Source organism: Ptychodera flava, chromosome 17, assembly GCF_041260155.1.
Source record: "Ptychodera flava strain L36383 chromosome 17, AS_Pfla_20210202, whole genome shotgun sequence".
Classification (NCBI taxonomy): Eukaryota; Metazoa; Hemichordata; class Enteropneusta; family Ptychoderidae; genus Ptychodera; species Ptychodera flava.
In genome coordinates, this window is record NC_091944.1 from 30,355,209 (window position 1) to 30,499,387 (window position 144,179).

The 144,179-nt window shown below is 38.2% G+C and overlaps 6 protein-coding genes across 7 annotated transcripts in view; 2 read left to right on the top strand and 4 right to left on the bottom strand.

Annotated features, from left to right (window-relative positions):
- Positions 1-5,310, top strand: part of LOC139116027 (zinc finger protein 678-like) — an 8,529-nt gene extending 3,219 nt beyond the window's left edge. The window contains exon 2 of the mRNA XM_070678522.1: positions 1,926-5,310. Within this exon, the coding sequence (XP_070534623.1) occupies positions 2,128-4,674 (2,547 nt within the window). The 5' untranslated portion in view covers positions 1,926-2,127 and the 3' untranslated portion in view covers positions 4,675-5,310. The remainder of the gene's footprint in view (positions 1-1,925) is intronic.
- Positions 5,311-9,195: 3,885 nt separating this feature from the next.
- On the top strand, positions 9,196-14,686 carry LOC139116028 (zinc finger and BTB domain-containing protein 41-like). Its single transcript, XM_070678524.1, has 2 exons — positions 9,196-9,302; positions 10,817-14,686. The coding sequence occupies exon 2, from the start codon at positions 10,864-10,866 to the stop codon at positions 12,700-12,702; it is 1,839 nt and encodes a 612-aa protein (XP_070534625.1). The 5' UTR covers positions 9,196-9,302; positions 10,817-10,863; the 3' UTR covers positions 12,703-14,686.
- Positions 14,687-20,696: 6,010 nt separating this feature from the next.
- LOC139116031 (zinc finger protein 888-like) lies at positions 20,697-41,618 on the bottom strand. Of its 2 annotated transcripts, XM_070678528.1 has the most exons (3): positions 41,504-41,618; positions 22,702-26,949; positions 20,697-21,854 (listed from the first exon to the last, which is right to left on the bottom strand). In XM_070678528.1, the coding sequence occupies exon 2, from the start codon at positions 26,921-26,923 to the stop codon at positions 25,451-25,453; it is 1,473 nt and encodes a 490-aa protein (XP_070534629.1). In that variant the 5' UTR covers positions 26,924-26,949; positions 41,504-41,618; the 3' UTR covers positions 20,697-21,854; positions 22,702-25,450. The 2 variants fall into 2 exon arrangements, with proteins under 2 accessions (XP_070534629.1, XP_070534628.1); XM_070678527.1 differs by lacking the exon at positions 41,504-41,618 and having other exon boundaries at positions 21,729-21,854; positions 22,702-25,723.
- A 9,696-nt stretch (positions 41,619-51,314) lies between these two features.
- LOC139116029 (zinc finger and BTB domain-containing protein 24-like) lies at positions 51,315-58,038 on the bottom strand. Its single transcript, XM_070678525.1, has 2 exons — positions 57,920-58,038; positions 51,315-55,116 (listed from the first exon to the last, which is right to left on the bottom strand). Exon 2 carries the CDS (start codon positions 55,088-55,090, stop codon positions 53,633-53,635), a length of 1,458 nt encoding a protein of 485 aa, XP_070534626.1. The 5' UTR covers positions 55,091-55,116; positions 57,920-58,038; the 3' UTR covers positions 51,315-53,632.
- Positions 58,039-73,619: 15,581 nt separating this feature from the next.
- Positions 73,620-84,060, bottom strand: LOC139116030 (zinc finger protein 112-like). The gene is made up of 2 exons (XM_070678526.1): positions 83,936-84,060; positions 73,620-79,681 (listed from the first exon to the last, which is right to left on the bottom strand). The coding sequence occupies exon 2, from the start codon at positions 79,176-79,178 to the stop codon at positions 77,829-77,831; it is 1,350 nt and encodes a 449-aa protein (XP_070534627.1). The 5' UTR covers positions 79,179-79,681; positions 83,936-84,060; the 3' UTR covers positions 73,620-77,828.
- A 13,277-nt stretch (positions 84,061-97,337) lies between these two features.
- LOC139116370 (zinc finger protein 91-like) lies at positions 97,338-120,936 on the bottom strand. The gene is made up of 4 exons (XM_070679008.1): positions 120,860-120,936; positions 112,783-115,618; positions 112,433-112,443; positions 97,338-101,792 (listed from the first exon to the last, which is right to left on the bottom strand). Exons 2-4 carry the CDS (start codon positions 115,569-115,571, stop codon positions 98,773-98,775), a joined length of 5,820 nt encoding a protein of 1,939 aa, XP_070535109.1. The 5' UTR covers positions 115,572-115,618; positions 120,860-120,936; the 3' UTR covers positions 97,338-98,772.
- Between the last annotated feature and the right edge of the window lie 23,243 nt (positions 120,937-144,179).

Genomic DNA, 144,179 nt, shown 5'->3' on the forward strand with positions numbered 1-144,179 from the left:
ACGTGGGCGCACAATAGGGGGATTACTGATGACACAACCATTTGCATAGACTGGGCGGGAGTTTTGAATTCTCAAAGCATCGCCAGGGAGCATCGCTTTGACCGTATGATAAATTTGAATAATCGTGATCGGCACTTTCATGACATATGCAAAGAGGGTGTCAAATGGTCGTACGGGAACACATATTGAAACATAGCGTTCTTCGACAAAGACGGAATATTTTTTCAGTTTATTTTCGACTCAATTTTAGTGGCTATATAAACACAGACATCATATGCAAGATTCAATGACAATGAACGCATGAAACATGGCAAAATCATGGGATTCTGGGACCAAACACGGCACGTCTGATCAGTAGCGTGGCTTTTTTACATTTGCATAGATTTACGATAAGCCGGCTTTTATAGGGGAAGTTCCTGTTTAAAAGCCTTACTTTTTGTACTTCTAATAAACCGTTAATTCAAGACTGAAAGTGCACACTGTAATTTAAACGCTCATTAAAAACTACAATTAATTTTGCAAAAAAGATCAATTTGTTTGTAATAGCTTGTCTTGTTCTTCATTGGCATCGATTTAAAACATGTTCAAAAAGTGATTAATATAATGATAAGAGAGATTGAAATGAAACTTATTTTAAATATTAGAATTTTATATCCAAACAAAAGTGCTGATTTGGTTTGCATTGTATTTAAGGATGAAATTTGAAATAATGAATTGCACAAAACTTGACCTCACCAGAGTGGACATATATTCTTTTTAAATTTTCAAAACAAGAGAAAAGCCAGGAAATTGAGTGATCTGTATATATTTGCATAAATTTGCACTTCTTTCTCACATAACTAGTGACTGCTTATCATTCTAAAACGTGAACCTTACCAATATTTCAGTGTTGGGTTATAAATTACTGAAAAATTGCAATAATTTTTGCTTGTGATATTAAGCAAATAATGCAGTGTAACACACAACAATGATTGTTTGGATTTTTGTTGATCATACAAGATGATACCAATAGGTAAATAATTTGGATATAACCCTATTTCAGATAATCAGGCAGCCAAAAGTGAAATGATGATTGCACTCTTACATTCTGAATTTTGAGAATGCTTGTAGTGCTGCGACATATTATGACAGAAACTGAGAACCCCATGGCCACAGAGGGCACTCTGTGGCATTCCAAAGGTATTTAACTTGCTGGCTACACCATTGCTAGGATTGTGAGGTCCTGATCACCACGTTGTTTTCAGGAGCCGATCTATCGCTCGCGTTGCTGGAAATGGCCACAGACATTTCTCTGTGCCATGACTGACATGGGTATACTATCGCTTGTCTATGTGCTGAGTCGTGGGTTGCATTTGTTTTCGACCCCACTCAATATGTGATTCCATCACAGTCACAATTTTGTTTTTCCGTCCATGCCAGATATTAGTTTCGCTTGGATAATATAAATCCTGATTCCAAGTTCAAAGTAAATACAGTTCTGCCAATTCTAATAATTATTTTCCTCCACAGGTATACAATCCGCTTCAATATTTATTGTTGATCAGGAGCAGATGACAATATTTACCAATTGATACAAACTAGTACCAGATAATAACTAATTTGCATAATTTAGCATGAAATAATTTCTTAAACATGGTTTTCCATGTGACCTATTTTCAAAATGCTTTGCAGTTGGCAAAAACAGGTGAAATATTTTGCTGAAAGTAAGCAATGAGTAAAATATCAATCAGGTCAATCAAAAGGTAAAATACTCAGAAAAGTTTCAAAAAAAGTTATTTAGAAAATGCAAAAGATATAGAGGAACAATATTAAGTCTGTCTGTGAAAATACCAACTTTATTTCGCTGCCAGCAGATTGGTAATCTGTGGTACGTATGTAACAATAAACATCATGTTAACTCCTGAACATTCTTTGATATTTTCTAGGTCAGAACCAGAACATCCAAGTTGACGTACCAGTAATCTCTGTAACCATGACAACAAGACAGATGAAAATGATTTACAATGTAGAGAACCAATCTTCATCAATTCTGAAAAGACTGAATGAATTCAGAAAACGGTCTCTGTTCACAGACATTGAGTTTTTTGTCCAGGGGCAGCGCTTTGCTTGTCACCAGGCAGTCTTGGCATGTTGCAGTCCAATGTTCAACTCAGTTCTTACTTCAGATGCACACAAGACAAAATCAAGGAATGCTTTGCTGTTTTGAGTGCCAATACTATGAAAGATGTTCTAGACTTTATGTACACTGGTAAAGTAACCATTTCCATGCATAATATTGAGCAATTGCTGAAAGTATCAAGTGAACTGAAAGTTGAGCAGCTTGCTACCGGCTGTGCACATTTCCAAAAGTTTTACAATGCATTTGATTGTCCTAACAAGGCTGTATACACATTACCTACCTGTGGGAAGAATGATTTGGCAGATGAATCCATACAACACTATACAAGTGAAGCTTACCAGGTACTGGCAGACACTAAACGAGAGCTGAAATGTGAAAGCAATATTGATGCCAGAAAGTTGTTGAAAAATACACATGATGACGACAGAAATATCACTGTAGGCAGTGATGACGCTGATGTACCGGTATTTGATAGTGGTAGTGATAGGAATGATGATGATGATGACCCCTATGAGGACGACACAGTCAATGAAGAAAATGCAATGAGCAATGAAAATACAGAGACTGATATCAGAGAATTTGAATGTAAGATAGAAAATGAAGACCAGAATGGAGCAGGTGTTCAAGAACTTTTTGCAGTGAGTAAGCATGTGGATGTTTGTGAAAACAAAGATAGTAGCAACATGGCTGACATAGAAAAACCAGTGAAGTCTGCAACTGTAAACCAGCCTCACCTTTTTGAAACAGTTAGCTCTGTTGCAGATATGAATGTATCAGGAAGTCACATTAAGGACAATTCTAGTTTATCAGGGGAGACACACACTGACATTGGTAACAATATTAATCATGCTGATGCTATGGCCAACAAAACCACATTTCAAACAGATGAGAATGAACATGTTGATGAGGAAAAGGCAAAGGTCATCAAAGTGAGAGAGGTGCCATTCAAATGTGAATTTTGTGGAGAAAGTTTTCCAAGAAATCATCTGCTTCAGATACACAGAAATCGAGAGCATTGTGATAAAATTCAAGGTCATAGTAGCAGTAACTGTGATGAGAAACAAAAATATTTGTGTACTGAATGCAACTCTGAGTTTGGAAGCAAAATTCTTCTACGGGACCATCTTTTAGTAAATTGTAAAGGTCTCCATCAAACAAAAGACCATGGTACAACATCTAGCATTGGTTCACAAGAAATTTCCTCTGAACAATCATCCAATACACAGAGCGAAAAGATTCTGCATGGGGGCACTGTCTACAAGAAAGATTTCAAGCCGCAAACACGGCAGTGTCCAGTTTGCAAAAAGTCATTTGCTACAAATTGGTTACTTGCACAGCACAGATTTGAGAGACATATGGAAGGAGTATGGTGTTGTGAAGAATGTGATGTGACATTTTACCATTACAAATCATTTAAAGAGCATGGACAGACCCATGATCGAGATTCAAAGTATCACTGTGAGAAATTTAAGAAATGGTTTGGCCGGAAGGATAGCCATGAGAGCCATATTAGTAGGCGCAGGGCTTTGAAATCCTTTGAGTGTAAAATGTGCAGCAAAGTTTTCAGAGTGAAATGTAACTATGTCCAGCACATGAGCATTCATGAAAGGAAGACACCATTCAAATGCCATGTGTGTAATGTGAATTTTACTTACTATGATGACTTGTTGAAACATGAAGAAACATCCCACAGCACTGAGAAAATCTACAAATGCCAAGAATGTGATGAGAGTTTCAATGGAACTTTGAGTTTAAGACAACACAGATCAAAGATGCATGGAGCCGTGGAGCAGTGTAAATTGTGTAAAGAAGTATTTCCCACCAAAGATGAACTGTATCAGCACAGACGGAAAGTGCATAAGTTGAGGAATTACCTCTGTACGGATTGCAAAGAAACTTTTGACAACAATCATCAGCTGAAGAAACACAAAAATGAAATCCATTTGCAGCTGCCATTGAATTGTAAAGAAAGTGGGAGTGTGTTTGAAAACACAGAACTCTTAAAACAGCACCACAAAATTCATGACAAGAAAGCCCTGTATTCCTGTGATGTGTGTAGCAAAACATTTGGAAGGAAAGAAAACTTTGATATGCATGTGAGAAGCCACAAGTATGAGAGGCCCTATCTTTGTGAAGAGTGCGGGAAAGTTTTCAATAAAAAAGATAGTTTTGCGAAGCATATTAGTATGCATTCAGGTATCAAACCGTACAGATGTCCAGTCTGTAACAAGTGTTTTGTGAGTAAAACATATGCAAAAACCCACCAGAAAGTACAGCACAGTGATCAAACTACTTTGAAACCATGGTCTTGCCCTGAATGCAAGAAGACATTTAAACAGAAATCTTACCTTACGAAACACCAAAGAAATGTGCATGCTAAGAAGAGAGCACATTTGTGTGACATTTGCGGAAAATGTTTTGGATATCGGCAAAAGTTGACGGAACACAAACGTGTTCATACAGGTGAATTGCCTTTTCAATGTGAAATCTGTGAAAAATCATACAAAACTAAAACAGGTTTGAACAGTCATCAGTTGTACGTCCATTCATCATAAAAACCTCATCTTTGCCATGTGTGTGGTGAAGGATTTAAATCTCCTGCAAAAATGAAAAGACATTTACTGGTTCATGATGAATAGTGTGTGTGGACATTTGTCTTTGATATGATTGACTTCCTTTGTTGACTACTCTTGCATGAGCAAAAATTTTTCAATGCAGAAATGGTTTGCTATTCAGCATAAATATCTTTTCATTTTACACTGTCACTTATTGTTGTCCCAAGTTGTCAGCACTATTGCTTATAGACACAACAGTATGGGCCATGAAGGTGCAAAGGGCTGTAAAGTTTATGCAATATTTTCATAATTTATTTTCACACCAATGTTGGTTCATGTACCGGTAAATGTGCTAACTGAAGGACGTGTATAGAAGTATCACTGCGCACTAATTTTTCTCCATCAAGTTAACACAGGGATTTGGGCATTTTGAATTTCAAGTAGCAGCAAATTTCAGGTAATTTGTCCATCTAGACTCTAGTATCAAAATTTGCTCAGTGACCCCAAATTTTTATTGGTGATTTTTGAAGAGAGTGGTCAAAATGTACTGTAGGGAAAGTTTGAGCAAAAGTTCAAGTCTTTCGCTTTTGAGGTGTACTATACTGCCTAGAGAGTAATAAATGTATTTTACAGTTATTTGGATTGGCTTCAGTCAAATTTTATTTACAAGTATGTATTGTATCCACATAGAAATTTGCACAAGTGCATTTATTGTGCTAATGGCTTTGTCAGCATTGCTACTGGGGTAATTGTGAATTAGCATGCTGTACCATTGTCCTTTTGAGAGACAACTCACTATCCTAGGGATTGACCCCTACCAGATATATCACTGACAAAGAAAGGTACAAATCAAATCGTTTATAGCAGGGTCTTTGAACACCTTGATATTGTAAGCACTCTAAACTCTTTGAAAATCATCTCCAGTACAACTTGATATTGACAGCACTTGACCTCTCTGAAGGTCACACCTCAAGCCAGACATCAATGGATACATGTACTTGTACCGTAACCTCATCTGACCTTTACACAAAAGATGTATAGTTTTCAAACTTTGGGAAAAATAAAAATGCTGCGCACTCACAAGATACTGCACAAGAAAAATAGTTTCACTTCCATGGTAACCATGGTTGTGTTCATGGTTGTGCTCTAAACCTAAATTTGAGTTTCTCATTTCAGAGATTTATCTGTTCCATTGCATGGATTTCTTTGCCTACCTCAAAAAAGCTTTTAATAGGCATTACTGATGGAAATAAATCCACTATTTACCACAGAATCATCTGTAGAGCACCAGTGATTGATGGTTGCCACATTGAAAAATGGCTGCCACACCAGAACGATCAGGCTCAACCTGTGTTGGCTCGCGATCCAAATTGATTTATGCTATGATACTCTACATTCATACTGAATTTCATGCTTTTATAACTAAATGCACGATTGCTATGGAAAGTTTGGTAATGCCGCACCATTATGTTGTAGCTATTGTTATACTCTTGCATCATGGATTTTTGAATTATGTTGGAATAATCAAATATTAAAGAAAAAAAGATTAGGTCACCATGCTTGATTTTCCTCAAATGTATGATGAAAAGTCACAGTTTTTCATGAAAATTGCATAAAATCAGTACATTAACCCATTTATTTCAAGTTCATGCAGTGAATGCAATGTTTACTGTAAGTATGAGCCGTACTGAAACAATTCTTCTACCATTTGAATACACTATTACCAAAGCACCTCTGCATGCACTGCATCTTTCATTATGCTGTGTGTATCCTCTATTCCATCGACGTCTGTAGTAGCTTCATGGACATTGGCCCTATGTTTCAATATTTTTATGCATCAAACAGTTTCTTGATGTCTCTCCACAGCATACTGAAAATTGCAATATTCAGTTTACCAACAAAGCCCATTTGTCTAAATATTGGTGAAAATTGAATTAGAGTTCAGACTGAAAGTCGCATGTATTTGTCAATGATACAAATACATGGTCCACGTAAGCTGTGTTGGCAAGCTGAACATGGACAGTTCAACATGCTATAGAACAAGAAAGCAGCTATATAAACTGAACAAAAATACAGTCAAAATACAAAGTTAATACAGCTACTGCCTATGGGCAGTGTCAGTGATAGCTCTGATGTCTGATGTACTTTAAGAGGAGTTTGGGTCATAGGACACTCGATTGACAGTGAAACATACATGTACTTGTAAACAAGATCAGGCCAGAGAGTTACACATAGGAGACTAGGAGACTTAACAATTACCATGGATTTTTGAATTCTGGCATATGAGAATAATCAAATATTAGAGAAAAAAGATAGGGTCACCATGCATGCTTGATCTGAATGAAAGGTCACAGTTTTTCTCAAACTTAAAATCAATACATAAACTCATTCATTTCAAGTTCATGCAGTCTCGCTCCAGGGTCTATGATGCAGTGAATGAAGTTTTCAAACTTCATTGCACAATAACACAAAAGTAAACCTTTGAAAAGTAAAGACTCTAATTTAAATGAAAAAATGTGTGACTAACTGGAATCATTTATTTTTTACCAAATTTGCCATTATTACACCAAAATTTCTGAGATTAAAACATTTATTTGATGGAATATTTTAACCTTCCAGTATTGTCAATTTTGTAAAACATTTATGACTACCATCTACCCGGTAAGTTGTATATGTTTTGTACTTATGAAAAAAAATATTTTTTTGGTTGGTCACTATGCTGAGTTTTTCACAATTTTGCAAAATGTAGCCAGGAATTCACAATTTGTATACTCTCTCATGTTTGTCATTTTGAGTGCTTTTAAGCTGGTGCCATTCATTGACCTGGCCAGAGTTGGATAAACACAAGTCAGCTTTAAGACTGGTTAATCCAAAAAGTCCACTGATACATTTAAAAATGAATCAATTTAAGAACTTGCCCTATAGGTGTATGGCTCTACAACCTGCTGATAAGGCATGGCCCATTTGATTTCAGGGATGGGTGGTGGAGGATTTTCGAAAAAAAAATTGTTGCAAGCCAAATGCTAGGGAAAAATTGTCTCTGCAGAAGGGAAGGAAAACAAAAATTTGCTTCCTGGAAGGCTGCAAAAAAAGTTTGCTATGATGGGCCCTTGGGTTGGTAGACCAGCATTCAGCGGTGTCTGGAGCTGCCGCCTGCGGCGTTTTTGAACAAGAATCTTTGAAAACAAAATTATATTGTCTTTGGAGCTGCCGTCTATGGCGGCATTTTTGAATGGGTAGCTATAGAAGCAGAAACCTCTTCTCAGTAGCATGAATCACAGTCACTCTGTGTGGTGTGACCGTACATGAATGTGTACTTGTATTCTGCTGCTGCACTTCTGGACTGCACCATATTATAACTGCATATTGCCGCCATTGTTAGAATAAACATGAGAATGTTTATTAAGTCTGCAATGGAAGTTGAAATCTATAAACCAACAAACCTCGTTATAAAGCGGTACCTCTTTATCGATAGATATTCTATTAAAGTTTAACAAAACAACTGGTGAATGTCAATGTCATGTTGTACACCATCTGACCCAATATTTCATTATGAATAAAAGTAAATATGTATGATTTGTGATATTCATTTGGTGTGTATAAGTGCTTTAAGTCAAGTCTTCAGCCGCATTTGTTGACGTTTCCTTGATGGTGTTCTTTAAACAAGGACTGGAAATGTAAAGGATAATTAAGATTTCTAAACTTCTTGATAGGATCAAAATAAACAATATATATTACTTTATTTAAATAATTCCTTTGTAAAAAAGTATCAAACAATAAATGAACAATTGTGTTGTACTCAAACAAATTTACAAACTGTAAGGTAAACTGAAAATGTTTAACTACTTTTAAATATGGAAAAAATTAACAAAGTGCGTAAATCTCTGAAACACTTTACTAACAGTCCACTGATGTCTAGCTGTTAGATATTAACTTTAAACTTGTTTTCAAATTAAAACAATACTATCTAAGAATAAAATCTTGACTAAAATAATAAAAAATTGCCAAAAATGCATGATATCGATAATTTTACTATAATTTTTTAACTTTAGAATAAGAATACCCCAATAAAACCAGATTTCAAAGAAAGAGCATGAGCAGATTCTGAGAATCTTTGTATTTTGACCAAAATGACTAATTTTGCCATGATTTAAACAAAATCCCTGTCCCGTTGAAGGTATTGAGAGGGAATCTGCAAAAAAAAGAAGATATCAATCGCGATTGTCCTCCAGCACCTCCCCCGCCCCTTTCATCATTTTTTTTTTCAAAGGGTTACTTTTTGATTTGCATTGATCGCGCCCATGTCACTGCAATTCATCATATAAACCTCCAAAATAAACCTTTCAAATGAAATTGATTAGGGGGAGGGTACTTTGGCAAAAATATTTCAGGGTCCAGTTGACTTGGGTATTGGGTCCAGGTGACCAGAGTCCAGTTGACTATGGACCTAAAAAAGGTCCTTTTTTTATAGCAATGAGTTGACACAGGGTCCTGGAGTTGACCAGTTACCAGATTCCTCGACGCTGGTGGCGTTGTCTCGTGTCATAGGTCAGCGTCGACTTACGGAGAAACCGGAGCGTCACCCAACGAGCTGAATACGGGGCTGAATACCGTGGAGACTATCTCGAGTAAGTCCCTTTAGTTTTCTTAAATACGAGCATTTTAAAGGACACATTATCTGAAATCTATATGTAACCGTTGCGGTAACGGGTTCCGCATACAAAAGTCGCTCGCCAATGCAGCTGCAATTTGACGTGGACCGTATTGTACCGCAGCCGCCCGCTAAGCCAGCCTTTTTTATATAGCACGGTCACTCCACAAAAGAGAGACCGTGTTTCTCGCTTTGGGGCGGACACACGTGGACAGTCCCTGTTACCTCGCAAGGCCTTTTCGCCACGCCTAGTAATTTATACTAGCCACAATGGCACAAGTAACTGTCGTTGCAGTATTAATTTTACTCCCTTTGCCATAGAGTGTTGTTGAGGAGTACTCGAGTCCCGAACTCGAGTACGTCTCAACTGAGACCAGCATGGCAAGTATTGATCGCAGCCCTCACAGACACTGGACCTAGCTGTGATATCGCAGCGGTACTTGTGGCGTGTATCGAACGCGATCGGGTCATTGAGGTCATCGCCACAGTCCCTGTGGCGATGACCTCAATGACCCGATCGCGTTCGATACACGCCACAAGTACCGCTGCGATATCACAGCAGACACTGGACCCAGATAGCTGTAGTGTTGTAGCTCTAGGTTTTGCCTGGCTATCGGGGTTTGGACGGCAAAACCAGATTTTGCAGTCCGACTCAAACACCCAAACAAAACATCGAGCTACAGCACTGCAGCTAGGCCTCATGTGCATGTGCAACAAGATATTTCAGTAACAATAGTATGTTGTGCAGCAAATATGCCATATCTCATTTCAATGTGACCTGGTGTACAGTGGGTTTCAATCCGGTGACACAACTCGGTGTGTGAGACAGACTGATATTGTATGTATGATATAAACGATTTGCTTTGGTATCACTTAATATTGATTAATTACAGTAAAAACCAGCATGGGGCAGCTCTGGCTATTATAGCTGATCAGTTTATTGCATTTTATCTACATGTACAACATAGAGCTCTGTTTTAACAATTTCAGCTGAAAGTTAAAACAATTTGAAATATCGCACATTTACTGCACAGCACTTCATATTACAGAATGAGTACACAAAATACACACACCTGAACTTCTGAATATTTATTTTATGAACGCGAATAAAGTGACTGTCAGTAATGGTGACTATGAGTAGATTGAGTAAATGAACTTAATTCCTCTTCAACTTTGGGCTCAGTGAAGACGAAAACCAACACCACTTGTGACTGACAGGCGAAACCTTGTAGTTCGCACAAGAAAATCTACTAAACGGTCAAAGTTCAGGGCACTTAATCATAACTTCTGAAGATTGATTGTTCAGATTTTTGTTGATCATAAAGTGTACCAAACGGTAATAATTTGGAGGTGCTAACCTTGACTATTTGAGATAATCAGACAGCCATAAGTGAAATGTTGTTAAATCCTACGTATTGTGAACACTTCCTTGCAGCACTTTTAAGTAATAAACAGTATGGTAACTCCTTAATATTTTTTGATATATTCTAGGTTGGAATCACAACATCGAAGTTGATGTACCCGTATTCTCTGTAACCATGACAACAGTACTGGTGAAAATGGATTACGAAGTAGAGAACCTAGCTTCATCAATTCTGATTAGACTGAATGAATTCAGAAAACAGTCTCTGTTCACGGACGTTCAGTTTTGTGTGCAGGGGCAGCGCTTTGCATGTCACGAGGCAGTCTTAGCTTGTTGCAGTCCAATCTTCAACTCGGCTCCAGCTTCTGAAACACGTTGGGACAAAATCAGGGAGTGCTTTGCTGGTATGGATGCCAACGCTGTGAAAGATCTGCTAGACTTCATATACACTGGTAAAGTAACCATTGCCGTGCATAATATTGAACAATTGCTGAAAGTCTCCACTGTACTGAAATTTAAGGAGCTTGCAACAGGCTGTGTAAAGTTCAAGGAGAAGTACCATTGTGCAAATGAATTTTCTGACAAGACTATTGGTGGAGTACCTACTACTGGTAGTTGTACCGGTATAAGGAATGAATTGGAAGATAAAGAGACAATGCAACATGATGCAAGCAAGGCTGTAACCTTACCTGTTGACACTGGACATGTGCTGAAATGTGGAAGCAATATTGATGCCAGAAAGTTGTTGAAATATGCACATGATGAAGACAGAAATATCACTCTAGGCAGTGATGATGCTGATGTATTTGATGGTGATAGTGATGGGAATGATGGCGATGATGACCCCTATGAGGACAACACAGTCAATGAAGAAAATGCAATGAGCAATGAAAATACAGAGACTGATATCAGAGAAAATGAATGTAAGATAGTAAACAAAGACCAAAATGTAGCGGGTGTTCCAGAACTTTTTGCAGGGAGTAGTCATGTGATTCTTTCTGGGAACAAAGATAGAAGCAACATGGTTGATGTAGAAAAACCAGTGAACTCTGCAAGTGTAAACCAGCCTCACCTTTTTGAAACAGGTAACTCTGTTGCAGATATGAATGTATCAGGAAGTCACATTAAGGATTATCCAAGTTTATCAGGACAGACACAAACTGACATAAGTGGCAATGTCAATCGTGCTGATGCTATGGTCAACAAAACCAAATTTGAAACAGATGAGAATGAATATCTTGAAGAAGAAAAGTCAAAGGTCATCAAAGGGAGAGAGGTGTCATTCAGATTTGAATTTTGTGGAGAAAGTTTTCCAAGGAATCACCTACTGCAGAAACACAAAAATCAAGAGCATGGTGATAAAATTCAGGGTCATAGTAGCAGTAAATTCACTAAGAAACACAAATATTTGTGTAGCATATGCAGCTCTGAGTTCAGAAGCAAAGGACTTCTGCGGGACCATCTTTCAGTACATTTTCAAGGTCTTCAAACAAAAGAACATGGTACGACATCTGCCATTGGATCACGAGAAATATCCACTGAACAATCAGCCAATACACAGAGAGAAAAAGTTCTGCATGAGGGTGCTGTCAACAAGAAAGATATCAACGTGCAAACACGCCAGTGTCAGACTTGCAGAAAGTCATTTACGACAAATTGGCTACTTACACAGCACAGATATAAGATCCACGGGGAAAATGTATGGAGCTGTAAAGAATGTGATATGACATTTTATCAGTACAAATCATTGAAAGAACATAGAAAGACCCATGACCAAGATTTAAAGTATCAATGTGACAAGTGTAAGAAATGGTTTGGCCGGAAAGAAACCTATGATGGCCATATGCAGAATCACAAAAATGAAAAATTCCTTGAATGCAAAATCTGCAACAAAGTTTTCAAAGTGAAAAATAACTATATCGAGCATATGAACATGCATGAAAGGGAGACACCATTCAAATGCCATTTGTGTAATGTGAATTTTGCCCACTATATTGACTTTGTTGAAACATGAAGAAACCTCCCACAGCGCTGACAAAATCTACAAATGTCCAGAGTGTGGTGAGAGTTTTGATGGTACTTTGAGTTTAAGACTTCACAGATCAAAGATGCATGCAGTCCTGGAGCAGTGTAAATTGTGCAATGAAGTATTCCCCACAAAAGATGAACTGTATCAGCACAGACGGAAAGTGCATAATTTGAGAAATTTTCCCTGTGTTGATTGCAAAGTAACTTTTGAAACTAAGTATCAGCTATTGAGGCACAAAAACGAAAACCATTTTCAGCGGCCATTGAGTTGTGAAGAATGTGGGAGCGTGTTTGAAAACGAAGAACTCTTAAAGCAACATTACAACATTCATGACAAGGAAGCGTCATATTCATGTGATGTGTGTGGCAAAACTTTTGGAAGGAAAGAGATTTTTGATAGGCATGTGAGACGCCACAAGTATGAGAAGCCCTTTCCTTGTGAAGAGTGCGGGAAAGTTTTCTATAGAAAAGACGTTCTTGCGAGGCATATCCGTACGCATTCAGGTATCAAACCGTACAGCTGTCCAGTCTGTAACAAGTGTTTTGTGAATAAAACCAATGCAGAAAAGCACCGGAAAATACAGCACAGCAGTGACACTAACTTGAAACCATGGTCTTGCCCTGAATGCAAGAAGACATTTAAACAGAAACTTAACCTTGTGATACACCAAAAAAACGTGCATGATAACAAGAAAGCACATTTGTGTGACATTTGCGGAAAATGTTTTGGATATCCGCAATTGTTGACCAATCACAAACGTGTTCACACAGGTGAACGTCCTTATCAATGTGAACTCTGTGGAAAATCATTCAAATGTACACCAAGTTTGAACAGTCATCGGCGGTACGTCCATTCATCAGAAAAACCTCATCTTTGCCATGTTTGTGGTAAAGGATTTAAAACAACTGCAAAAGTCAAGAGACATTTACTGGTTCACAGTAAATAGTGTATGTGGGCATTTGTAGTTTCAGTGATTCAATCATTGAATGATATGATATGATGGACTTTCAGAATATGGGCAATTTTTAGAAGTACGTCATTCTCATCAATTAATCTGTATTAAAATATTTTCAATTTTATAATTTGGAAGATTTCGCATCAGTTTTCAAAATGGTACGTAGGCATACTATAAAAGTCACAATGAGGTATGTCAGTTCCATTCATGACCCAGTCACTGACAGCTTTACAAAATACACCACGGGGACACATATTCTGACTCTCAAATTTCTACATTTCTTTTCTGATCAACCACTTGTTGGGCCTCATTTTGAAACTCTCTCTGTAAGAAAACTTTTCACCATCATAGTTTTTGAAAACCCATAGAGTTAACACAGGGTTTGCGGCCATTTTGAATTTCAAATATTGCAAAATGTTTGGTAATTTGTTTCGCTAGTTCCAAACTTTGCACCCTGACCCCCGATTTTTATTGTACATTTGGTAAGAGAATGGTTTTAAGCGTCATTTAGGAAAGTTTGAGCAAAAGTCTTTCACTTGCAAGACACATACAACCTTAATGACTGATTGTGGTAGGTACAGCAATATAACAGTGATTGCCCCTGACCTGTCACCATCAGTCTTATAAAAATTTATCTATTTCTTGGTAGCTTTATCATGGATTTGGTTTTGTTGACTCTGGCCCAAGAGGAAGTACATCTTCAGTTAATACCAAATAGCCAGTTAATATGTGCATACTGTTCCACGTGAAGTTACATTGTTGTTTGGTGTTGATTTTTACGACAGAAGCCCCTCATGATCTGTCAGAACTATCAGTACTGCTCAGCATTAGATGTTTGTGAAATCTAGATGACCATGTACTGCTCTTAAGCATACAATGTTTCATTGGACACCACCATGTAAGGGGAGCAGTTTTGTGTGATTTGTCCTAGTTTTTATCGGTATGAGAATGTACCTGTTCTTTAATGTGTGCATAAAAATAAATTCACAACTGTGAGCATTGTTTGGCAAACTTAATTTTTGTGTTTTGTTTAGTTTGGTCCTTTTATAACAATTACAAACAATGAATAACATTTAAAACATTTCTTTTAAAGCATCTTCTCAAGCCTTCCCCAAACTACCTCAATTTTTTCAAGTGACAATTACACACTCTGAATTTTGTAAACTCTGATAAATTGTAAAATGAATGCTTGAGATTTAAATCAACCTAAAACTTTTGATCTCTCTGAGCAAACATATTGAAATTCAGTGGAGCATACAAGTTTGGATTTTTTCAAAAAATTTTTGGAAAGAGCCACAAACAGTGAGGGCTTGCCAATAGCATTGGCATAGCTCTGCCTCTAAATTTTGAATTACATACTGGTTAGTTGCACATTAGTCAGCCATTCATGCCCATCAACCTCAGAATTCCCACAGCTCTGAAAAACAGGGAGGGTCTTGATTTTCACATCAATGGCGAATTTGCATATTCTTTGTTGTGAAAATGTATTCTTTCATATAGTAATTGTATATCGAAAACAGCAGTGGCCAACCCCTCAAAATCCCCCGGTAGAGAACCCATAGAACCATGGATGTACAAAAATAGATTTTGTACATCCATGACAGAACCTACCAGATTGCAACCAACCAGTGTATCTCACTTCAAAAGCTGCTGGTTACAGATTGTGCTGCAATTAGGGAATCTAGAGTACGAGAAGCATAAGATTTATTGAATATTTTTTACTAATAAAGCTGTTCAACTTGGGTGGTTTTCCCAAATTGGTCAACGAATATATCTTTGTGGTTAACAAATACCTCAATTTCTCCGTAGAATACCAGAGATCACCAGAAGTTACTTGTTTGAAATTTGTAGTTCAGTCAAAAATGATAAATTTTATTGCTTGTATGTCAGTTTCAAGTTTAAGCACAGGGCCTGGCAAGAATTATTAATGTAGAAGTTATGAATATGATCAATAGAGGTCTTGTATTAAACTATTTTTCATTATACAAGCCTTACCTGTGTCTAGTGTGTGCCTATTATTACTTTACGCTAGCTATCCCTGTATAGTATTTCAAAGAAAACAGTCTATATCTGTTAATTGCCCTCCCTAATCCCCTTCATTAATTTGTTCTGCCGATCACTGACGCGGCGGCTTATCGCCCTGACCAAATAACTCGTTAGCAGCTCATAGGTAGTAGACTACTACCTCATGCTGCTAACGAGTTATTTGGTCAGGGCCATAAGCCGCCGCGTCAGTGATCGGCAGAACAAATTAATGAAGGGGATTAGGGAGGGCAATTAACAGATATAGACTGTTTTCTTTGAAATACTATACAGGGATAGCTAGCGTAAAGTAATAATAGGCACACACTAGACACAGGTAAGGCTTGTATAATGAAAAATAGTTTAATACAAGACCTCTATTGATCATATTCATAACTTCTACATTAATAATTCTTGCCAGGCCCTGTGGTTTAAGGGACACTTTTGTATTGTTCATGGTGGTGATAATTTTATTCTTCCTTGCCTACATTGACATTTGGATAGTTGGATTTCTCTGACAAAAAATACAAAATTCCGATTCATAAATATAAAGAATCCAAATTTTTGGGCAGATTTTTTCGTTAGTTTTGGAATCATGGCCCTTTTTGTACCTGTATGCTGTTACATTTGATGCTGATAGAAGACAACACAGCAGGAGGCAGTGGGCATTCATATTTAAAGCAAGGGTAACAGACCATAAAGAAACCTGAAATGGTTATCCTTAAAGAATGCTCTTGATGTCATGCAGACGAAAGTCCAGTCTCAGCATCATATCAGGTGGAAAAGTCATGAGAGTTAAATTTCTTGGAAGAGCCATTTTACATATTTATTCAACTTAAATCAAGTGAATGTGCCTTATGAATGACCCCAGAAATGAATACTGGTAGATGAAACACCAGGTCCAAGGGAAATGTACAAACGGTGGCCTGAAGACTTTGTCAGGCCTCCTGATTTTCATGCTATGAAAGGGCCAGTAATGCAAACTTTTGATAATTTTTTCATCATTATAAATCTACTCCCAAAAGAATGTTGAAACATCCACTGTAATGGCTTGTCAATGTAGCATCGATATGTGTTGAAAGCACTGTTACTGTTTACATTTGAATTCTAGTTGGGACCAGAATTCACTTGTCAACAATAACAATGCAGTTTACACACGTACAGGCTGAGTTGAAAAGCTAAATACGGTATATATCAATATTTTCGGAAGTAGAGCAAGAAATTATGGTCAAAATTGAAAACAAAAATAGTGAAGAAAATCATCAAAAGTTAGCATTAAAGAGACAAAGTAGGTCATTTTTCATGAAGTTTGTTTGATGCAAGATACTACTTATATTGTTTGACAGGTCGAAAGTTACTGAATGAATGGGTGACCATGCATATATTAGACCCCGGTTTTACACAAATTAAATGAAACCATCACTTGAATGAATTAATGGTCATGACCATTAATTCATTTTTGCGCGATGGTTTCATGTATCGTGTCTAAAACATGGGCCGAATACACACATGGTCACCAATTGATTCAGTATCTTTCGACATGTCAGACAATATAAGTAGTATCTTGCATCAAACAAAATTCATGAAAAATGGCCGACTTTGTCCCTTTAAAGCACTTTAACGCTCCTTAAGCTGTATCTTTTGGCTATTATTCAGAACTTTTGTTTTATGCTTTCCCTACACTTTCTGCATCAAATCCCCAAACTTTAATTTAATGCCAAGTGTTTAGCATATCAACACAACCTATATGAGTAAAATCTACATTGTTCTTGATGAAAATTGTATTCAAGTCCAGACTAGAATTCATTTGTAAGCCACAAACAATGATCACTACACACATACAAGCTGTGTTGACAAAAAGAATACTTGAAAATTCAACATGACAAACGGATTAGGGTCAGACACAGTAGTTGATATACCGGTACAGAAGCAGGATACTGAAAAACTTGCCTCAAGTTACAGCACAGGGAACAGATGAAAGGACCCTGGGGTGGGGAGGAGGGTTTTTGTGTGCAACGGTTTACCTTATTTGATTTTATTAATTTTGACTGTGATATTTCAAATAAAGAGTTCAACTCCACACCGTCTGACTGCTTTATATATTACCGACAATTCCTTATCTCCTCTCCAACTTGTGTATACACCACTGTAATTGCTCCGAAAACATTGCCAACTTGCTAATCCGCTGTCCGTATCAGCGGATTAAGTGATTGAGTCAACACCACAGCCGTCACACACTAGTAAAATGCGTGTGGGATGGCTGTGGTGTTGACTCAATCACTTAATCCGCTGATACGGACAGCGGATTAGCAAGTTGCATGTTTTCGGAGCAATTACAGTGGTGTATACACAAGTTGGAGAGGAGATAAGGAATTGTCGGTAATATATAAAGCAGTCAGACGGTGTGGAGTTGAATCTTTATTTGAAATATCACAGTCAAAATTAATAAAATTAGGCTACTTGTAGCAATAAAGAAAACAGTCAGACGGTGCAGAGTTGAACTCTTTATTTGAAATATCACAGTCAAAAATAATAAAATTAAATAAGGTAAACCGTTGCACAAAAAACCCCTCCCTCCCACCCCAGGGGACTGATTTCTTTCCCCTATGGTTACAGCTTATGTCCCTTTAACAGCAAATTCTTCCTGCTGATTAACAATTGGTCTTACCATCTGTCCCGCTGAGACAATTTCGTTGCAACATACAGTGTATTTCTCGGTGATGTATTTTTATCTCAAGCATACCAGTAGACTTAGTATAGCGGCAATCCTACCTAAAACTTTCTCATTCAACATGAATTTGACATTAAAATTATATGAACATCAAGCAAAACCTGGAAAACACTATTGTAGAGTCAGTGATAAAGAAGTTAACCATCAGATGGTCTAAGATGATGTTTGGTTCTAAAGATAGAACGCTTATCTGTAGCACTCTTTTCAAATTCAGAAACCAGTGAGCTCTTGTGGACTTACTGAATAGCATTACAATCTGTTTATACCCACATGTTCTGGTGGTAGCAATAGAGATTCAAATAGCAGTGTTGTCCTTATATGTAAAAGTAGCCGGGTAATTGAAGAAAGTAGACGGTGGACTGCGAGGAAGCGAAGCGACCGAGCGGCGAGTGAGCGGAGCGAACGAGGGGGGAGAGCGCGAGAGGGGGTGTCCCCCTCTCGCAAGGCGAAAAATGAAATTTTGGAGTGGAAATGGTGTTCTCTGGTGACATCTGAGGTGACATTTAGCTGAGACTGAAACAGTACTTTTGTTGTGTGTCTTAGACGTGCTCACATACAACAAAAACAAACATGATTTTGTTTTGTTGTATTATTTATGACACACTATGGTTTTATTTGCAGTGAAGATGTAACATTTAATCTTAAATCACCCGCTGTCTGCTCATTTCATTGCTCATTTCCCATTCTTCATTACCACATAGTAGTTTCCCAAAAACCATCAAACTCATTCTATTCTAATCAAAACACATTCGCTTTTCTTAAGAACAACATCGGTAAGATAATTCACTGTAACAGTGTTCGCATTTACGAAAAAAAATGCGTATATAGAAAACTCATAACAATGAAAAAATGCGTAGAGAGTCGATCGCATTGGATTGAGTCTCTACGCATTTTTTCATTGTTATGAGTTTTCTATACGCAAACGGTTGCGAAAGCACTCTCCGCGACTGAGCTTAGGCGACAACAAGACGAGATGAGTGCCCGCTTAACACTAAATTTTTTGCAACATTTCTGTCAATCACTCATTTTATGTGGAATGTTTCAGATTCTCTGAGTGTAGTCTGAAAAATCGGCAGCGTCGAGTCAGAGGCACGTTACCATGTCAGTTGCTAATTTTCAGGCTAGCGATAGTTTCTGAAACTTCTGACACAAAGTGAGTGATTGACAGAAATGTTGCAACAAATTAAATGCAAACCGCGCACGATCATCGCGTCTCGCTGTCCCCAAATTTGATCAAAGCAGATATGCAGCAAGGCGTCGGAAGGAAACAACTCTTCTTTCTTTCAAATTTGCTCTACGAGTCCGTGAAAAAATGATTCAGAGGGTCCATCGAAAGACACTATCGGGCAACCCAACATGGAGAAGCGCAGTGAAATTGAACCCATGCCGGAATCCACGACGTATTGTCCTGTTGTCTTAAGCAACAGGGGATCAGCGCCAAGGTGAAGCCGTGAGCCGTGCACGCGTCGATGATGCGCCGGTCGGCAACACACATGCCTGTCACCGTGGATTCTATTACGTAAAAATAATCAATGAAAAAAAATACCCATTCAAATAAACAGTTGCTTCTAAAAAAAATCAGTTCTAGCTCATTTTTTTAAATCTAGAAAATGCGTCGGTATTGCTCTGAGAATAACTTGATTTGTTGAGAAGATCATATGTAGTGACCGTGACGTTGGCAGCCAGCGCGGCGGCGGAAAACTAGCTGCAGTCTCATGAACTTCGAATCGTCGATCAAAATCACATCTTTTCGGCGCTTTTTTCTCACAAATTCAGCGAAATTGAAGTTTTTCATACGTAAACTAAATATCTTTTTGGAATCAAGTATACCTTTCGAACGGGCTTTCTTCGGGTAAAATATTCCATTGGCAAGGTGCCAGTGGCCAACGCCACATTTCTTTTTGACGCCATCGTTAAAAATCATGACCTAAGATGACCTTCATACTAATCAAACCAATTACACTGCTCGTAACAAAGACAGCACCATAGGCGCGTCCATCAGCCAATCACACTATTTAATAAATAAAAGATCGGGCTCAAAAAGCCACAAACGGGTATTTAGAAACTGTTTTATGTTTGTGCAGTTCCATGCGGGAAAGAGGTCGCGAAACTGCTAATCGTACGTGTGCCGTCTAATAGCTGGCAGTGCAATCCCGAATTTACAGGTCTATAAAATAATCTAATGACATTAAAAGTAGCCGGGAAAAATGCAAAACAGCCGGGTTATTTACCCGGCACCGTACCCGGCTTCTAAGGACAACACTGAAATAGCACTTTTATGTTTGTTTTTTTCATACAGTTCCATATTGACAGCATTTTGTTTTCTGTAAAGTCACTATAGGCCACGATCTTGACATTTCCAAAAATTATATTTTACTTAGCAAGGCATGTGGTTTTCAACTTTCTTTGATCAAGACGAAGCAATGTATATGAAGATTATTCATTGTCAGATACGTGTTTGTTATCTAGTATTGTTATGTGTTGATTGTAACCACAGTTGCTATATCTGAGCTCTCATACTGGAAATCTGAAATCTCACAGGAGCTTCATGTACACAGTGACCCCTCTGAGTCTGAGTTGCTGAATGAATGCTGATGTCATATGATAAGAAAAAGATCTGGACTTTGATATGATTGTGACAAACATGATAATATGATGCAGGTGTCTATATTTTTCAAACCATTTTGATTTGAGACCATTACAACGTCACTTATGGTATTTTTTCCATAGACTGGTTGAAAAATGCTTTCCTTTGCTCTGAGTATTTTATCGAAGGAGTTGGATATGAGTAAAATTTTACATGGTCTATCAGCCATATTTGTCATTTTACACTATTGCTGTGCAATTCTTTCCAAGGGAGTGTACATATTACTCTGAGCTTTTGACAAAGCAGTGTCACAATAGACCCATATCATTGAATGGCACAAAATAACCAAATCTGTACAGCACACTACCCAAGTTACATGGTACATATAATACAAGGTACATTTCCTACACTTCTGTGCACGTCAAACATTTCTGCTGCCATCTGAACAATAAATTATAGGAAATTCATACTTTTCGAAAGGGTGCAACAGAACCACTGGTGAATTTTTAACCCTTTGAAGACACAAACAAGAGTGCACTGGGGGTTTTGAAAAGATGCCCACACTGACCAGAAACAAATCTACATTTGTTTGGAATAAGCTTCTAAAACCAATGTTGTTCTTTTTCAAGGGAATTAGTGTTTTCAATTAAGGCTTATTGCATAAACATTCTTTGACATCAGTTACTTAGAGAATGTCACTGCATGAAGCTTCTTTAAAACTCAAATTTTCAATATTTTAATCAACACCAGTCACCACCATATAATCTTCAACAATCAGCATATAATCTACACCAATCAGCATATCTACATGTACACCAGTCAGCATAATAATCTACAGTACACTCAGTGTGACAGTTTTCGGACGACCTGAGTTTTCAGACATTTAATGACATGGTGTTTGTTGTACTCACTTCTCTCTGTATTGATAGTGTTTTACAAGTCATTCTACTGCATATTAAAGGTATACAGTCACCTGTAATCTAAATATGCCCATATATGGTCAAAGGGGCGTTCCTTGGTATTCAAAATGACCATGTGAGGGCGCTGTTTTTAAAAAGCGGCCACCCGCTTAAAATCTGTGATTGGTAAGATTTTCTCTTTCCATGGTAAACTGTGGCAAAATTGGAACAGGTGACAGTATACCTTTAAGTCAGGTGACGCTGCTGTCCTGTTTTGGATAGTTTTTTTTCAGTACAAGCTAATTCGGGCTACAAACTTGGCGAAGTTAGCCACACCGTACGATACAAGGTGTCGAATGCAACACACAGAGACAGCCCGTGTCCGATATCTAAGCACTATACACGTCAAAATATAGTTGAGTCGTCCATGAATTATCACAAATATTTCCATATAGTTTTCTAAACACATCGAAATTGAAAATCGGGGTTCGAAGTTTCAAAATATCAGTATTTAGCCCCTATAATCATATTCCAAATATGACGTCCAATTACTGCGATAGCAGTCGGATTACTATGCACTCAACATGGGTCAAAAATTTGGCAACTTTGACCCCCTAAATGCCACTTCTGTTGGTGTTAACAGTTTGAGGATAAACACAATAAAGTTTCGAAAGGTATGATAATAAGATTTCGTAGTGCTCGTCATATATGAAACGGCTTTGGGCGAAATTTTCTACCTTGTCCAAGAACTGTCACACTGAGTGTACATAAGTCAGCATATAATCTACACCAATCAGAACATATACCAGTAGACCAGTCAGCATATAATCTACACCAGTCAGTATCATTTAATGTAACAGTATTTCAACTGTTTATTTCAACTCGACTATCTCTCACATACATGGCAAAATATGATTGTCCCAAAATGTTGAAAATTTTTCACTTTTTGTGTAACACAAATGGCGATGCATCTACATGTATACATCAAAGTCTTTCATGGTGTAAGACTCAGAGGGGCCTGAGTGCTGTAAAGATCTAGCTGTGCTTGGTGACCTTAAAGGTAGGGGACTTGATCCCAGGGATCGAGTTTGTTCTTGTCTGTAAGAAGATTATAAAGGTGTTATACCCTTTTGTTTCCATTGGAATTGTAATCTAGTAGGTAAATTTCTTGGCAAGACAATCTGACGCCTGAACCATGCCTTTAACCTTTTCACCACAATGGTTTTGTCCAAACCAATTGTTATCAATGGTAAGTGTGGACATTGGGGTGAAAAGGTTAAGAGAGGTCACTGTGCTTACAGTATCCACCTATACTGAAAAAAAACACACTGGGTCTTATTGAAACTTCTTTTCTCAGTATAATACAATGGTGATAAGCCTGTTTCATAAGAGGCATTACTCCCTACCATGGTGTTTTGTCTTAAAATGACCATGGTTATAACAATGCTAATTTGCAGTTATGTAGTGCTGTGTACCAGTGCTTATAAAGTCAAAAAAGGCATGTGCACATTTCTTTTCTACACGCAATATATACCGGTACCTTTCAATAACATTTGTCTAAAGCAAGTCTAAATAGTTACAAATCAGGTGATACAGAGTATAACATGCAAAAGAAAACTTGTTGTACCTTCAATCCACTGAAATACAAATTTGTATCATACATCCCAGTCTATGAATGGTTTAAGAGCAAGAGTGCTGACAATTTTGGTTCTTCTCAGTGGTCTGCTATGCCTAAAAACGTGCTCGCTAATGTACATGTACAGCAAACTTGAAAATCAAAGTTTCACGGTCTACTCTGTTATGTTGATTTATATATCATTAGTCCTTTGACATATGATTGGCAGCACATAATGGATCAAAGTAAATGAATTCTGGAATAGAGCATCCTTGATGAAACACTGCTATGTTTCTTTCAAATTTTTTTGCTTATCAATGCAGGAGTTGTCAAACATTATAGGACAGCAAGTATTGTCAGGTATATGTAATCCCTCAAACAGCTAATGCATTAAAACTATTTATTGTGAACCAGTAAATGTCTTCTCACTTTTGCAGCTGTTTTAAATCCTTTCCCACACACATGGCACACATGAGATTTTTCAGATGAATGGACGTACAACCGATGACTGTTCAAACTTGGTGTACATTTGAATGATTTTCCACAGAGTTCACACTGATAAGGCCGTTCACCTGTGTGAATACGTTTGTGAATGGCCATGTACTGCGGCTGGCTAAAGGATTTCCCACAAATGTCACACAAGTACAGTTTAACCTTAGCATGAACTCTTTGGTGTTTAAGGAGATTACCTTTCTGCGTAAATGTCTTATCACATTCAGAGCAAGACCAGGGTTTCAAAGTAGCTTCACCACTGTGGTATACTAACCGGTGTTTTTCAGCTGAGTTTTTAGACTTGAAAGACTTTTGACAAACAGGACAACTGTACGGTTTGATACTTGAATGAGTACGGAAATGGTTTTCAAGGATTTCTTTTCTATTAAAAACTTTCCCACACTCTTCACAAGGATAGGACCTCTCATACTTGTGGCGTTTCACATGTCCATCTAAGCTTTCCTTCCTTCCAAATGTTTTGCCACACACATCACACGAATACAATGCTTCCTTGTCGTGAATTCTGTGATGCTGTTTTAAGAGTTCTCTGTTTTCAAACATACTCCCACATTCTTTACAACTCAATGAGTCTTGAGAATGCATTTTCTTTCTATGCCTAGAAAGGTTACGCTTGTTGTTAAAAGTTACTTTGCAATCTGCACAGGGGTAATCTTTCAGCTTATGCACTTTTTCCCTATGCTGATAAAGTTCATCTTTTGTAGGGAATACTTCATTGCACAATTTACACTGCTCCAGGGCTGCATGCATCTTTGATCTATGAAGTCTTAAACTCAAAGTTCCATCGAAACTCTCAGCACACTCCGGGCATTTGTAGATTTTCTCAGTGCTGTGGGATGTTTTTTCGTCTTTCGACAAGTCAACTTTGACTGGTGTCATCCTTTCATGCATGTTCATGTGACTAACATATCTTGCTTTCCTATGGAAGACCTTGTTGCAGATTTTACATTCAATCGATTTCTCTAATCTGTGCCTCTTCATATGGCCCTCATAGCTATCCTTCCGGCCAAACCATTTCTTACATTTCTCACACTGATACTTTAAATCTTGATCATGCGTCTCTCTGTGCTCCTTCAATGATTTGTAATCATCAAATGCTGCACTACATTCTCCACAGTTCCAGACACTTCTCTCATGTTTCCTATTTCTGTGCTGCTTTAGTAATTTCTTGTAATAAAACGACTTTTTGCAAATCTCACACTGGTGCTGGTTTGGATGTTTGTCCTTCATATGTTTCCTCAACTGCAGCCTTGAGCAGAGAGTTTCCTTGCATACAGGACAGCAGTGTTTATTTGCCCCTGAGCTACGTGTATGCTTAGCAATTTGGTGATGTCTTAAAAGACTACGGGTTGAAAATTTCACATTGCACACTCTGCATGACAGATAACGACCAGTCGAACCATGAACTTTCTTTTCATGACGTTTCAGCATACTGATATAGTTTGAAATCTTTCTTGCAGACATCACAATGATGCAGAATCTGTCCTCTCTGTGTATTGGCTGATTGTTCAGAGGAAATTTCTTGTTGACCAATGCTAGATGTTGTACCATGCTGTCTTGTTCGTTGGAGACCTTTACAATTTACTGAAAGATGGTCCTGCAGAAGACCTTTGCTGCCAAACTCACAGTTGCATCCACTACACAAATATTTGTGTTTCTCATCGCAGTTACTGCTACTATGACCTTGAATTTTATCGCCATGCTCTTGATTTCTGTGTTTCTGAAGCAGATAATTCCTTGGAAAACTTTCTCCACAAAATTCACACTTGAATGATACCTCTTTCACTTTGATGACCTTTGACTTTTCCTCTTCAACATGTTCATTCTGGTCTGTTTGAAATGTGGTTTCTTGGGCCACAGCATCAGCATTATTGATATTGTTACCAATGTCACTGTGTGTCTCCCCTGATAAACTTGGATAATCCTTAATGTGACTTCCTGATACATTCATATCTGCAACAGAGCTAACTGTTTCAAAAAGGTGAGGCTGGTTTACAGTTGCGGACTTCACTGGTTTTTCTACATCAGCCATGTTGCTACTACCTTTGTTTCCACAAATAACCACCCGATTGCTTCCTGTGAAGAGTTCTGGAACAACTGCTCCATTCTGGTCTTCATTTTCTATCTTACATTCATTTTCTCTGATATCAGTCTCTGTATTTACATTGCTCATACCAGTTTCTTCATTAGCTGTGTCCTCCTCATAGGGGTCATCATCGTCATCATTCGCATCACTACCACTATCAAATACATCAGCATCATCACTGCCTACAGTGATATTTCTGTCTTCATCATTTGCATATTTTAACAACTTGCTGGCATCACTTTTGCTTCCACATTTCAGCCCTTGTCTAGCGTCTACAACTATGTGGTCAGCTTCACTTGTATGTTGTTGCATTTTGGGTCCACTCGCCAATTCATTCCCCCTACAGGTAGTAGGTAAGGTGTATACGGCCTTGTCAGGAAAATCAGATGCATTGTAAAACTTCTCCTGAAACTGTGCACATCCAGAAGCAAGCTCCTCAAATTTCAGTTCATTCGATACTTTCAGCAATTGCTCAATATTGTGCATGGTAATGGTTACCCGACTAGTGTATATAAAGTCTAGCAGATCTTTCACAGTATTGGCATCCAAAACACCAAAGCATTCCTTGATTTTGTTCTTGTGTGCATCTGAAGTAAGAACTGAGTTGAACATTGGACTGCAACATGCCAAGACTGCCTGGTGACAAGCAAAGCGCTGCCCCTTCACACAAAATTCAATGTCCGTTAATAGAGACTGTTTTCTGAGTTCATTAAGTCTTTTCAGAATTGATGAAGATAGGTTCTCTACACTGTAATCCATTTTCATCTGTCTTGTTGTCATGGTAACAGAAAATACTGGCATGCCAACTTGGATGTTGTGGTTCTGACCTAGAAAATATCAAACAATGTTCAGGAGTTATAATAATGTTTATTACTTTGCAGCACTGCGAGGAAGCATTCACAATTGGCAAAGTTCTCCATAGGCAAATATTTGGGGTGGGTCACCTTTCTGTTTTTGGAGTAAGCTTGTCATATGTTAACAAGGCACACAAGAATACTTTAATAACAACAAAATCCTGCTGATTTGCTGCTGGCTCAGAGGGTTATATCTGATTGTTTGATTGTCACAATTCACAGCAACTTAGGGAGTCTATTGTGTATAATTCAGTAATAACAGTAAGATTTAGCCAACCAATTGGATAACAGCTTCCAAGATTCTGAACATTTAGCTAAAAAAATACGCAAATTAGCAGTGTTGAGACTTACATAAATTGACTGCCCTCTGTTTTTCAAAGCTTTAGAGAACACTTATTAGTGCGACAACTTGGATGTTGTGATTCTGACCTAGAAAATATCAATGTCAAATAGCAGGTTTTGCTGTCATTAATGTATTCTTGTGTGCCTTATAAACATAGACAAGCTTACTCCAAAATGCAGAAAACTTTCATTTTTTAGTTTCGATTTGATGATTTCTGAATTCGTTCAATTTTTAGTACACTGTTGTATGATCAACAAACCAAAATGATCATTTAAGGAGGTATCACATGCAGCGTGTGAAATTCACGCTAACCCGATGGCCCGAGACCAGTTATTTTTATGCCGGGCCAGTAACGCTTGAAAGATGTCCTGCTATTCCTAAAGACGCGGCCCAGTGACTTTCACTATATGGAAAGGAGTTAACTCAAATGTTTTGCTAAGCTAAATACCTGACAAAATTTTCAAAGAAAACAAATTTATTCTTTTAAGAGATTTCCAAAACATGAATATCGCAAAAGCTCACAGACAGACACCGCTCCGCGACATTGCACTTTTATATGATATCGGATGTTTACAGCTACTGGACAACACGTTATAGAAACTAGAATTGCTTGGTCAGGTATGTGAGGTGGTGAAATCTCCAACATAGGATATTTACCCACAGTTTTAGACAAGTCTAGTAGTGTCGGACCACCAAAATTGGGCTTGGCGAGACTGCGGGGCCAAGGTACAAGTGAAACCCTGATATTTTATCGAATATTTACCCGCGATTTGACAAGTATAGAATCGTCAAGTATCAAAGTTAGGGTCAGATTGAGGAAGTCGGGCTTGTCAAGATCTGTTAGGTGGTAAAATCTCTGATAATCATTGGATATTTGCCTGCGATTTAAAAGTCTAGAGTTGACTAGTATCGATATTGGAGTCACTAGCTGTGGGTCCATACATGTAGCTGTGGTTCTTTCGGACAGGATTTCTGTCTTTTACAGGCTGATTTTGGCCTTTACGTTTTTAACCCCGCCACGTGCAAGAGACACAAGGCTAGTCACTGTATAGTATCGATGTTTGAGTCACAGCCAATAAATATCAAGTAAATATCTGTGATTTCACGTATCGAGGCAAGTCATTCTAGAATTGTCCAGTATCGATTATTAGAGTCCCAAAATCGCCAATAGGTACCAGCCTGAAGTAAAATATCGGCAACTTCGCAAACCCGGCGTGCCACAACAGAAGGCGAGTCATTCTTGTATGGTCCAGTACCGATATTAGAACGGTGTATAGATTGTTATGTATGACAGAAATATTTTTGACGTCAAACTTCGATACTAGAAAGCAAATGTCCAATATTTAAACATTGTGCAAAATCGCGCCATGATTGTAACTTGACCTTGATGGCCATTTGCCTTGGTCACCTGTAAAGGCTTACATTTTGTGATTCGTCTTTTTCACGTGGGTTTTGACAGTTCAGTATTTTTTCTCTTAACCTTTTCAGGCCTGACTTTCTGGTGACTTACCACAGCAACCCCTATACATAGGGGTTTAGCCCTGAAAGGGTTAATCAGTTGCCCTAGTTTTTGTATTCCCTTCCTTGAATTTGATGACAGTTATCTTCCCTCAAAGAGGAGAAGCCAGAATTCTTTTTGAAGAGTCAACTGTTGTAATGACTCTATTTGTGTGATCTGGTGTTTGTGGTGCCAAAACTTATACCCATCCCTGATCGGAGTTCTGGACACTTAGCTTTTTCATGTTGGCACATATTTCAAGCCCACGCTTGAGCTCGTTTTCTCAAAGTAGTAGAAATACTTGTTGTTAACGGCTTTTTAAGAAATAGAAATGTTTTATGTGTTTGTGCTTAACCTTTCACTAATTTCATATGTTTTTTGCACTGAGATCAGTTGCCCAAACTTTTGGTTTTGATAGTCATCTTCACTTGCTTTCCTCTAAAAAAATTGAAAGGCACAAAATCAGTTTGAGAAGTGGTGTCTTTTTATTTTTTCGATTAAATTTACTTGGCCCCCATACTGAACGCGGGTAAAAAATCTGCTCTATGTTTGAATTTGACTTGAGGACCGGACCAGACCAGTTGATTTCCTTCAGGGCCAGTGATTTTCTAAAGTTGCTGGCCCGCTTGGCCAGTAGAGATTTTGTGTGAGCTTCACACACTGATCACATGTTACAAAGTGTTTTTGTCAAGTACATGTATAAAGTAACATTTTTTGCAAAAATCAATTCAATATTTAAAAAAAATTGTTAATGGATGATTGAACTAACTTCCATGGAAGGAAGTGTAAATGGGTCAAACCAGGAATTCAAATGCACTGTGGTTCAAACAAACCCATGACATGCACAAGCACGAATAGAAGTTCAAGTATATGTATTAACCCTTGATACACAGATGAACACAGGGGTTTGTTTGTACTGCCATCAGTTGATCCCTCAAGCACACTGAGTCTATAGAACAGTGCTCATCCTTTTAATTCTGAAGTAGAACCATTATTCAAATACCAGGTATATGAAAATCACTCAATTTCCTGGCTTCTGTTTTCCTCCCATTTTAAACATCAAAGCAATATAACTCCGTCTGGGTCAAATTGTGTGAAACTTTTACATGTGATTCTTGGAATACTGTGGAACAAATCATACAAACTTTGGGGGCAAAAATTCTTACATTTGGAATAAATTCATTTCAATTTGATTTTCATGAACTTTTTTGAACATCAGTCTTTCAATCCCTGCCATTTAAGAATAAAATAGATGTTAAAAAACAAAATTCATGTTCTTTTCTATATTCACTCTAGTTTTAAATGAGCCATTGAATTTCATAAAGTAGTGTCTAGTTTATTTATTCAAATAAATTAATTATTCTTTAAATTAGTTATTGTTTTTAATTTTTAATTATTAACATCAAATTGACATGTTTTATCATTTCAATAACCATACCTACGATAAAAACTTATGATTTTCTTTCAAAATAAATATTATTGGAGGGGTTGTTCATGTCACATTGGATATGAAATTTTGCATTGAAGTGCATTGCATAAGTGCAATGCCATCTTAACTCAACTATTGTAATTCAAATTTATGCACATGTTCCTATCCTATTTTGCCAATTTTTATAAATTTTCTGTAATTTTTTATAATTTTGAACCAAATGGACACCACATTCATCGACTACAGTTTCTGATCAGCATTTTGGATACATGCAAAAGATACACTCAGACACTGGCCCCGCACATTGCCCTCTGCTTTGAGTGAGTGATACGCTATCCACCAATGTCCTCTTGCATCATTTGTAGCAATTTTGTAATAACGTCACGTTTGATTGTATTGATGTGTCATTTTTTTCATAACCAATATTTTAGCTATGTTAATATGACCAAAGTATGGTGAGAGTTTATGAAACTTTACAAAGAGGCATCAATTGTACTGATAATTTCTAACACAACAAGCAAGATACACGTATCAACTATTGTTTGCACATGTTGAGTCCCTCTATCTACTGGTCTGGAAATGCGGCTAATTTCTCCGTGACGCTCTTTATTTTAACACACAAATGATTTACACCTTAAAACTGACACTGACATTGTTAAACATCCTGTTATATCAATGTCACAACCCATGATCCTATGACAGCTGCCATATTGTCTCTCACTGTAAAGTGAGATCGTTCAAAATCATGACATTTGCGGGTTGTTATTTTCAGAATATCGCAAAACATACAACCTGTTCCCTTTAGAATCACTCAACAATTAACTTTTGCATTAACCCTTTTCCTGCCAAGTCCATATTTCACCACCAGGTCAAGATGGTTAAAATAATGAAACACAACATAGTCCATATGGTGTATTTTAACATAATAATGTACATTTGACAGCTTTTGAAAAATAATACTGTAAACTTGATTTGTTTGGACTAAAGATGCTATAAAATACCAAGCCAAGTGGGTGAAAATACATCATGTTTTGGCTCAATACCGCTTTTTTACTGACTTTGCTGATGGGGAAGTAACTACCAGTATCTGGCAGGAAAAGGGTTAAATGGGGAATGTTACCCCTCCAGATAAAGCTTGAAAGGGATTACATATGAGCATCACATTATGATCACAATTGAAGAACACAATGGGGACACACTTTTTCACAAGTATCATGACTGTTGCCTGAAATCAAGTAAGAAGACAGGCCAAATCAGCTGAATATTAACATCAACAGCAGAGTGGTTCATTACCAAACCTGCTATTGGGTCGCATATAGTAATTTGAGTGATATATTTCCACATTGTCACGGCATTTACTGTGCCTGAGTGTACATTTCTCCAGTCAACTTTCCTATTCTACTCCAGTGATCTCCCCAGGATTTTCTGATAGAGTGGCGGCTAATTTGCATAACAATAAATGTAATTGTTATGGTAATGAGTTTCCATTGTTTACCAAAAATTATAGAGTGGCGGCCACCACTTCTATAATAGCTCTGGGGAGAACACTTATGCCGTTCATACACAGGCCATTGAAACGTCTCTGAAACGGTTCTGGGCCAATACTGACACAGAAAGTTATGTGTGGACACTCCGAAATGGTTCTGAAGCGTTTCAGATTTGAGACGGTTTAGTCGGCCCGACCAGAGCCGTTGTAGGGATTAACTCTATCCGCAAATCGCTGTGTGGACAGACTGAGCCGCTTCAGAAGCGTTTCAAACGCCCTCACGCGACAGGTATTTGTAACATAAAACAAACAACAACCAATATACAATATTCACTTTCGCCATGGCTGCCGAACACAGTACTACATCTCGCGGTATACTGGTCCGACGAAGAGATAAGCTTGCTACCAAAAACCTATCAATTCGACCAGAAAAAATTCATTACGATTTGAAAAACGTCGAATTAATAGGAAATTAAAACTGCCGAAATAATTTAGTGGTCGAATTTAATTTGTAACGACGAGGATGAAATTTAAGCCAGACATGTTTGCCATGTTGAGACTGCTTCAAAGCATGGACTGTGAAATTTTGTGAGGTCGACAAATTTCGTAACAAAAAACCCTCAAACGCACGTTGGTGTCACATCAAAATCCGCGATTACAGACGGAACAATCTGTGACACTGCCACCGGCCGCTCGACGGACGACACGTAAGTTGACATCGTGTGCCAGCCCTTGGAAATATATTGTACTCCTTGACAGGCAGATGAGATAGTCTTATAGCGTTTGATGCATTGAAAGTTTGTAAAAATAATAAAAAATGACATCACCGATCATAAGAAACGTGGTGTTGAAGATAATAGTTTTAAAAGAAGACTATGACGACCATATTTCTGTAAGTATTATCTAACTTTAGAAAACCAACATCTGAAGATTTACTTCAACCAACACTTTTGGATTAAATTTGTTCCACTCTTTATTATAAGATTAGTCGAATTTCTGGAAAGTAGGTGTACATTTTCGATTCTGTGTATCGTCTACACCGAAGTCATATCCGAAAGAGTATAATCAGTTCGCGACAGCGTAAACCTCTCTCTCCCTCTCTCTCTCCGGCATTTCAATGTTTTATATTGTCGACATTTATATATCAGTCTGAAGTTTCAGGTCACTGCTCATTGCAAGTAGTTGATGTCAATTTTTCCGTATCGGGCATGGTCTCTATCGTCACTCTAATCGTTAGTAGTGTTTTCCTGTTATATTCCATATCAAACTCAAAACACAACGTGAACAACGCTGATAATATATTGCATCTTTCATATCGAAAACCGGTAAAGTTCGTAACTGGTGACATGTCACGGCCTGGAGAAAGTTCATCACCATCGATCGAATATCCGTGGGGCTTTTGCTTCCAAATAGACATATTGAAATGCACAGGAACTTCGCGGTATGGCAATTATATGAATTTTACCGTGAAGAAAGTCTGTGACTTTAAACTGGCCGTACAACCAACAATAAACATGGCGGAGCAATGATACCGATTTCAGAGACTTTTTTTTTCATTGCGACCTCGACCGCTGGTGAGAGCGAGTCGTCTATTTTTTTTCCCACTGGCTATTTGGCTTTGAATTTTCAATTGCCATCATGTGCTAAGTTAAAGCTAAAAACAAGACGGGCGTTCTCTGTAAATCAATAAGCCTTTTGAATATGAAAAAATCGGACATCTGAACCTCAACACGCAGCTTGAAAGTTGTTCTCCGAATCAGGACAGGGACATCGGCCCGGGACATCGGTGAGGCCGGATTTCACGTAGTAGCTATGGAAACCGACGGCTCGTTCGTTGTAAGAAACCATGCGATGTACGCTCCCTTGGGCCGTGGAATTTCGCCGTATCGCCTCTACAGACTACACCGTCTATTACCTAACCATGCTATTAAACAATCACACGATAGTTCAGTAACATATATCTTCATTAATCTACCGATCATCCACCGTCGAACACTTCGAAAACAATGGTCGCGGTCACGGATTCAAGGACGTTCACAAGAAGAAATTATCAATAAGTGGCGCGCAGAATTATTTTTACTGGTTTTGAGAACTTCTAAAATAACTTGTAATCTGTATATCTTCACACATCGAACCGATATTGTATACCTATCACCGTCGAAGTTTATGTCTTTCACTGTAGAGTTCTTTTTATCCAAAACACATATTCAGAAGAGTCCCACAGAGCAGTCAAATGAAAGGATAATTGCTTCAAGCGAATGAAATTGCACGAAAGAATGAAAATCAACAGCACACCATGGACGTGATTTAAAACAATAGCGCTTGTGAATAGGACTATTCTATTTGAGTAAAAAGTGCCGTTTTTCTCGCAATTTTAGCAACTGTAACGACCCTTTATTCTTTAATATTCGCCCAGTTAAAGCGATGAAATTCGTTTCTTCGCTTCGATAAAGTGTGTATGTGCGATGTATGATAGTGAGCATGCGTGCGTGAGTGCTTCACGAACTCTACAACGTGTTGAAAGGTCTCAGTCAGAAAAATGTAACAACTTAGCCGGCTATTGAACCACTCTTTTTTTGGGAGTGGAGATTTAGCCGACTGGTTCTGTCTCAGGCCTCTCAGCTAGGCGACTGATGCCGTATGTTGTGGGTTCGAATCCGATTGAAAACTATCCGTATTTTCTATCCTGGGTCGGTAACACTGCTGGTGGACAGAATTGTCCCCGAGGGTTATCGTTCGCCTCAGTTAAAGCGATGAAATTCGTTTCTTCGCTTTTCGATAAAGTGTGTATGGAAGACGGTCACGACATGCGACATGCGACCTGCGACTTCAAAACTGCGACCTGCGTCCTGCGAGTTTGAAACATGCGACCTGCGACTTCGGCATTTAGACCAAGGTGTAGGCCTAACCTGCGACTTCACAACAGCGACCTGCGTCCTGCGTGTTTGTCAAACTGCGATATCAGTCTTGATTTGTTCGCACCATTGCTCTGAACACGAGCCTGAAAAACACGAGGGACACCATTGCACTATATTATTCTAAAACAGCCGGTTTACCGCATTCTCGCGACCAGAGCATTATTTTCGCACCGCTGGCCTACGCAAAAATCGGCCAGCGAAAGAATTCAACCAGCGATAGAAGTGCATGAAGCTGTGACGGTAGAGAATTCCACAAACGAAGAGCACAAATTTATTTTCCTTCTTACGAAAGGCAAACCGATCTGAAATAATGCAATAGCAATAGGGTTTTATAACGTCTACATCAGTGTTTAATAGTTTCTGGAACTTTTCTGCCTACATGATCTAAAATATTATATACACACAAAAAATAATATGTACATATTATAGTATGTACATATTAGGCTTAAAGACTGAAAATATGATTGTAGGAGGGTTTAATGATGTCCTGTTTTACAGTTTTAACTCGCGTTATCTATAAAGAACTTGAGTCGGTCTCTGGCTATTCATGGTTAGCAAATATGTTTGCACTTCTGTCAATATCAGTATTATTTTAACTGCTTTACTTTGCATATGTTATTTGTGTAGACAAATGTAGTCCGAAGTTAACCAGTAAGAATATTTTTATTTTTCCAACTGAACAAAAGTTGGATCAATTCGATTTTTTGACGAAAAGTAAAAATGAAATTAGACGAAAAGATGGCAACAACCGATGATCAATCACTGAAGAATTGGAACAAAACTAGAAATGTTAGAAAATGAACGACAATAACTGAAAATTCTAATGTTTGCAATGACACTGACGCAGTTATGATACAGGGGGGACAACTGATGAATTAAACAGACAGCTAGATGGTTATACCACAGTGAAATGAGGATAAATACCAGAGATTTCTAAAAATCAAAAAGTTTGTCGATAACATAAGGAAAGAAGCGAGGTAAGGCAGACGAAGAATATCTAAAATAATTTGAAATTACTAGTATAATATAAACATATAAATGCCTAGATCACGTAGCATATTATTTTCCATGCATTAACACATACTGTCAACATTTCCGTCATAAAATTATCTCTCCAGATGAAAATGAGTGAACTGGTGTGTACATGAATTGAGTTTTGCCAGACTTGGTGAACGATTTACCAAAGCGAAAGCAATGGCTTATTAATTGATCGATGTTGAACGTTAAATCTCCTTTCCACGTTTTACCCTTTGAGCGCTGTAATTTTCTCCCACCAAAATTTTAGTGCAAAATTTTACCAATTGTATGAATTTTCTGTAATTTTTTGATAATTTTGGACCAAATCGACATCACATTTCATTGGCTACAGGTTTTTCCCAATTTTTTTGCAAAAATTGGAGAAAAATTGACAGGGGTTTATTATATAAAGGGGACAAAAATAAACTTTGGCGCTCAAAGGATTAAAGTTCACGCAAGACGCCTCCAATCTAATACTGAGGAAAACACCATGAAACGTTACGTGTTGTTGTCGCATGTCGCAGTTGTGAAGTCGCAGGTCGCAGTTTGACAAACACACAGGTCGCTGTTGTGAAGTCGCAGGTTACACCTAGGTCTAAATGCCGAAGTCGCAGGTCGCATGTTTCAAACTCGCGGGACGCAGGTCGCAGTTTTGAAGTCGCAGGTCGCATGTCGCATGTCGTGACCGGTCTTCCATAAGTGTGTATGTGCGATGTATGATAGTGAGCATGCGTGTGTGAGTGCTTCACGAACTCTACAACGTGTTGAAAGGTCTGAGTCAGAAAAATGTAACAACTTAGCCGGCTATTGAACCACTCTTTTTTGGGAGTGGAGATTTAGCCGACTGGTTCTGTCTCAGGCCTCTCAGCTAGGCGACTGATGCCGTATGTTGTGGGTTCGAATCCGATTGAAAACTATCCGTACCTTTCCATAATTGAATTAAACTAGGTTTAGGGCTTATACACACAGTGTACACTGATGTACAGAACTTTAAAAAGTATTCTGCTGGTAACGAACAGGGGTTTACACTCTAATGGGCGCAGTAAAACAATGGTCACGTCCATAGGTTCAAGGACGTTCACGGGGAGACACGATGGCAAATAGTGCAGTGTCGTAAAATTGCTTAGACTAGTTTTAAGAACGGTACAATATCTGGTCATCGGTGTACCGCTACCTGTGAATCGAAACGACAAGTGTAGACCTATAGCTTCGAAATTTTATGGGAGAGACACCACGACTGAGACCGACAGTAGCATAACAAACTATTCCCAATTGTGCGTCCGTTGACGTGTTTAATACAGACATCTCTGTAGGTGATTCTGGTTTCTCTTGAATCAAAAGTCCGACATTGACAAAATTGACATAAAATAAGTCCGAAAAGTTATGTTTTATTCAACTAACTGATTCATCTCCTTTGATATCCCCTATTAGCTACATGTAAACAGTCCGGAAAGACTGACATCGATGTCTCCCGGGCCCCCATTTCTTCACCGTTTTGCAAAACATCTCATCAGCCGGACGCATGGGCAATGTCTTTGTACGTTGGTCAAACTAATGACAGTATAGGTCAGGATGTAACATCGGTCAAAGTAATATTGAATATGGAAGACGAAAATGCTTTCATTGATTGACAAAAATGAGAGGGAACGAGTCAGAAAATATCGAACCATAAAGGGGAGATCGAGACTGCCATCCCCCATGATTAATCAACTGGGATATTTCGATCAACAGACTTACACAACCAGAGACAGCATTTTATTCAGCTTTAAAAAGTCACCGCCTTTCCTATAATAACACCCCGTTTGCGTTTCGATCTACTCTGCTCTGTCCCAATCGGTATGGCCGTCCGGGTTTCGCCTGCCGTACTGACTGATACATGGTTATTTCTTCACATATTTTTTCATCGTTTGGCATAAAATACAGCATCTCTTTGGTGCACAAGGCAAATCAAAGTTTAGAAGGAAAGTCACAGGAGGTTAGGATATTATATACCGTAGGTGAAATTAGAATGGAATGTTGAAGATGAAAAGACTTTTATCAGTCGACAAAAATTGCCATAAACCGAGAATTGAGATTGTCTATGATTTATTAATTGGGAACAAAAATATTCGATTGAGTCATTAAGTTTGTGTTTGATTCGTTTCAAAAATGTGTTCCTACATTCTTATCCGATTGTTTGTGTTAATAAAAATGTTTGTTTCGCCTCGGATATTTGTAGGGAAGTTTGGATTAGTGTGGACGGTAATGTTTTGTTTGTGTGAGGAAAGCTTATGGCGAGGCGAAACAAGCATTTTTATTAACACAAACAATCGGATAAGAATGTAGGAACACATTTAGAAACGAATAAAACACAAACTCGACACAAAAACATTTTGGATAGTTAGGTGGGGAGCCTCTTTCACATTCTTTACAGCCAGTACGACGTCGTCCATTTCAGCCATCTTGTTACAAACAATGCTTGGCCATACACACCTTTTGAACTCGAGAGGGCGCATTAAGACGTCTTAAACATCAAAACAATGGCTTAATTTTGTGTATGTGGACGCAAGCGGACTCAATCTATTAATCCTCTGTGTTTACAAATCACAAATAGTGTTGCAGAAGCGTTTCAATTTTCCCTGTCTGAACATAGTAACTGTTACTCAGTTAATAACATTACCGGTATTCTCCAGAATTTAACACAGAAACATAATTAGATCATATTTGGGGATACTGACTTAACACAGAAACATAATTAGATCATATTTGGGGATACTGACTTGTAGCATTGTAAGAGAAAGGGAGGACAAATTCTCCGGTGTGATTCAAGCCGTTGCTTGTGCTTTCAATTGTCAACACACACTAAGTGATCAAGCCTTGAAATTATTGCTCATTATCATCATTTACAATGGGAGAAGGATCACAAAAGACACGGTTTCAGGATATGGTTATTTCTGTCATAGTGTTGTAGATAGATGCAGAGAACTCTTTATAGTGCCAAAAACAGTGAAGATTCGAGAAAAGCATACAGGACAAATGTCTTGACACAGAGGTGAAACCCAAGCAACACACTGGTATCATGTGACTGCAGTTCATGTTGCGGTTTAGCTGTGGTCTAGGTGATTGACACATTTTACAATAGGCGTTTCCAGACCGCTGGATAGAGGGGCTGTGCCACATGTACATGTATGTCATGTGTGCCTCCAAACTTGCAACTTCTTGTCTTATCCCTGTACACTAGAAGCTTCATGAGAACATGAGCATTGCTCTATTTCTTGAGCGTGTATAAATGGCCTGCAGCACACAATCAATTTACTGTTTATATCTGTAGTCCTACCACCCCCTGGGTTCATGGAGCTAGAAACGGGAGGGAGGACAAATTTCTAGCTCCATGCTGGGTTCAACCATGGAGGTAGTCTCTGCCACCTTCATGGTACCGTTCAACAGCAATAAGCTGCATAATTCTGGTAGAAGCACCGAGCTACTAACTCTACTGTTGTACATATAAAATCTACAAAAGATTAACATACACATCACAGCAAGCTGCCATACTGTGAGCCTGCTGTGGCCCTTTTTGTCCCTACCACTCCTTTTGCTGTGTGTTGCTGGAGACTGAAACCAATATTGGTCATGACGGGGTGTACTCCTCGATAATGCACAACAAGGCTGCAGAAAATAGATTCTAACTCAACCCCTCATTGGCTAAGCACTAGTTCACTATGGCTGGTGTATCTTACCTCAGGCACTTTGTGTCCTGATAGCCAATGAAAAAATGAAGAAAACACAAATGCAAAACACTTAGTCATGGTCACTGGCAGCGTGCCAGCTTGCTGAGCAAACAGCACAGTCACTTACGATACAATATTGATACATGGCGAAAGATTGGCTAATCCATGGATGTAAAAATCTAAATGCTTATAAAGAGGTCTTCGCCGTTTGGACAATCTTTTTATGCTAACGGCCCTTTGGCGCGTATCGAACCACACGTGACTGTGGCCAATACCGGGTGCTGTACGCAATCTGATTAAAATCAGATGTAGAGTACGGCATGGATGTTTTTTTTTCATCCATGAGTACGGCGACGTCTCTGTGCTTGCGCGGTATTCTCTTGTTGTGAGAGGCGACAGCAAGAGAATACCGCGCAACTGCAAGTACAGAGGTTTCTAGTCAATTGGACCCTACGCCGATTGGACCCAAGTCAATTGGACCCTGTGATTGATCGCGAAGTTTTACCAAATCATGAACTCATACAATCTATTCGAGCATCGCTTTGATTTAGCATATGTAGTTTTATGTTTGGAGTTCGGTAGCAATTCACGACCGTGAACCAGCCTTGGCTCCAAAAGCTCGCCACACAAATGTACCGTTTATATAAGCACTGTACTTCACTGTTTAGCGCTGCAGACCGGGTTGCCGTCTCCGAGTACAAGCGCTGTCGAAGTGAATTTCGTTGCACAATTATATAAAGACCAGACACTGGAATAACAAACTATGCAATACAAGTCTTAGTCACAGTGTTTTTAAGGTAAAGGGCGACGAATTCGGACGCGCACACGCTTTAGAACGTTTCTGCGCAGATTTAACTCCAGCCTGCCGCAAATGGGTTATTTTGTAGCGCATATATTTAACATCACCTGTCATTGTTGAAATTGCGCTTTTACCTAATTTTTTGACCCAGTGTCTTAGAAATACATGTGACCTATTACCTTGTCACATTTTGACACCCCTAGGAAGCTGTTTTTTATTCAATATGAGCGAAAAATTAACATTTCTCTCCCATTTATATGGCGCAAATTACCCATTCACCTGGAGATATTGTAAAAAGTAGCGTGGTAACACCCTTTTATTAAACGTGTAAACTAAATGGTATTATTTCAGGAGTTTATTCGCCAAGTTTGGTCAAAATGACACCATTCAAAGCGACAGGAAGAAAGTTCGAAAATTATGTAGTGATATAATTTCGATATTGTCATTTTGTAATCGATACTTATGTTAAAATTTCTCCACAAACATCATGAAAACTATACATTCGATAGATATGGATCTTAAGTCTTGGTATTTATTAAAATTAACTCGTTTGCTAAGCGTTTTATAATTGCTTTCTTTAGTTTAAGTGAATTATATCATTTTTATTTATTTCTAACGACGCCATTTTAACGTCCGTTTCCATGGAAACGAGCGTGGTGACCCCCATTTTTATTTCATTTTTGCACTTGCACAACTTCCAAGAATATTTGTGCAAAGTTTCAAGAAAATGACACCACAACCTAATTTTGACGTAATTTGTAGTACTTCACCTTAATGCCGGTCAGTGATACCGGACGTTAGCTGCCCAACAAAATGTGAAATGATTACATGTAAATAATCTCTATCTCTATCATTGCGTCCAATTGACTTGGGTCCAATTGACTTGGGTCCAATCGGCGTGGGGTCCAATTGACCAGTTCCCCTTACGGTTAGACGTCGCCGTATCTGATTTTAATCAGATTGGTACTGTACGTAGCCAGCGCGGGGCTTTGAGAGGGTCTTTAGCGGATGTAGTGGCAAAGGGAGAGACCAGAACACGACTTTGTCCACAGTGGGTATAGTGTAGCCCTGCGTACGATGCTGTGTGTTCCGCTACAGCTAATCGCCCCACTCACCACGGAGCGGGGCGACAATAGCTGTAGCGGAACACACAGCATCGTACGCGGGGCTAGGTATAGTGCAGTGCCATGGCAAACTGCTCTGGTGCTACTGGCACTGTCAGTGGTGAGCGACTGTGTTCAGCAAAACCGTAACGCTCACGTACAGATTTCAGCTGCTGTGTTGTTCAGAATCATAGCAGCACACATTTTACAAAAGCTAAGGGACTTACCCAAGATTTTCGACGGACGTTTAACTCTAAAGTTGCTTCTAATCTGCTGGTCACGCGTATTGCAGTATGTAGCATCCACAAAATCTGTGATGATCCTGAGGGCTGACCTTTGACACCGAATAACGCCATCAACGTCAAACTTAGACATTAGGGTCAGCACAAGTGCAATGATGCATTATGCCACAGGTACTGCAGGCGCTATTCGTCCAGAAGTTATGAATGTGGTCAGTAAATGTAATTTATTAACTTTTTCATTATACAAGCCTTACCTGTGTCGCATGTGTACCTATTACTTTACTATATATAGCTATCTCAGTATAGTATTTCAAAGAAACAGTGCCAGCATGGGTAGTGGTGTCACTCTATGTTTTTGCGTACGATTATGAACTAAGTGAGTGTTCAGAATTTACTTCCAGGTGCAATTAAATATTTGCCCAGAAGTTCTGATCTATAGAATTATGAGTTACTGTCAAACATATCTGGTGAAAAATTTACAATATATTTGCTAGCTCCTACCACAGGCGGCCCAAAAACTATTACTGAATTTTTCTCACTGTTTTCTCTATCAATTTTCTCTCCTTTTCTTCATGCTCTGACTGATCGGAGTAAATAAAATAAATGGTTATATAACCTAACCTTGCCTCTGGGACTCTTTATTTATTTTACACCTCATTACAAGGACGTATATCTCTCATACACACATGTTGTAATTAATTAGTCAACACAACTAATTATGCTAATCCGTGGACTTATCAGGGATTTTACCGGTTGGTCAACATCGCGAAAGATAGGAAAGGTTCCTTTTTCATTTACATCTCTATGTTTCCAATGTTGACCAACCTCTGATAAGTTATTAGCGAGCTTTGAGTTTGTAAGAAGGTCAAAATGATACTATCTTAATACTGGGTTTACTCAGACTACAAACAACAAATTACAATCTGATTCAATTTATCTTGGCTTCAGCAAAGCCTTTGATTCAATATCACATAAATTACTAATTCATAAATTATCTCCCTTCGGTTGTATTCAGTGGCTTGAGTCATATTTGTCTGATCGCTCTCAGAGAACTGTTTTTGAGGGAAGTTATTCGAAATGGTGTCCAGTTTTATCCGGTGTACCTCAGGGGTCCATAATTGGCCTCCTGTTATTCATCTTGTACATAAATGATTTGTCACAATGTGCTCAGTTTTCGAATGTAATTTTATATGCTGATGATTGAAAGCTTTATAAAACAATCAAGCTAATTTCTGCAGACTGCGCACTGTTGCGGGGGTGATTTGGACAGGGTAACTTGTTGGTGCTCAACATGGAAGCTAGCGCTGAAACTAAATGTTGAGAAATGTTGTCGCATTTCATTTTTGAATAAAACCAAGAAGTTTTCTTTTAATTATTTTATTGATACAGTACCGATTGCATGATGTACATCTGTAAAGGACTTTGGCGTCATCCTTAGTAGCTCCATTGACCTCTCTGAGCATATCGATAATGCAGTTAAGAAAGCAGTGTGTAACCTTGGCTTTTTAAAGCGTTATTGTAAAGATTTCAGTGATGATAAATCTTTAAAGACTCTGTATATCGCCCTGGTATGCAGCGGCCTTGAATACTGTTCTGTTATTTGGAATGGCAGCAGAATCTCGTTGATAAGGTTGAAGGTGTTCAAAAGAAATTTATTAAGTACGTGTGTTTTAAACTGAATATGCGTTACTGTTCATCAGGATACACAGAATTATGCATTTTTTTTCAATTTGCCTCCTCTATACAATCGTAGGAAGTTTCTGATTTTAGCTTCCTGTACAAATGTGTTCATTCTGTGGTAAATTGTTTTCATTTAACTCAAATCCCCCTGAAAGTTCAACGTAGTCTGCGGGTAAAGCTACCATTTTGGGTACCCTTTTCCAGAATCAATGTTCGTAAACACTCCTTTTTGCCACGTGCTATAAGCACTAATAACGATATTGCAAAATTGCGCTAGTGTATTGACATTTTCAACAGATGTAGTCTTTTCAAAACAAGTATAAGGAATTATTTTTAATCATGATTTGTATGTTCTTTAAAGCTTTTTAATTGTCCTTTGCATTAATTTTGCGTGTTTGTGTGTTAATTGACATTTTTAACAGATTTAGTCTTTTTAAAACAAGTATAAGAAATTATTTTTATTCATGATTTGTATGTTCTTTAAAGCTTTTTAATTGTCCTTTGCGTTAATTTTGTGTTTGTCTGTATTTTATGTATTTTTATGTTTTGCGGAGCCTGTAATTGAGAATTTACTCCTGTTGGGTTATCCAAATAAATAAATTAATTAATATTCTAAATTATTGCTTAGACAAAGAAAACTGCACTTTCTTCTTCGCTAATAAGCGTTCTTTATCAGCGCTGATAATGATTGACTTGAACTTCTGACGCGCACATTCTGATCAAGCTATGATGGAGCACGGGCGTATTCGCCCGCTGTTTTGAAACAAAGAGCACAACTCCGATCAAGAGACAAACGAACACAATTCGCAAAACACCAACAACCACATAATCATTTGAAGACTCTCTAAAGTTTGTTGTATTTCAGAATCATAAAGATGTCTTCTCCAAACTCTAAACATAAATAATATTGTTCTTTGTGGATGTATCTTGACTTACATGAGCGTTCTCTTGGCTGATATCGAAGATTCCAGTATTGATGCATTGAGTTCGTGGAAAGCATCACATGTAACCTGCACCTATGGGCACGGCCCTCCTCTCTATACACACTATAGTAGTAGAAATAGTATAGAGAGGGGGACGATGCCTGGCAAGGTGAATTCTAGTCTGTTCCAATGGAAGTCTCACCATTGATCCGTCAGTTGTTTGTTTGTTGCTTGTTTGCGTTTGTTTACTTGTTCGCTTTTATTTCCTTTTTGACCGTTTTTTTTTTTTTTTCTATTTTTTCCTGTTTTTCATTGACTTGTTTACTGCTATTCTGTCAGAGTTCCCTGTGGTTTTATATTGCCCTCGGACTCTTTGCTTTGGCCAATTAGGTGTCATCAGTGTCTGCAATTCACTGGTACGATAGCGGCCACCATGAACATATTCGTGAAATGCGTATTCGTTACATTGTGTTTCGTTGCAAGTGAAAGCCATCCATGGTGCGGATCGAACCGCGACCTCAAGTTCTAAGGGAGCCGTAACGGTACACCACCGGTGCGAGGTAGTTATACTTTATATAAAACTTTGCCATTATCATTTTCCGGAACTGTTGGCTGAAGATCGAGAGCCTAACATAGTAAACTACCGCATAATACGTTTTCTGTAACGGTACACTGGTGCGAAGTTATCACGACATTGAACTATCGTGTAATACGTTTTCTGTAACGGTAAACTGGTGCGAGGTTATACGACATTGAACTATCGTGTAATACATTTTTTGTTACGGTACACCAGTGCAAGATAGTTATACTTTATAAAACTTTGCTTTTTATCATTTTCTGGACACTGTTGGCTCATGAGAGCCTATTATAATAATTATGACAGTAAACTATCGCATAGTACGTTTTCTGAAACACAGGTGCGAGGTGGTTATACGATATTGAACTATCGTGTCATACATTTTCTGTAACGGTACACCACCGGTGCGAGGTAGTTATACTTTATATAAAACTTTGCCATTATCATTTTCCGGAACTGTTGGCTGATGAGAGCCTATTATAACATAGTAAACTACCGCATACTACGCTTTCAGTAACGGTACACAGGTGCGAGGTGGTTATACGACATTGAACTATCTTGTAATACGTTTTCTTTAACATACACTGCTGCGAGGTAGTTATACTTTACAAAACTTTGTTTTATCATTTTCCGGAACTGTTGACTGATGAGAGCTTCTTATAATATAACAGTAAACTATTGCATAGTACGTTTTCTGTATCGGTACACTGGTGCGAGGTTATACGACATCGAACTATCGTGTAGTATACGTTTTCTGTAACGGTACACCGGTGCGAGGTAGTTCTACTTTATAAAACTTTGCTTTTATCATTTTCTGGAACTGTTGGCTGATGAAAGACTTTTATAATATGTCATTGAACTATCGTATAGGCCTAATTTGTTTTCTGTAACGATACACCGGTGCGAGGTAGTTATACGGCATTAAACTATCGTACAATACGTTTTCTGAAACGGTACGCTGGTGTGAGGTACTTTTACTGCATAAAACTTTGATGTATAATTTGTAGGGACTGTTGGCTGATGAGAGCCTCTGGTTATTCGACATTAAACTATCCTAATGTCTTATAATACGTTTTAAACATTTCCTTTTATCGTTTCCTTACGTTACGATATTCATATTGTCGTTTTCTGAAAGCGTACGAAGACGAGAGCTGTACGTCTTTGCGAGAGATCACTCGTGCACGGCATACTGCAAGACGTAATTGTGGGGCATATTACGTCTATGGGGCGCATGGAGGAACAGAACACAGGTGACTGTAGGTTTTTGCTACGCCCTTACGTCGCTTCCTAAGCCAAAGCCGGACACTCTCGCTCGCCATACTTGTAGGGCTACGTCTCTGCACAGGGTATTGTCTGTAAGTTGTGAATATGATCAATGAATGTATGGAATTCCAAAGAAAACAGTCCATATCCCCTTCATTTTGTTCTACCGATCACGAACGTTGGGGTTTATCGTTCTAACCAAATAACTCGTAAGCTACTACCTATATGAGCTTTTCATAAAGTACAATTAGTTTTTTGCTCACGTGTTTACACACGTGAGCATATGTCGCAGCGATGTCTGTCTGTCTGTGTGTCTGTCTGTCTGTTTTTCTGTCTGTGTGCTCACTATCTCAAAAACTGCTCATCAGATCAGAATCAATCTGGTATATAGATTCAGTTTGCAAATGGCAAGAACTGATTAGTTTTTGGTGGGTGTGGCTTGCTTACTTTTTGCTCATTTGCATAATTAATGATTTTAGAAAAAACGGCTATACATTGAGAACGACTACACACAATTTGATGAGATTTGCTACAAATGTTGATCAAATCAAGATATATCACCTGTGCAAGTTATTAAGGGGTGACGTGAAAGATAATGACCAATTTGCATATTTAATGAAATCTACTAATTAGGCATATATATCTGAATTTACTCGATCAAAATTGACGAAACTTGGTAGGCATATTGAGGATACTATGATTTAACATTACTGAAAGTCAATCAGCATTTTTACTTCATCCAAATCCTAATTTGCATATTTAATGACCTTTTGAAATTAAGGATATATATTTGAATTTACATGACCAAAATTGATGAAACTTGCTATGTACATTAAAGATACTATGATAGAACATTATTAAATGTCATTAAGCATTTTTACTTCAGCCAATTCCTAATTTGCATATTTTATGAACTTTCCTAATTAGGGGTATTTATCTGAATTGACGAGACCACAGTTGACGAAACTGGCTATGCACATTAAAGATACTATGATAGAACATTATTGAAAGTCATTAAGCATTTGAACATTAGCCCATTTCTTATTTGCATATTTAATGAACTTTCACAATCAGGATAATTATCATATACCTATACCTTATCTGTATTGACTAGACCGAAGTTGACGAAACTTGCTATGTACATGAAGATACTATGATACAACGTTACTGAAAGTCATTAAGCATTTTTAGTTCATCCAGCTCCTAATTTGCATATTTAATGAATTTTTGAAATTAGGGATATATAGTTGAATTTACATGACCAAAATTGATGAAACTTGCTATGTACATTAAAGATACTATTATGTAGGCTAACATTATTGAAAGGCATTAAGCATTTTTGCTTCAGCCAATTCCTAATTTGTGTATTTAATGAACTTTCCTAATTAGGGATATATTCTTGGATTTATGGAAAAACATGCTATGTACATTGATGATTAATTCAGGTTATACCAATATTGATAGTCATTTCGCACATAAGTTTTCGTGTCAGCTAATTCATAGTTTGCATAGCTTTCAAAGTTTGGAATATACAGTTTGAAGGACTTGACCAAAGGCATGCAATTACACTTGCTATATAAAGTGGTGATACAATGACAGCAGTCAAAGGAATTAACTATTTCTATTTCAGCTAATTGCGTATTTGAATACTTAATGACCTATAAAGTTAATCTGTTGCAAACATATGGCAAAGGTTCAAATTTACACATAACTTCAATATATGAATGAAACACTTGAGCATTTACAGTTCATATCTGGTTATGATTTAAAAGTAGAGGAATCGATCCCAGGGATCGAGTTTGTTCTGGCCTGTAAGAGGATTATGAAGGTGTCATAGCCTTTTGTGTTCCATTGAAATTGTAATGTAGTAAGTAAATTTCCTGGCAAGACAAACTGGCGCCTGAACCACGACTTTAAGAAAGTTTAGCAGTAATGCATTTGTAAACAACTTGCTATACTTGTATTACATATCCATGCATACTCAGGTTTCTGCTCATCCATGCCATATATCCTATGCAGCAAAATGATTTGCAGCTTAGTTATTGACAATCTAGCGAAGCTTGGCCATAATTAACCGACATAGGCGGCAGCTCCAGGGACTATACGGAAGACACAGTCAACTGTCTCCAGGGTACATGGAAAAAATAATCTTAAAGCCTTGAAGCAATTTTTTTCAATATCCGATGGTACACAAATTGTTTCCATCCGATCACAGAGTAACATAAACAGAGTGGCAACACTTGCATGCCTTTTGTTCCATGGTCGTCTCGGTAGACTATTGGCTTTTCATATTAAAATGAGCTTAAAAGGTGTTAAACTTTTTGGAGGCTTGGTTTGTGGTTGATAATTACACGAGATTATGCGAAACATACGACGAGATGGCATCGTACTGCCCGTCGCGTAGCAACCATAGTTACTTTGTGAGCTCTCAGGCCAGAAACACTGCCTCACGCCAATCAAAACATAACACGCCAGCAGTTTCATAAACATGTCCTTTCTTGGCGCACGTGTAAAGACGGTATGACTGACCGTAAACCATTGAGTAAAACCAGACAGTATCGATAAAAACTTTCAAATTTGGTTCAAACACACTCATTATATATTCATAAAAATATTAGAGGAATTTTTGAAACGGTAAAACCCACTTTCCTGAAGCTCAAAACACTCCCGTTTTCGCCAGCACATCAATTCCGATCAGCACCACACGACAACAACAACACAAGCTTTGTCGAACATACTTTCGCTTAACAATTGGTGAAAATCCGAAAATTACCGAAGGGTGCATGGTCGGCACTCTTCGGAAAAGAGAGCCAAGAGCTTCGTGAGGCGAGGCAAACATGGATTGCTTACGTAACCGCTTCACGCCTTAAACAATAGCTGTTGCCACTCTGTCTGATATTACTCTGTTATCCGATGAATGGCCAGCAACAATTTTTTTTTCAAAAATTCTCCAGCCCCACCCCATAAATCAAATGTTACACCCCCTTACTTCACGCTTTCATACTTTCGTATTGGTCGATATCGCACATTCAACGCGCGATTGACTGTAAGTTTAAGCTAGTAGACTATAGGCATTGCTATGACTGCGTTTAGAAGGAAATGTAGAAGCTTTCCATAATATTTGTAGAATTTGATTTTAGCTATGACTGCAATTTTAAATGTAAACTTTGGGGTATGGGGTAAGTTTTGGTCATATTTCATGAAAACTATACTAGAAATTGCATGTTACATATATCATTATAAAGATTAGTAAATTATCTTTCTAATGATACCTGGCAAGTGAGGTTATATTCAAAAACAAGCTCAGCAGATGACAAAAATGCATGCAAATCTGCTACACTGTGATTTTGCGGTACCCTACAAAATATGACTGCCACAGCTCTAGAGTCCCAATATTTTTTCTGTTAAAAGTCTATTTCATATTTATGACATGTCCCATGTCCAATAAAACAGATTTCATTCAAAGCATTGCATTTTTTTATTATGCCAACCTAAAGAGGAATAAATTCCCTTTCTAATGATACCAAACAAGTGAGATTATGTTAAAAAATAAGCTCAGCACATGACTTACAAGAAAACAGATTTGACGAAAATGCATTTGGGTTGGAAAATGGTGATTTTGCGGTACCCTTCAAAACATGACCATAACAGCTATTGCATCCCTATATTTTTTCTGTTAAAATTCCATTTCGTATTCTAGGGATCCCGAGGCTTCTGAAAAATACAGGTTTGTTATCCTATACTGGGTGCACGTAGACCCCTCTAGCACACGGCCTATCATGACCAACTCGAACGGTGCCTAATACAGTAATTAAAAATCCACGACAAAAATTGAGTCGTACGACCGGTCGTGTAGCTCGATCATTAAAATCGTTGGTTCATTTTGGGCCACATATGCATTTTTGGGGAGTTTTTGTATTATTAAACAGTCGTCACATTATTTTTGCGACATTTCGACTGAACTTCAGCATTAAAGATCAGCTCGTTCTTTCCATTCGCCCAATCGCGACCGCGCAACTGGCCCGTACATTATTATCACGAGGCCGTCGAGTTTGTAGCACTTGCCCTCACTCTTTTACAACTCATTTTGTCCAGGGCCCTTGTGGAAGATTCAATGTTTCCGGTGTGTTTGTATGTATGTCGACCAATATTGTTTATTATATCATACCAGTATGATGGCGCAAATGCAGCGATCTGATTGGTTGAGACGCGAAAAGAACTGTGCTATATTGGCAATATACCACGGCTGGCACACGCGCGAGCTCTCGGCAAGAGCCAAAATCCCTTTTTTTAAGTTCTATGCGAGAATTTCCATATACTGTTATGATATTATAGCAATAAATCACATCCAGCGAAGATACACCGCAAGATTTTGACCAGTTCACGACATATATGCACTCGCTATCGCTCGTGCGTATATGTCGTGAACTGGTCAAAATCTTGTGGTATACCATCGCTGGGTATGCTTTTGCTTAATTGTATTTACATGCACGTTTAACGTGGACTAGCTCTTAGGATATAGTCCGAATGGTGATTTATCAGTGAACTTGAATCCGATAAATCGTCAAGGTGTGACAGGGCCGGCCCAAAGTAAATTTGAGTGGAAATTGCATACATCGGATATTTACCCATAAAGTATCGTCTAGTACCAGAGTTAAAGTCTGAAATGGCGGATATTTATCCGGTTAATATCGGTGATTTTGCAGACCCGGCGTACCGAGACAAGGTGCAAGTAAATCTAGTATCGTCTGGTATCGATATTAGTGCCCCGCAATGATTGCCGCGCGTGTCGTCGTCTGCGAGTGTACTGCAGGAGGTGCTTTTTCAATTTTTGTTGTCTAAAATATCTCAAAATCAGACGGCGATCAATAAAACCAAGAGCAACAATACAAAACGAAAGGAATGTGAGTTTTGAATATCAAGTCTATGGCGAAGCGAGCGTGAAAATCGCTCTCGGAAAAGGTTTACGGGAAAAGTGGCAGTTTCACGTAGAAAACGACTGCCAAACGACAAGAGAACGTGTGGCATCATCCGAACATGATGAGAGCGCGCAGAAAGTGATGACGTATCCGTTCCCGTATGAAATCTTAACCTCTCTATTAGTCCCGAAATCGCCACAATTGCTCTGGTTAAATCCGGCAATATACATATAGTAGGCCGACTCAGCACTGTCAAGATACGAACCACATTGTGTAGTATCATCTTCTATCGATATTAGAGTCCCGAAATCCCTTATAAAACAATCATCCTTGAAAGATGCAGAGCATAACTTTGTGTCTTTGACAGTTTTTAACATTTTAGGCCCTGTTACCTCGCTCAACTTTCTTTAGCCATCGTCTTCGACAAAGTTGTTCTGTGAGAAAACGGTAAAACCTGACTGTTTTTGTTCTTCCTTGAGTCATTTTTGCACCCAACTGCACAACAGTTAATCATTTTCCATGCTACTGAGCATTAACAAGTTGTAACGTGCTGAAATGCACTACCACAGTCAACAGTCACGACATATGTGTACGAGCAATAGTGAGCGCATATATGGATATGAAGTGAACTGGTCAAAACCAAGTGGTATACTGTCGCAGGGTGTGATTTATTGCTATATCATAACAGTATAAGTCAGGAAAAAAAGGATTTTTGCTCAAGCTAAGAACTCGGGCATGTGCAAGCTGTGGTATATCGCCAATATACCACAGTTCTTTTCATCCTATCACTGTATTTGCACTATCAATATACTTGTATGATAATACAGCATATAACCAAGACAGTCTATGGTATAACATGGAGTACAATCTGTTGTACTTTTCAATCCACTGAAATACAAATCGTATAATGCAAACCAGTCTATTGAATAGTCTCTAAGCAAAAGAAACTTGTGCATGCTTCTATAGCACACCTGAAAATTGAATTTCTCGTGCTCCAATGACATTTTCATCGCGGCACATAATGGCCAAAATTGAATGACTTTTGGAATAGTGCATCCTTGATGAAACACTGCTACATCACTTCTTTCAAATATTTTGTTGACACCAGAGTTGTCAAACATAGGACAGCAAGTCTTGTCACTTACATGTAATGCCTCAAACAGCTAATGCACATTAATACTACTTATTGTGAACCAGTAAATGTCTCTTTACTTTTGCAGTTGTTTTAAATCCTTTACCACACACGTGGCAAAGATGAGGTTTTTCTGATGAATGGACATACTGCCGATGACTGTTTAAACTTTGTTTACATTTGAATGATTTTCCACAGAGTTCACATTGATAAGGCCGTTCACCTGTGTGAACACGTTTGTGAATGGCCATGTAGTTTTTTTCAGGAAAGGATTTCCCACAGATATCACACAAATACAGTTTTATCTTTGCATGTACTCTTTGGTGTGTCAAGAGATTACCTTTCTGTGTAAATGTCTTATCACATTCAGAGCAAGACCAGGGTTTCAAAGTAGTGTCACCACTGTGGTATACTACCTGGTGTTTTTCAGCTGAGTTTTTAGACTTGAAAGACTTTTGACAAACAGGACAACTGTATGGTTTGATACTTGAATGAGCATGGAGGTGATTTTTTAGGCTATCTTTTCTATAGAAAACTTTACCGCATTCTTCACAAGGATAGGGCTTCTCATACTTGTGGCGTTTCACATGCCCATCTAAGCTTTCCTTCCTTCCAAAAGTTTTGCCACACACATCACACGAATAAAATGCTTCCTTGTCATGTATGTTGTGATGCTGTTTTAAGAGTTCTCTGTTTTCAAACACACTCCAACATTCCTTACAACTCAATGACTCTTGTGAATGCATTTTCTTTTTATGCCTAAAAAGCTTAAGCTTATTGTCAAAAGATACTTTGCAATCTACACAGGTGTGATCCTTCAGCTTATGCACTTTCTGTCTGTGCTGATACAGTTCATCTTTTGTGGGGAATACTTCATTACACAATTTACACTGCTCCACGGCTCCATGTATCTTTGATCTGTGTTGTCTTAAACTCAAAGTTCCATTGAAATTCTCATCACATTCTGGGCATTTGTAGATTTTCTCAGTGCTGTGGGATGTTTCTTCATGTTTTAACAAGTCAATATAATGGGCAAACTTAACATTACACACATGGCATTTGAATGGTGTCTTCCTTTCATGCATGTTCATGTGTTCAACATAGCTGCCCTGCAAATGGAAAACTTTGTTGCAGATTTTACACTCAATGAATTTCTCTAATCTGTGCCTCTTCATGTGGCCTTCATAGCTTTCCCTCCGGCCAAACCATTTCTTACATTTCTCACACTGATACTTTAAATCTTGATCATGTGTCTCTCTGTGCTCCTTCAATGATTTGTAATCATCAAATGCTGCACTACATTCTCCACAGTTCCAAACCTTTCTTTCATGTATCCTATATCTGTGCTGCTTTAATAATTTCTTTTCATAAAATGATTTTTTGCAAATCTCACACTGGTGCTGATTTGGGTGTTTGTCCTTCATATGTTTCCTCAGCTGAAGTTTTGAGAAGAGAGTTTCCTTGCATACAGGACAGCAGTGTTCATCATGCCCTGAGCTACGTGTATGCTTGGCAACTTGGTGATGTCTTAAAAGACTACGGCTTGAAAATCTCACTTTGCACACTCTGCATGACAGATACAACCCCCAATCGAACCATGAACCTTTTCCTTATGAAGTTTCAGTATACTATGTAGCTTGAAATCTTTCTTGCAGACATCACATGATGCAGAATCTGTCCTCTCCATGTATTGGTTGATTGTTCAGTGGAAATTTCTTGTGGACCAATGCTAGATGTTGTACCATGCTCTTTTGTCTGCTGTAGACTTTGACAAGGCACTGAAAGATGGTCTCGCAGAAGACCTTTGCTTCCAAATTCAAAGTTGCGTGCAGTACACAAATATTTGTGTTTCTCATCGCAGTTACTGCTACTATGATCTTGAATTTTATCACCATGCTCTTGATTTCTGTGTTTCTGCAGCAGGTGATTCCTTGGAAAACTTTCGCCACAAAATTCACACTTGAATGATACCTCTTTCACTTTGATGACCTTTGACTTTTCCTCTTCAACATGTTCATTCTGGTCTGTTTGAAATGTGGTTTCTTGGGCCACAGCATCAGCATGATTAATATTGTTACCAATGTCATTGTGTGTCTCCCCTGATAAACTAGAATCGTCCTTAATGTGATTTCCTGATACATTCATATCTGCAACAGAGTTACCTGTTTCAAAAAGGTGAGGCTGGTTTACACTTGCAGAGTTCATGGGTTTTTCTACATAAGCCATGTTGCTACTACCTTTGTTCCCACAAATAACCACGCTATTGCTTCCTGTGAAGAGTTCTGGAACAACTGCACCATTCTGGTCTTCATTTTCTATCTTACATTCATTTTCTCTGATATCAGTCTCTGTATTTACATTGCTCATTTCATTTTCTTCACTGGTTGTATCCTCCTCATAGGGGTCATCATTGTCATCATTCGCATCACTACCACTATCAAATACATCAGCATCATTACTGTCTACAGTGATATTTCTGTCTTCATCATGTGTATATTTCAACGACTTACTGGCATCAATATTGCTTCCACATTTCAGCCTTTGTCTAGTGTCTACCACTATTTGGTCAGCTTCACTTGTATGTTGTTGCATTTTTGGTCCACTCGCCAATTCATTTCCCTTACAGCTAGTTGGTAATGTGTATACGGCCTTGTCAGGACAATCAGATGCATTGTATAACTCCTGAAACTCTGCACAGCCTGTAGCAAGCTCTTCAAATTTCAGTTCATTCGATACTTTCAGCAATTGCTCAACATTATGCATGGTAATGGTTACCTGACCAGTGTACATAAAGTCTAGCAGATCTTTCACAGTATTGGCATCCAAAACAGCAAAGCATTCCCTGATTTTGTTCTTGTGTGCATCTGAAGTAAGAACTGAGTTGAACATTGGACTGCAGCATGCTAAGACTGCCTGGTGACAAGCAAAGTGCTGCCCCTGGACACAAAACTCAACATCTGTTAACAGAGACTGTTTTCTGAATTCATTCAGTCTTTTCAGAATTGATGAAGATAGGTTCTCTACACTGTAATCCATTTTCATCTGTCTTGTTGTCATGGTAACACAGAATACTGGCATGCCAACTTGGATGTTGTGATTTTGACCTAGAAAATATCAAAGAATGTTCAGGAGTTATAATAGTGTTTATTACCTTGCAGCACTGCAAAGAAGCATTCACAATTGGCAACGTTCTCCAGAGGTGAAATTTTGGGGTGGGCCACCCTTTTGTTGTTGGAATAAGCTTGTCTTATGTTAATAAGTGAACACAAGAATACATTAATGACACAAATCCTGCTGATGTGATGTGATGGGAGTCTATTGTGGATAATTTAATAATAACGGTTAAGATTTAGCCAACCAATTGGATAACAGCTTCAAAGATGCTGAATATTTAGCCAAAAAATATATATGCAAATTAAATAAATTGACTGCCCTCTGTTTTTTAAAGCTTTAGAGAACACTTATTAGAATGCAAAAACTTTCATCATTTTTTACTTTCAATTTGATGATTATCTGAATTCGTCAAGGTTGGCATGTCCAAACTGTACAACTTTTAGTACAGTCAAATACACTCAGACACTGGCGCCGCACATTGCCCTCTGCTGTGAGTGAAGCGATACACTATCCACCAAGGGACTGGTCAGTTTCTTCGGCCTGGGGGGGCCGGTGGATTATTTTTTGCCGACGTCAAAAAGTGGCTGACCCCCCCTATTCCAAATTTTGAAAACAGGGTGACCCCCCCCTATTCCAAATTTCTAAAACAGGGTGACCCCCCCCCCCCCCGGCGCGCGACATAGGTAAAACAAAAGGTGGACATATATATATATATATATATATATATATATTAAATAGTCATTCTATGTTTTAATGAAATTGTTACATGTCAGTTGTAAGATAGGAATTTCAAAGTGTCAATCTTAAAGTTTGAATACAGTATATTTTGAATGAGCTGTATTTTGAATGAGCTGTGAATGTATTTCACACTTTGTTTGCTTAACCAGATGCCCTGAACTGTTGTACAGAAATGGATGTAAATCATTAATATCAAAGAGGAAAAAGCAGTGAATCAAAAACTTTGATGGGTGTTAAGACTTGCCAACCATCCAATAAATCTCCTGAGGAGCCATAGAGAGCTTTTTTAGCCAAATCTGATGTGTACAGTGTCTGAGAGGACCTTTTCTTGTAACATTGAAACCATAAAAGCACAGCTAATAATGACAAAAACTGCCCTTTTTAACTGTTATATTATTCATAAAAAAGCATCTTCCTACAGAAAACCTGTGACACAAAGGAAAATAATTGCATCAATGAGAAGGAAAGACATCTTGTCATTTTTTCTATCTCTAAAATAAGTCACTGTATCAAATATATATCGTGAAATATTTGTGCATGTTGCTTTCTCATACTGAATTCTCATAGAGAGAACAGAAAAGTATCAGGAATTTGTCTTGCTTATCATATGAAATGCTGATTACTAATGGTACACTTTCACTTCGCAAACATCAAGATATCTCTGATTTATTAAAGTATGGCGCCCAAAGGGCGCGCCGAAAAATATGACACATCCCGATATCTCTGATATATATGCCTTGTATATTAAAGTCATGCACCTGAAGGGCATGCTAAAAAATGTCTGATATATTAAAGTAATGAGCTTGAAGAGCACGCTGAAAAATATTAAACATACAGATATCTCTGATGTATGTATGCTTGATATGTTAAAGTTGGGCGTGCTGAAAAATATGACTGATTATTAAAGTTACGCGCCCGAAGGGCCACCGACAAATACAACTGAATGATGAAATTTGTGGCTGACACTAGCATTTTAGGCAATGATGAACCTGTGTCAAAATTCAAAAACACACTGACCCCCCCTATTGGGCATTTCAAAAACATGCTGACCCCCCCTATCACCAAAGTCAAAAACAGGGTGACCCCCCCCCCCATGAATCCACCCCCCCCCCCCCAGGCTAAGAAACTGACCAGTCCCTAATGTCCTCGTGCATCATTTGTAGCATTTTTGTAATAACCTCATAATGTAATTATGACTGTTTGATAGTATTGATGTGCCATTTTTCTCTTTTCCGAAATTTTGGCTATGTGGTATGACCCAAGTCTGGTGAGAGTTTGTGAAACTTTATAACTATTGTCTGCACATGCACGGTCCCTCTATCCACAGGTCTGGAAATGCGGCTGATTTGTCTGCGACACTCTGTTATATCATGGAGGTAGCAGAGACTACCTGCATGGTTATGTTAACACACTGCTGATTGGTTCAACTATACTTAACCAGTGACGTCTTGCCATGACCTTTGTTTTGGCCGTTGATTAGCCAATCAGTAGTGGAATAAATTACATCATATGGTAGAATCATTCTGCAGGCCGCATTTCACTGCTCTTGGTCTCAAAACATGACCGATTTCTTCAAGACGACGCGAGTAACACATTCATCGGCGTGATTTTTGAGGAGATGGTTAAATTTGTGATCCAACTAGGTATATGGGAGTGTAGTTCTGAATGTTTTGTGCGAGCGCACAGCGTTGACAAATCGGGTGGTGTGTTTTTTGAGTGATTGTGTTGCACACCTTGTGAGTATTTAGGTTACAGTGGCGGGCATATGCCTGCAGGGATACGACTTGGGCCCAAGAACGCTGAATTTCGGCAGTAATTTGGCTTTTTACGTCCCAAGTCCCAAAATGGATTTGAAGTCACCGACCCTACGTACGGGTCTTTGCAGGGCTGTGGTGAGCGGGGCGATTAGCAGTAGCGGAACACACAGCATCGTACGCAGGGCTAGCACTATCAGTGGTGAGCGACCGTGTTCAGCAAAATCGTAACGGTCACGTATAGATTTCAGCTGCTGTGTTGTTCAAATTGCACACATTTTACAAAAGCTAAGGGACTTACCCAAGATATTCGACGGACGTTTAACTTTTCAAGTTGCTTCCAATCTAGTGATCACGCGTGTTGCAGTATATATACTAGCATCAACAAAATCTGTCATGATCCTGAGAGCTGACCTTTGACACCGAATAACGCCATCAACGTCACACTTAGACATTAGGGTCAGCATAAGTGCAATGATGCATTATGCCACAGGTACTTCAGGCGCTATTCGTCCAGAAGTTATGAATGTGGTCAATAAATGTAATTTATTAACTTTTTCATTATACAAGCCTTACCTGTGTCTCATGTGTACCTATTACTTTACCATATATAGCTATCTCAGTATAGTATTTCAAAGAAAACAGTGCCTGCATGGGTAGTGCTGTCACGCTATTTTGCGTACGATTATGAACAAAGTGAGTGTTCAGAATTTACTTCCAGGTGCAATTAAAGATTTGCCCAGAAGTTCTGATCTATAGAATTAAGCGTGACTGTCAAACATATCTGGTGAAAAATTTACAATATATTTTCTAGCTCCTACCACAGGCGGCCCAAAATCTATTACTGAATTTTTCTCACTGTTTTCTCTATCATTTTCTCTCCTTTTCTTCATGCTCTGACAGATCGGAGTAAATAAAATAAATGTTATATAACCTGCCCTATCCTCTGTGACTCTTTATTTATTTTACACCTCATTACAAGGACGTATAACTCTCATACACACATGTTGTAATTAATTAGTCAGCACAACCATAGACCCTCGAATTCTTCTCAAAGTAGTTGTAACACTTTTCTTTCTAAAAATGGACTTGCGGGTAATCCGAAATAACTTGTAATCCGAAAAACATTATTACCATATACACGCATGTAGTGTTTATGAACCGGACGTTGTGCAGTCGATCAGGTCCAGCTTCATTCCGTCCCAAACCATTAATTATTCCAAGCAGGATCGCACGCTGCTAATCCCATAGACCCTTTGTTCTCTATCGCAGTTGCCTGTCCCGTTTTTTCTCGAGGGTCTATGACACAACTAATTATGCTAATCCGTGGACTTATCAGGGATTTTACCGGTTGGTCCATAGACCCTCGAGAAAAACGAGAGTCTATGGTAGGTCAACATAGCGACAGACAGGAAAGGTTCCTTTTTTATTTACATCTCTATCTTTCCAATGTTGACCAACCTCTGATAAGTCCACGGATTAGCATAATTAGTTGTGTTGACTAATTAATTACAACATGTGTGTATGAGAGATATACGTCCTTTAATGGGGTGTAAAATAAATAAAGAGGCTAGGTTAGGTTATATAACCATTTATTTTATTTACTCCGATCAGTCAGAGCAACGAGGCGAAACAAAACATCGGTCTAAACTGACAACACAATTAAAACACGACATGTAATCTACCTATCTGACGATCGCTTTTATAGAGTAATAGGTACCAAACATATTTGATGTGTTCTCATATTTATTGTAATATTGCTCTGCATCCCTGCATCGAGCATTTGAGCATTTAACCTCTGAGAAGATACTTGAATCATAGACCTTAAAAACGGAACCGTTTTTAAAGTCTATGCTTGAATGAGTTTTGATATATATATATATATATATATATATATATATATATATATATATATATATATATATATATATATATATATATATATATATATATATATATATATATATATATATGGTATTAAAGGCCACCGGCCCTTATACAATTCATGAAAATAAATAGTCATAACAGACAACATTTGGGAGGGGAAGAATACTTGCAGGCTATTTACAGCACATCTCAAGTACACAAAAGGGACATTCATTACATATTTTGTAACAAATTCTCTCTCTTTTTAAAGCTATAAAACAGGAATTTTGACAGGCTTAACAGAGTATCACGAATTTGTGAACGCATGAGTAATGTAAATGTTGCTATTGTCGGTAAATCATAGTCAAAGCACGGTAAAATTTCCTTTCTCATTTTTGTGATATACAGGGCAAACGAGCTTTTTATGGCCACTAAATTGTAACTCTGAAATGTTTTGTTAGATCATTAATAAATGAGCACTCTATTGTTCGTCAACATTGTGATCAAATTGTCAGACTGCCTATGTATGTAAGCGTGCATGTATATATTGGGGGGGCATGGAGAAAACCCACAAAGCATGAGGGGGGACCACAAATTTTCTCCATAATTTACCAGGGGGCCGTGGAAAAAATCACCAGGAAAATAGAAAATCCTCCACTGTGACCCCCCCTTCCGGAAGTAAACTCTGAACTCTTCCTAAATATCAGTTTCCAGAGGGTTGTTTACGTAAGCAGAGATACAAGTTGTGAAATATGACTTTATTATTAATAATCATACTTTATCAATAATCATAATTATAACAACTGAGGTTTCCAGACGGTATTTACACAAAATAGACGACATTGTTTGTAAAAAATGGTTTTAATATTATGTAATATTGATGTTGATAATTTATTAATATTCATTTTTTATAATAATAGGAAAAATAATCACTAATCATGCCTAATCGACCTGGGCGAGCAATGGAAATATTTGCGTGTGGTATATTCACCGTGGTATTTAACGAAGAACTTGATTGAGAGGTCTGCAGTCGCCTCAATATCACTGCCGGGGAAAATGGAACTCGAAAAGGTCGTCACCACGGATTACATCCACAATTTGGTTAAACAAGGGACTTCTTACGGTAAAATCAGTAATTTGTTAGCTGCCCAATATCCAAACATGAGGGGATATTACAATATAGCAAAGGTTAATGGCTAGTTCCCTAACTGTCCAGTAAAAAAACACACTATTGGTGGAACAGTGGAGCCCTGTTCGTAATTCGATTTTCGAAAACCGAATTACGAAATTCAGTTTCAACACCCAAGATTCACTCGACATTTTAGAACGTGAGTGCACTACGCATATCATTAGCACCTCATTGTCGGCTACGTGGACTGTGTGCCTATTTTTCGAGTCTTTACCTTTAATCAAACTCTGACTGACCTGCTATATTTTATTCCCAACACTTTATTCATCTAAAGTTGAAATTTTCTGCACCGCTATATATAATCTCACCACTGTATAAGTATAACCAGCTAAAATAGAAGAAAAGCGAAGCATAAGCTTAATGTAAGTCCATACCTATCGTTGTCCAGTGGATCAGTTATGGGCCGTCGTCGTACGCAGAGAGCACGTATCTTTCATATAGTTATTTTCGCAGAGCATAAATACAAAATCTTTGCTAGTGTTTTCTAACTATACATTTGACTTGTATGAATCAACCTAATATAGCAAAAATTGGCAGTTTCGGAGCCTATTCTGATCCGTGAAGACTACCAAGTTATGATATTTGACGTCGATAGAATGTTCAAATGTGAATTTGGATTGTCGGGTGCAGGGTGTTGCACTCCTAGACAAATGCTAAAAGTTCACGTGTTATTCCTGTGTAAATGTTTCCATAGGAATATTTGATCCGAGTGGAGGTTTAATATTATGTTCTCCAGCTCATGGAAATTAACGATAGTTCTCTCTAATAGGCTGGTGAGCCCATTCTGCCTCAGCAGATGTGTTTATAGTACTGGTATTCTCCGATGAATTCAATTATATTGTGTTTGCGAATAATCGACAGTAAGGCTTTCATGCAGGTTTTTAAAGGTTTTTACATCGTTAGTGTTGGGTGGTGCTATTTTAGAGTCCATCGCCACGAGCTATGTTTATAGCTTTCGTTTGTGACATATTTGTGTACATTGATACCACATCTAATGTAATTTGAATATGGTTTTCTGTTATTGTTATTGATTTTAGCTTTTTAAAGTAGCCTTTCGTGTCCTTGACATTTCTGATTGCCTTTTGACCATTGTTTTTATGAAATAGCCTAGAAATTCCAATATTTGGGTTTTTTGGCTTGAAACAGCCGCTAATAATATACCATATATAAAGATTGTTCCTGCTTGTGGGGTTTTGTGTATTATGGTAGAATATACCATACCATCGTGCTGTGCAGATAATTTTGGTTGAGTGATAAAGGGAACTGCAAGTTGCCTCCGCAATGATTTTCTTACATGTTTTCAAGGTTTTCCCCATGTTCATCGCATGGCTTATGTCGCCCTATAATGCTTCATAGTAATAGTTTGCATTTGGAAGCTCTTTTACTTTCATTAATGTTATCTATCGCATTCACAATTTCTATGCCTCTTCCTTTGTCGACTCGAGAGCTTTATTTTGTTTTTGGACAGACCGTTCAGAGGAGTCTTTTCTGCTAGGAGTCACGTTGTTTCTGATGCGGATTTCAAAAGGATGATCTTAGTTGCTTCCAGATAGTTTTCCAGTTTGGGGTTATCTATTGTGAGTGATATCCACGTGGACTTATTTTTGAACGGATGTCTGATTGATACGACCATGATACGATGCAATCTTATGATGCGCATTAATTAGTTGATATCTCTTAATGACTATTTCTGTTTGGGCATTTTGGAGTGGGAATATTCCTTTCCAGAAAAGCCTATCATGACATATAAAAGGAATAAAAACATAAGAGACATCCTTGTTCGCGCAAAAATCAAACTTGAGGGCAGTTTAAATGAACGGTCTGAGCCGGCAGCAATCCACGCAACAGATCACAACATAACGATTCTAGCATGTCTAGCTACCATCAAACTAGCTAGACATGCGGGGATACCAAATCATTCGAGCGACTGATGAAGGAACCCTACTTTGGTCATGAACACCGTTAAAACGAATCACACAAACATAAAACTGTTTTTCCGGGGACCCAGATCACATGACGAGGGTCAAAGCACTATCAATTTATTGGTCTCTTACCATGTTTGCCGTTGTCATGAAACCAAATTGATCTACTCTCCATACCATATCACTAAGAAAGGTAGAAATGATGTGTGAAGTTACCTTCATTTCCTGTTTTTATACTGTATCTACTTTCCAAGGGAAGGGAAAGAAATCTGCATGGTACACATGGAACGCCTTTGAGGATATTTCTTACACCTTTAGAACACTCACTCAACTACCGGCATCGAATATGTGTATGATAGATCGAGTACAGATATACTAATAAATGTGAATGATGCAAGATTGAACCTATTTGCAAGCAACAACGATCACACAATTTAATCTCTCCAATTCAGTTGACACAACATGCAAAACCTGTTGTATATCAGACAGGCCATTTATGGGGACAGCTACTGTATAATATGCCCAATAGACCTACATCAAGAGACTGGGGATGGGAATAATGAGGTGACACTTGGTGCGTCTACTGAACATGTCAGGAGAAGCTATTCGAATTTCTGATTGCGAAATTGTCAAGAGTTGAAAAAATGTGGCTATTAATAGAGAATGTGCCGGTAGTGGTGGCTGTTATCGCGGTGGTCTGATTTGCACAGTACCGTACTTTGAAGTTGTTCCTGCCTAAACTAATATCATGTTGATCTTGACAAAATAAAGTTTTAGTATTTGGTCTGAAAAAGTACACAAGAGTTCTTTAAATAGGCCATAGTTCCATGAGTGCGAAATAAAATAGTTAAAGGCGCCCTTCTCAATCCCAGGTTCTCGCATTAGCGAATGTGTCAACAGCCCATTAACAGTTTGTCATTCTTTTGTTTTCCATTGAATATTTTATCAAGTAAATAATATTTATATTAGATAAATCTGATAATTAAGTGGGGGCTTTAAACTTTGTATATTTTCGATTTATAGATGAACGGATTACAAAATGTACGTTTAAAACCTGATAGAACAGTCTCGGGCAAGTTGACACAAAATTCAGTTAAATCGGTAATGAATTATGCATTTTATGCAATAAAATATGGTACATGGATTTGCTTAGAAACCGATATTGGAAATGGCCACCATACGGCCGTCATCAAGGCAAAATCACAAAATATGCATTTTAAACCTGCAAGAACAGTTTCAGGCACTTATATAAGATGTCACAAAAACACACTTAAACGGGAAGTTACCGGTACAGGACCCTGGGCGCACAATTGGAGGATTACTGATGACGCAGTCATTTGTATACACACGGTCCCTTCACAAAAGAGGGACCGTGGTATACACTGGACGGCAGTTTTTGAGTTCTCATAGCGTCGCTTTGACCGTATCAAAGATTTGATCATGATGGGCACTTTCGTGACATATATGCAAAGAGCGGTCGAGTGGGTGTGCAGGGAACACATTTTGAAATATATGCATTCTCCGACAAAAAACGGAACATTTCTTCAGTTTATTTTTTACTTAAGTTTAGTCGCTATATTTTCACAGACATCGCATGCAAGATTCAATGACAATGAACGCCTGAAACATGACAAAATTATGGGATTCTAAGACCAAACATGGCACGTCTGATCAGTAGCATGGCTTTTTCACATTCCACAGATTTACGATAATCCGGCTTTTATAGGGGTAGTTTCTGTTTAAACAGTAATAACTTTGCTTTTAAGCCTTAAAATATAGTATATGGATTTGCTTGGAACCATATGCAACTGCCATCTTGAATGACAAAGTCAAAAACGTACGTATACCTTTAAAACATGCAATAGTTGTCTCAGGCACATAGAAACATACAATTTAATAAAAAACATTTGAATAAATAATAAATTGTACATTTATGCCTTCAACTGTATATGGATTTGCAAGGAAGCCATATTCGAAATGGTCGCCATGCGGCTGCCATCCTGGACGGACAAATCACAAAGTATGCCGTAAGACCTGAAAAAACAGCTTCAGGTACATAAAACCATACAATTTGACACAGAAACCACTAAAATTGGTGATAAATTGTGCTTTTTATACCTTAAAATATTTCTACATTCAGCACCCATATTGGACTTTCTGGTGGCTAGCATCGTTTTTTGCTCACGTGTGAACACGTGAGCATATGTCGCAGCGATGTCTGTCTGTCTGTCTGTCTGTCTGTGTGTCTGTCTGTCTGTCTGTCTGTCTGTCTGTCTGTTGGTCCATTTTCTCAAAAACGGCTGAACGTATTTCAGTCAAATTTGGTAGACATCTTCAGAATTCAAATGGCTAGAACTGAAAAGGTTTTGGTGGGCGTGGCTTGGATATTAATGAAGTTATGAAAGTTTTAATTTTTCTGTTACGCCGCGTATGACAAGTGAAAACAATCGACTGTTTGAGGGCGCTGTGAAATGTGCTTGTCCAGGTTGGCTACAGCTGGATAGCTCTGGTTTCAACCACGGTCCCTCCGTGTTTCAACCTCGTATTGAACATTAAAAATATGATATTTTATTACTCATTCAACTCACTATTCAAGATAAAATATCGTTTAGCAAATTAGCTTTATCCTTGGTAATTGATTGTTTCCCTCGCTGCTCGATCGCCAGAAATGAGTACATACGTTCTCTACCTAGCCTCATGGCATGGAAGTGCTGATGATAATAACTTTGGGTCAAAGGTATTGAAGTGTCCAATCAGGTTCGTGCACAGAGTCCAAGGCCATGACCTACTTCATGTACTTCTGCACTGTTTTGATTTTGCTTCGCCAAGAAACGTGTTCGTCATTGTCCATAGAAGTATGTTTGCTCTCCTTTGAGGTTGTTTGTGAAACAAATTCCGGGATAGGCCTTGGAATGCATACGATCGGCATCACGGCAGTGCATGTAGCTAGCCCTACGAGTATGACGAGAGTGTCCGGCTTTGGCTACGCGGCCTCCCACCTCCGGTAGGCGGCGTAGCCAAAGCCGGACACTGTCGCCATACTCGTAGGGCTATGCATGTAGCGTACCATGCTTGTGTAACTGCCGAGCTCAACGTGCATTCACGGTTGATACTCGTGTACAATCATGATGTGTTCAATTCTGATGAAGATTCATAAGTCTTAATTTTGCAGTCTTTTTTCCGTACGATAATCCCGACAATACGTGTTACTGTTAGACGAGGTGGCCATTTTATGATAAGTTTCAATACTGCACAGCTACATAGCGTCACTATCGTGTGATCGAGGTACAGCGTTGTTGAACGGGATACAGAAACTCTGCAGAGGGAGAAACGATCGTTGACATGAACAGTCAATGTACTTCAGCACGTAGTCCGCAGATAGCGGATCGAGAAAATAAACGTGTCCCAGTAAATAACGGAATATTTATGTACATTAACTCGATATTAATCAAATTTCCAGCTCATTGCAAAAAATGTATTGGAAAGATTAATTTGTCACTGACAAATACTGCACTGTATGGAAAAAACAGTCTGTAGAATAGTTCAACTTCAAGTGGTATTACCCGAGACAAACACTTGTGTTGTCAATTTTGATTTCATTTCATAAACTTCATACTTCATCGAGTATCGTGTATTTCAGCCTTTGTGAAGCCATTTTATTGATATTTTCAATTTTTGTCTTGGCTTTGTTGTGGAACATGTTGAATCGTCTCCGTGGACATGTAGGCAAAAGTGTGACGGGGGGTCGAAGTGACTTGGGTACCTGGGGCCGACCAAAACCAGTGTGAATTACTGGGGTCAAAGCGGACAGCGGCCGGGATGACGTGTTCCCCAAGCGAGCTACCTTCAGAAGTCTGTTTCATCGCAAAAAACGTCAACTTTTAAAACCCGTCATTTATTTACTGATGTTATTCTCAGCATCACAAACATATACGCCTCTGCTATGTATCACAGCAAATAGTTATATTTGAGCGCCCCATAAATGGGATCCTCGTTTTTTTGCGAACCCGGAAGTGTGTCTTGCTCAATGCATTTCCTACCCATTGCGAGGGAAACTGCCCGCGTTCCCATGCTCCCCATGCACCCTTTTTCAATGCCAGTGCAACGCCATCTGTGCAAAATTTGTGGTGGTATGCTCCCGTGTGATGGAAAACCTCTCTTATTCTAACAATGACGTAGTTGACTTTGGACTTCGATTTCGTAAATGTGATGTCCATGCAGTGAGTTTGGGTTGGCGCGCTTATAATGCAATCTTCGCCCGCCTGCGGTCCGATATCCCGCATTTATTAGCGATATTTATCTGTTTTGACTTGACCAAAGTTGGCAAAACTTGCTATGTACATTAAAGATACTATGATACAAGATTATTGAAAGTCATTTGACATTTTTTTCAGCCAATTCCCAATATGCATATTTAATGAACCTTCCAAATTAGGGATATATACTGGCATTTACTTGATAAAATTTGGCGAAACATGCTGTGTACATTGATCATTATACCAGGTTATAACAGCATTGAAAGTCATTTTGCATTTTCATGTCAGCTAATTCATAATTTGCATAAATAGCTAACAAGCTTTCACGGTTTGGCATATAGAGCTTGAAGGACTTGACCAAAGGTAATTACACATGCTATATTGTGATACAATGACAGTACTCAAAGAAATTAATTATTTTTATTTCAGCTAATTACATATTTGAATACTTAATGACCTTTAGAATTGATCTGTGGTGAAATTCATTGTGTTGATCATAACACTTTAAATGTAGCAAAGCATGTAGCAAAGGTTCAAACTTGCACATAAATGCAATATATAATGAAACACGTGAGCATTTTCAGTTCATATCTGGTTTGCTCACGTGTTTACACACGTGAGCATATGTCGCAGCGATGTCTGTCTGTCTGTCTGTCTGTTGGTCCGATATCTCAAAAACGGCTTATCAGATCAGAATCAAATCTGGTACATAGATTCAGTTAGCAAATGGCAAGAACTGATTAGTTTTTGGTGGGTGTGGCTTGCATACTTTTTGTCCATTTGCATAATTAATGATTTTAGAAAAAACGGATATTCATTAAAAACGACTACACACAATTTGATGAGATTTGCTACAAATGTTGATCACACCAAGATATATCAGCAGTGGGAACCATTAAGGGGTGACATGAAAGATAGTTGCTAATTTGCATATTAAATGAACTTTCCTAATTAGGGATATATGTCTGATTTGACTCAATCAAAATCGACCAAACTTGGTATGTATATTAAAGATACTATGATTTAACATTAGTGAAAGTCATTGAACATTTTTACTTCAGCCAATTCCGAATTTTTTTAGTATTTAACATTTTATTGGGTTACTTGAGGTTTACAAAAAGATTGTTTTCCAATTGTTACAGAAATGTATTTTACATATCTTATGGTTTTCATGTAGTAATACAGGTTATAATGTAATAATACAGGTCTTGTATCAAGTTGACACGCACAAGAGACAGAAAGAAAGAGAAAAAGAAAACTTATAATCTTAACCAGATATGAACTGAAAATGCTCACGTGTTTTATTATATATTGAAGTTATGTGTAAATTTGAACCTTTGCCACATGTTTGCAACTTCATTGAAATTATTATGATCAACATAATGAACAATAATCACCGCCGATTAATTCTAAAAGGTCATGAAGTATACAAATATGCAATTAGCTGAAATAAAACATTAAAGTTATTTGACTGCTCTTATTGTATCACCATTTTATCTAGCAAGTGTAATTACCATTGGCCAAGTCCTTCAAGCAGTATTTGCCGAGCTGTGAAAGCTCATTAGATATGCAAATTATAAATTAGCTGACATGAAAATGTGAAATGACTTTCGATATTGTTTTGACCTAGTACCTGGTATAATCATTGATGTACATAGCATGTTTTGCCAACTTTGATCAAGTAAATCCCGGTATATACCCCTAATAAGCAAAGTTTATTAAATATGTAAATTAGGAATTAGTAAAAGTGCTTAATGATTGTCAATAATGTTGTATCATGGTATATGCAATACTGTGTAGCAAATTTGTAAACTTTAGTCAAGTCAATTCAGACATATATCTCTAATTAGGAAAGATCATTAAATATGCAAATTAGGAATTGGCCGAAGAGAAAATGCTTAATGACTTTCAATAATATTGTATTATAGAGTCTTTAATGTACATAGTAAGTTTCATCAATTTTGATCAAGTCAATTCAGATAAATATCCCTAATTATGAAAATTCATTTAATATTAAAATTAGGTTTTGGCTTAAGTAAAAAAGTCATTTGACTTTCAATAATGTATATCACAGTATCTTTGATGTATATAGCAAGTTTTCAACAACTACAATCAAGATAATTCAGATATATATCCCTAATTGGAAAAAGTTCATTAAATATGCAAATGCAGAATTGGCTGAAGTAAAAATGCTTAATGACTTTCAAAATGTTGTATCATAGTGGCTTCAATACATGTAGCAAGTTTCATCAACTTTGGTCAAGTCATTTCAATTATATATTCCTAATTAACAAAGTTCATGAAATATGCAAATTAGGAATTGGCTGAAGTTAAAACGCTTAATGACTTTCAATAATGTTAAATCATAGTATCTTTAATATACATACCAAGTTTGGTTAATTTTGATCGAGTCAAATCAGACATATATCCCTAGTTAGGAAAGTTCATTAAATATGCAAATTAGCATTTATCTTTCATGTCACCCCTTAATGGTTCCCACTGCTGATATATCTTGGTGTGATCAACATTTGTAGCAAATCTCATCAAATTGTGTGTAGTCGTTTTTAATATATATCCGTTTTTTCTAAAATCATTAATTATGCAAATGAGCAAAAAGTATGCAAGCCACACCCACCAAAAACTAATCAGTTCTTGCCATTTGCTAACTGAATATATGTACCAGATTTGATTCTGATCTGATAAGCCGTTTTTGAGATATCGGACCAACAGACAGACAGACAGACAGACAGACAGACAGAGACACACAGACGGACAGACAGACAGACAGACAGACAGACAGACATCGCTGTGACATATGCTCACGTGTGTAAACACGTGAGCAAAAAACTGCCCCCATTTCTTAAGATGAGAGTTCAACTTATTCTTTTTGTTGGCAATATGAAATTCCAAGTTTTGAAAATTTTGCAGATATTTTTTGAAAGCACCCACACTTGGTTTTTGTTTTTGATATTTTGATCTATAAATATAGTATTTGGCAGCAAGGATTACAAAGTTTAAAAATAAAGAAAATCTTTCATCTCCAAGAATAATTTGTCTAACAGTTGGGTGACTCTGCAATCCAATTCTATTTCCCCATACCCTATAAATTCCCTCCCAAAATTCCATCACAAATACACATTCATGAAACAGATGAACCAGTGTTTCACTCTGTTCCTCACAAAAGGTACATTTCTCAGAGTCAACTCTTGGTGGTGTCATTTTTGATAACGTTACATTGGTTGGAAGTATATTATGCAGTACTTTAAACTGGAATGCTCTAGCTTATTATCAATTGTCACTTTATAAGGTAACTGATACAGTAAATCCCAATCTTCAATAAACTCATTAAAAAAGAACTCAGATTTTGGGGTAATGAAATTACAATCATTTATCCACTTGGACACATTTCTTGTATTACAACATTTTATCTCTTTACACACTATGCCAATCTTAAATAAAATCTCTTGTTCAGGAACTCTAAAACTGTCAATCATCTGCTTATCTACTTTTCGTTTCCAGTCTTTTGGTATGGCATTAATAATTCCAAACCATCGCAGCACAGATGAATTTGGAACTCCCATTTGTCTTACTTTTTCCCATGAAATAATTTTACCATTTTGATCAAATAATTGTCCCAAATACACAATATTTGCTCGTACAAATTCTTTAAAGAACATGGATTTCCCCTGAAATAAAATGTTTTGATTATTCCAGATTATTTGGTAAAATACACTTTCTTCATCACATTTTGCATAATTATTAACCTCAGACCAAACCTGTAACATACATCTGAGAAAATTAGAAAAATTCACAGATAATTTCTTAACATTAAAATTACAATTTAACAACATTTCTATACCCCCAATTCTTTCCAATTCTTTCATAACAATTCTTTTCCACGGGTGTCTTATACCAGAATCACATAATCTTCTAATCCAATTAATACGCTGAGCTTTATAAATTGTTCTAATATCTGGCATAGAGATTCCCCCTTGTTCTACAGTACCAATCATTGTTTGTCGAGAAATCTTATCAGGACCCTTCCAAAGAAACTTATAAATCAAAGAATTAACCCTTCTCAAATCAATACATGGAATTTCAATCATATTCATTACATACTGAATTCTAGAAATGCCCATACTTTTGATTATTTGAATTTTTCCCAGAATAGTCAGGTCTCTACTTTTCCAAAAATTTAAGCTACATCTAAGTTTTTCTAAAGGTTCTGCTAAATTCATATGGAGAGCTCTTTCTCTATCGTATGAAATATAAATTCCAACAACTTTAATTGGGTCATCTGTCCACTTTACCTCCAAAGGTTTATCTTTACAGTGTTTTTGTTTTCCAAGCCACATAGCTTCACTTTTATTTATATTTACTTTGAGACCTGAAACACTTGTAAATCTGTCCAATAATTTAAACAGATTTCTTGCAGAATTTACATCTTGTATAAAACAAGTAAGATCATCTGCAAATGAAGCATTTGTAATTTCTTCCCCATGTACATCAATACCTTTTATATCTTTCTCAGACCTGAGAGAAATCAAAAAATTTCCAAAGCCAGCACAAATAACATTGGTGATATACAATCTCCTTGTCTGACTCCCCTGAATAGTTTAAAATAACCTGTACTTGTGCCCTTATTCATGACACAGCTTTCACTATTTTTATAACATGTTTTAATCCAACTTATAAACTTTGTCCAAAATTAAAAGTTTTTAGAACTTAAAACAGTTATGACCATTCACATGAGTCAAATGCTTTTTCTAAATCAACTGTTATCGAGATACCAGGAAGATTCATATCTTCTGTGTAATCCATCACCCCTTCAATAAGTCTGATTACATCACCAATATATCTGTTTCTTACAAAAGCTGATTGAGTTTCATGTATTAACACAGGAAGAATATTGTCCAACCTTTTTGCCAAACACTTTGTTACTATCTTATAATCAACATTTAATAAAGTAACAGGTCTCCAGTTACGAATATACCTTTTATCTTTCCCTTTTTTCAATAAGGGAAATAACACCTTGTCTTTGGGATGGTGAAAATTCACCATGTTCAAAAGAAGCAAAAAAGGAGTTCAACAAAAATGTTTTAACAAGTGCCCAAAATTGTAAATAAAATTCACAAGTTATACCATCATTCGGAGGGGTGGGGAGGGATGGGGGTTTTTTGAGCAACGGTTTACTTTTATTTGATTTTATTAATTTTGATTTTGGTATTTCAAATAAAGAGTTCAACTCCAAACCGTCTGACTGCTTTCTTTATTACTACAGTAATTTTATTAATTTTGACTGAGGTATATTAAACAAGTCATTGTCAATGACATAGTCCCCACTTGTAATAGGAGTATTAGTCTTGATGGGGCAGGGAAATGAGGTCATTAAGAAGTATCACTGGAGTGTATATGTTCAGATCTATGGACACATAGGTCTATGTCATTGTTCCCAATTTGAAACAAGAGGCATGTATAAGTTATGGTTCTAAATCAGGAAAAAGATCAGACCTCAAGTTGTATTGGCCAGCCAAGAAATACATATGTGCATAATAAATGAGGTACAAGATGTGACATCTTAAGGTCTATTATCCTATCAAAATCAAAGCGTAAAGAACTTGTGGTTACAGAGATATGCATATATATGCATATTGAAGGTCAAAGGTCATCAAGGTCACGTGACATTTTGAAAAAAAAAAACATTGTATTGCTAATTAATCCATATATGCCAAAATTCAGACCTCCAGCTCTATTGGCTTGGCCACAATTATATATGGGCATAATTAACGAGGTTAAGCATGTGTTTGTCATAAGTTCTTCCAACCTACTCAATATAAATGACATAGCACTTGTGGTTACTTATTTATTGACATTATCGTGTATTGTAGGTATAAGGTTATAGAGGTCACATGACATTTTGTCAAAAAATTTCTATCCTATAGTCTATCCCTATATACTAAAAATCGTACATTTACCTCTATTGGCTTGCTCAAAATAAGATATGTGCATAATTAATGAGGAACAATATGTGGCGTCATAAGCTGTCCCATCATACCAAATATGAAGGGTCTAGCACTTGTGGTTACTGAGTTATGGACAAATATGTATATTTGAGGTCAAAGGTCACCAAGGTCACGTGACATTTTGTCAAAAAAATTGTATTGCTAAGTTATCCATATATACCAAAAATCAGACCTCTAGCTCTATCGGCTCGCTCAAAATTAGATATGCGCATAATTAATGAGGTACAATATGTGGCGTCATAAGGTGTCCCTTCATACCAAATATGAAGAGTGTAGCACTTGTGGTTACTGAGTTATGCACAAATATGTATATTTGAGGTCAAGGGTCATTGAGGTCACGTGACATTTTGTCAAAAAATTGTATTGCTAAGTTATCCCTACAAACCAAAATCAGACCTCTGGCTCTATTGGCTCGCTCAAAATTAGATATGCACATAATTAATGAGGAACAATATGTGGCGTCATAAGCTGTCCCATCATACCAAATATGAAGGGTGTAGCATTAGTGATTACTGAGTTATGGACAAATATGTATATTTGAGGTCAAAGGTCACCAAGGTCACATGACATTTGTCAAAGTGTCTGAGATATCTGCGTGAACGGATGGACTCACATGGATGGACTCACGGACTGACATGACCCAATCTATGAGCCCCCTGGACTTGATCTGTGGGGACTAAAAACTGTGTCACTGCATCCTTTTTGCAATATGAATACTATGAGAAACTAAATTTTTATTTTTCTTGGCCTTATACATGGGAGTCTATGGACTGCCTTATACATGGGAGTCTATGGACTGCCTTATACATGGGAGTCTATGGACTGCCTTATACATGGGAGTCTATGGACGGCCTTATACATGGGAGTCTATGGACTGCCTTATACATGGGAGTCTATAGACCGCCTTATACATGGGAGTCTATGGACTGCCTTATACATGGGAGTCTATGGACTGCCTTATACATGGGAGTCTATGGACTTCCTTATACATGGGAGTCTATGGACTGCCTTATACATGGGAGTCTATGGACTGCCTTATACATGGGAGTCTATGGACTGCCTTATACATGGGAGTCTATGGACTGCCTTATACATGGGAGTATATGGACTGCCTTGTACATGGGAGTCTATAGACCGCCTTATAGATGGGAGTCTATGGACTGCCTTATACATGGGAGTCTATGGACTGCCTTATACATGGGAGTCTATGGACTTCCTTATGCATGGGAGTCTATGGACTTCCTTATACATGGGAGTCTATGGACGGCCTTATACATGGGAGTCTATGGACTGACTGCCTTATACATGGGAGTCTATGGACTTCCTTATACATGGGAGTCTATGGACTGCCTTATACATGGGAGTCTATAGATCGCCTTATACATGGGAGTCTATGGACTGCCTTATACATGGGAGTCTATGGACTGCCTTATACATGGGAGTCTATGGACCGCCTTATACATGGGAGTCTATGGACGGCCTTATACATGGGAGTCTATGGACTGCCTTATACATGGGAGTCTATGGACTTCCTTATACATGGGAGTCTATGGACTGCCTTATACATGGGAGTCTATAGACCGCCTTATACATGGGAGTCTATGGACTGCCTTATACATGGGAGTCTAAGGACTGCCTTATACATGGGAGTCTATGGACTTCCTTATACATGGGAGTCTATGGATTCCTTATACATGGGAGTCTATGGACCGCCTTATACATGGGAGTCTATGGACGGCCGTATACATGGGAGTCTATGGACTGCCTTATACATGGGAGTCTATGGACTTCCTTATACATGGGAGTCTATGGACTGCCTTATACATGGGAGTCTATAGACCGCCTTATACATGGGAGTCTATGGACTGCCTTATACATGGGAGTCTATGGACTGCCTTATACATGGGAGTCTATGGACTGCCTTATACATGGGAGTCTATGGACTTCCTTATACATGGGAGTCTATGGACTGCCTTATACATGGGAGTCTATGGACCGCCTTATACATGGGAGTCTATGGACTGCCTTATACATGGGAGTCTATGGACTGACTGCCTTATACATGGGAGTCTATGGAGGTGAAAACTAAAAAGTCCTCTAAACACCGCCAAATTTGATCGCATTGTGAAACAAATCGACGTGCATCTGTATGAGGTAGGGTACTATCCTTGTACCAAGTTTGAACGAAATCGCTCCAGGCGTCTCTGAGATATCTGCGTGAACGGACGGACGCACGGACGGACGGACGGACGCACGGACGGACGCACGGACATGACCAAACCTATAAGTCCCCCCGGACGGTGTCCGTGGGGACTAATAAAGATTTCAACTCCACACTGTCTGACTGCTTTACATATTACCGACAAGTCCTTATCTCCTCTCTAACTTGTGTACACACCACTATAATTGCTCCGAAAACATTGCCAACTTGCTAATCCGCTGTCCATATCAGCGGATTAATTGATTAAGTCAACACCACAGCCCACATGTAGTAAAATATTTTACTACGTGTGTGTGACTGGCTGTGGTGTTGACTTAATCATTAATCCGCTGTTACGACCTTCAGATTAGCAAGTTGGCAATGTTTTGGAGCAATTATAGTTGTGTATACACAAGTTGGAGAAGACATAAGGACTTGCCGGTATATACAAAGTCAGATGGTGTGGAGTCGAACTCTTTATTTGAAATATCACAGTCAAAATTAATAAAATCATATAAAGTAAACCAATGCTAAAAATCATCCCTCCCAACTCCAGGGGACTGATTTCTGTGCCCTGTGGCTTCACACGTTAAAACAATAGACATTTGCCAACCAGTGTGTGGAGGGACTGTGATTGAACAGTCTCTTTAAGATGGCATTTGGGGCTCTTCTTAACAGTCTGGTATTCCTAAGGAAACTTGTGCATGCTTCTATAGCACACCTGAAAATTGAATTTCTCATGCTCCAATGACATTTTGGTTGCGGCACATAATGGCCAAAATTGAATGACTTTTGGAATAGTGCATCCTTGATGAAACACTGCTACATCACTTCTTTCAAATATTTTGTTGATGCAAGAGTTGTCAAACATAGGACAGCAAGTCTTGTCACTTACATGTAATGCCTCAAACAGCTAATGCACATTAAAACTACTTATTGTGAACCAGTAAATGTCTTTTCACTTTTGCAGTTGTTTTAAATCCTTTACCACACACGTGGCAAAGATGAGGTTTTTCCGATGAATGGATGTACAACCGATGACTGTTTAAACTTGGTTTACATTTGAATGATTTTCCACAGAGTTCACATTGATAAGGCCGTTCACCTGTGTGAACACGTTTGTGGATGGCCATGTACTGTTGTTCAGGAAAGGATTTCCCACAGATATCACACAAATACAGTTTTATCTTTGCATGTACTCTTTGGTGTGTCAAGAGATTACCTTTCTGTGTAAATGTCTTATCACATTCAGAGCAAGACCAGGGTTTCAAAGTAGTGTCACCACTGTGGTATACTACCCGGTGTTTTTCAGCTGAGTTTTTAGACTTGAAACACTTATGACAGACCGGACAACTGTACGGTCTGATACTTGAATGAGTACGGAAATGCTTTTCCAGGGTTCCTTTTCTATTGAAAACTTTCCCGCATTCTTCACAAGGATAGGGCCTCTCATATTTGTGGCGTTTCAAATGCCCATCTAAGCTTTCTTTCCTTCCAAAAGTTTTGCCACACACCTCACACGAATACAATTCTTCTACATCGTGAATGCTGTGATGCTGTTTTAAGAGTTCTCTGTTTGCAAACACGCTCCCACATTCTTTACAACTCAATGGCTGTTGAGAATGCATTTTCTTTTTGTGCCATGAAAGCTTATTCTTGCTGTCAAAAATTACTTTGCAATTTACACAGGGGTAATCTCTTAACTTATGCACTTTCTGTCTGTGCTGATACAGTTCATCTTTTGTGGGGAATACTTCATTACACAATTTACACTGCTCCAGGACTGCATGCAACTTTGTGATGTGAAGTCGTAAACTCAAACTTCCTCGAAACTCTCATCACACTCTGGGCATTTGTTGATTTTTTCGGTGGTGCGGGATGTTTCTTTATGTTTCGACAAGTCAACTTTAACTGGTGTCTTCCTTTCATGCATGTTCATGTGTGCGACATATCTGGCATTCACATGAAAAACTTTATTGCAGATTTTACATTCAATGGCTTTCTCTAATCTGTGCCTCTTCATGTGGCCTGCATAGCTTTCCTTCCGGCCAAACCATTTCTTACATTTCTCACACTGATACTTTAAATCTTGATCATGCGTCTCTCTGTGCTTCTTCAATGATTTGTAATCATTAAATTTTTCACCACATTCTCCACAGTTCCACACCCTTTTTCTCATGTTTCCTATATCTGTGATCCTTAAGTATTTTTTTTGTAGTGAATGACTTTTCACAAATCTGGCATTTGAATGGTCTCCTATTTTCATGCATGTTCATGTGCTCAACATAGCTGGCTTTCAAACGGAAAATTTTGTTGCAGATTTCACATTCAATGGATTTCTCTAATCTGTGTCTCTTCATATGGCCCTCATAGCTATCCTTCCGGCCAAACCATTTCTTACACTTCTCACACTGATACTTTAAAACTTCATCATGTGTCTCTCTATGTTCCTTCAGAGATTCATATCACTAAATGCTGCACCACATTCTCCACAGTTCCATACCCTTCGCTCATGTATCTTATATCTGTGCTCCTTGAGGTATGTCCTTGTAGTAAATGACTTTTCACAAATCGGACATTTAAATGGTCTCCTACTTTCATGCATGTTCATGTGTGCTACATAGCTGCCCTGCAAATGGAAAACTTTGTTGCAGATTTTACACTCCATGGATTTCTGTCTTCTGTGCCTCTTCATATGGCCCTCATAGCTATTCTTCCGGCCAAACCATTTCTTACATTTCTCACACTGATACTTTAAATCTGATCATGTGTCTCTCTGTGCTCCTTCAATGACTTGTAATCATCAAATGCTGCAACACATTCTTCACAGTCCCATACCTTTCTTTCATGTATCCTATATTTGTGATCCCTTAGTAACCTATTTTGAGTGAATGACCTTTTGCAAATCTGACACTGGTGCTGGTTTGGATGTTTGTCCTTCATATGTTTCCTCAGCTGCAACCTTGAGCAGAGAGTTTCCTTGCATAAAAGACAGCAGAGGTTATCTTGCCCCGAGCGATGTGCATGCTTAGCAATTTGATGATGTCTTAAAAGACTACGGCTTGAAAATCTCACTTTGCACACTCTGCATGACAGATAACCACCGGTCGAACCATGAACTTTCTGCTTATGAAGTTTCAGTGCACAATGTAGCTTGAAATCTTTCTTGCAGACATCACACTGATGCAGAATCTGTCCTATCCATGTATTGGCTGATTGTTCAGTGGACATTTCTTTTGGACCAATGCTCGATGTTTTACCATGTCCTTTTGTCTGCTGAAGACTCTTATAATGAACTGAAAGATGGTCCTGCAGAAGACCTTTGCTTCCAAACTCACAGTTGCATTCACTACACAAATATTTTTGTTTCTCATCACAGTTACTGCTACTATAACCTTGAATTTTATCACCATGCTCATGATTTTTGTGTTTCTGAAGCAGATGATTCCTTGGAAAACTTTCTCCACAAAATTCACATTTGAATGATTTCCTTTTGATGACCTTTGACTTTTCCTTTTCAGCATGTTCATTCTGGTCTGTGTGAAATATGGTGTTGTGGGCAATAGCATCAGAATGATTGATATTGCCGTTTAAGTCAGCATGTTTCTCCCCTAATAAACTTTGATCATTCTGAATGGGACTTCGTGATGAATTCATATCTGCAACAGAGCTACCTGTATCATACAGGTGAGGGCAAAATAAATTTGCAGGAGTCAAGGTTTTTACTACATCAGCCATGTTGCCCCTGTCATCGTTCCCAAAAACAATCATATCATTACTCCCTGTTAAAAGTTCTGGAATATCTGTTTCCTCCTGTTCTTCATTTTCTATCTTACATTTGACTTCTTTTATATCAGCCTCTCTGTGTTTATTGGTCAACACACTTTCTTCATTAGCCATGTCTGCCTCATCCAGGTCATCATCATCATCATTCCAATCACTACCACTATCAAATACATCAGCATCATTACTACCTACAGTGATATTTCTGTCTTCATCATGTGCATATTTCAACAACTTGCTAGCATCACTTTTGCTTCCACATTGCAGCCCTTGTCTAGTGTACACCAGTATCTGGTCAGCTTCACTTGTACAGTGTTGCATGGGTTCACCTGCCCATTCATTCCTTCTACAGCTAGTAGGTAATGTGTAGACAGCCTTGTCCGGATGATCATATGCGCTGTAAAACTTCTCCTGGAACTGTGCACAGCCAGTGGCAAGCTCCTCAAATTTCAGTTCACTCGATACTTTCAGCAATTGCTCAATATGTGGATGGTAATGGTTATCTGACCAGTGTACATAAAGTCTAGCAGATCTTTCACAGTATTTGCATTCAAACACCTAAACATTCCCTGATTTTGTCCTTGTGTGCATCTGAAGTAAGAACGTAGGTCAACATTGGACTGCAACTTGCTAAGACTGCCTGGTGACAAGCAAAACTTTGCTCCTCTGCGCGAAACTCAATGTCTGTGTACAGGGACTGTTTCCTGAATTCATTCATTCTCTTCAGAATTGATGAAGATAGGTTCTCTATTCTGTAATCCATTTTCATCTGTCTTGTTGTCATGGTTACAGAGAACACTGATGAGTCAAACTCTGGTTTTGGCCTATAAAATATCAAAGAACATTCAAGAGCTACCAAAATCTTTATTACCTAGCACTTCTGCAAGGAAGCATTCACAATTAGCAAAGTTCTAAACAGGGGAATTTTTGGGGTGGGCCACCCTTCTGTTTTTGGAGCAGTCTATTCATATGTTAATACGTGCACACAAGAATATATTTCATAACAAAAGACTATGCAAATTAGCAGTGTTAATTAACACTGCTAATTTGCATAGTCTTAAGACTGATATGTAAATTGGCTGCACAGGGTTTTATTCAGGGACAATAAATATAATATGATAAAAAATAAGTTTCGTTGTCTACAAGTTTTTCTCTGTCTGCCTTTCTCTTACCTATAACGTTGTAAATTTTGTAATGTTGTAAATAAGATAAAACATTCAGTGTTTATACTAAGGTTGGGGAACACTGGTAATGATTTGGGAACCTTGGTAACATTCCTACTGTCACCTAATCTAATTGATATACAAAGAGGAACCCAGTAAAATGACCGGGGAACCCCGGTAACATTTACTGAGGTACCGGCCTTAACAAAAATACTGACATATAATAGACAACATCACTATATGATATTGTCAATGATAGCCGATAGTACATACATCAGATGTTTTTCATAGTTAATATGGCATTTTCTGGGAGACTTGAGTCAAATTTGAGTGATATTTTTTCTGATATGAGTGTGGTCAAAAAATATAACATTTATGATACTTGACAGCACCTTAAGGTATTCAATATCTTGCATGTGCAGAATGTCTGTCTAGTCATAAAATTAAATTCTGTACATAATACAAGACAATATTACAGAAGGTACATTATTGAGGGTGATAGTCTTGTGATTTAATTAAATAAACAATACTAAATGATATGATTGTTTGCTTCTGATAGTATTGATGAGCCATTATCATAACTTATAATTTATCTACCTGATATGACTCATGGTGACATTTTGTGAAACTTTATTGACAGCATCAATAGTACTGATAATTTCGAACACTACAAGATTCTTCCAATATTGTGCCTCCCAGCTTTCAACCTTTTGCCTTATCCCTCTAAGCTAGCGGATTGTAAGCACAGGTGCAGCATTGTTCTATACTGCTCACTAGAATTAACTTCATGACTGAGTGTCTTTTCCTGCAAAGTTCATATTTCACCATCAGATCAAGTTCGCTGAAACTAATGAAGTACAATATGTCCAATTTTGGTGAATTTCAACAAAACTTGAACATTTGAAGGCCCCTGAAATCACAGATACTGTAAACATGATTTTCATTGACTAAAGCTGTTGGAACACACCAAGCCAAATGGGTGGATATAGGTATGGATTTAGATCAATACTACTTTTCACTGAGCTGGCTGATTGGGAAGTGATACTGTTTGACAGGTAAAGGGTTGATTGCCTGAAGCACACATTCAATTTGCTGCTATCTGTAGTCCTACCACTCCCTGGATTCACCTACATGTTTGTTCCCTAAAGTTCAGACAACACACTGTCACAGCAAATAGACTGCACAATAGTAGTATCAAGGAGGGGCAAGTCTATCTCCATGGTAGTATATACAGAATCTGTAACACTTAACATTAACATAAATATCACAGCAAGCGGTCATGCTGCTAGCCTACTGTGTACCCTTTTTCCAAAACTCCCTTTGCTGTGTGTTGCTGGAGACCGAAACCAATATTGGTCATGATGGTGTGTACTCTCAAATAACACACAACAGTACTTGGACACTCTCATAGTCCCTTCTTTTGGCTATGCACTAGTGCACTATGCCTGGTGTAACCCAGCTCAGGTCAGCAGGTAAAGTTAATATTCTATTGTGGTATTTCAAAGTTACCAATTGTGACCCACCCTTAACTCTTATACTTTGACAGCTATTGGTTCATGCACATTACCTCCACCAACAGAGGGACTGTGGTTCATCCAAATCAGATGAACTCATCTTCAAATAAGATGTGCAGCAGAGATAATGCTGCTGTTATCACAATAGGTAATATTTAATAAACAGGGCTCGAAATACTTTTTTTCAACCACCTGTCCACTGGACAAGTCAAATAAAAAATGCCTGTCCCAATGAGAAAAGTACCTGTCCAAAATGGCATAATTTATTCTAAGAAACTATACTAATTTCAACTCACCTGAGACAATGTCCAGAGAAATTGAACGTCATTTTTAATTAGTTTGATAGGAAGTTTTTGACAGAACCAACGAGTGAATCTGGGAAAGTTCAACAATTACCACGTCTGTGTTGTATGCAAAATGGCATAACAACGCCATCCCTGTCGAGATGGCTCTGAGAATCTCCCAATCTAAGAGATTTGAGACGTGACCTTAGATAAATCAACATGGCTGACTCCTGTAAACAGTGATTAGATATTATGTAACTTTCTTTTATTTTTTTCTGACAGGTAAATATCCAAACAATGATTTTCAAAATTTTAAAAGGTACATAATTTAAACTTATGAATATTTGCTGTAGTCAATAGGTTGAAATACTGGTTGCAGGCTGAAAAAATCTACCTGTCCACTTGGACAAGCACTTTTCAAAACTACTTGTCCCAGGCCAAATTTCACTTGTCCGGGACAGGCAGACAGGTATTATTTGAGCCCTGATAAATATTATGTAATCACATATAGGTTGAATATACTTAAGGCGATATCGAAGGATTCAAAGTGCACGTATACATACATTGGTTGCTATCGCTGGCAACGTTCAAAACACGCACTTTAATGTGCAAAATCTTACCGTTCCATTGTTTTCTATATGGATTTTCGACTCCTGGTATTTTGAAAATGCTCAAAATCTTTCAACTCTCTCAATTGTTAACAATTTAGCTGACCTTTGGTAGGATTATTGATGGCATACATGAGAATATAGATAAGCATGCGTTTCTAGAAATTCCGCACCGTTTATGAGATATCGCCATAAAACCCTTCAAAATTTCACAAAATGACACAGTAGATATTTTCCTGTTCAAAAATCATTTGTACTTGAACAGATAACCTAATCCATGCTAGGGGCTCTAAACAGATATATCATGAGTTACATTCTGAAATTTGGAAACTTTGGTGCAAATTTGTAGGAGCTCAAACGTTTTAAATTAGAGCAGTGAAAATTTGTATATGTGTGACGTCACGGACCAATCGTGTGACAAACATGCGTCTTTTGGAATCGTATGGTTCTGCAAATCTTTATTATGCAAAGAAAACCATGGAAACTTTGCATTTCGATTGATTTTGGAAATTACCCTTAGCAATCGTTGCTTAGCAATATGAATCCTTCGGTATCGCCTTAAATCAGTGCACCATGACCTGCACTGAAATGAATGTGCATTAGTTATGAAATATGTATAAAATCAAGAAACTCCAAAACCTTTCAGGAGACGTGATCAACATTTATCATAATATGGGTAACATGTACTTTTGCCAATTTTGGGGTTACATATTTCACCATGTTGTACAGAAAACAAATGATTGTACAGTAACAGTGACTATGAATACATACATGTATAGCTTCACTGGAGATCAACTTCATTGGCTTCGGATGCCATTATAATGTAACGATGTTGCTGTGCTTTTTCAGCACTTTATGTAATTGTCCGGAGTAGCCGGTCAGTGTTTGTACTTCAAGAGCTTAATGAGCGATATATATCATAATTCTTATGCCAAGCACCCAATCATGTTTATACCTGTGAGCATGGAGCTACCTCCATGCTGTGAGCAAGTGTGGTAGGAAGTTCAACAGCCACACGCCACTGTCCACCCAAATAAAGTTACCTTGCCGAAAGCTTGGAAGCCTGTGGAGATTCAACACTCCTGAGAAAAATAAAGAAAACTCAAATGCTACACAGTCACTCACTGGCGTGCCAGCTCACTGAGCAAGACTAGCCTATATACGAGTACAGCCTTCCTTGCGATACGGTGAAGGCCCCTGTGTAAACATCAGAAAGATTTGCCAATCTTTCTAAATGCTCACAGCCTACAGGGCTCTTCGCCGTTTGGCCAATCTTTCTAATGCTAACAGCTGCAGCATGAACTGGGGCCAAATTAGCTTCGGTGTGTTTCGAACCACACCTGTCACCACATTGTATCAGTGACGGCTAGCGGTTCGCCTGCATTGACTCAAGAGCCTGTGGGCTGGACTGCTCTACTGGCGAGCGACTGTGCTGAGCGAATCCGTAACATTCACATACAGACTTAAGCTGCTATGTTGTTCAAAATGTACATATAACCAGAGACTTACTCGAGTTTTTTTATGGAAGTTTAGCTCTTCAAGTTCAAGTCAATATAGCGGGGCCAGGGTGTACCGATATACCGCAGCACAGTATCCACAAAGTCCGACGATTCTGTGAGCTGACCTTTGACACGAGATGACCCCCATCAACGTCAAGATTAGACACAGGGGCTCACAAATGGCTATATAAGTCAAATTACAGCGTTTTTCTTTCTTTTTCAATGTTACAAATAAACTAGCTGAGCCTGAAGAGCACAACACTTTGTAGCTGTCTTTTGTGTAGCTTGTATTGGCATGTATAGTGCGCCCTCAATAGGGAGTGTGATCATATGTAAATGCAACCTTTAGTTCCGTGACCTCTAGCCATTCCTACTTCCTGTCCTCGCTATGCTTACAGTACTAATTTTAATTAGTACAGTAAACACAGCGACGTCAGTAAACACAGCGACGTCTGTACGCATGGCCGGCCATATGGAGAGGGAAGTAGGCATGGCTAGAGGTCACGGAACCAAAGGTCGCATTTACATATGATCACACTCCCTATTGAGGGCGCACTATACATGCCAATACAAGCTACACAAAAGACAGCTACACAAGTGTTGTGCTCTTCAGGCTCAGCTAGTTTATTTGTAACATTGAAAAGAAAGAAAACGCTGTAATATTGACTTATATAGCCATTTGTGAGCCCCTGTGGATTAGACATAGGAGCAGCCATGCAATAAATGTGGGCGAGCTCACAGGCGCACGGAGTATTGGAGTAATGTGTATGTGTGAAAATAAAGGACATGTCACACTGAAGAACCCGTAAGCCTGTGGATGAGCCCAATGTGAAGTAAAGTAAGCCTTTATTGAAATCGTATCCCAGTTGGGATCTTGATCATAAAGTACAATAAAGGTTTTACAAAAACAACAATGAAAGAGTATATATATATATATATATATATATATATATATATATATATATATATATATATATATATATATATATATATATATATATATATATATATATATATACAACAATGAAAGAATATATATATATATATATATATATATATATATATATATATATATATATATATATATATATATATGAGGTCAACATATTACAGGGTTATAAACAGTTTACTTTGTTTGTTTTTCATTTTTTCTTCTCTGAGTTTAAAACATGTATGTATTTTCCCAATTGCTTTATCTGTCCTTGAAAAGATGCTTATAAGGTCTTGTGTGCCTCTGAATGCGTTTTTACCAAATGTTTAGTTTACTGAAAAAATCATGTATATGTCTGTGTAGCCTTTACAATGAAAAGGAAGTGTATCTCATCATGTACTTGTTTGTTTTTTCAAATTTGGCATGCTCTGTCTCATAACATCAAGGTTTCTATATCTGCCTGTTTCCATGTGTAATATGTGTGCACTAATGCGTGACTTGCACAGGGCTGATCTGTGATCTGGGTTTTTTATAACATGAAGGTAGCTTTCGAGAGAGAAATCTTTTTTCAACTCTCTGTATGTGCAAGTTTATTTTTATGGTGCCCTGTCTGGTAAGCTTATCATCATGAATCATTTCAAATGCACATTTTTCAAATAGCTTTTAACTTTTACATTAAAATTAGTTAAACTGTTTGTCATTTTCTATTTTTACATTCATGGCATCTCCAATATTTACGAGCAGCAATGATTGTTTAATGCCTGACACCCAATTATCTGTATGTGCATTGTCCAGTTGACAGCCCAGATCATAATGCCTCACGAGTCAGTTGTATCTGCTTTCTTACTTATTTTTAACCAATATTTGACCATTTGTGTTATGCTTGAAACAATTAGAGGATATTTACCCAGTTCCATTAAACATGCTATGTTGGATGCTTTGTTATTCACTTTAAGTATGTGCTTGCAGAATTTAATGTGCAACTTTTCAATTGTGTTTGTTAAGTTTGTGAGTATGGTTTTTGCATTTGTGCATATGTCCGCTGTCCATACTTCTGTACAGTATAGCAGAATAGCTTTTATGGCATCAAACATCTGTAAATGACCTTAATTGGAATATTTGATTCCGCAAAGAGTAACTGTCTCAATTTAAAACATGCCTTCATAGCTCTGTTTTTCAAATCAATTTGTGCTCTATTTAGTTTTCCTGTAATATTTAACTTTATGCCAAGGTAAGTATATGCTGATACATTTTCCAACTCATTACCATGTATAGTAAATTTAAATTTGTTGAAAATTTTCCCTGATTTGTTGAAAACCATGATTTTTGATTTAAGGATGTTTATGTCTAAATGTCATTTTTCACAATAATGCCGTATTGAATTTATAGCATTCTGTAGCCCCCAGGTGTCTCAGATAGTAAAAGTAAGTCATCAGCATAAAGTAGACATGATAAAGTACTCTGTAATAAAGTTGATGGGTCATTGCTGACACAATTAAGCGAATCTTTTGTGTCATTAATATATAGGTTAAAAAGCAGTGGGCTTAAGCCATCACCTTGCCTTATTCCTCTCCATGGGAAACTGTTTAGTGAGTCCCTCTTTCACCCTAATGCAACCCTTCAAATTTAAATAAATTGACTTATTTAATGACGTTATAAAATTTCCCTGTGATACCATACTTTATTAATTTGTGTAGAAGCCCAACATGCCAATTGAATCAAAGGCTTTCTGAAAGTCTATGAAACGGCCAAATATATATTTCCCCTATACTCAGATACTTTGTAAGTAATTGTTTTAAAAAACAAATATATGATCACATGTACTAAACTCTGGCATAAAGCCAATCTGTTCCTTAATTATAAGGTTTTCATTTTTAATATGAGTAATCAGTCTTTGTTTTAGAACTGAAGTAAAACGTTTACTAATTGTGCTTAGTAGTGTTATCCCTCTGTAATTTCTCGGGTCATTTTTGTCCTTTTTTTTAGGTGCAGCCAACGAACAATACACTTTTAAAGGGGTCCTTACTATGATAAGATATAATATGCATGACAAGTAATGTGAACTGACTAATTTTATGTCATGAGGGTAATTAATTAGCTGTTCATAATTTGCCCTCCCACTTAAAACTTTTCGACTTACCCTCCCACACTCAAACTTCATTTTTACCCACTCCCCACTTAGTTTTTACCTGTTTACCCTCCCCGCTGTGAATTTTTGAAGCTCCCCTGTCCTCCGGCGAAAAAACTTGCCGATTTCCCCTGCCCTGAAAAAAATTCCCCTCAAAATTTAGTCATTCTATTTCCCTTGTAGACATGAAGCTAACCGATTTTTTCGCCATGTCTTATTTTAAAATTAACGATCCGGTTGTTAATTTTCACACTAACAGCCAAACACAATTTAGACACAAGACACACTAAAGCACATACAAGACAAGGTGGATGATGTGTGAAGCCACTTTCCCTTTATTACACGGCTACATAATCTGGGTAACCTGTAAAAGTTATAAATAATTACCCTGTGTCCCAATCCCCAGAAACACCATGGCTCAACTTCCCCTGCCCCCGTCTTAAAAGTACTTTCCCCTCTCCTCATTTTTCGCCAAGCCCTGTCCCCAGGACAATCAACCGACAGCTGCCCTGCCCGACAAAAAAAACTAAAATTTGCTCCCCTGCCACCTAAAATATGTCCCCTGCCCAAGCAAAATTAAAATTTCCCTGCCCCCAAAAATTGCTCCTGGAATAGCTATTTCGATGAATAGCTCCGTCGGCTGCACCTGTTTTTTATACATCGATCGGTACAATAATGCCTGTATTCCATGCATCAGGAAAGTGACCGCTAGCTAAGATTATGTTGAAAAGAGTTTTGATTTATTTATGTCTACTTGCTTTTATCATTTTATTTGTTATTTTATCCATACCTGGGGCTTTCCCTCGCTGTTCTTTAAAGTACTGATGGCTTTTTGAATTTCTAATTCAGAGATGGGTTTGTCCAAAGCCGAGATCTGTGTTCCCTGCCCCTGTCGATCTACTATGATGATCTCATCTATAAATTGCAGATCTACTTTTATATTCAGTGCCTTAAAATGGTTGTACCACCTTTGTTTTTTCAATTGGTGTGAGTTCACTGCTATTATTTTGTGAATATGATTTCAACTCATTAATCAGCTCCTAATACTTATTTGGGTTTGATTTCCCCAGGCTGTCTAATTTGTTTAAAATCTGGCTTTTAAATTATCTTCTCTTTGTTTTAACTAGACGTTTATATTGTTTCTTTAAATTGTAACACAAGCTCCGTAGTTCAATATTATATGGGTCTCTGCTAGCGCTCAACTTAGTCGATAATTTGTAAACATCATTTTTTAAATTACCAAGATCATTGGTATACCACTTTGGTTTCCTAGAGCGGGGTCCTAGAGGTGCTTAACTTCTTGCCCTTTTGTTCCTTTTTTTCTTATAAAGCGTTTATGGAGACTAGCTCCTGCTGTTTGTAGGAATATATTTGATAACATTGCACAAGCTGTATTAACTGACTGTATCGTTGCATCAAAATGTGTTTTGTTAAAATTATTAATGAGTGATGCAATGTGTGGATTATGTAATGCTTCATATAAAAGTAATACTGGAGTCGCTGTCCCATACAAAAGTAAAATGTATGCTATAACTTGCTACCTGTATCACTAGACCTAGCCCTGCGTACAGGTATGTGTGTTCCCGGCGTTATACGGCCTCCACCACAGCCCTGCAACGGTCTATGGAGATAACTGGCGAGATTCAAAATGGCGATCTCCATGGGTAAACAACTTGTCGAGTACATTATGTTTCAGAAAACGAGCGGTTTTGGACGTTAGGAGAAGTTAATCGCATCTTTTCTGGGGTCGGTTAGGAGGTAAAGGTAGGCAGGGAAAGGATTTTGCCCCGATAGAGTAGAATTTCGGCCAAAAAGACCGTTTTTTTCGTTGCGGTCCGGATCCGGACCGCAGAGTCGCCTGCAGTTATCTCCATAGACCGTTGCAGGGCTGTGGTGGAGGCCGTATAGTATAACGCCGGGAACACACAGACCTGTACACAGGGCTACACTAGACCCTAAAAATGGGGTCCATCATGTTTATGGTTACAAACTAAAACTGTATCAGTTAGGCTATGCATACATTCTTTTTAGCATTGCTAAGGCTGTGCTTCATGTGAGAGAATCTAGAAGCTTTTCCCTGAATTTCAAAGTACCTCCCATATATTAAACCTCAACAAAACTTAAAATACTCCCTTTCAGCACACAAGGCTCTGTTAAGGAAAAAAAAGGGGCGCTGGAGGAATTGAGGGGAATCATAAGTTCTTGGGGTAGTAGAGTGGGTGACTTGAGAGTTTCGCTCTGTAGTAAGGGGGACCTGAAAATATTTAGGTTCCTTTTCATTTTGTATGTTTTCCGATTCCAAGGTCTGGTTAGGTATTTCAATGACAAATAAATCAAATTTTTATGTCATTCGTTCTATTGTTAGTAATAATTAAAGTCAGAACCATTTTGTGGAATTTCATGATTTCTTTGAGAAAATGTCTAAAAATGTATGAATGCCATCGAGTTTTCGTTAATAAGGCAAAGTAATTAAATTCTTTGTTTTGCGTCCACTCTTAATGGGAAAGGGTACGCGTCTAAGCGGCTGAATAACACACACAAGAAAATTAACACAATGTAATTTGATTGCAGCAAATAACAAATTGCAACAAAATTTTCGTTCAGAAAAGCTAAGCGGTCATGTCCTAAAATTTCTTATTCAAATACACTGTGTGTGTTTTCATGGAAACCTTAAAAACCTGGGCGGGTGGGTCGCATAACAAAGAATTTAATTACTTTGGCCTAAATACAAGAAACTGAAATTGTTGATTATTTGTTTCTATATTTCAATGCGATGTATCAAATGCAGTTTCTTGCTGTCTCCCTTCGGCATGCTGAACACAGAATACTCAGTTTTTTTGACTTCATGCCTGTATATATGAATATTGGTGATAATTGAATTATAGTCCAGGCTGAAGGTATAGTTAAAGGGCCTATGACATGATTTCCAAAGTTTTTATTTTTTCCCTTCAAAAACTCAGCTAGGGGACCTGTCTATGGATTGCATATTGTGTCAGTTCGGAAAGATGTGCGCGAAGGGCGAAATTTCACTCCCTTTTCTTGCTTGGTTATCAGGGGGCCTCTTCGCACCCGAGCCAGGCAGCGGTATTTGCATATTGACAAACAGGTAGAGTTGACGTCATTTGTGCAACGCTATTGTCACGAAAGTGTATTTAGCGGTCCTTGTATAAATTAGACCACAAACAAAGTCAGCTATATAAACAGTGCTCACAGACGCCCAGTAAACACTGGCAAGGAAGCCACACCGTGCACCGGCGGTCCAGCTGCAGGGACTTATCAAGTTGCTTCCAGCGAGGACAGTGTTGACCAGAATTCAGAAAGTGATTTCGAGGGAATTAGCATAGGACACATAGGCAACCCCAGGCATCCGGGACGAGTGGTTCTAAATCAAAGTCAGATTCTGACTCTGAATGACAAAGCGCCAGTGGACAAAGCAATGGAATGCTCGGAACAGATTTGACAGTACGACGAGCCTACTTTTCATTTCTTTGTATGAAATAAGACAGTATCAGTCTTAGTTTGAACTTTTCACGGTTGAATTTATTTTATAAAATGTGGAGCAATCCCGCGCCTGAGTATTTCGATTGAATGCATTTCATGTTGTAGCTGCAGTAGGCCTACAGTACACTCAGCGTTCAGTTTTCGAACGACCTCAGTTTTCGGACATGCAATCACATTCTGTTCGTCGGACTCACTTCGCTCCGTAATGATAGCGTTTTACAAGTTGTGTGACCTCATATTAAGTGAAGTGATACTGCTGTCCCGTTTTTGATAGTTTGCTTAGTAGAAGCTATTTCGGGCTATACAAATTCGGCAATGTTAGCCAGACCATACGATAAAAGGTGCCGAAAGCAACACACAAAGACAGCCCATAGGTAAGCGCCAAACACGTCGAAATATGGTTATGTCGTATATTAAACGTAACTAATTATCACGAAATATTTACATTTAGTTTTTTAAACACATTGAAAATGAAAATTGGGGTTTTGAAGTTTCAAATTACCAACATTTAGCCCCTACTCACTTTCCAAATACGACGTCCGATTATTGCGACAGCAGTCCGATTACTACGCACTCAACACGGGGTCAAAAATTTTGCAACTTGACCCCTATATACCACTTCCGTCGTGTTAACACTTTGACGATAAACACAAAAGGTATGGCACGGTCCCTCCACAAAATGAGGGACCGTGGGTATGGTAATAAGAATTCGTAGTGCTCGTCATTTATGAAACTACTTTGGTTGGGCGCAATTCACTACCCTTTCCGAAAACTCACTCTGAGTGTAGCTGTGTTAGGACGTCGACCTTTGACAGAACTATCATTTCCTTGGAGCACGAGACAAATGGTGCAATCGACCCATGTTCCCATGCATTTTCAGAGCAAACGAACCCGGCAAAATGATGCGTTATAGGCCTATTTTGTACATGTTTTGATGAAGAAAAACAAAGAAAGCTTGTCACCGCATTGTCGGGTCGCCATTTTGAATCACCGTCTTCACCGTTCACAATTGTGTAGAGACGGAAGCTTCCTGGCTCGCAAATGTTTCCCGATGAAATTTCCCATATTTGGCACGAAAGCATAGTACACCTAATCAGATACCCTGACAAGTCATTTAATTGCAGTCATTTTAATTTACTCGATCGGCGCGGCGATCGGCCGTACGCGACGTGACCCATGTGACCGTTGGTAACTTATAATGTTCTCTCGTGCGTTGCGCGCCTGGTGTACGTTCTGAGCAAAGGAAGCCCTTGCCTCACAGCCCTACGGACATGCGATTGCGGAGGTGTGAAAGACTGTTTGCCCGTATTAAGATAAGTCGTCGGCTCAACTTCGAAAAGCCGAAAAAAGTCGAACAAGTTGGGTTAGGGGTACACGCCCACCCGTAACTTTTACTTGCGTTTTATCTGGACAAGGGGGGCGATACGCAATGCAAGACAGTGACGTAGGCTAACTTCAAGACCCAAAGAGTGATTTTACGTTTGGTTGTATGGGGCATGTCATAGGCCCTTTAAGCATGGTACATACATACACATGCTGTTTTCTGTGTTTTCGCAAGCTGAATACTGGACAGTTAAACATGCTGTATGAAGTAGGCCTAGTACAAGACCGCAGTTGTATAAACTTACTGAACAAAATACTGTCAAAATAATCAAAGTTACTACAGCTACTGCCCTCTACTGCCCATGGGCAGTGTCACACAGTGTCACTGCATACCAGCAGTGCCAGTGACCATTATAGCTCTGACTCTGCTGTAGTTTAAGAAGAGTTTTGGTCATATCGTGATGCTCATACCAGCGAATTTAGGCTGCGTTAACAATGGTGAGTGCCATGCAGGGCTGGAGGAATTCAGGGGGATTCGAAAATTCTGGGAGTAGTAAAGGGTGACATAAAAGTTTTGATCTGTCTATAGGGGGACCTGAAAATATTTGGGTTCCCAACATTTTGATTCCATCCGGTGGTTCTAATGTTAGTAATAATTAAAAAAATCTCTGAACTACTTTGTCACATTTTATGACTTTTTAATCTCGAAAAAATCTAAAAATCCAATGAACACCTTTAAAATTTGGTAAAACGTCAAGTTGGCTTTGTAACGGGGCAGATCCTGCAACTGCAGATAATTTTTCAACATTTCTATCAAATGCATTCTCTTGGTGTCTCTACAGCATGCTGAAACGCACAATATTTTTGCTTGTCAACAAAGTCTGTATATATAAATATATATAATTCGTGATACTTGATATGTAGTATAGACTGAAAGTTGCTTGTCAAAGTGCAGTACACGTACAAAGGCTGTGTTTGCAAGCTGAAATCCGGACAGCTCAACTTTGTGCAGGGACTAGAACAAGAACGCAGTCGTATAAACTGAACAAAAATATTGTAAAAAATATCAAAGTTAATACTGCTACCGCTGGCCTGCTACTGCCCATTGGTAGTGTCACTGTCACTGCTGGATAGCTCAGACTCAGATAAATCCAAAAAGTCCACATGAATCATTTTAAGAACTTGCCTTCCATATGACACTACAAAGATGATGCCATACGATTGTTGGTACACTATGATATGTGGATAATTTGGAGGCACAGCTTATACATATAGCACCTAGAACATTGACAGTGGTTGTTAGTCCCCAGGGACGAAGTCCGGGGGACATAGATTGGGTCATGTCCGTCCGTCCGTCCGTTCACGCAGATCTCAGACAAGCCCCGGTCAATTTCTTTTAAACTTTGCACAAGAATAGTACCCTACCCCATACAGATGCACGTCGATTTGTTTCACAATGCGATCAAATTTGGCCGTGTTAGAGGACTTTTTAGTTTACACCTCCATAGACTCCAATGTATAAGGCAGTTCTCCATAGACTCCCATGTATAAGGCCAAGAAAAATAAAAATTTAGTTTCTCATCGTATTCATATTGCAAAAAGGATGCAGTGACACAGTTTTTAGTCCCCACGGATAAAGTCCAGGGGGCTTATAGATTGGGTCATGTCCGTCCGTTCGTTCGTCCAGTGAGTCCATCCGTTCATGCAGATATCTCAGATATTTTATCAAAATTTCACATGACCTCGGTGACCTTTGACCTCAAATATACATATTTGTCCATAGCTCAGTAACCACAAGTGCTACACCCTTCATATATGGTATGATGGACCGGACACCTTAGGGCGCCACATATTGTACCTTATTAATTATGCACATATCTAATTTTGAGCGAGCCAATAGAGCTAGAGGTCTGGTTTTTGGTTATATAGGGATATCTTAGCAATACAATTTTTTTGACAAAATGTCACGTGACCTCAATGACCTTTGACCTCAAATATACATATTTGTCCATAACTCAGTAACCACAAGTGCTACACCCTTCATATTTGGTATGATGGGAGACCTTATGACGCCACATACTGTACCTCATTAATTATGCACATATCTAATTCTGAGCAAGCCAATAGAGCTGGATGTCTGATTTTTGGTATATAGGGATAACTATAGGATAGAAATTTTTTGACAAAATGTCATGTGACCTCGATGACCTTTTACCTGAAATATACGTTTATGTCAATAAATAACCACAAGTGCTATGTCCTTTATATTTAGTAGGATGGGGAGACCTTATGACAACACACACTTTTCCTCATTAATTGTGCACATATCTTATTCTGGGCAAGCGAATAGAGCTAGAGGTCTGACTTTTGGCATATAGGGATTGATTAGCAATACAATTTTTTTCAAAATGTCACGTGACCTCGATGACCTTTGACCTTGATTATACATATATATGCATAACTCAGTAACCACAAGTTCTATACCCTTCAATTTTGATAGGATATTAGACCTTAAGATGTCACATCTTGTACCTCATTTATTATGCGCATATGTATTTCTTGGCTGGCCAATACAGCTAGAGATCTGATCTTTATTCCCGATTTAGAACCATAACTTAGCCATGCCTCATGTGTTTCAAATTGGGAACAACGACATAGACCTATGTGCCCATAGATCTCAACATATACACTCCAGTGATACTTCTTAATGACCACATTTCCCTACCCATCAAGACTAATACTCCTATTAGAAGTGGGGACTATGTCATTGTCAATGACTTGTTGCTATAGATTTTGCGAGATAAACTTTGGTCTGCTTCCTTTTCTTTGAAATATAAACTAGTAAACAACTTTGTATATATTCATATTTAAAGATGGATTACATATATAGTCTTCACTGATAAAACCTATTTCTCGGATCGCAACTTCTTCTTTAGGCAATTTTGAAATGTAGATTCATTTTTTTTTTGTTTTTTTAATTGCAGCAAATATATACTTCCGCATTGCAATTGCTTTGTCTTTTACACATGACTGGAACTAATTTGGGTGAATTGGATCTTATCATAGTTAGAATTTATCAAAATTGTTAGGTGCCCTATTGGTAAAAGTTGCAAGATTACAAATTGCCAAAAAGAACTTGTGTATTACATGAATAAATAGGGAAGTAGATAAGGCTATATTTACTGACAACCGACATTAATATGCTATCCAATTATACCAAATTAGTTCCAGTTGTGTGTAGGACTAGGGCATTTTTAATGTAGTTTTTTTTCTGGCAGCATGTGGAAATGTTAAGACTTTGTTCAGACTTTGTTCTGCTGACATTGTCTGTATATGCCTCTACTATTGTGGACGGTTTGTAAAATCTAAACTCATCGATAACAATATAACTAGAGGGAAATTTTGCCAGTTCGACGTTACAAAAAAATCGTTTGCCGCATCTATATCTTGGCAGACAGATATCGAGGAACAGCATTTTTCTCTGGCCTAACAGGCTGAAAGTTTACCTGTTCTTGGCAGATGAGCAGGCGTTTTTACTACACTGAATAACATTACCATCTGCATTTCCTCACTTTGTCACATTAATGATTCTTGCTATAAATAGTATATATTTACATCAATGATTGCATAAATTGATAAAAGCAAATATCTCCAGCTTTCATTTGCAATATTGACACCAACATCATCTCTAACTGATAGCAATTCATAACATGTTCTGTTAGTAATTTGGATTTCCGGAAGGTTCTTTAGTAATCACATGTGAGTTCAAGGACAATCTCTGTTAAAGACAACTGTCCTGAGTCTGTGGTATATTATAATAATTTAGCATATAAGGCACACTGGTGAACTTATATAAGTGGCAGTTCAGTTGTATTTTCCTCTTTTCTATCCTGTGCAAGTCTTCTCTATGCTTTCATACAGATTCTTTGATAACATCATGTCAGTTTAGTCATTTCTAATTTATGTCCCATTTCATTTAGGTCGATTCAAGGACACATACACCAGAAACAAATCTATATTTTTTGGCATAGGCTCGTTCTAAAAACTGTGTTGTTCTTTTTTAAGGGAATTATTGTTTTAAAATGAGGCTATACATTCATTTGACAACAGATTCGTAGAGAATGTCATTCACTCACTGCATGAAGCTTCCTTGGAACATATTTTCCACACACATAATCAACCTCAGTCAGCAAATAATCTACACCAATCAGCATATCTACACAAGTCAGCACACAATCCACAACAATCAGCATATAATCTACATTAGTCAGTATGGTTGAATATAAACAGTATTTCAACTGGACTAGCTCTCATATACATTGCAACATTTTATTTTCCAAGAATGTTGAAAATTTTACACTTTTTGTCAAAAAAGTAATAATGGTGCATATACGTATCACAGTCTTTCATGGGGAACATTTTGAGGGTCTAAGTGCTGTAATAATGTAGCTGTGCTTGGTGACCTTAAGAGAGGTCAAAGTGCTAACAGTAGTATGCTAAAAAAAAACACTAGGTCTTATTAGATGTATAACATTTAGGACATAAATTTGTGTCCTAAACCCCAGCGTCGCTCACGTTGATTGGTAGGTCTTATGTCCCTATGTCCCGTTTGTGTTCATTCATTGGCTGCCTTTATGTCCTCAAGTGTCATTAATATTTACTGTTCCGAATGCAGCTCATTCATTGGCCGCCATATGTTCTTGTCCTTGCCTCACTTTCGAGTGTTACTTGTCTCGTTCTGCCATATGCTCATTACTGTAACGCATCTGCGAGCCTAGCCAATCATTACGAGACAGCTAGAGCGTAGTTGCAACGTTTGTGAAGACAAATTTGTCTTTGCATCTGCGCTGCACTTAATGTCATAGTAAGAAAGCTCTGTCATCAAAGTTGTCTGCATTCCCCTGACACATGGACATGTGACACATGGAAATATTGGTCTTATTAGCTGTAAATATTTCTGTCAGTAAAAATATGCTGCTTCTTACCAAATGAAAAATATACAACTTTGTAGTTACACTCTTCAGCTACAGGTTCATTTGTACAACAAAATGCTTGCCATCGGATTGTGTATTAAAGCTCCATTAGCTGTCCCATTTAGCTCTTTTCTGTATTGTTCTCCGTTGTGACTCCAGTTTCTGGTGTTAATCCCTGCGCTGTGATGAAATAAATACCAAGTGCATACCTTGTCGATGCAGTCTAAATGGATATAATCAGGCATTATTGTTGAATACTGTATTCAAGTCCGGACTAGAATTAATTTATCAACAATAACAATGGCCATTACACATGTACTGGGTGTTTTGACAAGCAGAGTCATGGACACTTTAAATTAGCATAGCATAGGTACCGGTACCTGTATTAGGATGAGAAACTATAGTAGATTTAGGGATCTAAAATACTGAAAAATATCCAAAAGTTACAGCTCATGTCCCTTGAATTCCGAATTGATAATAAAGGACTGCATCATTGATTCCAGATGATCCATGTACATGTATAGCGTAGTCAGCATCTTAATTAGACTACCGGTAGGTCTTTAGTTTGTTTGGACATTCACGTCTGTTGATGATTATTTTCGCAATCGTGTACAAATCCAATGTTGGTGTACATATATCATCGAAATGAGCAAGGTAAATCTGCTTGTGATCCGTTCGATGCGTAACAAAGATTACAAGACATTAGCTGTGGAGGGCAATTCATGCGCCTGTTGTGTACCTGTTTGAAGTTACTTTGACATAACTCCGGGCAATCAGAAACAACCCTGCTAGATGCCGCGCGTTTCCCGAATAAACTTGAGACTTAGAACACGATACCTTCAACGGAGGAATTCTTTATAATTTCTGGTGCATGTTGACTATGCTTTTGGTAGAGGAGCTGCGGTAACCACAGAGACAAACAAAGATGGGGTTGGATTATATGACCATTTAGCAATCGTAAAGAGGTGCTATTTGACCTAAGAGTGTCATGGCGATACGTTGTGTTTGAATCCATCATAATGGGCGGCTTCACAAAGGTTACTGTCAGTCATTGTTCGAAAGTGATGAATGAAACAGCCGGAGTCTGGGACTGTTTTGCTAAGCGCGCAGATACATTTGTACATTACAGTGATGAGCACATGGCAGAACGAGACAAGTAACACTCGAAAGTGAGGCAGGGACAACAACATAAGGCAGCCAATGAATGAACAGGATTCGGAACAGTAAATATTAATGAGACGAGGACATATAGGCAGCCAATGAATGAACGCAGATGGGACATAGGGACATAAGACCTACCAATCAATGTGAGCGACGCTGGGGTTTAGGACACAAACATGTCCTAAAAGGTATACGTCATTGAAACTTCCTTTCTTAATACGATGGTGACAAGCCTGTTTCATGAGTGGCATTAATCCCTATCATTGTGATAGTCTTGAAATGACCATGGTATAACATGCTAATTTGCCATTACATAACGATGCATACCAGTGCTCACAAAAATCAAAACTTCCATGTACAACATTCTTGTCTGCAAACTATACCAGTATATATAACATTTGTCTAAAGCAAGTCCAAATAGGTACATGTACATAATTCAGGTGATACAAAGTAAAAAATGCAAAAAGTATTTGTTGTACCTTTCAATCCACTGAAATACAAATTTGTAACATGCACCCAGTCTACTGACTGATCTGTGAGCAACAGTGTTGACAACTACGGTTCCTCTTAACAAGTCTACTTATGCCTAAAGAACTTGTGCTCGATTGTACAGCACACTTGAAAATGGAATTTTCATGCTCAACTGTCATTTGATATATGATTGGCAGCACATAGCGGGCAAAAGTAAATGAATTGTGGAATAAAGCATCCTCCGTGAAACACTGCTATGTCTTGTTTAAAATATTTTGTTGACACAAGAGTTGTCAGACATAGGACAGCAAGTCATGTCACTTACATGTAATGCCTCAAACAGCTAATGCACATTAAAACTACTTAGTGTGAACCAGTAAATGTCTTTTCACTTTTGCAGCTGTTTTAAATCCTTTCCCACACATGTGGCAATGATGAGGTTTTTCCGATGAATGGATGTACAACCGATGACTCTTCAAACTTGATGTACATTTGAATGATTTTCCACAGAGTTCACATTGATAAGGCCGTTCACCTGTGTGAATACGTTTGTGAATGTCATCGTACTGCGAGTCGCTAAAGGATTTCCCACAGATGTCACACAAGTACAGTTTTACCTTAGCATGTACTCTTTGGTGTTTCAGGAAATTACTTTTCTGTGTAAATGTCTTATCACATTCAGAGCAAGACCAGGGTTTCAAAGTAGTGTCACCACTGTGGTATACTACCCGGTGTTTTTCAGCCCAGTCTTTAGACTTGAAACACTTATGACAGACCGGACAACTGTACGGTTTGATACTTGAATGAGTACGGAGATGCCTTTCGAGGGTTTCTTTTCTATTAAAAACTTTCCCGCATTCTTCACAAGGATAGGGCTTCTCATACTTGTGGCGTTTAACATGCCCATCTAAGCTTTCCTTCCTTCCAAATGTTTTGCCACACATATCACACGAATAAAATGCTTCCTTGTCATGAATGTTGTGATGCTGTTTTAAGAGTTCTCTGTTTTCAAACACCCTCCCACATTCCTTACAACTCAATGACTCTTGTGAATGCATTTTCTTTTTATGCCTAAAAAGTTTAAGCTTATTGTCAAAAGATACTTTGCAATCTACACAGGTGTGATCCTTCAGCTTATGCACTGTCTGACTGTGCTGATGTAGTTCATCTTTTGTGGGGAATACTTCATTACACAATTTACACTGCTCCACGGCTCCATGTATCTTTGATCTGTGTTGTCTTAAACTCAAAGTTCCATCAAAACTCTCATTACACTCTGGGCATTTGTAGATTTTCTCAGTGCTGTGGGATGTTTCTTCATGTTTCAACAAGTCAATATAATGGGCAAACTTAACATTACACACATGGCATTTGAATGGCATCTTCCTTTCATGCATGTTCACGTGTTCAACATAGCTGCTCTTCAAATGGAAAACTTTGTTGCAGATTTTACACTCAATAGATTTCCAAACTCTGTGTCTCTTCATATGGCCCTCATAGCTATCCTTCCGGCCAAACCATTTCTTACATTTCTCACACTGATACTTTAAATCTTGATCATGTGTCTCTCTATGCTCCTTCAATGATTTGTAATCATCAAATGCTGCACTACATTCTCCACAGTTCCAAACCTTTCTTTCATGTATCCTATATCTGTGCTGCTTTAATAATTTCTTTTCATAAAATGATTTTTTGCAAATCTCACACTGGTGCTGATTTGGGTGTTTGTCCTTCATATGTTTCCTCAGCTGAAGTTTTGAGAAGAGAGTTTCCTTGCATACAGGACAGCAGTGTTTATTTGCCCCTGAGCTATGTGTATGCTTGGCAACTTGGTGATGTCTTAAAAGACTACGGCTTGAAAATCTCACTTTGCACACTCTGCATGACAGATAACCCCCAGTCGAACCATGAACTTTTTCCTTGTGAAGTTTCAGTATACTATGTAGCTTGAAATCTTTCTTGCAGACATCACACTGATGCAGAATCTGTCCTTTCCATGTATTGGTTGATTGTTCGGTGGAAATTCCTTGTGGACCAATGCTAGATGTTGTACCATGCTCTTTTGCCTGTTGTAGACCTTGACAAGGCACTGAAAGATGGTCCTGCAGAAGACCTTTGCTTCCAAACTCAAAGTTGCATTCAGTACACAAATATTTGTGTTTCTCATCGCAGTTACTGCTACTATGACCTTGAATTTCATCGCCATGCTCTTGATTTCTGTGTTTCTGAAGCAGATGATTCCTTGGAAAACTTTCACCACAAAATTCACATTTGAATGACACCTCTCTCCCTTTGATGACCTTTGCCTTTTCCTCTTCAACATGTTCATTCTGGTCTGTTTGAAATGTGGTTTTGTGGGCCACAGTATCAGCATGATTGATATTGCTACAAATGTCAGTGTGTGTCTCCCCTGATAAACTAGAATCGTCCTTAATGTGACTTCCTGGTATATTCATATCTGCAACAGAGTTACCTGTTTCAAAAAGGTGAGGCTGGTTTACACTTGCAGAGTTCACTGGTTTTGCTACATCAGCAATACTGCTACTACCTTTGTTCCCACAAACAACCATATGATTACTCCTTGCAAACAGTCCTGGAACACCTGTTTCATTCTGATCTTCAATTTCTATTTTATATTCGTCTTCTCTGCCACCAGCTTCTGTGTGTACATTCCTCATTGCATTTTCTTCATTAGCTGTATCCTCCTCATAGGGGTCATCATCATCATCATTCCCATCACTACCACTATCAAATACATCAGCATCATCACTGCCTACAGTGATATTTCTGTCTTCATCGTTTGCATATTTCAACAAATTACTGGCATCAATATTGCTTCCACATTTCAGCACATGTTTAGTGTCTACATAGTCAGCTTCACTTGTACATGTATAGTGTTGCATTTTGGGTCCACTCGCCAATTCATTCCCCCTACAGCTAGTACGTAATGTGTATAAAGCTTTGTCAGGACAATCAGATGCATTGTAAAACTTCTCCTGAAACTGTGCACAGCCAGTAGCAAGTTCCTCAATTTTCAGTTCACTTGATACTTTCAGGAATTGCTCAACATTATGCATGGAAATGGTTACTTTACCAGTGTATATGAAGTCAAGCAGATCTTTCATAGTATTGGCATCCATACCACCAAAGCATTCCCTGATTTTGTCCTTCTGTGCATCTGAAGTAAGAGCTGAGTTGAACATTGGACTGCAACATGCTAAGACTGCCTGGTGACAAGCAAAACACCGCCCCTGCACACAAAACTGAACGTCCGTGAACAGAGACTGTTTTCTGAATTCATTGAGTCTTTTCAGAATTGATGAAGATTGGTTCTCTACACTGTAATCCATTTTAATCTGACAGAGATTACTGGCACGTCAACTTGGGTGTTCTGGTTCTGACCTAGAAAATATCAAAGAATGTTCTAGAATTACCATAATGTTTATAACCTGGCAGTTTAACAATTAGCAAGGTTCTCCAGAAGGGGACTTTTAGGAATGGGCCACCACTGTGTTTTTGAAATAATCTTTTCATATGTTCATAAGGGCACAAAAAGAATACATATTCACAACAAAAGAATTGGCAATTAGCAATTTAACACTGTTATGTAAATAGGTAGCCTGTCTGTTTTTCCCAGATGTGGAGAACACTTACTAGAATGTCAAAACAAGCTTTATTTCACTTTCAATTTGAAGATTATCAGAATTAGTCAAGGTGGCATGTCCAAACTGTCCAACTTTAAATACCGGTATATCGTTGTGTGATCAAAGGAGGCGTTGCATGTTATGTTATGTGTTTTGTCAAATACAAAGTCACATTTTTTTGCAAAAACCTATTCAATTTTCAATAATTTGCTAACCGAAGATAGAAGGATTTACTTTTTTAGCATGACAAAAAGTCATAATTTGCTGTTAAAGAAGTGTAAATGCGTCAAACCTACAACTCAAATGGACTATGGTACAGACCAACCAACATGAAAAAAAACATGCATAGAAGTGTGTATTTCCGTATGATTGTACACATTGGTCTGTTTCTACACCATCACATGATCTCTGGGGCATACTGAGTCTGTAGAGCAACACTGTGATGCATCCTTTTATTCCCAAGTACAACTATTGTTCAAACGTATGCAAATATATTAATTGTATAAGTTAAGTGTCAATATCATTGCAGTATGCAATGATATCCAATTAGACGGTGTTAGAATCTAATATTGATATTTTCTAATTTCCATACTTCTAGAGTCTGATATCGTATGTGTATTTCATTTTCAAACCTCTCTCAGAAGTGTCTGCACCAGCACTACCGGTACAGTAGATAGAGCATGCAGGCAATTGTGAGATAGGCTGTTTTGATGACTAAAAGATACCGGTACAACGTGAAAGGTCAGGTCATAAGGAGTGATGATCTTCGTAACATACTGGTATGGTCCACACCTATGATATGATAATTGAGTCATTCCACAGTAAAGTGCAACCACTTTGTGACAATAAGGTCAAAAATTAAATTTATTAATCTGAATCTAAAAGTTGAGTGGGTGGACAGTATTACAGGTGTGTCATCTAATAATATTTTTTTTAAGATAAATAATTTCTTTGTTTAAGAAGGAGGGCAAATTGTCGCGGCAACAGTAACGCGTGTAACATGGACAGACATGACATTGTATTGTATTTGATCACATGTATGCCATTATCATCCCTGTGCCAAGTTTGAAAGAAACCCATTAGTCTACAAGAACTAGAAACACACTTCAGAAGATATTTTAATCTTAAATATTATCAGAAGAGGAGGATATCTGATGCAACGTTATGGCAACTGGCAACGTATGTAGCATGGACAGACACTGGATTGGCTTTATACACAAATTGTGTGTGTTCCAATCTGAATCAATTGGACCCCGTGATTGATCGCAAGGTTTTACCAAATTATGAACTCATACAATCTATTCGAGCATCGCTTTGATTTAGCATACATAGTTTTATGTTTGGAGGTCGCTAGCAATTTATGAAGTCTTAGACGACCACTGTGTATCGGTCTTGGCTCCCAAAGCTCGCCAATCATTGTTTAGCGCTGCGGGCTGGGTTGCCGCCTCTGAGTACCAGCACTGTCGTGTTGAAGTGAATTTCGTTGCACAATTATATAAAGACCAGAGACTGGAATAACAAACAATGCAATACAAGTCTTTGTCACAGTGATAATGCCGGTCAGTAATTACCGGGGGCAGGACGTTAGCTGACCAACAAAATCTGAAATATGAAATGAATAAATAATATCTATCATTGGGTCCAATTGACTTGGGTCCAGTCGGCATGGGGTCCAATTGACCAGTTCCCTGTCAGTGAAAAATGCATTTCTTGCATGAATAAATCTAATAATGCAACCTCATTCGTGGGGTTAATGATGAGAGTATAAGTTTCCAGGCAAGGCAATAATTAATACGGGAAAACATGACAGTGCTTTTGCATGAATAAGATTGATAAGAAAGTAGCTGATAGCCAGCCAATAGCCAGCTAACATTGGCTAATAGAGGCTAAAAACGGCTATTAGCTTGAATAGCTGAATAGCCAAGGATTTTGGTATCATAGCAGAATAGCTGAATAGCTGCTCAACAACCCCGAAGCAGTATAAGTTTCCGTCAGTAGGTCCCAAAGATAATAGCTGAATAGCCGCTAATTATCCCTTGAGTCATTGCTGTAAACCCTCTCAGCTGAATAGCTGCGAAATATGTCAAAGCTGGCTATTTTGGCTATCTAGCAATCCTACGGTGGCCCAAAACTACCTGTTCTCCGCATTCAAAGTCTGCGTCGCAATCAAATGTTTTTCTCTCACATATGTCTCTGCATTCAAAGTCTGCGTCGCAATCAATTGTTTTTCTCTCACATATGTCTCCGCATTCAAAGTCTGCGTCGCAATCAAATGTTTTCTCTCACATAAGCTTATGTCTCCGCATTCAAAGTCTGCGTCGCAATCAATGTTTTTCTCTCACATATGTCTCCGCATTCAAAGTCTGCGTCGCAATCAAATGTTTTTCTCTCACATATGTCTCCGCATTCCAAGTCTGCGTCGCATTCAATTGTTTTTCTCTCACATATGTCTCCGCATTCAAAGTCTGCGTCGCAATCAAATGTTTTTCTCTCACATAAGCTTATGTCTCCGCATTCAAAGTCTGCGTCGCAATCAAATGTTTTTCTCTCACATATGTCTCCGCATTCAAAGTCTGCGTCGCAATCAAATGTTTTTCTCTCACATATGTCTCCGCATTCCAAGTCTGCGTCGCATTCAATTGTTTTTCTCTCACATATGTCTCCGAGGTATGCCTCAGTGTACGTTATTCCGCGAAGCATAATTTCTATCGAACAGCGCTATTGACAACGACGAACATTGTATCAAGTTATTTTCAATAGATTATCGATCGAAAATTTGTTTGGACGGGCCGGGCGCTCGTGTGTTGAGGTCACGTCATAAACATTTCCACAATAACCCATATATTGACTTATACACTTAAATATCAACATTGAAGGTATCCGTTGGTTTCCTGTACTGAAATTAAATCGACGACAATTTTTTTAGTTTTGGTGATACTTTTACGTACGTTTCGGCACATTTTGGCGCACCTCGGCGTAGTTTGGCGCCATTGTGAACGGGGGGGGGGGGGGGGAGACTACACGCGAGTGAGCGAGACAACAATGTATCAATTTCGGACAAAAGGATATCGATCGATAACGTTCACTGCACGATTACAGTGGAGACTCTACGCCCGTTCGCCTGTCTGTTGTGTTATTCTTGCAGTTTACTGGGATTTTCATGGTTAATATTCGCCAAAATTTGGTATAAATTACAACAACCTGACTGGTATTTGGTCTGTATAATTTAAGAGACGCTAACCGATTAAAATGGGTCAATATTAGACCCTGATTCTGCATATGCAAACGCTGTAAGATCGCCATTTTATTGAGGGCAAGAGCAAAAATTCAGCGATCGGAAAAAAAAATGCAACTAAAACAAGTTTCGTCGAGAAATTCAAAAAACTAAAACGACAGCAATTTTGTATATATATCAAGGAAACACAGTGCCACTTTTCACTATAATTGGTTCAGAATTGAGAAATTTGAACGAGCGATAGTTGTACGGTCTGTTCTGTACATTAAACGCAATTGTTTTCAATCTACTCTCCGAACGCGCACTCCACGTATGTGTGGCAAAAATTCGGGACGCTATATACCGTACAAAATGGGGCGCCTTTGGGCCGTAGTGCACTACGTGGAGTGCGCGTTCGGAGAGTCAATTTCACCTCCCGCGTCATGTTGAAAATTTCGCCGTATTTCCTTGCTGCACATCTAAATATTAATGAAAGAGCAACAGGTCCTATTTCCCGTATATGCTGCCCTTACAATTATAATATTTTGGGAAGAATTTCACAAGGAAATTCCAAAAATACGTAAGCGATAAGAGACATATGCAAAATCAAGTAAAAACACAGTCAACAGCAAAACGATCTTCAACTCGTCATTTCATAAAAAAGAGGGAAACAAAAAAAAATAAACCATAGAGTTTTAGTTACCCTCATGATATGTGTCATACCAAATATATAAAAAATAACAGCGAAATGAAAAAGTTAAACCAACGGTTTTTTTCAGATGTATTTTTCATTTTACGATGTGTCTACTCTGCTCGATTTCCCATAGAAAACAATTGCGTTTAATGTACAGAACAGACCGTACAACTATCGCTCGTTCAAATTTCTCAATTCTGAACCAATTATAGTGAAAAGTGGCACTGTGTTCCTTGATATATATACAAAATTGCTGTCGTTTTAGTTTTTTGAATTTCTCGACGAAACTTGTTTTAGTTGCATTTTATTTTTCCGATCGCTGAATTTTTGCTCTTGCCCTCAATAAAATGGGATCTTACAGCGTTTGCATATGCAGAATCAGGGTCTAATATTGACCCATTTTAATCGGTTAGCGTCTCTTAAATTATACAGACCAAATACCAGTCAGGTTGTTGTAATTTATACCAAATTTTGGCGAATATTAAAGCGCAGTGGTCGTCGCGCTGCGCATCCTCCTGAGGGGTCCCCCTCTATTGTAAACAAATCCAAGAACGCCGCACATGTTACGTGTTGACTGTAATGTTTGCGATATTGCCGCTTGTTAAAATGGCGGCTGATCTGTCACAAGCATACCAACTATCCAAATGTAACACGCAATAAAAGGTCAATTAATCTAAGTTGAATATCTGCTGAATATTGAACAATATTGCACGCTGATTGAGATCACATTTGCTCATGATTTTCTTGAATCAGTTGAATGGGGCTCGGCTACTGTTATCGCTCGAGCCATAGAGCTAGACGTACGGATGTATACGCCAACAGACTATCAACGACCGGGCTCTAGTTTTCGACATCGCTAGCAAGGACGAGAGCTTTCATTTCAAGAGGCCCGACAGGAGTACGAGTACAAAGACAACAACCCAAATACAGAAATCTACAGCTCGCAGAGCAATGCCCGCTGCAGCAAGAAGTATCTCTGCATCTGTTCCGTTCCGTGGTCTGTATGAACGTCCGTGTCAAACCGGGTATATGGCGCGCTACACTCGGCTGTGGAGAATCCAACTCAACTACAAAGTTTACCCCGTTTAGGGGTGCAAACGAGAATTCCGAGTACAGGTATCAAGTCAAGCGAAGGACCTTTCATAGGTCTTCTTGTTATGTGGGGGTTATCTCACTTGAAAGAGGATTCAGACCTACCCGGCAATCAGGAGGTACAACAACGAAGTTTGCCCAGCACCGGTAGGCCTACACCAGCTAGCGGTTGGATCACTGCCATGACCGTGCACAGGACCGGGGCCGGGGCACAGGATCTCTCGATACGTATATGCACGGTGTAGCCGTGCAATTTTCCTGCCAAATGCCGCGAAAACCCGCTCGTTTTGTTTATTGTTTCCTGTCATTTTAACTATTTCTTACCACGTAATACTAGGAGAAGTAAGACATGGTGATCAAAAGTTGGTTGTAGGGGGGTTGTGGGCCAAGTCGTAGCGGGCCGGTACGTTGTGGGACCGGATTCTCTATGTCCGTGTACGTCAACGCAGTAACCGTCTCCCAACAACATCTCCCGTGTCCTGCTCTGGCTTGCCGATCATGGTCTTGAGTGTAATTTTTGTGTTAGGCATTGTGCTTGTTGCTGGTCTACATATATAGGCAATGTTGATCATTTTAGTTATGTATTTTCACTGTACTGTACATAGCATCGTGTACAACCAGCGTGATCGCGCGCGATCAAAGCTTTTTGTTCACTGTGACTGCGTGCAGTAAACTCATAGACATCCACTGTCTATGAGTAAACTCAGCGACATAATGTGCTGAGTGTAGTGTCCCAATGTTCGTAGCTCTACACGAGTTTATAGATAGAAATACACCACTGAGTTCGTTTCCGATCCTAATATTTTACTATTGCATGATGTTGAGTCTTACAAAGGCCTTAACAAAGTGGGGGACTGCTCCCATCTCACTCCTATTGAAGTTGAGAAGACTTATGTTTACAAAAATGTATGTTTATCAACAAAAAAAATCACGCACGCGCAGCGCGACGACCACTGCGCTTTAACCATGAAAATCCCAGTAAACTGCAAGAATAACACAACAGAGGCGAACGGGCGTAGAGTCTCCACTGTAATCGTGCAGTGAACGTTATCGATCGATATCCTTTTGTCCGAAATTGATACATTGTTGTCTCGCTCACTCGCGTGTAGTCTCCCCCCCCCCCCCCCCCCCCCCCCCCCCCCCCCCCCCCCCCCCGTTCACAATGGCGCCAAACTACGCCGAGGTGCGCCAAAATGTGCCGAAACGTACGTAAAAGTATCACCAAAACTAAAAAAATTGTCGTCGATTTAATTTCAGTACAGGAAACCAACGGATACCTTCAATGTTGATATTTAAGTGTATAAGTCAATATATGGGTTATTGTGGAAATGTTTATGACGTGACCTCAACACACGAGCGCCCGGCCCGTCCAAACAAATTTTCGATCGATAATCTATTGAAAATAACTTGATACAATGTTCGTCGTTGTCAATAGCGCTGTTCGATAGAAATTATGCTTCGCGGAATAACGTACACTGAGGCATACCTCGGAGACATATGTGAGAGAAAACAATTGAATGCGACGCAGACTTGGAATGCGGAGACATATGTGAGAGAAAAACATTTGATTGCGACGCAGACTTTGAATGCGGAGACATATGTGAGAGAAAAACATTTGATTGCGACGCAGACTTTGAATGCGGAGACATAAGCTTATGTGAGAGAAAAACATTTGATTGCGACGCAGACTTTGAATGCGGAGACATATGTGAGAGAAAAACAATTGAATGCGACGCAGACTTTGAATGGGCGGAGACATATGTGAGAGAAAAACATTTGATTGCGACGCAGACTTTGAATGCGGAGACATATGTGAGAGAAAAACATTTGATTGCGACGCAGACTTTGAATGCGGAGACATATGTGAGAGAAAAACAATTGATTGCGACGCAGACTTGAATGCGGAGACATAAGCTTATGTGAGAGAAAAACATTTGATTGCGACGCAGACTTTGAATGCGGAGACATATGTGAGAGAAAAACAATTGATTGCGACGCAGACTTTGAATGCAGAGACATATGTGAGAGAAAAACATTTGATTGCGACGCAGACTTGAATGCAGAGACATATGTGAGAGAAAAACATTTGATTGCGACGCAGACTTTGAATGCGGAGAACAGGTAGTTTTGGGCCACCGTACTATCTAGCAATCCCGCACCCATGAACTGCGGTTCCTCTACTTAGTACTACAGTGTACAAATACTGTCCGTCAAGGCCAGAGGGCGAACTGCCGTGGCGAGCGACATACAGATTCATACAGATTTCGGCTGCTGTGTTGTTCATAATGCACACATTTTACAAAACCTAACAGACTTACTCGAGATTTTCTGTGGAAATTTCACTCTTCAGGTACCAATGACACTCAAACTGAGGTAAAGAAAGGCGTGCTGTACGATCGTGGGTGATGACCTTTGACATAAGATAACGCCATCAACGTCAAGGACGCAGACACTAGGGCACTGGGGACTTGAGACATTCATTCGTGCAGCACGTATAGACAGTATGTGCAGCCCGATGTGCAGATAGAGGCAGTTCGCGAGACTGCTGTGCACAGGCACTAGATACGTCACTTAGCGATCGGCACTGATTCACAGCAAACAGAGAGAGAGAAAGGAAGGCGTGCATCAAATGGGCCAGAGTACTGAAAACTACCGACGACGGCAAATGTTCAAGCGGCGATTTCGCCGCATAATTTTCACTAAAACTTACCGAAATGTGGCGGATAGAGGCTATAGTTCATATATTTTATGATCCATAGCAAGAAACAGCACAATTTAAAAGCAAACTACTTAAAACTTGGAGGTTTCAAGTGGAGTTTAACAGTGGCAGTTGACTGCTCAGTCTGGCGTCAACTAAGTGTGACCTTGGATCTCTGGCTCCTCATTGGTCGAGACATCCGATGTTGATACATCATATACAGGGGGTGCGGCGCTCGTATCTACTAACACAGGGTGGAGATTCTACCGCATTGAAACGCGAACACCATGTTATTACTTTGTGTGTGATCATGGAGGTAGTAGAGACACCTCCATGGTGTGATCTTTTTATATCGTTAAATCTACATGTTATTGCAATAAAAATTATAAATTATAATTACTTGTTATTGTTTATTCTATTTTTTCGTTTTTCCACCTTTTTTTCTGATTTTTATTTTTTTTTATCTCCTTGGTATACCGTTATCAGAGTTCCCTGTGATCATGGCTGTGATCTAGACAACTTGCTATAACTGGTCATCTGTTTGCGTAATTAGCCGAGTGGCAAACGTTTTGATCGATGTGTGTTATTAACTTTACCTGAGGAAGTCCAATGTCTTTATGCCAGTATTTGAGAGATAAACACACGACAAAAATTAGGTCAAAACTCGTTTCAGAAGAGGCTTTTGTTGTATACTTTGTCCTGGCAAACATATCTGGCATGCAATGAATATTGTCACGATCAAAACGTTTATAGGGATATTTTAAATCAGAATATTACTCGTTAGTTTTAGATGTGCAGTTGCTAACCAGTGACATGCATCTCAAGAACGACATGTAATCAACTCAAGAATGACACTATGTGCTCACATTCGGTTTGAATTAGTCCATTCAAGAAAAATTGAAACCAGAAAAACAAGAATGACAAAGGTAGGTCTGCCAACTTAGGTACTGGAGGTCATCTTTAGGAACATGCATATCGACTTCTATAGCAATGGTACAAGCAGATCCTTAAAGCAAATGTCAAGAAAATCATTTGCATAATTTTGGCAATGCAAACTTCATTTGAACAAAATCCCATCTATAGTCCAAAATGCATTCACATCAAATGCCAAGCTAAAAAGTGCAGCAGTTTTTGATGTTGATGGACATACTATACGTACCTACATACATACACACAGACAGACAGACGCCACCGAACCCCTCAGTTTATACATAGGGATAGGCTATGTGTCCATCCCCAGGGGTGGGTAGGTATTTTGTTGTATTAATTGCTAATAAAGGTTTATTCTACCAAGCTTTGGTGCTTTGGTCTTGCACTGCCCTTGACAATCTTGTGTAAACGTTTTATCAGCATGCTGCATTTATTATCTGACCAGTTTGATTACCTAATTCGCCAAAGCAAGCAAGGTGGTAATTTAGTCTATTATCTGATGAGTTTGAGTCCCGGGTTTGAGTGCCTCATTTGCCAAAGTAAGCAAGGGTAAATTACTAATCTGTGAACGCTGTCACCAGATCATCACCGGATTAACTTTGACAAAGTCAACAACGAGCGCACCAGCAAGGTATAACTGAAGATACCTTGCTGGTGCGCTCGTTGCAGCATGCTGATGAAACGTTTACGCAAGATTGTCAAGGGCAGTGCAAGACCAAAACACCAAAGTTTGGTAGAATAAACCTTTATTAGCAATACAACAAAACACCTACCCACCCCTGGGGACGGACATATAGCCTATCCCCTATGGTTTATACGATTGGTTCACACACAGGTGTCCGGAGTTGCCGGTGTACATGCCAATCTCTCTCTATGCATGTACACCGGCAACTCCGGACACCTGTGGGTTCACATTGGTTACCAAATGTGAGCTGAAAATGGTAATTTAGATAAAAAGCATTACATTGATTCCACATATAGAAAAAAATTATGCAGGACACAATAGGAAAAAATTGCGGCCACAGTGGCGGGAAAAAAATTTGTTTCCATACCCACTTCCTCCAGCACCCCCCCCCCCCTCCAAAAAAAAACAAATGGTTCTCATCGAAGGGAGCCATCATTATTTACCAGAGAACTGAGAGGGGGTCACTCAAAAATTGGAAACTTCCAAAAAGGGTGCTCAAAATGTCACAGAAAGGGGCTCACTCAAATTTTTTGTGAGGAATAAATTGAAACACCTCTCAGATTGCAACATTGCAATACCGGTATACTTTCATTTGACAACAGATCCTTAGAGAATGTCACTCACTGCATGGAGCTTCCTTGAAACACATATTTTCCACACTTTTAATCAACACCAGTCAGCAAATAATCTACACCAATCAGCATATAATCTACACAAGTCAGCACACAATCCACAACAATCAGCATATAATCTACATTAGTCAGTATGGTCGAATATAAACAGTATTTCAACTGGACTAGCTCTCATGTACATTGAAAAATTTTATTTTCCAAAAATGTTAAAAATTTTACACTTTTTGTTTAAAAGTAATGGTTGTGCCCTTACACATACATCAAAGTCTTTCGTGGGGCAACCTTTGGTATGGAGGAGTCTGAGTGCTTTCAAGATCTAGCTGTGCTTGGTGACCTTGGTGACCTGGTGACTTTGATGACATAAAGCAATACTAAATAGTTTCAAATTCACGTGATACAGAGTACAACATGCACAAACAATTTGTTGTACCTTTCAATTCACTGAAATACAAATTTGTATCATGCACCCAAGTCTATGAATGGTCTATGAGCAACAGTGCTGACAACTGTGGCTCATCTCAATGGTCTGCTATGCCAAAATAAACCTGTGCTCTCTTGTACAGCACATCTGAAAATAAAATTTTCATGCTCCAGAGTATGTACCCGTAATGGTGGCTGCACATAATGGGCTAAAGTAAATCAATGGTGGAATAGTGCATCCCAGATGAAACGTTGCTGTCTCTTGTTTCAATTTTTTATTGATGCAAGAGTTGTCAAACTTCGTACAGCAAGTCTTGTCAGTTACATGTAATCACTCAAGCAGTTTATGCATATATAAACTATTTATCATGAACCAGTAAATGTCTCTTGACTTTTGCAGTTGTTTTAAATCCTTTACCACACACTTGGCAAAGATGAGGTTTTTCTGATGAATGGATGTAGAACTGATGACTGATCAAACTTGTTTTAGATTTGTATGATTTTCCACAGAGTTCACATTGATAAGGCCTTTCACCTGTGTGAACACGTTTGTGAATGGTCAGGTTATTTGGTTCGCTAAAGGATTTCCCACAAATGTCACACAAATACAGTTTTACCTTAGCATGTACTCTTTGGTGTTTAAGGAGATTACCTTTCTGCGTAAATGTCTTATCACATTCAGAGCAAGACCAGGGTTTCAAAGTAGTGTCACCACTGTGGTATACTACCTGGTGTTTTTCAGCCCAGTTTTTAGACTTGAAAGACTTTTGACAGACCGGACAGCTGTACGGTTTGATACTTGAATGAGTATGGAGGTGATTTTTCAGGCCATCTTTTCTATTGAAAACTTTACCACATTCTTCACAAGGATATGGCCTAGTATACTTGTGGTGTCTCACATGCGTATCAAAGCTTTCTTTCCTTCCAAATGTTTTGCCACACACATCACACGAATACAATGCTTCCTTGTCGTGAATTCTGTGATGCTGTTTTAAGAGTTCTCTGTTTTCAAACACACTCCCACATTCTTTACAACTCAATGACTCTTGTGAATGCATTCTCTTTTTGTGCCTAAGAAGGTTACGCTTTTTGTCAAAAGCTACTTTACAATCTGCACAGGGGTAATTTCTCAACTTATGCACTTTCTGTCTGTGCTGATACAGTTCATCTTTTGTGGGGAATACTTCATTACCCAATTTACACTGCTCCACGGCTCCATGTGTCTTTGTGATGTGAAGTCTTAAGCTCAAAGTTCCATCGAAACTCTCAGCACATTCTGTGCATTTGTAGATTTTCTCAGTGCTGTGGGATGTTTCTCTGTGTTTCGATAAGTCGATATAACGGGCAAATTTCACATTACACACATGGCATTTGAATGGAGTCTTCTTGTTATGCATTTTCATGTGCTGAATATAGTTATTTTTCATTTTGAAAACTTTGTTGCAGATTTTACATTCAATAGATTTTTCATATTTGTGATTCTGCATATGGCCATCGTAGGTTTCTTTCTGGCCAAACCATTTCTTACACTTGTCACACTGATACTTTAAATCTTGGTCATGGGTCTTTCTATGTTCTTCCAATGATTTGTACTGATAAAATGTCACATCGCATTCTTTACAGCTAAATACTTTTTTTCCCTCATGGATCTTATCTCTGTGCTGTGTATTAAGTAACAAATTCGCATTAAATGACTTTTTGCAAATCTCACTTTGGTTTATTTGCCACTCGAAATCTTTGTTGTGGACTGCACCCTCATGCAGATCCTTTTCTCTCTGTGTATTGGCTGATTGTTCAGTGGATATTTCTCGTGATCCAATGGCATATGTTGTACCATGCTCTTTTGTTTGAAGACTTTGACAATGAACTGAAAGATGGTCCTGCAGAAGATCTTTGCTTCCAAACCCACAGTTACATTCAGTACACAAATATTTGTGTTTCTCATCACAGTCACTGCTACTATGACCTTGAATTTTATCACCATGCTCTTGATTTCTGTGTTTCTGCAACAGATGATTTCTTGGAAAACTCTCTTCGCAAAATTCACATTTGAGTGACGCTTCTCTCACTTTGATGACCTTTGAGTTTTCTTCTTCAACATGTTTGTTCTCATCTGTTTGAAATTTGCTTTTGTGGGCCACAGCATCAGCATTATTGATATTGTTACAAATGTCAGTGTGTGTTCGCCCTGATAAACTTAGATCATCCTTAATGAGACTTCCTGATATATTCATATCTCCAAAGGAGATACCCGTTTCAAAAAGGTGAGGCTGGTTTACAGTTGCAGACTTCACTGGTTTTTCTACATCAGCCATGTTCCGACCATCTTTATTTTCACAAACAACCATATGATTGCTCCCTGTGAAAAGTTCTGGAACACCTCCTTCGGTCTGGTCTTCATTTTCTATCTTACATTTGATTTCTCTGATATCAGTCTCTGTATTTACATTGCTCATATCAGTTTCTTCATTAGCTGTATCCTCCTCATAGGGGTCATCATCGTCATCATTCCCATCACTACCACTATCAAATACATCAGCATCATCACTGCCTACAGTGATATTTCTGTCTTCATCATGTGCATATTTCAACAACTTACTGGCATCAATATTGCTTCCACATTTCAGCCCTTGTCTAGTGTCTACAGGTACATTTACAGCTTTGCCTGTATATTGTTGCATTGTCTCTTTATCTTCCACTTCATTCCTTACACAACTAGTAGCTACTGCACTTATAGTCTTGTCAAAATATCCATCTGTACAGTCGTACTTCTCCTTGAACTGTGCACAGCCTGTTGCAAGCTCCTCAAATTTCAGTACAGTGGAGACTTTCAGCAATTGCTCAATATTATGCATGGCAATGGTTACTTTACCAGTGTACATAAAGTCTAGCACATCTTTCACAGAGTTGGCATCCATAGCAGCAAAGCACTCCCTGATTTTGTCCAAAGATGCTTCTGAAGCAAGAACTGAAGTGAACAGTGGACTGCAACACGCCAAGACTACCTGGTGACAAGCAAAGCGCTGGCCCTGCTCACAAAATTCAACATCTGTAAACAGAAACTTTTTTCTGAATTCATTCATCCTCTTCAGAATTGATGAAGATAGGTTCTCCACACTGTAATCCATTTTCATCTGTCTTGTTGTCATGGTTACAGAGATATCTGCTTTGTCAACTTGGATTTTCTGATTCTCACCTAGAAAATATCAAAGATTCAGGAGTTACCATAATGTTTATCACTTGGCAGTGCTGCAAGGAAGCATTCACAATACATAGATTGTAAAAGAGAAATCATTATTTCACTTTTGGCTGCCTGACTATCTGAAATAAGGTTGCATGTCCAAACTGTTAACCTTTCAGTGCACTCTTGTATCATCAACAAACATAGCATCAATGACAATTGGCTCACATTTGGTTCGATGTGACGGACCAGAGCGAGTGTACATATGACATTCAATGGCTTCTACAAACCTTAACATGTATTAATCATAATTTCAAGTGCATTCGAACACAATTTGATGTATAGTCCATAAAATACCAAGGCAAGCTATGTAATGGTTGGCAATTCTTGCAATGGACACACACTTATACAACATCATGCAGCCTAGTACACAAAATTACTAATACAATCCACCATGCCAAGGTTAACAGATGTCCTGTTGTGATATTGTACTACATGGCATTAATGTAAACACTATGTGGTTATTCATCAAGCAGTTGACAACTTATTATTGGCTTGCAGGTCTTTGGTTGTGTTTTGGTAAAAATATCACCAACGTGTAAAATTCTGACTCACAGTTACTGAAATTTTCACAAAGTTTACATTTTTACTGCTCATTATTTTTATTGAGCATACTTTTTGCCAATTATAACATCAGTCGAACAAATTCCCATTTACAGTTAAGCATACACCTACACATCAAATGCAAAGGTGTAACATGTAGCAGTTCTCAAGTTTTTTTCAAGGATGAGATAGTTGGCTTTTGACCAAAAACAGTGAAAAAAGTCACAAAAATAAAATATTGCATGTTCTATCACAATTTGAACACACTCAATTAAGTTTACCCCTGGGAACATGCATACCAAGTTTCAAAGCAATCAGACAAGCAATTTCATAGAAAATAATTTTTCAAACAAAAATGCCAAAAATTTGCAAAAAATAGAAATATGACAATTTCACCAAAATTTGAAGATGCCCAACTACGGTTGCCCCTAGGTACATGCATACCCAGTTTCAAAGCAATCAGAATAGAAATTCAGAGAAACTGTTCTTTTTGACCAAAAAGGGAAAAAGTGCCCCATAATAAACATATGAACATTTCACCGCAATTTGGACAAATCTGACAGAGGCCAACTTGAGGATTATGTATACTAAGTTTGAAAGCAATGGGAGGAGTGCTTTCGAAGAATAAGATTTTTTGACCAAAAGTGAACAAATATTGATATTTGCTAATTCTCATTTTTGATGATACATGTATGATGTATGTCAGGCCCGATACACATATGCAATGACACTCCACCCTCATTTGAGCCAACTCTATCACAGGTCGTACGGGGTTGGTCCATTCTCGAGAGCCAGAGCAATAATTTCCGCTCCGCTGACCTACGCAAAAATCAAGTAGCGGTGAGCTGTTGCCGTAAAGAGGCACGTGGTTTACGACGATTGGGCTGGTCATGAGAGTACTAGGAAGAACCTGGAAGAATATGCTTTTGATATCAAACCTTTCTCAAAGCATCTGCACAAGCATTTCAGTAGTTTAGAGCATGGCAGGTAAAGCTACACAGTCAAAGGTCAAGTCATAGCGTGATAATCTCGGTAATGTATGGCCCCAGCATATGACAATGGGAAGGAAGAAAGCTCACCAAGTACCACCATGATCACAAAATAAAGAAGGAAAGAATGCCATATTAGTGTCCAGCCATTATAAATTTATATTGATATCTCAAGAATTCTTGTATCTTGTGTTTCAATTGGACCAGACTTGAATATAAGTACCAACTTGTGGTAATATTTTGCTGAAAATTAGACAACATTTTAGAATGCACTTGGGGATAGATATTAGGATTCACATTTTTACAATTCTTTTGTGGTCTTCTGCTTGTGGGGGCTCATTTTAATGCTCTTGACACAAGAAAAAATTTCACCAGAGAGTTTTTTGAATCAATTTTTCTCTATGGAAATAAAGGGACATTAGATGTAACGTGTGGCAAGCCTTTCAGTATTCTGTTTGTGTATATCAACTACCGTGTCTGACCCAAATCCGTTTGTCATGCTGATATTTTGAGTATTCTTTTTGTCAACACAGCTTGTACCGGTATATGTGTAGTCATCATTGTTTATTGTTTACAAATGAATTCTAGTCCAGACTTGAATACAATTTTCGACAATAACAATGGAGATTATACTCATATACTCTCATATACCGTAAGTTGTGTTGATATGCTAAAATACTTGGCATTATATTACAGTTTAGGGATTTCAATGCACAAACCACAAAACAAAAGTTCTGAAAAAAGCCAAAAGATACAGCTTATGGAGCTTTAACACAGGGATGGTGTCATTTTGAATTTCAAATATTGGTACATGTTAGGTAATTTATTTCTCTAGTGACAAACTTTGTATGGTGACATCTAATTTTATCATTGATCTGGTAGGAGAATGGTTGAAAGTTCCAGTGGAATGTTTAGACAAAAGTTTAAGTCTTTCACTTTTAAGGCACAAACAGTTACTGCCTTGTGTTATCTGACACTGTTCAGAAAACAACAGTTACTATCAACACCGTAGTGACAAATATTTTATTACAAGCTTTCACTGGCTTTCAACAAATGTCTGAAGTCCCACATTAAAAATATCAAAAACTATCTGACACTATCCATTATTGTTATTCAGTACCACCTGTAAATTTTCATTTCTGAACAATACTTTACTAAATTTGAGTGGCATGTCACATAGTTCTTATTTGTCTACCTCATAGAATTTTAGTGGACTTTCTAAATGCAGTCTTTGAAGAAGTGAGAAAATTTGGGATAATTGAAATCATTGAACATTTCATGAAACATAAAATAGAAACATATTCATGACAAAAAATATCAAATTTAAGTTAGAATGGCGTATCTCTTTTTTTCACAGCAAATTTTCTCTTGATGGCAGTTACTGTTTCCAGGTGTACATTGTTTTGATTTGTGCATCACACGAGCCAACCAATCGCACACCAATCTCATTGAACATGGATGGTAATGTACAACCTGCTCTCAAAAATCATGCAAGAAAACATCACAGGCCATGTATCGATCCAATTGACAGTGCATTGAGGTGGAAAATGCTGTACACTACAGCTACCGGTACTACTACAGTAGGTTCCATTGCATGAGATATATGATATATACGCTGTACTATGGGGCTACAAGAGGTCCCTTCAAGCTCCATGGCTGTACAATATTCTCACTGAAAGAGATTTTGCTGCGCTGTACTATGGGGCTACAAGAGGTCCCTTCTAGCTCCATGGCTGCACAATATTCTCACTGAAAGAGAGTTTGCTGCGCTGTACTATGGGGCTACAAGAGGTCCCTTCAAGCTCCATGGCTGTACAATATTCTCACTGAAAGAGATCTTGCTGATGCCTAGCTGCAGTGCTGTAGCTCAAGGTTTTGCCTGGGTATGTGGGTTGAGCAGTGTTCCCTCTAAGGTTTCGAGAGGGTGCGCAACTTGAGATACGTCTGATTGCCTCACAGCTGGGTCCGTTCATGTATATGCTAATTTACTGAGGTACGTCACAACGTACAATGAACGTTGGCTCCGTTCATGTATATGCTAATTTACTGAGGTACGTCACAACGTACAATGAACGTTGGTGGCAACTGCGCCACCAACGGGCGCTAAACCCGAAACGCGGAAGTAAAATCTACGCTGAGATCGCACACTTCGCCTGAGTTATCGTTTCCAAAACTACCGATCGAAATTACGAAATGACTGTGACTAAAGTTGCGCAAAACATGAAATTTCACTGCGAGAGCAGTCGGAGACACTGCGCAATTAGCGCGCAAATAAGCCTTAGCGGGAACACTGGGGTTGAGCGACAAAGTTTTGTTTTGCCATCCAACCAAATTATCCTGGCAAAACCTCGAGCTACAGAACTGCAACTATGCAGTTGTGTTACACCGTGCAGTTTCATTGAAGTGTCTGTGAGGGCTGAGATCAATATTGAGGCGTACTCCTCAACAACATGCAACACTCTGTGGCAGCATCAACAGTCCCTTATGGCTACCAGTATAAACTTACGCGGACAGCCCCCCTTTCCCAGGCTGTGATGTAATTGGGGGTGTCAGTGTATGCAAACGCCAAAACAAAGTAAAATATTGATGAACATGTTTGTTGTTGATTTTGCAAAACCTTTATTGTACGGTGATGACCGACCTATATATATATATATATATATATATATATATATATATATATATATATATATATATATATATATATATATATATATATATATATATATATATATATATATATATATATATATATTATAATAATATATATATATATATATATATATATATACACTCTGTGTGTGTGGTGTATATATATATATATATATATATATATATATATATATATATATATATATATATATATATATATATATATATATATATATATATATATATATATATATATATATATATATGAATATGTGCCATAATGGGGCAGGTATTTCAGCAATTTGGTCTAAAATGGGGTTGAGTTTGAGTGCCACACAAGAATGAATTCCAACCGTCCGTTCCCGTTTAGTCAGCAGGATTCCAAGCTGCAATAAATAAGCATCAATACCTTTTGGTGAGGGGGAAAGATATTTTCTTTCTCCCAAATTTTGTTTCTGCAAACTTTGACATGACCTTTGAGCTTGGTCAAAGGTCATAAAGGTCAAAACTGGGGTCCTAAAATAACGATATTTTAGGTCTAAAATGGGCCTTTCATTTTTACGTGCGCCTGCACCCCACCACTTCTCTGAGCAAGTGCTCCCCTCCCCTGGGGAGCAACTACAGGCATTCGACTCATTGCAAGCAAACCGCTGATAATATGATCAGATCAGTGACGGTTTGCTTGCATTGAGTCGAAAACCTGTGGTCACTCCACTTTGTGGAGTGACCGTGGGCGGACGTAAAGTAAAGCCTCCTTATTGAAATTGTATCCAAGTTGGGATGAATGCTTGTGGGAGTGACCACGGATGTACAAAATGCAATCTATGATATTTGTACATGCAGTGATCCGCCCGGCCTCTGGAAAACTTTTAAGACTGGCCAGCCACTGCGCGGCTGCACTGCATTGACGAGCGATTGTTATGTGCGGAACCCGTTTCCATATAGGTGACATGTAGATTTAAGATAATGTGTTCTTTAAAATGCTCGTATTACGAAAACTGAAGTGACTTACTTTTTTCCACGGAATTCAGCTCAGTGGGTGCCCGCTGCGCTACCTTTCAATATTTAACCCCCGACGCTTACGATGCGATGACCTATGACACGAGATAACGCCACCAACGTCAAGCAATCCGATATCAATGCTTTATTGACACCACAGTCACTCGTGGTCTATTCAGCTGTGGGACTATTCGTCCCATAGACCTGTGTACATAAGGGGTTTTTCTCGCTTTACACACGTCTATGGGGCGAATAGTCCCAGAGCTGAATACACCACGAGTGACTGTGTTGACACACAACACATAGTCCCCTCCTATGGCAGGGATGAAAAGGGTGACAACAACTCAGAAAAAGAAAAAGTTAAGCAAAGCCTCAGAAATCACACTGAAAATGTATGGGAAAAATCTTAAGCAAGACGTAAATACATATCGCAAAAAAAAAAGAGATAAGGAATACAGTCAGTGATTATTATTATATTATGTTGTTGCCGTAACTCCATGAATCATACAGAAAGATGACGTTGATGGTGCGCGATCTTATTTGTTCGAGAGGTGAAAAGAACCGTGGTATAATCGCACGGATGATGGCACACGCACGAGCTCTCGGCAATAGCAAAAATGCCTTTTTGATGTTCAATATTCTGCTATGGTATGGTATATCAGTAAATCACACCAAGAGAAGGTACCTCTCTGTTTTGATCAGTCACTTCATAGGCTTTGTACTCGCTGTCGCTCGCGCTCGTTCATAATATCTTGAACTGGTCAAGCAAAATACAGTGGTATACCGTCGCTGGGTGTGCTTTATTGCTGAAACGTAAATTTCGCCAAATTGATTCCTAAGGTCTCCTTTTGCATAATAAATCTATACATGAACAATTTAGTCAATCTTCAAGTTATCATAGTTCAACTTGAAGAAGGTGTGTTTACCGTTAGTTTTGGCTTGCTCCTACACTGTAAAAATAGCGGACGCTAGACGCGTCTTTACGCGTTCAAAATGTACATGTCGGTGTTCAAATTTGAACGGCTAGTGTTCATATTGTTAACACTAGTGTTCATAATATTAACAATGATGTTCTAAACCTGAACACTATGTGTTAACAACGATCTCCTTCAAGTGTTCAAAAACTCAGCATCACAGAAATTTTACAATACTGTGAAACAATTAACAGTCTTTTGTGTTTTTTTCTTTACAATGGCTATATGAAATTTACTATTGCTTCACTGTCCGGCAAAAGTACACTGATTTTGGTGTAACGAATTTCACACTAAGTGAAGAATATTTCCTGCCTACAATTGCTGAAAGCATGTTTTTTCTAAAAAAGGAAGTATACAAAATAATTTTACACGTTTATTACGGGTTGAAAGTTTAAAAATTAGAAAAGAAAATCAGAAAACCACCATGAACGTTTTAATTTTAACATCGGCGTGCAAGGGGCGTTCTACTTCTTAACACTTAGTGTTCAAGTTTGGTGTCTTTTCCTATCCCATGATGCATCAAAACGGAAGTTGCGACATTTTTCTTGTAAGCGCACCCTGAAGTCGTGATCGTGCGGAAGCAAGACCAGAAAGGGTAAGTTTCCTCTCCAAAATAGTAAAAGGTATTCGATTTTTGAAGCATCTATATTATCGTCCTTTGAAATTAATTGTATTGTACCTTGAAATAGCTTAACTACGTGAAAAAAACTTTTTTCTTTCAGTGGCTGCTATACCAACAACTAGCTGTGACTACGCAGTGGTACTTTTGGCCATGGCGTATCGATCGATCTCACTCGGGTCAAGGGTCATCACAATACAACTGTAGTGATAACCTTGACCTGAGCGCGATCGATACGCCTTGCATAGTACCGCTGCGTAATCACAGCTAACATATGTCTTTTAGTAAACACAATCGCATGTAAAACATCAGTTAAACATCGTAGAGTATACAATGTATTGTTTCAGCATATGAGAGTTTGGCTTTTTAATTTAATCAATTGATCACAAGAAGCAGCAAATATTTTGTAACAGTTTTGAAGAGAGGCACTGTATATGAAAGTCTCCACTTTTCCTTATAATAATCAGCCCCTTGTCTTTCATTTAAAGTTTCATCTCGCCATATTACCTATTGTTGCATTTTTTCAGGATGTAAAAAGTTGGATTTTAACTGAAAATCGAAGAGTTGTTATAGAAGCTGGTGGTACAGATAACGAAGAAGATGAGTGTACAGGTAGCTGTCTGGAAACAAGCTTGAGAAACTCAGCTCATCTCTAATGTAGATTTAAACTTCCAAGGGTCAGTAACTGAATTTTGATAAATTTCTGTATTTTGGTTCTGAATTAATCTAAGCTTTGGTAGCATGCTATGATCAACTAAATGTTGCTGGGGAATAAGCTTTCACAGACGTGTAGTCTCCCTTATTTAAATTAAAGCTGATATTTCTTGTTAGCTCTTTCAAAATGTGTACATGAAAATCCATACATGCATTTATGAAAGTCATCTGTACACTCAGTCTCATCCATTTGAACACCATCTGACATCTTTGTATTTGCAGGCAGCTTTCAAGACAATATGACAAAATGTTTTTACATAAAAAAAATCAGCCTTGAATGGATGTGAAAGCGACAGACCATTCAGAGTAAAAATGTCCACTCTGAATTACTGATTTTTCTGAAATTTTCACTCTGAATTTTCTGTCACTTTCTGCTTCAATTTTTCATCCCCCCCCCCCCTTGCATCTGATGAAGGAGACTTCACGTACTTTGAAAGCTTATGCCCTTGTAACATTTAGTTGATCATAGCCTGCTACCAAACAGTAAATTATTTTGTATTGTAGCTCAACACGTCTCTTGTACTTAGCAACTGGTTTTTAGCTTTGCTGTCAGCTAAATAGGTGGATGTGTAGCATTGTCCTCAAATTTGTACTTCCAAAGGTTTTTCTTCAAAACAGCCTGTGCGAATCCTTTAATATTTGGATTACAGGTCCCATGGGATTACCCTAATCAGATATGTTTAAATTATGATGAAATATGCAAATATTTATATTTTTGAGGCTAATTTTGCTATTTTTTTGAAAAAATCTTCTTCTCTTTTACTGACGTCTTCAATATTTTGTAAACATGTCCCTAAAAATGACCATCGTCGAATTTGTGCTAGTTGTGATGAAATATTCAAATTTTTATATTTCATGGCAATTTTTGTCATTTTTGGTCAAACAATCTTTAAAAAATCTTTTTCAAAACTGCTAATCGAACAGCTTAGATATTTAGGACATAGATCTATCTACTGGTAGTCTTTTTCAGATTGTTAAAATTATGCAGAAATTTGCAACTTTGTGTTTTTGGCATTAAAGACATTTCAGACATTTTTAAGACATAGGGAATTACCAAAATGTGATATATTCAAGTTATGATGAAATGTTCATTTTTTCATTTTAAGGGTGATTTTTACCATTTTTTAGTAAAACAAAATTGTATAAAAATTAATAGCAGGGTACACCAGAATTTGAAAGGTTTTTACGAATATGTTTTAAATTTCTGAGAGGTATATTTTTGAAATGTCACCCATTTATTTCAGGGTTTATTTAAAGATATTACAAACAAACTAACCTTTTTTTTATGAAGGACTTTGTTGGACAAGGAAATAGGTTTTACCCTGCCAAGGACCCACTTCCCCCACTTTCTGCATGTTGTGTCTTACTGTGACACTTTGACAACTTGACATGTTGTGTTTACTTTAGTGTGGACAACTATATGCCATGTGCACCAGAGAAGCCTTGACTAACTTCTCTTTTATTCAAATTTACTATTGTCCATATAGGAGGAAATGTCTTTAAGAAACCATCTTACAAAATGGAGTATGCATTTCATACATATACGTCTTTTCAAGACAAGAAGTATGCCAAATTTTGAGCTTTTTCAGATGATTTTTGTACGTTTTAAACAAGTATGAACATAAAACGTAATCCACAATATGGTGATTTTTATTGCTTATGTTTTTGATAGGAAGGTGTTAACACTGTTGGTTTTTTCCTCTGACAAACTTTACATACAAAGTTGCAATGTTTATTTACCCATTTTACAGTAAATTATTGTATTTTACTCTAGAAATGTTTCGTGTATTTTAGAATAAAATAATTTTACAGGAAATCAATGGTCTGTAATGTTATTTCAAGGCTTGGACATACCGTGAACGCCCAAAATTAAAGGTGTTCAACAAGCGCGCATCATGTGTTCTAGCCTTTAACACACTTATCGTTGAACGGCGTCCATGCGTTCAAAAAGTGTTACAGCCCTTTGAACGCGTAAAAGCGTTCAATTTTTTGAACACATATAATTTCCTGTGCAACGTGTGTTCAGATATGGAACACCATGGTGTTCAATATAATGTCTTATGAACACGTAGCGTTCAAAATCTGCACACGTGTGTTCAAAAATTGAACGTTGGTTGAACACGTAGTGTTAAATTTCTGAACGTCTGGAGGCGTTCAAAAAGTGTTACAAAAAGGCGTTTAATTGGTGTTCTATCCTTGAACACTTAACTTTACAGTGTAGTTGAGAAAAGGGTCGACGAAGTTTTCTTCTAACATCTCTGACCCTATGATAGGCGAAAAATCTTCAGATATCCTGAACTGTGTATTCTTCAGTGCTTTTCGAGACTTTTGCAGTACATGATCCCTCTGCTTGAATCATTTAGCCACCAGTGGTTGTGCAGGTTGTGGACGTGTCCTGGCCTGCGCATACGACGATGTACCCTCTCAAATTCGATGATTTCGGCATCCATGTCCAGTTGCTCGCTTATGAAAGATTCTACTCTGTCTTCTGAATCCTGCCAGTTCTCGTTAGGATTTTGGTCGATGTTATAGAACATTAGGTTTTCTAGATCTCGTTTTATTCTCTCTTTGGCTCGATGTCGTTAACTACTCTGGTCAAGTTGTCAACGTTATAATCAGCTTTGTGTTTTCTTCTGCTACTCTAGCACAGTCCTGGGAATCACTTCGTAGATTTGTTGTACATCTTCTTTCAGTTCGTCAACTGTGTCATGGGCCCGTTTTATCGAATTGTTAATTTGTTTCTTGGGGTCTAATTTCAAATCTCGAATTTCACGGATAAATCTAAAGATTCGTCGATATTACTGGCGTCATCTAGTCAGATAGGCCGGTCACGATCTCAGTTTTCGCGCACTTGTGATGTCGGTGATTTTAGTCTGCCTTGCTGTTTTTGGAGGGCCGGGATTAAATTCCACGTCTCCACATTTCGTAAGCAGACACTTTACGAACACCTGTTGCTGCTGTTGTCTGCCTAACGCCATGATGTTAGTACTTAGTTGTACGATGATCAAACTTAAACGAAAGTTCGTTTTCCGTTATACCGTCAGCACCTTCAAATTGAAGGATAATTACCTGGAGTAGTACTGTCTCAACGACGAAAAGTGTCGCTATCGTTCTGAAAAGCAGGTCCACTGCAGGTAGCCATTTTGCATACGTTGGGTCACTGTGCAGTTCTGCACCTTTCCATGATGTGGGTTGAAAAAACTGGCAAATTCGTCCTCGCCTAAGTTCTACTCCTACACCCATAGTTGCCAATAGTGGAGCCTTAGAGATTTTTTGAATAGTTGGGAGATTTCGTCAATATGTTCAGGAGCGAAAGTGATAGCCTGCCGCACAGTCGAGATCAAGATGGCGCCCCACAAAATTAATTTAAAGGGGAAGTTCACCAATGATGTTACATATTTGCCAGCTTTGTTGTCACTTACCCCGGAAAAGCTATTTTCACCATTTATAACTCGTGCGATGTTTTACAAAAACCGATAAAAATAGTACAGGAAGTTGCCCATGTAATTTGAATCATGGGGGAAAAAGCTCCAGGCTTGGAGCTTGCATCACTTGAAATATAGCTCAGCGCTTTTCCGCTGCCGCAAATAGATGGATCCTTTGTCTTTATAAGCAGGGCATGTAATAGTAAAGAAATATTGATCTTCAATTTCGTTATTTCGAAACAAGTCACAGGTTCGTTAATACACGAGTGTTTTTGTTATGTATTAGACGCACGCACAATCACTTGTGGCCGGCCTGCTTGTGGATCGATACAAGGCGACAGCGACACTGGTATCAGTGGTATGAATTTGAAAAGTGCTTTTCTAATGCATATCTCAGCGAACCACGAGCTACCATGGAAGCATGTACCTGCGCTGCGAGCTCCGAGAGGTACAAACTACACAGGCTGAGAATGCAAGCCATACCTGGCTTGCGCTTATGCAGCTGCATGGAGCGGGAAATATACCCGGTATAGAGGAAAGCGTGCAGTGGATGATTTCTGGAATGTTGTTGGGTATTAAAGTGGAAGGTACAAAATGGGGAGAACTGAATAATAGACATGTGTGCGATGACTATGAAAGACAAAAACAGCAAGGGAACATATTAGTCATTACAGGAGCAACTTGTCTGTTGTCGGAGGTTTCGTCATAGGTTTGAATTAAATGCGCCTCGAAAGGGAAAGACTTTAACTTTTGCTCAAATTGTCTTCAATGAAACTTTAAACCAGTTTCTTGCCAAATCGACAAAAAAAATCGGGGATCGCCGTGCAAAGTTTGAAAGAGAAAGAAATTACTCAACATTTTGCGATATTTGAAACACCATCCCTGTTATAAAGTTTGGATTTTCGAAAAACTGAGTGACGGTGAAAATTTTTCTTTCTCAGAGAGCATTAACATGATCCCCCACAAGTGGTAGATCAGAAAAGATTTGTAGAAATTTGAGAGTCAAAATAACTGTCCCCGAGGCGCATTCTGTAGCCTGCTAGAAATGAACGTGGACCCACAACTTGGTACTTATGCTATGAATCCCAATCTGCTTAAAATCAGATGTTGCTACATGGCAACGTTTGCAACTTTGCTTGCTCCTTGCTGTTTGTTCTCGACAACTGTAGTGAAGCGACAGCTGGCGTGAACAGCAAAAACACGCAAAAGTAGAAACGTCGCCACCTCTTCATCTGATCTCAATCAGATTGCATAGATCTAGAAAAAGAGGATCCATCATGTTCAATCTTACAGTTGTACAGTGTATCGCAATTGTAATACAGCAGAACAGAGTGGTAGTTGAAACAACCAACATAAACAAGTCTTTTAAAATTGAAGTTAAGCTCAAATTCAAATTTTGGCCTCAATTCCACAAGGTTTCAAAATAAGAGAACATACTATTCATTCAGTGAATCAGATTTATGCCACAGTTTTCGATCTTGCCCTTTACAACTCACGCGGGATCAAGACCGTGATTTCCATCAACTGCGGTAGTTATTGTCTGAGATCGGTATCATTTTGAATGTGGGCCACACAAAGTAATGGTCACCTTTTCTTGCCATAAACAGCAACCCAATGTTCATGTAATGAATAATGTCTCCCCGTCGTGTGAGATTTTTGAACATTAAACATATTTGGAGTAATTTCATGCCTATTTACATCTTGCAACTTTGATTGCGTGTGATTGTACAGTAATTTGTTCATAATGACAACACTTCTAGAGGCTATTTTAATGTATCGAACAGCCATAGCCTGGGCCAATCCCATCCGTAGTGAATCTATGCTACAGGGAAGCTTAGCACTCGCATCATTATAGAAGGCAAAAAGTACTTTATAACAAGAGAGCTATATTTTCGTCAATGTCGAGGTGAAAATAAATGTGTAGGCCCTACGTTTTTTTCTCTTCTGTCGTCGCCTCATCCAGTGTAGGGTAAAGGAATTAACTGCGGCTGGTTAAACCTTGTATAACAGAGTCCTACTTTCATAACTGGTGCATTTGTTGATATCATTGTCAGATTCATCGCAGCTTCGAGTGAAAACTATAGTTTCAAAGTATTGAAAAGTGTACTTCGATGGATATTTCACAATTTACTAACCTTACAGGCCGTTTGACGTCGCGTATTGAGATGAACTTATTACTTGACTGTGCGGATTCTATCGCCCCTCATTGTGGAGCCCATGATATAAACATAGTCGTTGAATTGACCGATCGTGCTGATAAACTCCACAAAGTTTCCGTACAAATTCAAATTCCTTACTGGGCCACCGTCTGATTAGGATTCAATATCAGACTTTATCCTACATTCTCTCTCCGGGTGAGGGAAGGGGAGAGTTTAGATAGAATTTTGTCACAGTAATTCTATTGAAAACGAGACTCACTTTCTATTGCATAGTGTATTTTATCATGATTTAAGGTCAACTTATATGAAATATCTTACAGAAGTTCTAGTCAGTTATATTTCAGACACAGAAAAGTTAAACTTAATATTTCAAAAAAATAATGTTAGAAACACAGCAAAATATATTGAAAAAAGCATTTCTTCGAAGAAAAGTAAGTTTGTATAGGCTCACTAAGCGTAATTTATGCCTTTGCTATTGTGTATTTACTACACCCGTTTTTTCCTCTGTAGGCTCACCTAGCGTAATTTATACCTTTGCTACAGTTACCGTTAGTTCATATCAGATAACAAACTATGTATCGAACAAAGCCTACACCAGGAAAATGAAGAGTAACTTGTAACAAAATTTTATTTTCAATAGTTTTATATTCAAATACTTTATTATATTTTAAATCATCTTCATCAAATCAGGTCAATAAAACGCGATCCCATGTGATGGGAGGTAAATCGCCATAACTTGTGAAGCCAAACGTAATACTTTTATTACAAATATACCACCTTTGTTTTAATGGTTGTAGGCTAAACTGAAATTACAGTATTTCTATCACTAACGGCTATTTTCTGTTACTTTATTAAAAATCTTTTGTAGTGTTAACTAAAGTTCTTCGTTCTTTCAGCAATATACTAGTGGTGATTGTTACAATGTAGTTTTATAAGAAAATAAGATTTCCGACTTCAAATAGATTTTTCTGTGCATAGGCCTATTCGTCAATAATAGTTCCCCATTACATGCATGAAAAAACAAATCGTTTAAAACTCCGAAATGTCGGACAGAAAACTGTGCCGACCAATATTAATACTAAATGATTCAAAATAGACATGACAATAACAATCTAGAACTTCTATTGCCACTTTCCATCTGAGCCACACATAAATGGTAAGAATTGTCATACTCTATATCTTTTGTAACTTTCTAATTTAGGGAGCCTTTAAAGTACGTTCAGCATTTAATGAAGATCAACACTAGCCTTACATTGTTGTGTTTTTATCTGTATTTTCCTTTTGTAGTCATCTTCAAACTGATGAAGTCCTACTCTTAGGACGAAACGTTGTGTCAAAATTACCAACAGAATAAACAGAAAATATACAACCAGATCAGTAGACGTGTGCAAATATATTCATCCGCTGGAACTTCTATTGATATGCTAATTACTGTTCTAAAAATATCTTCACTTGTAGTAAACACGACTACTTTAATTCAAGGTTATTGAGGACAGTTTCCTTAAAGCCCCCGCTCAATTATCAGAATTATCTAATATAAATATTATGTACTTGATGAAATATTCAACGGAAAACAAAAGAATGGCAAACTGTTAATGGGCTATTGACATATTCGCTAATGCGAGAACCTGGGAGTGAGAAGGGCGCCTTTAAGAATGTTCCAGACTAATTAAAACTCAGGTAATGAGTGGGGTAAATGGGCTACATAACAATAGTGAAACATGCACGCGGCACCACAAAAACAAAAACTTCCAATGTCACCAGAGAAGATGTGTAGTTAACTAGATTTGTCACTTTCTTTCAAAGCGACTTCTTGCTGGGCATGTTTGATTGCATTTTTTTTTGCATACTCAAGGAAATCACATTAGGGGAACGCTCCATTAACTTAGAAGTACCCGACTAACCCGAGTTGGTTATCAGAGGACTAATCTATATGTCAAAATATGCGAACAGATTATCTTTGAGTGTAAAAAACAACATTAGCACTGCCGGAACTACTTTTAGCATGGCCCATACCGGTCGCACTCAGGATTTCCGACCAGCGTTAAAAGTGCCGTCCAGCACTTGCTGTTACTTTGAGGTCATCATTTACTTCATACAATTGCATGAAGAGTCAACCTTGCTTTCCCGACTACAGCCCGAATTATTTCGACGTTCACATCGGGTGTAGCTTACCATTGGACTGACGTTACGCCCACGAATAGCCGACCATTTCCGAATAAAGCCGACGTTTGTTTCTCTCAAACGCGAAAGAGAGGAAAGTCAAACGCGGAAGAGAAAGTCGACGCTTGAGAGCTTTGATTTTCTGCGTAAGAGTAGGGCCTTGATTGTCTCATGGGTTTGGTAGGTTCTTGATCAAATGTAAAGCGACCAAAAGTTCATGAGTCTCATTTTTCATACTTTTAAAACGCCACGTCAATCCATCCATGGTCGATCATAGTGTCAATATTCAAGTCGATCGACATCGCCTTTTGTTGAGGGGCCGTGGTTAAGCGGAAGGGAAAGTCTGATTTTCTGCGTAAGAGTAGGACTTTGTCTTTTGCCTTAGGGAGAAACAGCCATATCAAATTTTCTACTCCACCCTGGGAAGTCATGAATTTTTTCCATTGTCTTCTGGCTCAGTGTCACAGTCAATTACTCGTGCTACCGTCCACCGGCCGGCCTCGTCAACTGCTTCTACCATTTCTCCTTTCTTATGTGTAAGAGTGGCCATACTGTTACAAATGGATTCTGGCTAGCAATTCATTGATTTCGTTCTTTTTATCGGAGATGTCACATGATACGCGCAGCTCTTGGAGTAAGGACACGTTACGTTGTTTGCATGTGCATGAAAAAGCTGGACACATGGAAAGAACGTTCCATGCTGTTCTGATCATATTTGCATATATGATCAATGCGCGTTACTGAAGTGAAGCGTCCGAAATTAGGAAACTTCAATGAAAATGAATGGAGAACGATATTTTGTTTCACCATATTTCTAAAACTTAGTTTAGAGCCTAAATTAAAGAAGAAACTAGATTACTTGATGTTGAAAAGTGGGTAGTTCACTTTTTTCTGTCAACATAGTTCCATGTGCAAGCATATGTGTGTGCCCGTGGTATTGAGTGAGTCGTTACAGCCCTGACGTTCCTATCATAGCACCAGCTGGATAAGATAAACGCAACAATGGAACATTAACACCTTTGGGGATTAAATGTCTTCTGTTTGTCACCCGAGTTGACAGGAAGCAACTCGGGGTTTCAGGTACCACCCACGTTAATGGAGCCTTCCCGTTATGAACACTTTTTGCAGGGCCACATACTAAACGTAGCACACAAAAACCAATGTGCCAGCAAGATATTACGTTTACAGAGAATGGTGAAGCGTTAAGCATTAGGTAGTTATCTAGTTTGGTCAAAGAATCTTATATTCCCCCCCCCCAAGAAATATAGGGTTTATGTGTATAGCCTATTTTTGCACCTAATGTCATGTTAATCTGTTTCCCACTAGTAAATCATCTGATCCATTGTTTTCATATGTCACAACAAGTAAATCAACCGTCCGAACACTGACATCTGTAACCCACTCTTACAAAAACACTCCAACTTGTACTGTCTCAACGTGGTTACAGTCCCGCAAATTATTCATGTCACTCCTTCAGAAGAGGGGGTTTTACATAAGTTTGCCTTTAATGCTGGTATCCCCCAACTTCTTATCGAGCATCAGGTGGACTGAAAATCGAATGCCTTTGAATGTGATGAGGTAATTGTGAATGATGTTAAGCATAAAGTGGTAAGATCTATTGCTCTAGCTATACAAGAATAGTTATTATGTGGACTGGTTAAATATACTTATGGTGTGGGATTTAAGTTGGGAACATTTCAGTCAACTGCAATAAATTTGACAATTACCGTCTACCATGATATTATCAATTGTGTTGCATCCAGCAAGATTAATATCATATGTTACGACTAGAAAACCCTATGCCTACGGAAAGAAGGGTAACTTTGTTGGAACCTTTGAGATTGATAACTCTTTCCGCTATCAATTTGAATAATCTTTAAGGGCATTTTCATGACATATGCAAATAGGGGTCAAATAGTGCATATTGAAACATATGCTTTCTCCGGAAAAAAACAACATTTTTTGGAACGTTAGTGTCTACGTATTAACAGACATCATATTCAAGATTCAATGACAATGAACATGTTATGTAGGTCATTTCCCCCCACACTCATCATGACCTGAGTTCAATTAGTCTAGAACATTCTCAAGGTCACTGCCCTTAATGACCTCACAACCTTGAATTCAATTAGTCATGTTCAGAATGTTCTGGAAATTTAGTTAGCTGTGTAAGAGAGATAATTTTAGAACAGTAATTAGCATGTCAATAAAAGTTCTAGATTGTTCTTATATACTTATGTAAGCACACAAGTATAAATACTGGGACAGCAGGCTCGCAGTCAGACTTTTGGGATCGTGTCTCTTGTGTGTTACTAAACTCCAGCAGTAGTCATTCTCAAGACTTTCCAAGACCTTCACTGCCAACGCTGGATTTATACTGTGGACTTTGTGCAGCTTCAAGCCTGCAAGCCAAAGGACTGTTCATTCATCCGACTGACTGTTTCAACTCTGAGACTGGAGCTTCGCCGTCCCAGCTGAGATAAGTAGTCTGTACACTTTTAAAGCTTGTACTCTATCCCTGACTTAGCAATTAGTTTTGTTTTCGTAATAAATTTTGTTTAAACGGAAACTGCTGAGTTCACCCTTTTGTTCGTTTTCTCTGCACGTAACAAAATTGGGGGCTCGTCCGGGATACGAATATTTTGAGCCGTTTGACAACATTTTGCCAGCCTTTTCAAAACTACTGTACACTGTGAACTCAGCGAAATCCAATCATGGCGGAATTTAAACCAGACGAATTTATGGATGACCTTGATCAGGACACATTTAATTCCCTCAGAAAAGACAACCTCATAGCACTGGCAAATTTCCTTAAAGTAGAAGTTAAAAGATCTATGCGCAAGAGGGAAATACAGTACCGTATTGCCAAACATCTAGTTGATTTAGGCCAATTTGAGGAATCCACCCTGAAAGATTATGAGCCCGAGTCTACCTCTGAACTCAGAAGATTAGAATTAGAAATGCAGACAAATTTGGAGATCAAGAAACTAGAATTACAAATGAGAGAGAAAGAATTACAAATGGAAAAAGAGAGACAGGCAGATTTGGAGCTTAAGAAATTGGATTTAGAAAAGGAAAAATTACAAATGGAAAAAGAGAGACAGGCATTAGAAAAGGAAAGATTGCAAATGGAAGAAAGACAGAAAGAAAAGGAAAGGCAGGAAAGATTAGAAATGGAAGAAAGACAGAGAGAAAAAGAATTGCGATTAGAAGAACAGCGATTACAGGTAGAAATAAAACGTTTAGAGCTTGGACAGTCAGGAAAATTCTTCCCTTCAGACAAGTTTGACATCACTAAGCATTTCAGGTTAGTTCCCCCTTTCCAAGAAAAGGATGTTGACAAATATTTCCTCCATTTTGAGAAAATTGCTCAGAGCCTGAATTGGCCTAAGGAGTCCTGGTCTATGCTTTTGCAGAGTGCTTTGGTGGGTAAAGCCAGAGAAATTTACATTCAGTTGTCAGTAGAGCAGGCTTCAGATTATGATTCTGTGAAGGAATTAATTCTCAAGGGCTATGAGTTGGTGCCTGAAGCTTACCGTCAGAAATTTAGGGATTGTGAGAAGGCGAAAGATCAAACTTATGTTGAATTTGCTCGAACAAAAGAACAACTGTTTGACCGTTGGTGCTCTTCTGAAAAGGTCAGTCAGAATTATGACAAATTACGACAGCTTGTTTTGATTGAAGAATTTAAGAGGTGCATTCGGAGTGACATCAAGACGTTTATCAATGAACAAAAGGCAGATACATTGGAGGTTGCTGCACGTTTGGCCGATGATTATTCATTGACCCACAAATCTTCATTTCTCAGCAAACCATCCCAGTCCTTTCCATACAGAAACAATGCAGGTAAATTTAACTCCTCCTTTTCATCCAAGAATTTCTCAAAGGACAGTAGAAAATCAAATGACAACAGTTCACAAAATTCAAGTAATACTCCCACATCATCAGATTCCAAGTCTCAATCTCCTTCTGACAAACAGTTCGGTACACTTTCTTGTAATTATTGTAAGAAAGACGGCCATTTAATGTCAGAGTGTTTCAAATTGAAAAGAAAACGTGAAGGTCAAAGTGGTCAAAGTGGATCTAAGCCCACCGGCTTTATTTCTTCATCAACTCAATTAGAGTCTAATAATGTGTGCAACACATTTTCTGAGGTTAAACCCCTCTTATCCCCAATTAATGAGGTCAAGGTCAATTCTTCTCAAGATAGCATTATGGGTATTTTCGAACCATTTATTCATGATGGTTTTATATCACTTTCTAGTGATTTCTCTTCCGCTACCCCTGTCAAAATTTTAAGAGATACCGGGGCTTCCCAGTCTCTTTTGTTGGCAGATATCCTGCCGTTTTCTGAAAAGTCATTTCAGGTTCTAAAGTTCTTATTAAGGGGTAGATTGCAATGACTCATTCCTGTTCCTCTCCATAATGTCTATTTGTCTTCGGACTTTGTTTCTGGACCTGTGACTTTAGGTATTAGGCCTTTTTTGCCTTTTGAAGGGATTCACCTTCTTCTTGGAAACGACCTTGCTGGGGACAAGGTCATTACTAATCCACTTGTGACTGATAATCCTAGTTTAGATCAGAATCCAGAGCCAATAGAAGAGCAAATTCCCGGCCTTTTCCCTTCATGTGCTATTACTCGAGCCATGTCAAAGAAAACTTCTGAGAATCAAAATACTCTCAAAAATAATGTCACAGATGTTGACTTAAATGACACCTTTCTCAGTCAGGTGTTTGACACGGATCATTCCGTTATCCCTCGTGGATTTAAAACTTCCAGTAAAACTTCTGCTGACCAAAGTCAGACATTTTCTAGATCAAATCTCATTGCAGAACAACACAAAGACCCAGATATTTTGTCTTTGTTTGACAGGGTAGATGATGAAGGTAAAACTTCAGATAGCTCTGTTTCCTATTATACAAAATCTGGTATTCTCATGCGTAAATGGAGACCTCCAGATGTTTTGGTTGATGACGATTGGGCTATAAAACATCAAATTGTGGTTCCAAAGCCCTACCGTGCTGAAATATTGCGCCTAGCCCATGAAAACCCCCTGGGCTGGTCACTTAGGAGTCAGGAAAACTTATCATAAAATTCTCAGTCACTTTTATTGGCCTAATCTCAGGCAGGATGTAGCACATTTCTGTAAAACTTGTCACACATGTCAAATGGTAGGAAAGCCAAATCAGACCATTCCAAAGGCCCCTTTACAGCCAATTCCTGCATTTCAAGAACCATTTAGTAGGATACTAATAGACTGTGTTGGGCCCCTACCAAAAACAAGATCAGGAAATGAGTACATGTTGACAATTATGTGTACATCAACTTGGTTCCCAGAAGCCATACCACTGAGAAATATAAAGACAAAGACTATAGTGAGAGCTTTAGTCAAATTTTTCACTTTATTTGGCCTCCCTAAATGTGTCCAGTCCGATCAAGGCTCCAACTTTATGTCTGGTATTTTTCAACAAGTAATGGATCAGCTAGGCATTAAACAGTATAGGTCATCCGCCTATCATCCAGAAAGTCAGGGTGCTCTTGAGCGATTTCATCAAACTTTGAAAAACATGATTAGGACCTACTGTTTTGACACAGAGAAGCAGTGGGACGAAGGAATTCATTTTCTGCTCTTTGCTGTTAGAGAGTCAATTCAAGAGTCTCTTGGTTTTAGCCCATTTGAGCTTGTATTTGGACATACAGTCCGTGGCCCACTTAAGCTCGTTAAAGAGAAATTCCTATCAGACGATGATGATTGTCTGAATATTTTGCAATATGTGTCAGATTTTCGTACAAAACTCTCTAAAGCATGTGAATTAGCCAGAGAAAATCTTGAGTCATCTCAGCAGTCAATGAAAACCAAATACGATAAAAACACCTCAAAACAGAAGTTTGAACCAGGTCAAAAAGTTCTTGTTCTACTTCCGGTTCCTGGCAAACCACTCCATGCTCGTTACTTTGGGCCATATCTAATTGATAAGAAATTGAGTGATTTAAATTACATCATAATAACACCTGACAGGCGAAAACAAAAACAGCTATGTCACATAAATATGCTTAAGCCATATTTGGATAGGGATAATCCTACTAAAACAAAGCCTGTCAGTGCAGTCAGTTCAAACCATTATGAAGATAGTGATACTGAAACTGACTTGGGTGAAAATACTCTAAACTCAAAGCTGGGCTCGGTCAAGCTTCAGAACTCAGAAATCCTGGAGAAGCGGGAGTCTACAAAGTTGGCACACCTCCAGCCAGAACAACAACAACAGGTGAAAGAACTGCTCCACGAATATAAACACCTATGTTCCAACGAGGACAAACGCCATCTATCATGACGTTTATGTCAGGGACAGTAAGCCTGTGAAAAAAAAACATCCATACAGACTGAATCCAACAAAAGCGAAATATCTCCAGGAAGAAGTCAAATACCTGATGGACAATGACTTTATTGAACCCAGTAAAACTAACAGGAGTTCGCCGTGCATACTTGTTCCCAAATCAGATCATAGTTATCGTATGTGCACCGACTACAGGAAAGTAAACACTTAAACAAAGCCAGACACTTTCCCATCCCAATGATTGATGATTGCATCGACCGAATGGGGAAAGCCAAGTACGTGACGAAATTTGACCTTCTGAAGGGATTTTGGCAAGTCCCTCTGACGGATCGTGCTCGTGAAATATCCGCCTTTGTTACACCAGACGGATTATTCCAGTACAAGGTGATGCCATTCGGAATGAAGAACTCTCCGGCAACGTTCCAATGGATGATCAACGACGTCATATCCGGGCTAGACGGATGTGCAGCTTACGTTGACGACGTCGTCCTGTATACTGACACCTGGGAGGAACACATCAAGCTCATGCGGAAGTTCTTTGAGAGACTGAGCAAAGCAATGTTGACTGTCAACCTTGCAAATCTGAGTTTGGTTGGGCTAGGGTAACTTACCTCGTACATACTGTAGGACAGGGTGAGGTAAAACCTGTTGATGCCAAAATCAGTGCCATTTCAAGTTTCCCATACCAAACTGCAAACGACAATGATGCGCTTTCTCGGTATGGCTGGTTACTACAGAAAATTCTGTCCAAATTTCTCCACAATTACTGAGCCTTTGACTAACTTACTTAAAAAGAAAGTAAAGTTTGTTTGGTCAGAGCAATGCCAACAGGCATTTGATACACTTAAAGCCATACTGCAAAGTGCCCCAGTGTTGTCTGCACCAGATTTCACTTTGCCATTCAAATTAGCTGTAGATGCTAGTGATACGGCTGCTGGTGCTGTTTTATTGCAAGAGGATAGTCATGTTATAGATCATCCTGTTTGCTATTTTTCACGCAAATTTAACAAATCCCAGAGAAACTACTCTACAATTGAAAAAGAGTGTTTATCTTTGATATTAGCTTTACAGCATTTTGAAGTTTATGTTACTTCTTCAAATCAGCCAATAGTGGTTTATATTGATCACAACCCTCTTGTATTTCCACAGAAATTTAAAGGCAACAATCAGAGATTGCTAAGATGGAGTTTAATGTTACAGGAGTTTAATCTTGATATTAGACATATCAAAGGCAGAGACAATTTAATCGCAGACTGTCTTTCTCGTATTTAGAGTTTATTGTTGTTCACTTTCAAGAAGTTTTACTTTAGAAAAAAAAAATTGAGTACTTAAATCTTTTTCAAGATAACATTTCCAAAAGAAAGATTTTTCTTTGAAAAATTTTCTTTTTTTAAGAGGGGGTGTGTTATGTAGGTCATTTCCCCCACACTCATCATGACCTGAGTTCAATTAGTCTAGAACATTCTCAAGGTCACTGCCCTTAATGACCTCACAACCTTGAATTCAATTAGTCATGTTCAGAATGTTCTGGAAATTTAGTAGCTGTGTAAGAGAGATAATTTTAGAACAGTAATTAGCATGTCAATAAAAGTTCTAGATTGTTCTATATACTTATGTAAGCACACAAGTATAAATACTGGGACAGCAGGCTCGCAGTCAGACTTTTGGGATCGTGTCTCTTGTGTGTTACTAAACTCCAGCAGTAGTCATTCTCAAGACTTTCCAAGACCTTCACTGCCAACGCTGGATTTATACTGTGGACTTTGTGCAGCTTCAAGCCTGCAAGCCAAACGACTGTTCATTCATCCGACTGACTGTTTCAACTCTGAGACTGGAGCTTCGCCGTCCCAGCTGAGATAAGTAGTCTGTACACTTTTAAAGCTTGTACTCTATCCCTGACTTAGCAATTAGTTTTGTTTTCGTAATAAATTTTGTTTAAACGGAAACTGCTGAGTTCACCCTTTTGTTCGTTTTCTCTGCACGTAACACAATGAACATCTGAAACATGACAAAATTATAGGGTCCTGGGACCGAATATGGCGCGTCTAATCAGTAATGTGGCATTTTTACACTTGCATAGATTTACGATAATCCGGCTTTTGAAGGGGAAGTTTCTGCATGTTTAACGTGCGTGAAATCAAAAGTTATATATTCTATCCCTATAACGTCAAAAAAGCTAAAAACTATTGTGACCTTAGTTGTTGAAGCATTGCATATTTATGTTCATCTCTAAAGAGTGCACCAGGCTGTTGAAAACGACAAGTTCGTAAAAAAACGAATTTAAAGCTTTCGATACACACCAAGCGATCATTCAAAGGAGTAAATGTACATTTGTACGTATAGTAACTCAGTCTCACAGCAATGTATTTTGTTGTTAGTGAGGCATTTATTTGAAAAAAAATGAACAAATAGTGTTACAATCCTATCACACTGAAATGATAACACGCTGCACTTAAGGAGTCGTCTATCTGAAACATACATATTATGTTTTAAGAGGTACTCTAGGTTAAGCTTAGTTCATAATTTTCCTCTTCGGTAAACAACCGATATAATTGATGCAGCTATTCCATGTATAATGGAATTAAGTTCTCAGTATGTTACTCCTCCGTGCATAAAGACGTTCACAGCAATCATGATCGATGAAATAAACTTCTAAAAATAAAGACATATTAAAAACCATAATACATTGTAGAATAAGGTAAGTTGTTACCGTAAATTCACACCAGACAACAAACTACGTATCGAACAAAGCCTACACCAGGAAAATTGAAGTGTAAAGTGCTATAACAAAAAAAATATTTTTAATAGTTTGATATTCAAAAACTTAGTTATATTATAGCATTAAGTAAAGTCAGTTCAATAAAACGTGATCCAATGTAATGGGAGGTAAATTGCCAAAACTTGTGTAGCCATCCGTGATACTTTGATTACAAATATACAATCTTAATTTTAATGAGTTGTAGGCTTAACTGAAGTTACAGTATTTCTACCAATAATGGCTATACTCTTTCTTGTTATTAGAATTCTACTTTAGTGTTAACTAAACCACGTCGTTCTTTCAGCAAAATGCTACTAGTGATTGTTATAATTTAGTTTTATGGGAAAATAACATTTCCGACTTAAAATAGATTTTTTAGTGCATTTTCGCGAGAAAAAATTTTTCCATTAAATGAAAAATCGTGTCAAACTCCGAATGTTTAAGACAGGCATCGCAATTTCCAAAAAGTATTCCATTTTTAATGTTAGTGCATGTCTTCAAAGTTGGGCTTTTCACAGGAGTATATGCTAATGAACTATTATCGATTACATTTGAATTTAATTTGATAACAATGCAGTTTACACATGTACATGCTGAGAAGACAAGCTTACTACTCTGTATTTAAAAATGATTTCGTTGTAGAAAAAGAAACTGTATTTTTCATATTAAAAACAAGAATACTGAAAGACATCAAAAGTTACAGCTACCAAGTCTTATAGTGAATTTTAAAATAGCTTGGAATAACAACGTGCTTGGGTGATTAGAAAACGTTTCTGGTGATAGAAAATAACGCCAACCGCATCCGTTGTAAACGTTCACCTTTGATAGATTTGCAACAATTTAACCCAATATGACGTCCACTGTTTTCACTTACAGAACACGTTCAGTGTAGGATATAGCAATCGTTGTATCGACCAGTACACTCTGAATCGAGAAAAAACCTATCGTCAGCGTTCTATGCAGTATCATAGCCGGTAAATGTGATCAAGGCAATATAAGAATGTTCATGCAGTCAGTGTGCGTGTGAGTTTTTCAATGGGAGCGCAGCGACACCGACGATGTTGACCGTGGCACTGTGAACGTCTTATTGGGTTAAATTGTTGTAAAATTTATTGGAAGAGAACGTTTGTAATGAATGCAGGTGGCGTCATTTTCTATCGTCATAAACGTTATTTTATCATCAAAGCACGTTTTAATTCCAACCTATTTTGAAATTCACTGTAATGATTATTTGAAAAACTTTAAATGTCATCAATTAACATACTGTATATATACTGGATACACTGGCATAATTCAACAAATCCCTGTGCTGCTACACAGTAACTCCATACAACAATCTACTAAGAGCAATGGTGTTACACAAAAGCGACTTCATGTAATTTTATGGGGATAAACTAAATATGCAAACTTGACAAGAAATGTGTACGTTGCTAACACAGATTTTCGTGAAATTTGAATGTGTATAACACGATTGGAACTAATTTGGGATAAATATGATGGTGAAGTAATGTCGATTTAATCTACAAATGTAAGCTCATCAGCTTTTCTTTTTATATGACCCATTTGTTTTATGAGTAATTTGGAATATTGCAACATTCAGCTATACGGCACCTAACACATTTGAGAAATTTGAAAAATATGAAAATCCAATTGTCCCAAATTAGTTCCAATCGTGTTGTATTCGAATATGATACGATAAAGATTACGTTATAATATTCTTCCGCTTAAACAAACTTACAAAACTATTATGCGGTGCATAAGTTACATGAAGCGGTACACTTTCAGGGACGCACACATGGTAGTATTGACAAACAGATAATTTAAGCTCAAAATTCCAAAAGCATGACATTGTACTTGTAAGCATTACAAAGGAAGGGTGATATTTGATTGATTGTGGTAATATCTTTCCTGTCTAATTGTATTCAAAATGACTACTCTTTTTCCAATATTTGCGCTTAAAATACGTTTGATGTATACACAACTACAATAAATGCATTCACTCAAGTCAGACAATGGCATTTGCCCTGCTGCTGTTATGTATACTGAAGCTTTATATTGCATATGTACCAATATCAACGGCGTTATTTTTTTTCCTATTCGTTATGATGAATAATACTGTATCTAGTTTAAATCGCTGTCCGTAGTATACAATACAAAAATGACAGAACTAAAGTTTTCAATTTTAAATACATTTCTTTGCACATAATTGGTATTGATATTTTGCAATGTACAAACCAATCGTATAAAACTTTGATTCTTCAAGGGAATCGTCCAGATCCCTCAGTAAATCTAATTCCAATATGGTCATACATTATGAAAATGTACCTTTTTACGTTGAAAAGTACAACTCTCAAATGTAAGAAAATTAAATCTCAAGAACTACGAAACATCTTTACAACACATAAACTGTAAAATTTGCCTTTTTGTATGGTTACAACACGACTCCAGCCATGAATAGATTCTACTCAAAGCGATGGTTTCACGCCATCGTGAATCAGTTAATGGAAATAAACCAGATATGTATGATAGACAAGAATGGACAAATTTTTGAGGTTCGGGTGGTGTAGGCTATACATGTGAGTTAAAATATAATATCTGAAAAGACTAACTTAATTGATAACCAGTTACAGGTGATTATCTTCCAGTTATCACTACTTATCATCTTATAAATAATAAAAATGACGCGCTAATTCTTAACTGTACATGCCATTGACAGATAAAATCTGCACTATATTATACACTACCCATATCAAACGATAGTTCTTTTTTAAGGTTGTCAAGTGTACAAAAAATTGTTACGAATATATTACATATCTGAAGCTAAACTCGACGGGATTATTTTCTCATGATGGTGTCAACAGTACTATTTTTGGTTCAATCGCTGCCAATTGGCTATCCAGAGGTATACAACGAATTTTAAGCTTCCTAAATCTAATATAAATCACCCTTTCAAGGACTACAACTATAAACAAGTTAGCTTATTAGTTCTCGTTGATGCTTGTTGTGTCATTTTCGACACTGAACTCTACCTCAGTAAGCTTTTTGTCTAAATTATCGCTTTGTTCGTCTTCCGTTGACGTCGCTAACCTTTTATGCAATTTTGCATTTCCTAATCTTCTTTCTAACCTCTATCTGGCGATACACAACGTTGAAAATTGAATTGCAAGCAGGAGCAGTTGTGTAGATTATAACTTATGGGAAACGAATAATGGCAAATTCGTTGTTTTTTATAAACGAAAACAAGTCACACAAATCGTACGATTCGCTCACGTTCACTTGTTTCCGAAGTCTAGGACCGCAAGAGTAATCTTTCACATCAGCCTACACCCTATTCTCAAAAGCAATGCAGCATGAAACACATTTATCGGGTTTTTTTTTTCTTGACGACCGGGTGCACATTTGAAGAAGGGGTCTTTTACAATGCCCCAGGTAATGTTGGACAGCCGTCAGACTTTCGTTTGGAAACAAGTGGAGGGATGCCGTTTGGACGTACCCTACTAGGAAGTTCTGGGATTTCATTGTAGCGTGTTTTAGAAACAAGTGGAGGGGGGCCCGGACCCGGAGCAACATGGCGCAGTGACAGCCATAGTCCACTTACATCGTCTGCGACTATGGAGCCTATCATCCCTCCGAGGAGGGGGCCCAGCAGACCCCCGATAGCAGTACCAGCTCCTGGAAATACTGAACCAATCAGCGCACCTAATTCTGCCCCTGCAATAGAACCTGCATGGCCACCTGCAATGCTGGACAAAGTATGTGTGACGTGAGGACCCCATTCACCATCGTCCTTCAATACCGCAAATGTAATGCTTGCTACATCTAAGGCAATTCCCACTGCTCCCATAGCAAGGGCACGCTTGTTATTAGAGACCCATCGTGTAAAGGCGTTTCTGTTTTTGAATGCATGAGGATCTGTTTTCTTGATCGCTATAACAGAATCATTGAAAGCTTTGACATTTTCAGAACCTTTCAGTCCGATATTTACATCTTGTGGATACTTTCTTCCAATGATTTCTTGGTTAAAAACATTACAAGGCGGCTCCCCTGCTTCTAACCTTTGTCTATTAAAAGCATTTGACCCACTTTGAGGTATGATTTCACTTCTCACTTTTTTGTTGTATGTGTGTTTGTGAACCGTAAACTCAGCTACCGTTTCCTGTATGTCAGGTCCAACAGTTCTGTTTT

Coding starts and splice junctions, on each gene's coding strand:
- LOC139116028 (XM_070678524.1), top strand. CDS start 10,864: ATGACAACAGTACTGGTGAAAATGGATTACGAAGTAGAGAACCTAGCT.
- LOC139116031 (XM_070678527.1), bottom strand. CDS start 25,587: ATGGTACAACATCTAGCATTGGTCAACAAGAAATTTCCTCTGAACAAT.
- LOC139116029 (XM_070678525.1), bottom strand. CDS start 55,090: ATGCCAGTATTCTGTGTTACCATGACAACAAGACAGATGAAAATGGAT.
- LOC139116030 (XM_070678526.1), bottom strand. CDS start 79,178: ATGCAACACTGTACAAGTGAAGCTGACCAGATACTGGTGTACACTAGA.
- LOC139116370 (XM_070679008.1), bottom strand. CDS start 115,571: ATGACAACAAGACAGATGAAAATGGATTACAGTGTGGAGAACCTATCT.